A 144179-nucleotide genomic window follows, 5' to 3' on the forward strand; every position below is an offset into this window, starting at 1 on the left:
TATATATAGCCTCTCTATACTGTATCTAGGCCTATATTCAGTTGTGTGCATACATCTGCATACCCCTTTTGTCTCATAAGTTTACATACCTTTCAGAAATTCCTTTTTTTTTTTTTTTTTTTACTATATCCCTAAAGACAAAATAATAACAATCTACACAAATCGTCCTGTTCAAAATTTTACATCCTTCTGGTTCTGCACCTTGTGTAATTGTTTTATATGAGTCCCCTAATTGTCCGTAGTGTCAATAGCAGAATGTCAACAAGATGTTGCATAAGATGCTGGAGGATTTTTCTTAAGAACACTGGGCGCTTCACTGCACAGGACAAAGCAGGGACTCGTGCACAACTATCACAAGAGATGCAATCAGTCATTGACCATTGAGGAAGCAACACAACATATCAAGAACCAAGTGGATGTAAACTTTTGAACAGGATCAATTGTGTAAATTCAGTTATTATTTTGTCTGGTGGAATATAATATGTAGTTATGTCCAATAACTTAATCAGGGCAGTACTAAATAAAAAATGCTATTTTTATGATCCCTCTTATTTGTTTTTAAATGATAAACATCTTGGAGATTCTGCAATGGTTATGAAAATGTATGCACTAAACTGTAGATATAATAAAATGACAATAAATTAATAAAAATTAGTCAAACAAGTCATGACTAATCAGCTCTTTTTAAATCATCCAAGGAGCATGTCTGATGGTTTTTCAAATCATCCGAGCAGCTGCTCCACTAATAGTAATATTGCAAATATCTGATATGACATAATATGACATCGCATTGCGTTGAGGTCAGCTGAATCATAAAGATAGATTCCTCCAGAGACATTTCCTCACTTTGGGCATCTATTAAATGAACTTGGATGACCATACTATAACTTGTTTATAATGGATATTAATGCAAAGGTCTTAATTAAAGAGACAAGTTAGGGTATATCCTCCATCACAGAGGTGCTCATTTAGAGGGGGCGAGTGACACTCACTTGCATCTTACTCATCTTGGATCGTTAATGCCATTAAACATTGGATGGTATTCAGTGCCCCATAGAATGTGCCCCCATGGTAAGAACTGTAGTAAATTCCCTCAGGCCCTGCAGCTCTGACACAAGCTCTCTGTGAATACTGTGCTCTGAGAGTCTCTGTTGTGACACTGCCTGTAACACTCCACTCTATTCATTTACAGCGCAACTCAATTACTGGAAACTGATATTTTTAGTATCTTAAATCACCACAACTGTCATGATGCTCTTGACTTCAAAGGGGCTTTAAAAATACTGCATTGTTAAAATGGGGATTAAATCATGATTACAGTTGACACGAACATCAAAGCAATGAAAAGAGTGTGTGAAAAATGCCAATAGATTTTCATGTTTTAAGTATTACTGAATATGAATATTTGAGATTAAAAGCTCTTTATGGGGCTGTACAAATTTAGCGCTAGGTGGAAAAACAAGCTTACAGTACATGATACTTCAGGGCATGTATCATTGCTGAATGATCTATTATTTGCTTAATAAAATAAAATTTTGCATGTTTTTATCATAAGATAAACATATGCCCTGTAAACAAAAATTATTAAAAGGCTAGTTCAGACAAAAATGAAAATTCTGTCATCATTTATTTCAGAAGAAAGAAAGTCGTAGTGGTTTGGAAAACAATAAGGCGCGTAATGATGACAGAATTTTCATTTTGGAGTAAAGTGTTATTTTAATTTGTTTTAAGAACACAATCAAGAGTGTTGAGAAAGAAAGAAGCAATCTTTGTTTCTTTGTCCAGTTTTTAAGCTTTAATCCATAACAGATATGCCAGTGCTACAGTAAAGACACCAACAGGCTGAAGGTAGTAAATGCCGAGACAAATTCCCACTATGCTAGTATTTCATACAGCTGAATAAATTATGCCATGATAATATACACACATGCTGAAACAGAAATATATCAAAAGAAATTACATATATGCAAAAAAAGGTAAACAATGAAAGAATAAAGAGCGACTGAGGTTGGAAAGATATTTGGAAAAGGTGTATCACCGAGTGCTTTAAATATCCCAAAGGTGGATTAATGCTTGCATTAGAAATGAGTGCTATACACTAAAAAGAAATTTTTTCACTTTTCTTTTTTGTCTTTTTTATTTACTACAAAATGTTTTAAGTGTTAAAATGGAAATGTCCTCAGTCTTAAGTTGGCACATGGTCATGTGTTTTTTTTTTTTTTTCAGTAATTGTCCTGACTATATGGCATCTTAGGGCACCTCCAGTGACAGTTCATCTTTGTCACATAAATTGTCAATCATCACCTCTTAGGTTAAGAAAACGCAGCAATGGTTGCAAACAACTTGTAAACACAAAAAGCTATAAATGTGGTCATATATATCTCAAAATGTGGTCAAAATGGCTGTGCTGCTTTTCCTCAAAACATAATTAATTTAAATGTAACAATAGGAAATACATTAAGACTTCAAAAAGTCCCATGATTTCATTTCTCTCTACGAACTGTATGTCCTAAAAAACATTTGATCCCCATTCTACAGTTCAATTCACTAGAGTACATTGACCACAGAGACAAATAAAGATCCCCATCAATAAGAAGTGCTACCATTTAAGAACATCATCTCTATAAGCTGAAATGTGTGTTTGCAGATTGCTTTTCACAGTTGTTTTTTTGTTTTTTTATGTCATTGCATTTCAATACTTTGACAACACTTGACATGAATAGCCAAGAAGCATAAGGGAAAGTATATAAAAAGCCTTAGAATTCCATAAAATGTTGAAATGGCTTCCCTTAAGGGCTCTTGACAATTTAATTTAATTAGAGAGATTAATGGTAATTATAGTGACAACAGAGGACAATTAGTCTGTGTGCATTCATACTAGAATAGATAGGACATATTTTTGTGATTTGGTCATCATACTAGAATAATGTATGCTTTTTTTTTTTTTTTTAAGACAGAATGATCATAAATAACACTGATAATTTACCCTTGAATGCTTAGGGCAGTTCGCAGGCTGTTGCCCTGACCAATCTATAACATGTTATTCTAAATTGCCATTATGATTTCCAGGGGCTTACACATCAGAAAAAAGTGAGGATAATGGCTGAGATTTGAGCCTTCATTGGTCATTCTCATATTCCACCAATCCAGAAGCCCCACTGACTAGCCCAGATCTTTTGGAATATCAAGCTTCTAAAATGAGCAAATCACATGCACTGCAGCTATGCAAAGAGCCTGCAAAGCTATTAGTGTCTTTCCATGTACTGTATCTCCATCAAAAATGTTACAAAGCAAGGCCATGTGGTTAAGATAGAAACATAAACTAAACATGAGAAAAAATAAAAATGTAACATGTAAACAAAGAGTAATTACAATAGTAAATGCAACAGCAATAGGAACAACCACATTTATAATAACATATATAATTATAATACCATAATTTTCAGTCCTATAAACAACATGGTCCAAATAGTTTGGAATGGTCAAGTGGCTACAAATGTTGCCTATGTGTGGTATCATTGGATGCTGTTGGGCAGGGCTTTCGTGATTTGTACTCAGACAATCGATGCTCATGTTCCCTGGCTTTATGAAGCCCTGAAAGGGTCTCTTTGTTGTGAAAGAGTGAAAGGATCTGGATGAGGAAGGAGATGGGGCACAACAATGTCAATTTTTTTGTGGAATGGCTTTTGTATTCATGCTGTCATAGGTAAAGAGTCTAAGACTGCCTGTGATTTCTCTTGGTCGTGTACACTCTCAGTCAGATCGGCCATAAGTGGGCACTGCAGAAAGATGGAGGGATGCTGGTGAAACAAATGAGTGGATGTTCAGTTAGAGCTCCATCAATAGGCCTGTCCCGTCTCCACCTGCAGCAGTCCGAGCACAGCTGAGTGATCTCCCAGCTTCATCCTTCTCTGTGTGGACAAGCTCACATTCTTGGCCAGGTAATCCACCGCAGCTGCACACAGAGAGACAACAGGAACCAATTAATTTCTCAGAGAGATGTATATGATATATAAGCAAATTAATATACTGTAGGTTTAGTTTGGGTTCAGTTTCAGAGCAGACATTATCTGTAATGTGAACACTTCACATCACAGTGGGCTGATTTCAGAGACATGGACACCTGTTTCCCAATGTCACTCATTACTGTCACAGTGAGTCTTCCTTTGCACATTACTCATTATGACTGTCATCTCCTTTCTCTGAATTCCACACTTTTCCATCATATATGTTACACTGTGATATGCCAGTCTATTCCATTTGTAAATTTTTTAATAAAATAGAATAAAATAAATCAAGTTAAAGGTTATGGTAAATATGTCAAAATTGGATTAATATATATATATATATATATATATATATAAGGTATAAATATTTTTTATTATTTTATTATTATTATTATGTTTTTTGTGTGTGTGTGTGTGTGTGTGTGTGTGTGTGCTTCTTGGGGGCCTGAAGAAAATTTTTGGGGGCATGTGGTGGCTGCTACACCCCAGGGTTTTAATAGTTTTGGATTTTAAATGTAGTAATTAGTAATTTAGTTTTAATTCTATTTTATATTCAATTTGTCATTTAAATTTAGTTTAGTATTCATTAGTTTTCACACTTTTTCTGTTTAGCTTAGTCTTCTTTTTCCACAGTGTTTTCTAGTTTCAGTTTAGTTTTTATTTTAGCTTTAGTATTTTATGGCTGCCAAAACTAAAGCATTTACTGATATCATTTAAAATGTCTAAAGTCATTAAATTTCCTAGGGCAGTCTTGTGTTACCTCTATCTAGTGGCATTTCAATGTTTAATTAAGGTGAACTGTAAATGTTTTACATTTTATAAAATAGAGTGACGATGGGTAAAGTGGGAGAGTTAAGTTTGATCCCCATTTTATCCACATGTATTTCCTTAAATTGTTAAAAAATTATTACTAAACTAATTATTGGGAAGTAAACAGCTAACTTTTTGAGGTTTTAAATTGATGATTTTATAACGGGATGTGAGGCAGAGCTCATATAGAAGGTAAATCTTGTTAAGGTTATAAAGAAGTACAAGTTGACTTAATGTAAATGGCTACATGTTATGATTTATGATGTGAAAGTGTATAATAAATTCACACCCACTTTACCAGTACTGCCTAAAAAAATCTGGAATTTGGTCAAAAGAGGGTCTTTAAAAGTTCTTCTTCCCAGTATTGAGTATTTCTTCATTTTTGCTTAGGTAGGACACATCCTAAGCTTTTATAAAATTATAATGTCAGGTTATGTGGCATTTGCATCATAATTAAAAGTGCCAAGAAAAATAACATATCCAAAAGTGTCCCACTTTGCACATATTCACTCTACTGTGTATCAAAAACTAAAACTAAGTCATTTTTATTTTGTTTTAGTTTGTTTTTGAGTTACGAAAATGTTTTTTAGTTTAATTTCTTTTCTTTTTTTTTAAATCATTTCAGTTTTTTTTTTTTTTTTTTTAGTTCAGTTAAAGAATTTTTTTTTTCATTTAGTTTTTGTTTTAGTTTTCATTATCAAGAATCACACTGCTACACCCTTGATGCCACCTGACCTAAAATACCATCCAAACGAAATGGATTAAAAAAAAAAGTATTTTTAAAGTGTCAAGTTCTTTTGTGCATTATCTTTAGCAGTTAGGGAGACAAAAAAGACTGTACTGTATAGATTTAGATAATAAGTCCACTCAATTTTCTACACTTGTGAAAACTGTTACTGCTGATCAAGATATGTATCTGTACGTCTGCACAAAATGCAATAGCGTGCGGGAGAGATGGCATAAGGAGTGGAGAGATTCCCACCAGATAGATGTGACATACAACACGTGTGACTAACACAGCAGCACCTGAGGGCACAGTTCACATTGGATTGATCTGGAGTCTGGCTTGGCTGGGAGATCTTTATCAGGAGCACGTGTCGGCTTTATCCTGCAGGCTAATCTGGGGTCAGAGGGCACCCCAAGTCTCACTCACAACTCAGGACCTCAGCATTGATGTGCCTCACATCTCACGTGGTTTCAATTTAAATACATAGAAAGCTAAAGACATTAGAGGACATTCGATTGGTGGAAAAAGAAAGTGAATCTGGCTTTGGGTTATGAGGACAAACCAAGGACAGGATGGAAGTAGTGCGGCACAGGGGTAAATACAGGGGAAGCTCCAATTAACCATTCTAGCCACATCCCTTTCAAAACAGAAAACCAATCCAGGCCTCCCTCGCTGTTTTTGCCCGAGTCAAACTGGAATTGGCTAACTTATTAAGTTAGCACTGGGCTAGTTGTAACCTTCAGGTAATTATTTGCATATAAATGTGCCACCCCCATCCTCATAGCCAAAATTTAAAAATGGAAGTGGAAACAGTGAAGCAGAGGAGGTTAAACCCGAGGGCTTTGCATTTTCAAACTGACAGGATTGAGTTTTTTGTAACTTGAGTGTTTCTTTGGAGTTGGCATTGCAATCAGGGCCACACCTTTTCCGACAAGCGGTAAACATAATGATCATTAGATCAAAATGTCAACAATAATGACAAAACGTACAATTTGAAGCTCACGACAGAGACGTCTATGATTAATAGATAAAAAAGGCTCTGAACATGGGCATTAGCACACTGGCATTAGCTGCTGGCATGTCTCTGATGTTTTTTGGTCAGAGGCCCGTTGATTACTTGGGCTGAGGGGGTGTTATTTGAACCTCTCCTTCCTTTATTCATCATTAGCAGAAGTGTTGAGGCGGGGCAAAGCGAGGGTGCATGCGAACGGTGCCAGACATCAGTCAGTGTGACAGTAAGCGCTGAGAGTTAGCGTCTGTAAGCAACAGCAGAAAGGAAGCTGTCAGGGAACGGTGGCATGAACGGTAGAAGCCGCATACCTGTGGGTGGGCTTGCTGTCTTTATAGGAGACACTCGCGCTGACAGCTAGCAGAGAGAGTAATCACAGCTCATTTAACCTCTCTCCCTCAGGATGCAGTTTGCTTCTGTCAGCCCCATTTACTCCTTAAATCCCTCTCAGACTGACTCTTTGCATTCCTTCTCCCACTGAATCTGCTCTCTGACACTCACAGTCATAGCAAACACATGCAAACACACCTCTACAAAGTGCACCCTTAAGCTGTCTACTGAATTTCAATGACATATAAGACAGGTGGGTTAAATCATTGATTCACAACCAGGGGTGCACATACACCAGGGGGTACTAAAAGGGAAAGTTGACTCAAAAATGAAAATTCTGTCATCATTTATTCACCCTCAGGTTTTTCCAAACCAGTATAATGTTTATTTTTTTCTTCTGTGGAGCACAAGAGAAGAAATTTAGAAAAATGTTGAAGAATACTGCACTTTCTTCCATACAATGAAAGTGAATGGTGACTGAGGCTAACATTGGAACAACTGGGTTTGGAACAATATGAGGGTGAGAAAATTATAACCGAAGGTTTATTTTTAGGGGTATGGTCACACCAAACACCACTGTGTCTGTCTTCACTGTTTTTTAATAGTTTGTCTATGTAAACACTCCTAAGACTGATATCTTTGACTGTTGCACCACATCTCACTGTTTTTCCAGCATCTTGCACATGAATATCATATTTTTAAGATGTCGTTTCATGCTAAAAGAACTTGATCTTTTAAAAACACGTCTCGAGACACCTGCCTTCTGTTCCATTCATCTTCTTTTCCATTCTTTGCTCTGCGCTGTTTTTTATTTTGTCTGAACGTCCTCTTATAAGATTATGATTTTGCCTTGTTAAACCTCTTACTGTCTTTGTTTTGTGTAAGTCATGAGCTTCTCATTACAATTTGTTCAGATGACATTGTATTCACTTGTGGGTGATAATTCATACATGTTTTGCTCCTATGGTATATAAATTCCACCATACAAAGAGTGCAAATTGCTTCAGTTTTAGTAACTGTCCCATTTTGGATTTCATTCATAAGTAAATTCATTGTTAGGTCTTTCACAGAGAAAGTTACTCAGGTGTCCATTAAAGAGAGAGGAAGCTACTTGGTGAGTCTGTTTTCACCCAAAGTATCGATTGTTTTCATTTAAAATTAACTTTTGTAATACTAAAATTAAAGATAATGCTAAATGATATCCAGTATGAGTCAAAAGGAACACATTCGCGGTCGATGAAGGTGTACTTGATCCTTACTGACAGTGGGCATACCTAAGACAAATGATAAGCCATTTATGTACACTCACTGAGCACTATATTAGGAACACTATGGTCCTAATAAAGTGCCCGACGAGGTCTTCTGCTGTTGTAACCCATCTGCCTCAAGGTTTGACATGTTGTGCATTCTGAGATGCTATTCTGCTTACTACAATTGTACAGAGTGGTTATCTGAGTTACCGTAGCCTTTCTGTCAGCTCGAACCAGTCTGGCCATTCTCCATTGACCTCTCACATCAACAAGGCGTTTCCATCCGTAGAACTGCCGCTCACTGGATGTTTTTTGTTTTTGGCACCATTATGAGTAAACTCTAGAGACTGTTGTGCGTGAAAATCCCAGGAGATCAGCAGTTACAGAAATATTCAGACCAGCCCGTTTGGCACCAACAATCATGTCACGGTCGAAATAATGTTTTCTCATTCTGATGGTTGATGTGAACATTAACTGAAGCTCCTGACCCATATATGCATGATTTTATGCATTGCACTGCTGCCATATGATTGACTGATTAGATAATCGCATGCATATGTAGGTGTAAAGGTGTTCCTAATAAAGTTCTAGAAAAGAGAGAAGTACTCACTCTGGCCGTATTGACTGTATTGGTATCCTGCAGTGACAGGGTCCACACTGTAGCTGGTGGTGCTGTACGTAGGGTGGCAGTAGGACTGGGAGGAGGGGAGGCTGTCGGCAGTCTTGATAGGCTCGGAGCGCTGGCTGCAGCTGGCTGAGATGGGGTTGGAGACATCCAGGCTGCTGTGCAGGGGGGAAATGGAGAACTCATGCTGGGGTTGAGAGGCCACAGCACTGGGGTTGCTAAGGATGCTCATCACCTGGTGGGCAGAGTAGGGAGAGAGTGTAAGTCAAGACATGGAAAGCACCCCTGCTGAAAAGACCAGCATGAATGTCTATGCTGGTCCAAGCTTGTTTTATGCTGGTTAGTGTTGGTTAAAATATGCGGGTCAACCAGCAATCCTTTCTACCTTCAAATTAGCAGTAAATCTATCAAATTGCCATTTATTGTTGGTTACTGCATGCCACGTGAAACACAAACAAGGCATTCTCCTTCATAGCAGTCAAACATCTTCACAACTACCCCATGGCTGCATCCCAAGGGAGCATTTACTAGCCTGAAAACAGACTAAATAACAGAGACAGATAAGGTAGACAGAAGGGACCAACATGGGGCTGGGTGGTGGGGGAGGGGGGGATGTTTAGATAGTGCCAGGGTTGTATGTCCTGAGGCTTTGTTCATAACAAGCTCCCAGGGAGAATTTAATCTGGAGCACTCAGCCATCCCACAGCCTCAGCTCTCATGAATGATTAAAATAATAAACGCTCATATTAGATGCCCCCAGAGATTGAGAGATTAGACACTCTACAAGGTCTGTCCTTGCTTTGTGCAGTGTTGTTTAGAGCATAGGTACTCATTTGGTTTTACTTCAGGACCCAGATTTTGTATTGTACATTAATTAGCGACCCGACATTGTACCACAATTGTTACAACAAAAACAATCCAAAAATAATTTTTTTTTGCTAAAGCATAAACAACAGCTGACACATGGAACAAACCAACCTGGTCTCATAGAACCACGTTTTATACCTACATTTTTGCAAAATTATTCAAATGAACACTAGAGGCGTCAGCAGCCATATCACCTGTAGCTCAAGACTGGTTGCCTACTGAAGCTAAGCAGGGCTGAGCCTGGACATTACCTGGATGGGAGACCTCCTGGAAAAACTAAGGTTGCTGCTGGAAGAGGTATTAAGGATTCCAGCAGGGGGTGCTCACCCTGCGGACTGTGTAGGTCCTAATGCCCCAGTATATTGATGGGGACACTATACTGTAAAAAGGCACTGTCCTTCAGATGAGATGTTAAACTGAGGTCCTGACTCTCTGTGGTCATAAAAAATCCCAGGACACTTCTTGAAAAGTGTAGGGGTATAACCCCTTATCAATCATGGCTTCCTAATAATCCCCATCCATTATTTTTTTAAAAAATTTAAAATACAATAGAACATTACGTTTAAAAACCTCATCTGTTTAGGAGAACATTTAGCACCACTCGTTGGACATTTCAGCGTGGAAAGTTTAAGGAATAACGTAGCATAATTTTGCAAAAACAGTTCGTGGTTAGTTATTTCCAAAAATGTTATTAGTGTTAGCCATATTACCAAGTAACACATTAATTTGCACTAAAATACCAATAGTCTGATGGTGTGAGATATGGGAAGTGTTTTCTCTTCCCCTTTAAAAGGTAATTAGCCTGCCTTTTTCTTTTTTTTTTCTTTTTTTTTTCGCATTTGGCTTTCTCACTGGGGCTCTATACATAATATATATATTATTTATACAAATATACATACCGTATATATTTTAGGGCATAATTTACAATTACTTTATTCATCAAACTGCACATGATTACCTTAAGACATTACAGCTTCATTTTCTGTTAGAGCATAACTTTCTGTAAAACTGCTTTGGAAAAAATTGTGTTGTTAGAAGTGCAGAGAAAATATGGTTTTTGAATGAAGAAAAAGAGGCACAGAGACGCTGCTTTCAGAGGATTCTTTGCCTGCCACATGCTCCCCATTCACTGGCTGAGACAAAGCATCTTCCTGAACATCAGTTTCACGTTGTGGCTCGCTACACCCTACTGCCCTTTGGCCATCTCAGGACCCAATGTGCTAAACCAATTAGCCCATCACAGAACTGCTGCAAGTAAAATCAAGCCCATATGCACCACTCCAACAACATCCATGGGCTATTTGTTGAAGCCTGATACAACCCAGGAGTTGACAGAGGACTTGAGAATGGTCAACTGCATGTTGTGAAATAAATCAAGTCACTCCAGCATGGCATTAGCCCACCAGTGTGCATACATGCTCAGATTCATTGCCTAAACAGATAAGTGAATTTAGACTAATATCCTTTCCCCAACGCTTTCAGGAAAATATGCAGTATTTGAAACATATTAAATATATGAAAGGGCCCTTGAAACAGAGCATGCTGAACTGTGTGGAAAGTCCCTTTGCTCATTGGTGGAGCATGTGATAAATGATATAAGCAAAGAGACCTTCATGGTGGAGAAGAAAAAGAAAGGGAAATGTGTTAATTTATGTGGCAGCACACTGTGGGCTGTCACGCTGCTGAGCACTGGTGTAAGACCCTGGACAAGGGGCGCTGGGTCAGGGGCAAACCGTATGCCCGACAGGGGGCTGAATGGGCAGCTGGAGGGGAGACAGGCTTAACAGGCGCTTAATTGAGGCCTGATTATATTCAGCATTCTCTGTTAAATTAAAAGCCCCTCACAGGATTGTATGCAGCACTATTGAGTTAAATGTGGTATGCAGTTTTCTTTAAATAACAGTTAGACGTAACACCATATTTAAATGACATTTGGTCACAAGACATGCGAGAACCAATGACGTATGAAGTTTAACTTGCACCATAGGCACCATATTTGATTTGAGAGCAATGCAAGAAGGATTTCATAAATAATGGCAAATTTCAGTCTGTTCATCACACAAAGTTATCATATGACTTGAAAAGATAGCAAACGAGTTTTATGGGCCACTTTTATGGTTATTTTATGGGATTTGTTTTTTTTTTCTTTTTTTTTTTTTTTTTTGGAGCATTACAGACATGCTAACTATGAACTGTTGTTGTATGGACAAGATCTGTGTGGGTATTCTTTAAAATTTTCCTTTTGTGTTTCACAGAAAAAATTATAGCATACAGGTTTGGAATAAGGAAATAATGACAGAATTTTTGCTTTTGGGTGAACTATTTATTTAAAGGAATATTCCAGGTCCAAAAAAAAAAAAAAAAAAATACAAATCTGGGTTCCAGTGAGGCACTTACAATGGAAGTCAATGGGGCCAATCCGTAAACATTAAAATACTCACTGTTTCAAAAGTCTAGCCACAAGATGTAAACAATATGCATGTTAACATGATTTTAGTGTGATCAAATCACTCACTAATATTTTCTATGTAAAGTTATATCCAAATTTACAACTTCGTTGCCATGATGACATAACATTTTAAAGCCTGTAATTCCGGTAATTTAGTAGTCTGGCGCAAAAATGACAATTTAAAAAATGTTACAGCTCGAAATAATACACGTACTCAAATAATAATAATAATTAGGGCACAAGCACTGAAAGTGCGGAGCCCTATTGTTCTTCTAAGGATTATTATTAGGGCCCAAGCACTGAAAGTGCGAGGCCCTATTGTTCTTCTAAGGATTATTATATATATATATATATATTTATTATTATTATTCTTTTCAAGGTTTTCGGTACTTTTGGGGTACATAACATGCGTGAAAACTCTTGAAAGTTTGCACACACATCAGAGTCGCTCGCCATTAGGGCTTGGCAAAGTTGCAGGAGGGGTCATTCATGATAAAATAACGTAAAAAACAAAAAAAGGAATAAGTGTGGAAACGTTTAAACCATGTGTGTGACAACTAATGACGCGTATGAGTTTGAGCTCTTTTCCAGTCGAATCCCATAGAAAGATGCAAACAAATGTGTATTTGCGGATGCAATCTTTGTTAATTAAAACATATAGTTTTATATGGATGGATTAGAACCTTTAACCTCTTATGCAACGTGCCGTTCACATGCTTGAATGCGTTTGTTTTTGCATTAAAATTACACGCAGCGCTACAAAGAGCAAAACATATGTGTCTCAACTCGAGACGTTTAACAGTTTAAGTTCTTGTTAAACTTGACATGGCGTCTAAAAACACAAACAAGCCATCAAAGACATATATCAAGTGCACGTTTTCATTGAATCATTTATAAAACAGCACAGATGGACACATAAACGCACTCATTGTGAACGGCTCCTCAGTGTAAGTCTAGAACTCTTGTAGAAAAGTTTAATCACACTTGCCTATTCTTTATTATTTGTTACTGCACATTTTCCCTTCAAGTAAATTGGTAAGTGCTTTTTGCATTGTTATAGTAACATCAGGAGTTTTCTAAGTGTAAATTAGGCTGCTTGAGCATTCAGACGAAACAAAATTTATTGCAAACAAAATTGAAATCGCAAATATTATTAGAGAGCTTTTTCTTTTTATTAGAGCTCCTTGGTTCTGGCTTTCATGCGTGGATGTGTTTTTAAAATGTCAATTGGTATTATTAGTTGATTGCCACGTAATGTATGATGGGCATACGGTGTCTTATTCATTGTGAAACTGTGTTTTCTTAATGGCATGAATCACACTGAAGGCCTAGACAAGTTTTATTGCATTCTCTGAGGCAGAAAATGATAATACAAAAATAAAGGTATTTCCCACAGCTTTCACTTAAATGTGTTATTTTTGTAGCTATTGAAAATTTATTTTAATTTAATTCTGCTCAAATGAACGAAATGACTTGCTGAACGAGACTCAAAGATCCAAGTCAGTAAAATGATCCGATCTTCCCATCACTACTGGCTAGCTCTTCTCCTTAAATACTCCTGCCTCCCCTCGCTGGAACGCGAGGCCGGTCTGGCGCTCAGGTGGAAGTCATTCGCCACTTATCTTCCCGGCCTCGCTCTGCCCAGACGCCACTCGGCTCCACCCTGCTCACCACAAAAGTCTATTTAAACGGTTGCGTATGAATAACGAATGCAGACTAAAAGTTAATGTACTTCATTTATTTTGAAGGAGAACAGAGAAAATAATGTAACAATAAAAGAAACTGAGACCTATTGCCAAATAATTGCAGCAAAATTACAAGGCTAAATGACTTAAACTCTACCTAGACCAACTTAACACCCAATGCAATGAATTACATTTGTTAATTTAATTAAAAAAGCAATTTTAGGGATATATAAAAGTGGTAAATGACTTCATTACAATATAATCTTCGGATCTACATATTTTTTCAATAAAAAATTATATTAAATTATAGCAAAAATGTAAAAAATAAAATAAAAAATTAACAATTAAAAATGAATAATATATATATATATATATATATATATATATATATATATATATATATATATATATATATATATATATATATACAGTTGTGCTCAAAAGTTTGCATACCTTGGCAGAAATTGTGAAATTTTGGCATTGATTTTGAAAATATGACTGATCATGCAAAAAAACTGTCTTTTTTTTAAGGATAGTGATCATATGAAGCCATTTATCATCACATAGTTGTTTAGCTCCTTTTTAAATCATAATTATAACAGAAATCACCCAAATGGCCCTGATCAAAAGTTTACATACCCTTGAATGTTTGGCCTTGTTACAGACACACAATGTAATGCACACAGGTTTAAATGGCAATTAAAGGTTAATTTCCCACACCTGAGGATTTTTAAATTGCAATTAGTGTCTGTGTATAAATAGTCAATGAGTTTGTTATCTCTCATGTGGATGCAATGAGCAGGCTAGATACTGAGCCATGGGGAGCAGAAAAGAACTGTCAAAAGACCTGCATAACAAGGTAATGGAACTTTATAAAGATGGAAAAGGACATAAAAAGATATCCAAAGCCTTGAAAATGCCAGTCAGTACTGTTCAATCACTTAAGAAGTGGAAAATTCGAGGATCCCTTGATACCACGGTCAGGTAGACCAAGAAAGATTTCAGCCACAACTGCCAGAAGAATTGTTCGGGATACAAAGAAAAACCCACAGGTAACCTCAAGAGAAATATAGGCTGCTCTGGAAAAAGATGGTGTGGTTGTTTCAAGGAGCACAATACGACGATACTTGATCAAAAATGAGCTGCATGGTCGAGTTGCCAGAAAGAAGCCAATGCCACAAAAAAGCCCGGTTACAATATGCCCGACAACACCTTGACACACCTCACAGCTTCTGGCACACTGTAATTTGGAGTGACGAGACCGAAATATAGCTTTATGGTCACAACCATAAGCGCTATGTTTGGAGAGGGGTCAACAAGTATTGTGCTCCTTGAAAAAGGTTTTTTGCATGATCAGTCATATTTTCAAACTCAATGCCAAAATGTCACAATTTCTGCCAGGGTATGCAAACTTTTGAGCACAACTGTATATATATACACACACACTGTGGTTGAGTGTGTGTGAGATATATATGGCAGACCTCTGCCTGTCCTATGGAGGGAGCGGGAGCCAGGTGAACAATCCACATAAGACTTTAATGCCACATTTTTCAATGTACATCAAAACATAAACGTGCTTTTCTGCACAATAAACAAACACAATCAGCAACACTCAACAGCCTTGCTTTTCAGCAATCACTGTGGCACAGTCACACACAGTTCCGTGCGTCTGTCTCTCCCCGTCTGCTGCTGTCTTCTCTCCTTAAATACTCCCGCCGGTCCTCCCTGGAACGCGAGACCGGTGTACAAAAAGGTGGAAATCGTTTACCACTTATCTTTCCGGCCTCGCTCTGCCCTGACACCATGCCCTGCTTGCAACAATATAGATAGATAGATAGCAGAGGTGTAACGCTTCAAATTTCTCAGGGTTCTGTTTATATCACGGTTTTAGGGTCACTGTTTCAGTACTATTTCAGAAATATTACTGCCAAACCCAAAATATATATTCTATTTGGTAACAGACACTTCCAAGAGATTTGCCCTCACTACAAATCACTATGGTTTTACAGCAGTAAATGGTATTTGTAGTAAAATCATAGTAACCACAAAATTAACATAGTTACTGTCATGGTTACAATACTATAGTAAAATCAAGGTTACTATATGGAAATTACAGTTACTATTGTAAAACAATGGTTAATTGTATCAAAACTATGATTTCTGCCAAGAAAACAATGGTGACAGCAGTCATTGTTACTTCAGTCACGGCTACTACAGTATTACTGAATAAAACCATGGTTAATTTTCGCTAGGTGTCCTTAACTAACAAAAAAATGCTCTAATTACTAACTCAACATTTAACTTGATACATGCATTTATGCATCAACATAATGTGCATTTCATATTCAACTCAACATATATTCAGAAGTTGTACATCACTATAGAATGATTAACCTTACTGTAAAAATGTATGCTAGAAGAGATGTCGTAATGCAACATGAGTGTTTTAATCATATGTGGAAATCCCACATCTTCACCATAGGAATGATGGCATATATCTACCACACATTGTATGTTTAGGGTCCAAGTTTAATTAATGTTGAGTTGTTGCTGTGTCAATCATGCTTTGTTTTCCGAAAGCCACCAAGTGGAAATGGACCCATGGTGCTTGGGCCCGTCATCGCTGCGTGCAGCTATATTTATTATTATTATTATAATACACAATACAAGTTTTAACAGAAGAATTAATGTAAGTGCTTTTAGAAAATGATATGCTTCACATTTCTGCCTTTAATCTCTCCAAAAATTGTCCTCATTCACTACCATTATAAGTGCCTCACTGTAACCTTGATTTTTGCTTTTTTTAAAGAAAAGGAGGAATGAGTCGAAATTAATTTTTGTGGTAATCAACATTATACCACAAATGCTATCGATTGAGCTTAACTTGTATTGAACCCAGAATATTCCTTTAATGTTTTTATTTCTATTCCATTTAAACTAGCAGTGAAATTCCAGCAAACTGCAATGAAGTCATGAAATTCCGTAATCCGCTGTATTTCCCTATAAAAGACATTTCACTGTAATATGAGCAAATTTGAGCTAATATTATAGCCTGAGCCTATGTAAGTTCAGCATCTCCCCAGGAGTGGAGTTTAAATCAGATGAGCAGGGGATGCAAACACAAGGGGTGTCAGACCAGAATGTGGGCAGAGAGGTGGGAGAGCGCTGGGTGCCTGACACCTCCATTCAGCCCTGCACTTAAGCATCCTGTAGCCTGGGTGATGCCATTATTGTGCTGGAAGACAAATTATTCAAATCTTCAAATTTAGCATAAACTTATTGACGTCAATTAAAGTGGCAAACAGAGAATATTCCAGCATGGTGAGAGGTAGAGCCTGGCCTTTATCAAGAGAGGCAGCACGTGGTGAAGCTATTGTCAAACCAATCCTCTTGCTGCACAGCGCACCACAGAGAGAGGCATGCCTTAAACCACTGCGGCCAGCCAGCTGTAATTTGGACATTCAACTTAAAGGGCACATGGAGCCACAAAACAAACACTAACAAACAGCAGGACTGCCTGTGAACTCTTTACATGGGCTACTGCACTCACAGTGGGACAACCACCAAAACAGAAGGGGTAAAAACGGCAGGGTCTGGCTCTGTTTAAGCAAAGAGGACTTACATCTTAACAGTTTTGACACAGAAAGCTGATATTGCTTTAAAGTTAAATAAACAAATGTGCAAAATATTGCAGTAACACTTTACAATAAATTTGTACATGTTAACATTAGTTAATACGGTAACATTTTACAATAAGATTGTACTCATTAACATTATTTAACTACATTAGTTAACATGAACTAACAATGAACAAAACTTTTACAGCATTTATTAATATTGGTTAATGTTAATTTCAACTTAATTTCAATACATTTTTAAAATGAAAAGTTGTTAACATTAGTTAATGCACTATGAACTAACATGAACTTACAATGAACAATTGTATTTCTATGAACTAACATTAACAAAGATTAATAAATGCTGTAAACAATATATTGTTCATTGTTAGTTCATGATACCTAATGCATAAACTGATGTTAACGAATGGAACCTTGTTGTAAAGTGTTACCTAAAAAGTTATTAGTATATACATAAATTGATCAAGATCGATAAATTCTGTAAAAGCATATTGTGTAAACAAACATTTAAGATAAGAGATTCTGTTAAAGGGGTAAAAAAATCATAACAAATAATAACTCGGATACCCTTGCCTACGGTAAGAACTTAAGACTGTAAACTAAGCTATGAAGAGGGTGAGTGAGCGGACTCCACAGCCCAGCCAGACACAGAGTTGTAATCTATTATTTCCTGCCATACTACCATTGCTAAGTAAAAATCAATGTTTTTTCTTTTTTTTGTATCTGATACGGCTGGTGGGGAGGAAGCTGGACTATATGCCAATCACTCTGGCTGACAAACAACATCCCCAGCTAGTGTGACTCTCCAGGCCCACCCTACCAACACCAGAGAACAAATCAACCCACCCCGAGAGTCTGAGACACACTTAACTTTCTTGAGCCCTTTCAAAGTATTACTCGACACCCCCCCCCCCCCCCGACACCCCCCAACACACACACACACACACACACCAACTCTCTTTCTCTCTCGCTTGCTCTCTCCCTTTCTCTTTTTCTTTCATTCTGTGAAGCATCCCCCCAGTAGCTAGGCTTTCATTTGTTGTCGGTCTGTGTGAGACCTGCTAGTGCAGATAATACCAGGCAGGATCCAGTTTAAAGGACATAGCTGCAGGCATTTCTCCTTTCCCTCGTTCCTTCTCTCTCTCTCTCTCTCTCTCTCTCTCTCTCTCTCTCTCTCCTTTTCACTTTCTGTCTCTCGACAGATAGATTACTTTATAAATAATAACAAAATGTAATTAATTCTCTCAACTTCAGAGCCTTCTAGCCTGCAGCGGTGTGAATGTAAAACTGGAAATTGATACAATGTGCAACCTTTCAGATAAATAAATAGTGCACAGGCAATAAAAAAGGAAGCCTTTCACACTACCATAATTTCCTTAACTGTCAAATTATATTTTTTGTCTGAGTAAATGTTTGACGTGACTTGGCTCTTTGTTGGATTTTTTTCTTTTTTTTTTTTTTTTTGCCGAAATGGAGCAGGCTCATGCTAAGCTGGAACAAAACTAAAATATGATGACAGTGATATCTCTCCCTCTCTTAAAGGGGCAAAACAGAGGGGCTAATTTAACAGAGCTGGAACTAAACACTTACATAGATGACGGCTTAAAAGCACTACACTGTATTACAAATGTGATATATCAATACAAGTCACAAATATATCACAACTCACTTAGGTGAAAAAAGGAATATTAAAGAGAGGGTTTTCGGGCTTAAAAACAAAACTATACCATTGTCTTGTACCATTGTAATGTAATGTCAAATAAGTTTACACTTTTCTTAAAAGACACAATATAACACTGTTCCCTGAATGGATGAAATTAAAGCTGAAATGTGTAATATTTTCAATGTTCAATGTATTTTCAATATTACAATTACATTATATTACTGTATAAGTAAGCCATTTGTACAGTAGATGTAAATATTGTGGCTCTGTGGTGCCATCAAAACATTACAAAACAAACATGTCCAGTCTTGGCTTGAATGGGGGTGTGCAAAATTACTAAGTTTCATAATTGACTAGCCGGTTGGTTGTTTGAACGACTAGTCGACTAGTTGGTGTTAAGGCTAATAATGTATAATTAGACTCCGTTATGTTCACGTGACCCCAATGAAACGCCTTTGAGAGGGATATCCGGACACTTAATGCAACACTTCAACATGGTGACTAACAAATATTCAACAAATAAATAGCCTAACTAACTATAACATCTTATTTCATAAATCTAAATGCTCCAATATAGAGCGGCACAAAACTGTTTATGCACATCCTGAACGCAGAGTGCTTCGGGGCGATCCTTGCTGCGCATTCAAAAGCGCAGAGCTGCAAGATAATATTGTGGGTAAACAACATCTAGTTCACGACATCAAGCAGTTTAAACCTTTTTTCTGCAACTATTTATTTAAGCAGTGTCAGACAAAATCAGCAAAAGACTTTAATCTCTCCACAACACCTCACAAATATGGCAGTATTACTAACAGAACAGCATTTAATGTCCGACAGTGATCGTCTTGTAATGTACTGTTGATTCTGCGCTTTGATTGCTGTAACTGCAGCACATAAAAGGAACCTAAAGCATTAAAGAGATTAAACTTCTTGCAAAGGGTTTTAATGTGCTGAGTGCTGACTGTTATTCACAGTTAAACACAGCAAGCTATAATTACACAAAAACGCTCTCTAAGAAATTGCGTCTCAATTAATTAGAAAATTGAGTCTCCCATTAAAACCACCACCACTAAAAATATAAATGTTAGCAGTCGACCCCTCTAATTGATTAGACAGTTTTTAATTGTTAGTCTATGTACTCATGCTTCAGACGGACGCTTTTGGAGTGTCTCTGGTCATATGCACTGTTCTTAGATAAACAGTTTAAAACTTTGAAAAACACGTCTCAAGCTGCCTGCTCTCGTTGGTTTAACGTGGCGCGTTGCCTGTACAGCTGAATTTTTGTGCTTACCCTACTGCCACATATTAGAAAATAGTCCTACCTCAACTTAGCACATCAAGCTTGAATTGCTCCGATGGTAGGATTTATGTACAGGTCAGGGGCATGATTAATTGAGTTAATTTTTTTACGCGTGATTTTTATATATATTTAATTTCAATAAATTAACACGTTAAATCGACAGCCCTAAAAATAACCATTATTTCTTGCAATTCTGTTTGGTGATGCTAGTGGCGCAGAAATTACACTCTTCAGCTTTAACCAGATATGTCTACAAATAACAAGGTTTTGCTGTGAGTTTAACTGTAGGTGAGTCCCCAGCAAAGAGCTGCAGTATAATAGCATTAATATAAAAAGACACTCGGAATCCCTGACAATACAGCCCAGAATCTGGCCTGTCCACCTGCTCTTAGAGAGAGAATACGAGAGAGAGAGAGAGAGAGAGGGCAGTAGGACAAATATGGGTCGAAACTGAGGACAGTGAGGGTCTGTGGGCCAGTTAACAGCCTTGCATCTGTACACACAAACAGACACAATTTCTCTCTCTTTCCACATACACACACCCACATACACACTCTCACACACAGCTTAATCGGTCCAAGACTGGATTTGCTGGTGAGTAAGAGACCAGCTCTCATTTCACAGAAATATAGGCTACACAAGCAGATGCCTGCATGTTGGGAAAATGTCACCTGTGCAGGGAGCTGGAATTACAAGAGCTGATGTTATAATGCTATCTGCAAAGCAAAAGGTTACATGTCCTTTACATACACAGACCCAGCACTTGGTATCATGCTTACAAACTGTAGATTTGCTATTGTGAACAGATTAAAACAAGACACTGCTTCCAAAAATAATACTGGATTTTAGGATTAAGAAACAGAGCACAATGTTCTCTTGAGTGACATGAGTATAAAAACATCTCACTCACCGACTTTGGCATTACATTTTAAGGGCAATATCTGATGCAATGCCACCGTAATTAAAGAAGCAATGTAATTCTTTTTCAGGAAGTCGCTTTTCAGAGAGAAGCCATAATCCTCAAAATCCTCCAAACACCCCCAAAAACAGAATCAACTAACAAAAAATGTCAAGTGGCAAGACTGCAAACAGGCAAATACATACATAAAATATGGACATTTGAGTGTGGTGCTTTCAGAATGCCATGAAATGTGATGCAATTCCACCCAGAGTTAGGCAATATCATCAGGACTCACTGCTGAATAGCTCATTAGTTACATTTGCATTAAATATTATATGGGTAGTTGACATAAAATAACTCTGCGATGTGACATACTCTAAAAAATATTTTAAATATTTTAAACATTTCACTAACTATAATTAACAGTTATATTGATAAAATACAATATATGTATGACAATATATACGTATATACTGTATGTGTGTATATATATATATATATATATATATATATATATATATATATATATATATTATAATTCTATTATTGTATTTTATAAACATCATACATTTTTGAATAAATATAAAATTGGGGGGGGGGGGTTAGGATACATTGTTAAGATAATTCTATATTTATATTATACAGCTATATAATATGTTATTCTGTATGTTTATAAATGGAATTATTATGCATGCAGCTTTTATGACCTCATATTAATGTAATATTTGTACTTTTAAAAATTAATTTGTCACACCGCAGGACAATTTAAAATGCACGAGGCAAAAGGGGATTAAATTGGTGAAAAACTTAAAAGAAATGGTGATCAGTTCCAGATTTACAATATAAACTTTCTCTTATACATTTTTACACCTAAAATTTTGAAATACATTTTTTTTTTACTACCCCATAAATATTTTTCTAAATTTTTGTTTTGTTTTGTTTTGTTTGTTTGTTTTTAAGTCTTTCTAGATTCTTAGGTCTTGTGGTGTTCTTCTTTACATCGCAATATAAAGAACACAAGGGGCTTTGGATCAGTTCCAATATACCATCACCATTATTAGCTGACTAGTCTGCTAGCTGCCTTGAGAGGTCACACAGGTCACATAAACTACAACACATAGAGACTTTATCACTTAGATATCACATAGAGATGGTGTCTGTTCCCCGAACTACCAAACACAAAACTCTCACTAAATCATTTAGAAAAAAACTGATTAAGGTCAAACTTGAACAAAACAAAAAAATTAAAGATAAACATAATATGAAGGTAGGGCTACTAAACATTAGATCTCTTTCTACCAAAGCACTAATTGTAAATGAAATTATTACAGATCATTGTTTGGATGTGCTCTGTTTGACTGAAACCTGGCTTAAACTGGATGAATATATTAGTTTAAATGAATCTACTCCCTCAGGTTATTGTTATAAACATGAGCCTCGTCTGAAGGGTCGAGGAGGAGGTGTTGCTACGATTTACAGTGAAGTTTTTGGTGTTACTCAGAGGACAGGATATAAGTTTAAGTCTTTTGAACTAATAATGCTTAATGTGACACCGTCAGATATAAATAAAAATACTCTGTTACCCTTGCTACAGTATATAGATCACCCGGCCCTTATTCTGATTTCCTTGGTGAATTTGCACATTTTTTATCAGATCTTGTAGTTACTGTAGATAGAGCTTTAATTGTTGGTGATTTCAACATTCACATAGATAATGAAAATGACACATTGGGATTAGCATTTACCCATATTCTCAACTCTCTTGGAGTGAGACGAAATGTGACAGGACCAACTCATCGCTGTAATCATACGCTAGATTTAATTCTGTCATATGGAGTTGATGTTGATACTATAGAAATTCTGCCGCACAGCGATGACATCTCGGATAATTACTTGTATGCTGCGATCAGCTAATGTTACTCTCGTTCAGGTAGAACTATTCTTTCGACCACTAAAGATAGCTTCACTAATAATCTTCCAGATCTATCTCATACACTCAGTAAACCCCAAAGCCTAGAAGAACTTGATGAAATAACAGAAAATATAAATACAGTCTCCTCTAGCACTCTTGATAGTGTCGACTCCCTTCGATTAAAGAAAATTAAAGAAAAAAGCCCTGCACCATGGTACAATGATCACACTCATGCTCTCAAGAGAGCAGCTCAGAAAATGGAGCACAAGTGGAAGAGTACAAAATTAGAGGTATTTCGCGGTGCATGGAAAGATAGTGTCTGTAACTACAGACAGGCACTAAAAGCTGCCAGGTCAGCATATTTTAGAAAACTCATAGAAAATAACCACAACAATCCTAGGTGTTTATTCAGTACTGTGGCTAAATTGGTTAGGATTAAAGCCTCAACAGAACCAGATATTCCGTCTCAGCACAAGAGTAATGACTTCATGAATTTCTTTACTGATAAAATTTAAATAATCAGAAATAAAATTGGAATTATGCAATCATCTGTCACAGCACCTCAGAAAACAGTGTCTCATAATTTTGCTCACGAGCAACTTCAATCCTTCGCTGTCATAGGTCATGAAGAGCTAACAAAACTTATCGAAACATCATAAGCCACAACATGTATGTTGGATCCAATACCAACCAAGCTCTTAAAAGAGGTATTCCCTGTAATCTCAGAACCTCTTCTTAATATTATTAACTCCTCACTATCCTTAGGACATGTCCAAAGAAACTTTAAAATGGCAGTTATCAAACCGCTTATTAAGAAGCCACAACTTAATCCTGGAGAACTGGCTAATTATAGACCGATTTCAAATCTCCCATTTATGTTGAAAATACTAGAAAAGTTAGTATCCTCCCAAATATGTTCATTTCTACAGAGAAATAGTATATATGAACAATTTCAGTCAGGATTTAGGCCCCATCACAGTACAGAGACTGCACTTATCAGAGTTACAAATGACTTGCTCTTATCATCTGATCGCGGCTGCATTTCACTTCTAGTGCTTTTAGATCTTAGTGCTGCCTTCGACACGATAGATCACGACATTCTCTTGAATAGGCTAGAGAATTATGTTGGCATTAGTGGACTTGCATTAGCATGGTTTAGGTCCTATTTAGCAGACCGCTACCACTTTGTCTATGTAAATGTGGAATTGTCAAACCAAACAATAGTAAAGTATGGAGTGCCACAGGGATCCGTTTTAGGGCCTCTGCTTTTCTCCATGTATATGCTTCCCCTGGGAGATATTATCAGGAATCGTGGAATAAGTTTCCACTGTTATGCTGATGATACCCAAATTTATATTTCTTCAAAACCTGATGAGATTTCACAATTGTCCAAATTAGCAGAGTGTATTAATGAAATAAAAGATTAGATGGCCAGAAATTTTCTTCTACTCAATTCCGACAAAACAGAGGTACTAATTATTGGACCAAAAACCTCTAAAAACAAGCCGCTAAAATATAATTTGACTCTCGATGGATGTACTGTTACATCGTCTTCAACAGCGAAGAACTTAGGTGTTATATTTGATACCAATCTGTCCTTTGAAAATCAAATTACCAATGTTTATAGAACAGCATTCTTCCACCTAAGAAATATTGTTAAATTACGACACATGCTCTCTGTTGCTGATGCCGAAAATCGAATTCATGCGTTCATGACCTCAAGACTAGATTATTGTAATGCATTACTGGGAGGATGTCCAGCAAGTTCAATAAAAAACTTCAGTTGGTTCAAAATGCAGCAGCCAGAGTGCTGACTAGAACCAAGAAATATGATCATATTAGCCCCATTTTATCGTTGTTACATTGGCTACCTGTTAAATTTCTTATTAATTTTAAAATTCTGTTAACTACATACAAAGCTTTGAATGGTCTAGCTCCACAGTACTTAAGTGACCTTCTACCACGCTATATTCCATCACGTTCATTACGATCGCAAAATTCTGGTCTGTTAATTGTTCCTAGAATATCAAAATCCACAAAAGGAGGTAGATCCTTTTCATATTTGGCTCCTAAACTATGAAATAGTCTCCCTAACACTGTTCGAGATGTAGACACACTCACTCAGTTTAAGTCTAGACTAAAGACTCATCTATTTAGCCAGGCATAAACCTAATTTATCATTCAACTCACAATTAGGCTGCTTTAGTTAGGTCTGCCGGAACCAGAAACCAGAAACATTGATCGTGATCTATAACTCAATATAATGCAATAAACTGAATGGCATCTATGCTAATATTATTCCATTTGTTTCCCTGTTTCAACCTCGGGACTCCTATCCTGAGGTCACCAGAACCGGCTGGATCCGGCTCAATTCCTGCTTCGTGTTGGACTCCACTGCTACTTGTCGCTGAGTGATGATGACTAATAGCAGCCGGTGCCAGCCAAATATCACTTCAGTCTATTACGATGGACTTCAGAGGGTGAACTGATGCCAACTCCAACCATAAGACATGGGATACTTCATGTGCCATTGCCTGAACCTTGGACTTAGGATAGATCTCACCGAAATTACCGGCCAGGTTGAACTGCGATGCACCTCACTGATCTCTGCCTGCATCACCTCGGTCTAATGATGGACTACACTCTTGAAATGGAATACATAGACTATCAATTAATTGCCAACAAAACCCTTCATCAGCCAACTAACAAGAACAATTGCATCTACAGTATGTGAACTTCTGCAGTTAATCCAGGATGGACTTCAAAGACATTAGTCATTAATCTTACAGTTCTTACAAAATCTTTGTTTAAACACTGACCCTTAACACTTACTTAGTTTAATCATTTTAAACCATGACTTTCACTATACATAAGTAATATTAGCATTATATTCATGATGTTAGCCAGAGGGGAACTGGCCCCCACAGTGAGCCTGGTTTCTCCCAAGGTTATTTTTCTCCATTAACCAACATCTTATGGAGTTTTGTGTTCCTTGCCACAGTCGCCTTCGGCTTGCTCACTGGGGTTATAAATACAATTATTATTTAATTACTTATTTTTAAACACAATTCACAATCGTATTTTATCAAACTACACAATGATGACTCTAAGACATTATAGATATTACAGTTTCATTTTCTGTTAAAGCATGATCTTCTGCAAAGCTGCTTTGAAACGATGTGTGTTGTGAAAAGCGATATACAAATAAAAATGGCTTGACTTGACACAGTTATTAATAATGGTTTCTCAAGATTAGAACATGTCAGTTCACTAAACATACATGACCTCAAAATGCAGAATCAGACCATAATGGCATCAGTGCAATCGCCTTTTCATTCAGTCAAGATGAACAGACTGAGACACAAAATGGGGCTCACACCAGAGAGACAATATGTCTATTTTTTTAATAAATATTATTGCATAAAATCAATTAGAGGTTTTGTCACGGCTGGAAGCAGAGGTGGGTAATTAGAAGACCCATCTATTTACAGCAGGACCTTCTCTCTCTATCTCCTGCCCCCTCCCCTAGTGGCAGGGAGCAGATGACATTGATGATTTCCTCTCCTGGCTCTATGTCACTGCGTTAATTGGCCACAACACATTAATTGAAAGTGAAAAGAAGTCCCCCCAAAATGAGGAGGTTGTGGGGACTGCAAGAAGTGATGGCACAGTCTGTGAAATAGAGACTGAGGGAGAGCAGGGAAGGGCGTTTGGGGAGCCTTTAATTGTTTCAAATTAGGCATGTGATTGACAGTGACAGAAAGTGGGCACTGACAAGCTGGGCCCAGATGAGAACGATTAGCGCGCAACCAGACAAGCTGTCACCTCTTGCAACATGTTAGCTGTAGGAAATATTGTGCATATGGCTCTTTTAAACCTTGTATAGTAACCCTGACGGCAAACTCCGATCTGTGAACGAAGGCAGAAAAACTTAAAACACTGTAAGCACACGGTTAATACATATACTGACAGACATAAATATCAAGGGTTATCAACCACATTTTTTGACCAATGAATTTCCATGTCTTACAAGACCTTTCTAGTCATTCACTATTACCGATTAAAACTACAAGAAGTATATTCACTATAGAAATTTCCATGACTTTATCCAATTTTACATATTTTCATGACTTTTTCAGGCCTGGAAATCACAAGTTTAATCCTTAAAGGGATAGTTCACCAAAAAATGAAAATTCTCTCAGTTTTCTCACCCTCATGCCATCCCAGATGTGTATGACTTTCTTTCTTCTGCAGAACACAAATTAAGATTTTTATAAGAATATTTCAGCTCTGTTGGTCCATACAATGCAAGTGAATGGGTGTCAAAATATTGATGCTCCAAAAAGCACATAAAGACAGTATAAAAGTCTTCAGAAGTGATATGATATGTGTCGGTGAGAAACAGATCAATATTTAAGTCCATTTTTGCTAGAAATTCTGCCCTGTAAGTGGCAATATGCATGAAGAATGTGAATCACCAAAAACACAAGATAAAGAATGTGAAAGTGTAAGTTAAAGTGGAGTTTGACAATATCTGAAATATTGATCTGTTTCTCACCCACACCTATCATATCACTTCTGAAGATATGGATTTAACCACTGGAGTCTTATGGATAACTTTTATGCTGACTTATGTGATTTCTGGAGATTCAAAATTTTGGCACTTGCATTGTATGGACCAAAAGAGCTGAGATATTCTTCTAAAATCTTAATTTGTGTTCTGCTGAAGAAAGAAAGTCATACACATCCAGGATGGCGTAAGGGTGAGCAAATGACGAGAGAATTTTCATTTTTGGGTGAACTATTCCTTTAAATGCATACCTCGGGTCTTTAGTGACCCGGGACCTCATTCAACCCCTGTACCTAATAAGTTTACTATCACAGGATATCAATTTCTTTGTTTATTACAAGATAAATTAGTACTATATTCATACAAATAAATATTATATCACATTGATTTTCTGTGCAACAATAGTGAATTATCTGTATCCCATATGCGTGTACACATACATGCTATTTCTTACTCAAGGTGGCGCTGTTGTTTCAGTGATTGACTTGATTTACATTTGACATTGCTATTTAATGAAGAAACAAAAAAGTAAACTATAGCAAGTGTAACACATAAACAGTATGATATGACTATTGTCATTTGGGTGTACTACTGAAATTATGTAAATTGTGCATCTTTTTAGACTCAATAAGTGCTTGAGAAAATATTTATGTGTAACTTATGTGTAGCTTATGTGTATTTTATGTGTAGATTATGTGTTATGTGTAGCTCAATATGTGTTTGACAGCCAGTTGCATCTCATGAAATTTCAGTGTGAAAGTAATGAATCCTGTTCTAGATTTGTCCTGATTTGTTGCATTATCTCTTTGGTATGAAAAATAAAACATCAAAATATTTCCAAATATATTTTATTCTATTATTTTCTAATTGTCTTGAAAATATTTAGAAAATGTTACACTATCTGGGCATTTTGTAGATCAATTTGTGATAGATATAAGTGCCTGGTCTCTAAAGACCCAAATATGTTTGGTGAAATTCCCATGCATTTAAGGGTTAAAATTAGGGGTATGAAAATGGAATTTAAGAATCGATTATCATTACTATATTATACCCAATGTGACCGTCTCATCTCATATTAACACAAAACTTCTAGGAACAGACACGGAGCGAAGCATGTGAGATTGAAGGGAAAGAAAGCACACTTTGGAATAAAGACAGTTTATGCAGCCGAGTTCAACCCACGAACCTACATAAGATAAAATGGATGGATAGATGGATGGATGCTACCGAGTTCGGCTTTCTGTGTCATTATTCAAACTGTTTGCATCCATTTGATAAAAGTTAATTGTTGTTGCCTTCTTCCCCGATTACGATATATTATGTTAGCCTAATATTGCTTAATATATTGCTTTCTCCATAAAACAGTTAAAACACGAATAGAACTTAGCTTAAATAAATGTGATAGGTGGGCAGCATTGGCTGTGAACAAAAACATTCATTTGTTCATTCATTCTCTTTATAGTTATTAGTGAATGTTACAGGGAATAGAGAGCGATTTTAGACTCTACTGAAGGGACCCAAAGTTGATTACAGTCACCTGTGACAATGACACGCCGCAGCCACGGAAATATTAAACATTTCTATCTTTTTCAGTGTGTGCTGCAAAGTCCTGCATGAAAATGCGATTGCATTCTCGTAAACGAGCTTGACAAGCGGAGGCACCTCCGTTTAGCCACCTTGTGCCACTCTCCCTGTCCCAAAATGAACAGGGAATTCGGTTACCACATACCACAACCGCCTTTACACGCTAATAATAGACCATTTTTTAATCGATGACCCTGCTCGATTTAAACATGGATCTTATATGCCTGCACATGACATTGCATCTTTAATTATTGGTGGAATATCTTAACATTACATGATATGCAAATCTATTACACTTATTTAACGGTTTACCTGCCTGTCAAACACATATTTCCAGAAGAATTAACAATTTACCTCTGTCACTCACTGCTAGGATGCTCTAGTGTAATGCAGACAAGGCTTTTCAATGCCTCTGGACCCTAAATGTCCCAAAGTACTACAAGGCCTCCAGCTAACCAAAGGTTAATGTTTCCTGCTGGGTTTATATAGGGAAAAGGTGTGAGGTGCAATCTGATTATTTTATTAAATGTTTGCCGATGTGCAAGATGTATTCAGTCACAAGGAAAAAACATCCCCCTCTGACCTCTCATCCCACCCGCCGGTCTTTTCACGCCTCGTGCTGCTGCGCCTCTGCTTCTGCCAAATTAAATGTCTGCTTTAAATGATTTCACAAGGAGCAGCTCGGCAGCAGCTTTACGCCAGCCAAGAATAATGCAAGGTGGATCTGAGAGTTAGCGTAGAAGATGGGGGGAGGGAGCGCGGGGGTGTTTGTTTGCAAAAAACAGCAGGGAGCAGACCTAGTGAAGAATGTCAAGTCAAATTGTTCTTGACAGTGTTACTATCTGTACCTCATAGGGATAATTACATGTAAATAAATAGTGAAATAGCTCTCAGCTGGAGTCTGAGAGGAGCGAGCGGGGCAGTTAGTGTCAGCCAGATGGGGACTACAATGCTAAGGACGGTACGTGAGTACGAGGGAGGGGGAGGGGAAGGATGCAGAGGCAGTAACCACATCACAGTACTGTCAAACTATTGTGGCTTTACATACAAAATCCAAAACAATGAGACAAGCTTACAAAGTCCGTCATAAACTGGGCCCAAGTGGAGAGGTGCGGAGAGTGGGCGGGCAGAGTGAGTGGCAGTTTGTACTTTTGCAAGGCTGTAATATTAATCATAGCTTTACACCTGTCATACTGGCATCTGGAACTAACAGGAAGCATGTGCACAAGACCAACCCCGCCCACCACCCCAATTATGAACCTCCCCCCGGCAGGTTCATAATTGTTGTATGTTCTTCTCCTACTGTTCAGACTCAGTGACCCTGCACACTCTCTCACTCCATATTTAAGCCCTAATGCCACAGCCTGGTGGGCCTATGGGCTAAAAAAAATCAGTCAATTCTCTAAATTAGCTAGATAACACTCTTTAAAGAAAAGACAGGATGTGGTCTCATCACACAAGGGTGCATCTGTTCAGAGTGACTTATGAAATCTTCACTGACCCCTTTGTAATTGCATTTAAAAGAATAGTTAATCCAAAAATGAAAAATCAGTCATCATTTACCCACCCTCATGTTGTTCCAAATCCGTATTTTTTCTCTTTTTTTTTTTTTCGTGGAACACAAAAGGAGATGTTAGGAAAGATTATTAACCTTTATAGCAGAAAGAAAGTCATATGAATTTGAAACAGTATGAGGGTGAGTAAAATATGACAAAATTTTCATTTTTGGGTGAACTATCCCTTTAAGTGAAACTTTCTATCTGTCCGTGAGATATTGAAGCAATAAGCCACATGAGCTTGTGTGTTAAAGTAATTTGACCATGGTTAATGGGGTTTTAGGCATTCGAGTGGCTTATAGCTGTTATAAAAAAAAGCAAAATGAGAAAAAACACTAATGTTAAATAGTTACATTTTTTATAAATAATTGGTCACAGGTGTGCATTTATCTGTATTTTACAATGGATTAGAATGTTGCTCATGTAATCAGAAATTTAAGTCTGAATTATCCGTTTTATACATAATTTTCTGCACCCATCATCCCCAGTGTTTTCCCATGCTCCAACGTAGTATGTGTATTATTATGAACACTAAGTGACTTACAAAATGAGGAAGGATACAACCTGAGCAATTCATCTTAAGGAGACAGTGACACGAAGTGTGCTGCATTACAAAGTTATAATTTCATTCGAAAAGTACTAGCCAAGACAAAGATAAGAGTGCAACAAGAATTTTATATTATTATTATTATTATTATTGTGATTTAGTTCTCAGAACAAGTGTAATTTTTTTTTTAATAAAATTCAAATTTTTATTGTGGCAAGTTGTCACAGTTGTTTTGAATATTGTATTTTTATACAGTTTTTAAATAACAATATTTGTTGGCCAAAATAATGGTTTAATTTTTACTTAGTGCACTGAAAGAAAATACTTAAAATATATATGTAGCATTTTTGCATCACGTTTTTTAAAGTAAAGTCAACTTATGGTCATTTTATGTTAGCATAACTAGAAAACCTTTGTTAGATATACACAAACATATCAGTTCATTCAACTTTATTTACTTAAAAGGTATGTCACATGTATAAGATTTAACAACTAATAGCATGTTGTTTCAAATTAACTTTAGCTAATATTATTGCCTCTACCTAATTAAAACGGCTCAAAAGTAAATAATGACTGAGGTCAGTCATTAAACTATTGATTCCCCAAAGAAGTACAGATAAAGCTACACTTCAGCTACGCACATTCAGAAGCGCAAGGAACAATAACATAGAATGAGCCGGATCCAACTTGACCAAAAGGAACACTAATCACACTAATGGTGACTTTAGACAAACAAGTAGTAAATCAACATCAATAATACTAAAATATTAATAACAACTAATTAATTGCCCCCAAAAATGTTCCTTTTGACCAAACAAACATGCTTAATTTATTCAAGCACAGGGACTTATGGGTATTCCCCACAACCTCAGTTCTGTACTTTTATTATTTCATAATACACAATTATTATTTTACTTTATGTTTTACTCTAAGTTCACCTTGTAATAGCTGTAAATGCAGTACATGTAGTACTGAATATTGTTTAAGCACCTATAATATGTAAATATTTGAGGATTTTCCCCATTCATCATAAGAAAAAAGATTAAAGATTTATGGAATCCATATTTTGGAAGAAAATATACAATCTGCATGAATTCATATAGCAAACCAAAAAAAATTGTATTTATTTTTTACACATTGTTAATGCTGAGCTAATATTAATAGATAAATACTATTTTCCAATCTAAGAGTTAATTCTCCTGCATGGCACCCTGAACGCAGTGTGTGTACTGGTCTCAGCCCATCCTCATTTAAATCTCTTGGGATTTACTGAAATTTACATTGGCTGCCTCTGCAAGATAAACGTAAATCACATTACCTTATATTTATCTTCATCAGGATGCAACAGCTCACTTTTTGCAGGAAAAAAACTCTCGCACACCCAAACACCCTTGAATTTAAAGTGCATTTTTATTGTCCTCCGTTGCCTTTCATCTATGTAAGAGAATAATATCCCTCTCTGTGTAGAAAGAGGAAAGATAGAGTAAGAGAGAGTGAAAGAGAGATCAGAGATGCAGTTACTGAACATTAGATATGGAAGTGCAATATGAAGATTCTGTGATGTGGGTCAGAGAGGCTGAGAATTGTGACTGATTTTGACAGCTTCAACCAAGCTACTGCTTCACTCAAAATGATGATTCACATGCATTCGAAAGGCAGTGGTGATAGAGGAGACAGGGGCTAGTTGACACACTTTTTATACCACCAAGTAAAAATATGAAACCATTATTTTGGCAAAAAAAAAAAAAAAAAATACTGTAATTTATAAATTGTATAAATTTCAACATTTATAACACGTGACAACATGCTACAATAAAAATTGGACTTTTATGAGGGAAAAAACAGCCTTCTGATTAAAATCTACCTTTTTATTATATGGTTGACCTTTGCTTGAATGTATAATCCAACAAGCAAAAAGTATTATAAAACGGTATACAATTTTACATTTATTGTAATTTTAGTTTAGACAATATACATCACAAACATTATTCTAATTTAAGAGGGTTTTGAACTAGGTGCTTCAAACCAACATACAAAACCACTGGTAGAGATATCACACATTTGTGTAATTTGACATTTGATTCAAAACATAAATGTAGTGACTGTGAGATACTGACTTTGTGGCAACTTCCTTGCATGACAACTAGTCCCGGTCTCCTCTATACATTAGTAAGTATCAAGTTAGGCGAAATTAAATTCATCTTTGTAATTTGTAATATTTTTCTACAAATAGGGTTATGCAGCAGACTTTCTGAAGCACAAATATTTTACAGCTGCAGCTCGCCAGCAGGGGCCATTGAATATGAAATTTACATATGTATCTGAGTGACCTGAGAAACCTACTATGTTTCATTAACACACGCACAAGACTCCAATTTCAGTCAGCCTGCGCTAGAGAGAAAAAAAGATAGGAAGAGAAAGAAACTAAATAAATTCATGCAGAAAACATTCTGCCAGTGGATATGATTTAAATTCCCCTGATTTTCTTGGCAGCTTCTGAGTAGGTCTCATCTTTTTTTTTTTTTTTTTAAAGCCTCTTACTTTTTAACTCTTCCCAAATTGAAACAGCATCTGTGTTTAAGACGGGTTCTAATTAACAAGTATTTTGCCTCTGCTCTCAGAGTATGGGGGTGATGTAAAAATGCATTTATTAAATCTTTTGATTTGTTGATGGTGACACGTGCCAGCTGACACCGTGCCCAGCGAGCAGCTTAATAATGCAGTCTTAATAATAGCAGAGACGACACACAGATTCACTCATTGACATTCAGGTGCACAATGTCTTGTCAAAAAGCTGCAAAAAGTAGGGAAAAGGAGTGAACCAAAACTCAGTCTTTTTTCTTTCCCCAACCCCTTCTTCTCTCTCTCTCTCTCTCTCTCTCTCTCTCTCATATTTTTTTCTTTTTTGGCAACCACTGTGCAGGCTTCTTTAAATGTAATTCATCCAGTTTAAAGTGGCTGCTGTGCTAATGGAAGTGAGGAGAGAGGTTGGAGTCCCCCCCTCCCTTATCTCTAGCAGACAGTTGTCAGGAATCACTGGTGAGGCCTGAGTTTTGCGCGTGGCTCAGGCAGGGAGGCCTGGGGATACGGATCAAAGGGAGTGTTGGTGAGCACTGCTCTGTGTCTGATCCCCCAGTGCTGAAACCCAGCCTATTCGCTCTCCCTTCCTAACATCAAATGCTAGCCAGAGTTCCTTCATTCCAAAACACAAATCTTCCAACTGCAATGGAAAAAAATAAAAAATACATTTTACATTTTATCTCTGTTACTTCAGTTTATGGATGTGTTTGTTTTTCATTGTTATACTTTATATATATATATATAACTCTAATATTTACATATAATATTTCAATATGTTTTTTAAATGTTTATTAAATCAAACATGTCATATTTCAATATACTTTTAATGTTTATTAAACATATTTCAATATGCTTTTAAATGTTTATTGAATTTTTTGTATTTGTTTTAATTTAATTTGTTAATTACAGTTTTTATTTTAATTTATAAGTTAATTACATTTTATTTATTTATGTATTTATTTATCTGCCAGATATATTTATTTTTTATTTTTATTTATAAAGAAAAGTGGTGGGAAAAAAACAAAAAGAATTCAATGAAATAACATTTGAAACTGTGATAAATACTCTTTATTTATATAATAAATAAAGCTACATTTTAAAAATGAATTTTAAATTTGATGAAAATAAGGAAAATTAAAAAAAAAAACATAGCCAAACTCAGTGGACAACTTTGCCACAATTTGTTTTATTTATTTATACTTATATAATTTTATTTATTTTATATTTACCTTGTTTCAATTTTGTTACTATCTACCTGATGAATTGCTCATGTTGAATTATTTCTCATTGTAACTCGCTCTGAATAAAAACATCTGTTAAAAAGAATACATAATTACAAACCTAAAGGTAAATTACTAAAATAGCAAAAACAATCTAATTTGTTTTCAACAATTCGTTAACAATACAATTACAGTAATGTGGGCAACGCAGAGGCACTTACACTAACAGCTACAAAACATTTGCACGCATCATTTCCTGACACTGACAGATTAATCAGTGCACTACAGAAATTTCAGTAATGCTCATTAGTACTTGGACACTCTGGAATATTTGCTAGATGATTGTAGTGCCTTCAGCTGTGGTGTTGCTGCTACGGGGCCCAAAACAAAAAGCATGACAGATTATACTGAATAGTTTGTTTCAGTAAAACCTGTTCATTAAAAACAGGGTTGTTTTCCACTCCAGTTACGACAACTAACAAGAAAAAGTGCACATATCAGGCACACCATACTGGAACATCTTCCATTGTAAAACTCAATCACTCGTCTGCACAAAAAGCATCTGTTGTAGGAAAAGTGATTGTAAAGCAGCCTACAGCTTTATTAGCATTCATCCAGTTTGGACTGGCCTCAATGTCTACCAGAGAATGAAACATAGAAAAGACATGCAGTAAAGGACATTGAGATCTGTCTATAGCTCCAAAAGTGCATTGCATAATTTTCATCTGAACTAAAACTATGCTGTTTAATGTGTTTTCCAGAGGTGCAGTGTGAAAGTGCTCTGGTTCTACTGGCACATGAGGAGAGTGAGAGCAGGGTGTGCACCTGTTGGTGTTGTGAACCCAGCAGGGTTCGATTTCATTCTGGCAAGCTGCCATTAGAGCACATTTACTGAAACCCACAAGTTTTCTTGATAGTGGCTGTAAAGCAGTCTCTCTACACCATGAATTTTTAAATGTACAAATTTGCATATATGTTACACTCCAAAAATGCTGCTACAATAACATTTTCTTAAACTATAAACAGTGGGGTCATTCCTCCACTTAATATATTGAATATTTTCAATTTTAAACTCACAATATTTTGATGGAAATCACATTAGTAAGTTTTTATCACAATATTGCAATTATGTGAGCATATGGGTAAATTATAAATAATTTCATTCTTTGGTTTCCATGCCTAAATAAATGCCTGAAAATTGGATGAAATATTCAGGCATTTTATCATGTTTTTCACTTTCTCTAATACATTTTTTATTTTATTTTTAAACAAAAACAATTTTGAAAAGATTTTTTAATTGGTAATTTTTCCTATGGCTTCCATATAACTTTTCGTCCAATTAGTCTTTTGTAATTGTAATATAATTAACAAAAGTCTGTTTCATTCTTCAGGAAGTGATGTCATTTTTGGTGGGAATACAACAGTATAAACATCAGTACATATTGGCAAAGGATTTTTTTCTTTGTGATGTTTGGTCTAACATGTTCCATCCTGATTGTATTACAGAAAAACATATGATAATGCAAACTTTCGCAAGATTGTTAAAAAATATAAAAATGTATCTCAACACATTAAAAAATATATTTTTAATTTCATAGCAAAATTTCCATCAAATTGAAATTAGTAATCATTAAAAATATATATATATATATATATTTTAAAAAAAACTTTGATATTTTACATTTTATTAATGTAATTTTGTTAAAGATTACACGATTACATTTTATAAAAAAAACAATTTATGAAATTGAAATGCATAAATCTTAAAAATTGGCTTAAATATTTTTTGGAGTAAAGTTTATATCCGTAGCTATATAAATATTGTTGTATTACACGATTATTATATATGATTTATATATTATTATTTTTATTATATTATCATAATATATCTCTACTCTCAATGCCTCACTGAACAATTGCGAAATTTAGGTCTATATTTCCATCCAGTCAAATCAAGTGGCGATTGATGCTACATATAAAAACCTGAAGTAAACTGAGGTGAACACAAATGTTCATAAACAGAAAAGAATAAGCAGGGATTCTTTTAAAACTGTCTTTTAAATGGGCCATAAAGAAGCACCAAACATTTATTAAATTCAATTCAACAGTTTCAACGAAGAGTTTGTCCAGAAAAATCGCACTGGGCTATTATACTACTATAAGACAACAACTTTAAGCTTGAATCTTTTCAAAATGGCTTGTTAAGAAGTCTTCGAAAGCATATAAACAAAGCAAAAAGCTCTCTGTGCTTGCTGTTGCCCACAGTCCACTACAATTTGACAAACAGTAGGAAATATCATCGTCAAAATGAAAAACAAACTGTGCACTACTTGTGTATTCCCTTTGTTTAAAATTCACAGGTCATGAATGGTAATTGTGCTAACCTTTGTAGTAACGAATTACACTCTACATATCCATACAGACTCATTTAGCACACACTAGCTTATTTGCATTGATTTGCATGAATTGTCTTCATTGAAGATGAAATTAAAGTGTTAAAATAAATTACTGGAGGGGGGATTATAAGTAAAAGAAAGAGAGTAGATAAGACAAATGATGGAGAAAATCGTGATGTACAAAAACATGCTTGTAAGGACTGCCATGTGGGCTCTCTGTAGCTGAGAATAATGGGGGGGGGGGTTGCCTTGTGGGGCACTGGCGGCCCTTTCATGGACATTGAGGCACAGTGTGATTCTGGGGTTGAACTATGATACTCCTGTCAAAGAGAACATTAATTTTTCCTACAATAAGGGCCTAATGGAACAGCCACATGTGACATGTGGAGCCAGATGAGAGGGCCTGGACTGGTATAGGGAGGTTAGGGGGCCTAAGGAGGGGTCAGATATGGAGGGAGAACTATTTTTATTTTTTAGTGCAAGATTCATACAAAACACATGGAAAATTTGAATATTTCAAGCTGAAAATGTTCTCTTACATTCATTTTAGCACAGCTATAATTGCTCTCTCATCCCTTCATTTAAATGTATAAAAATACATTGATGAAGAAGTGCAGCATAATATAAACAATATACATGTATTTCTTCCAAAGCAAGGAAATGATGCGATATGCTGTGGCAAAAGATGCATGGATAGCCCCCTTTCAGTAACTAAATGGAAATCATTTGAACAATTTGCACACTTTTTTAACACATTCCTTCTGTAAAATTGCCGAAACAAGGAAATGCTGCAATATGCTGTAGCAAAAAATGCCTGGGGAGCCTCCTTTAAGTAAATAAATTGATATAAAATTCTGAATTAAACTAAAATTGTGAATATAATCTATAGTGTAACACAAGAAAGAGCTGTTATTTTATATTTTATTTCTGTAGCAGGCTGTGAATAGTCACTGAACACAAAAAAGCGCCAGCCATGTTCTATGTTATTTATGCAGGTTTGCAGCAAGAGCATTAGTACTTAAAGCCCCTCCACTACGATTAACAATCAAACATGCTGAGAAACGCTTATGTTATCCCCCAACTCTGCAGCACAAGAGAAAATCTCTTTTTTGTCATCAAATCCCTAATTCATTCCTCTCTTTGAAAAAAAAAAAAAAGAGTAATACCAGTTTTCAATATACTTCGAGAAATATTTGGTGGGGGGGGGGAAGTGGTCATAAAACGTGTGAACAAGGGGGTAATTGTGGATAAATGCAGTATTGAATTTCATTTTCAACTCCTTATGCACCATTTCAATCTTATTTTCTGCCTGTTAGTCAGATCTTCTTGGTTATGGTGGGCAGAACTGCCCAATATTGGTGAATAATTGCATGTAATTTACTCTTCACCAGTGATCTGCGTCAATAGCACCCATTTTTCAATTATTTAGCACTGAAAAATCAACCTTGAGCAAAGAGCCTTACAGTATTTTTCATCATTGTTAAAGGTAGCAGGCAAGAATGGTAAATTAATATCTTAATGTAGAGCCTTTACGCAAAAACACACGCTCAAATACAGACACGAAATGTGCCTATTTCATTCTATATAACAATATGCAAGAAAAGCATGGCTTAAATTGATTAACAATTGCTTAAATCCAACAGAACTAAACTAACTGGAAGACGAATGATAACACCATAATGTTCAACTTCTCTCACCTTTCTGCACTGACTAGACAGAGCCACACAAGAGCTGCAAGACAACCATACTTGTTGGTCTTTTTCTAGTTAATTAAAACATTCTGAATTGTTTAAATGTCTGTTAACTCTTGAAAATTACTTCTTGACTATTAAATGTGCAGACCCATTAGTTTGGTGAGATTACTATTTCTTTTCTCAAATAGGCATAATGCTACCAGCTCTTTGATTGTGTTTGTCTTACTGTGCAAAGGATTTGTTCTCTTTGGGGTATCCTGAATTGTATAAAACTCAAGCTCTAATTTTCTTTTAATCAAACTATTAAATCATTATTTTAATTGGGTGAATGGGAGAAACAAAAGGAATATTAATTAAAAAGCATGATCTTATATACACTTCAGCACCACAAAAGGGTAAGACAATTTCTCAAATACATGTCAGCTCAGTACACATGAGACACATCTAATCACCAAACATACATATTAGCAAACAAAGAATATGCTGTTTTATCTTCAGAGAGGTCTCGTAATTCCACTTGAAAGCCTTCTTGACATCTGGCTATAGAAAAGAGTATTTAAATACTGTGGCCAGGGAACCTTACTGACCTGTGGAGAGAGCCCATTGCTCACGGGATTCATGTGATTGCTGGTTGCTGATTGGCTCATAAAGGTGTCAGTGTAGCTGGTGAAACTGTGGCGATTGGATGAGAGGCCATAGGCAGAGCTGCTGTCACTGGAGAGCCCTCCCTGATGCATTGTAGAAGGGGGCAAGGGCTGTGGCCGGTGCACTGTGCCACAGCCATCTGGAAAAAACAGCACATTTAATTGCATTACAAAACTGTTCTCATATGCATCATGAGAACAATTTCAAGTCATATTTGTATTTGAGGATATTTGTAAGATGTGTTTGCTTAGTTGTGCTAAATAAACATGGAAACGGGGTAGAATTCTACACAAATAAATCACATAAGTGATGATAAGATTGGCTAACCTACCTTGTTGTAATGTTGTTGATGGGTAGGTGGACTCAGGAAGCTGATATGTTGATAGAGTGGGCATCCCTGTGGGTGGGAACCCACCAGGTAACAGGTGGTTAAATGCGGCCAGTTGATTAGCTCCAGCTTGTTTACGCCACCTGGCTCGTCGATTGCTGAACCATACCTGGAATTCACAAAAAAATAAAATGTTAAAGATTACAAAAATTGTAAAATGTAAAAGGAACAGGAAAAGAAAAGAAGAGATGGTAACATTTTACATTAATGTTCTTTTTGTAGTAAATAATTTACAAATGCATTATAAATAATTGAAATGTGTTTATAACATGAATAAAAATGATGACTTTTATACAATAGTTGCCAAATAGTGAGCAATTTTACTTACAAGCTATAAATGCTTAATAATTACACTTATTAATACTGTAGTTATTAATCAAAAAGTTCTTCATGGGGCCTGGGTAGCTCAGCGAGTATTGACGCTGACTACCACCCCTGGAGTCACGAGTTCGAATCCAGGGTGTGCTGAGTGACTCCAGCCAGGTCTCCTAAGCAACCAAATTGGCCCGATTGCTAGGCAGGGTAGAGTCACGTGGGGTAACCTCCTCGTGGTCACGATTAGTGGTTCTCACTCTCAATGGGGCACGTGGTAAGTTGTGCGTGGATTGCGGAGAGTGGCATGAGCCTCCACATGCTGTGAGTCTTTGCAGTGTCATGCACAACGAGCCACGGGATAAGATGCACGGATTGACAGTCTCAGAAGCGTTGGCAACTGAGACTTGTCATCCGCCACTTGGATTGAGGTAACCGCGCCACCACGAGGACCTACTAAGTAGTGGGAATTAAAATAAAAAAGTTCTTCATGGCAAACCATCCCATCTGGCACCAACAATCATGCCACGGTCCAAATCACTGAGATCGAATTTTTTCCCCATTCTGATGGTTGATGTGAACATTAACTGAAGCTCCTGACCCGTACTTGCATGATTTTATGCACTGCACTGCTGCCACATGATTGGTTGATTAGACAATCGCATGGATGATTGTTGGTGCCAGATGGGCTGGTTTGAGTATTTCTGTAACTGCTGATCTCCTGGGATTTTCAAATACAAAAGTCTCTAGAATTTACTCAGAATGGTGCCAGTGAGCAGCAGTTCTGCAGATGGAAACGCCTTGTTGATGAGAGAGGACAACATAGAATGGTCAGACTGGTTAGAACTGACAAAGTCTACAGTAACTCAGATAACGACTCTGTACAATTGTGGTAAAAAGAATATAATCTCAGAATGCTGTTCTGAGATGCGGGTTGGCGCTGATTTGGCAGCACGAGGGGGACATAAACAATATTAGGCAGGTGGTTTTAATGTTGTGGCTGATCGGTGTATGTATACAGTATATAAATATATATATATATATATATATATATATATATATATATATATATATATATATATATATATATATATATAAATCAACAAGACATCCTTTATTGTTTTATATTTTTCAAAATTAGAAAAGAAAGAAAGAAAGAAAGAAAGAAAAAGGGCAAAATGCCTCTGCCACATTAAGACACATTTTCAAAGTTTCATTCTAATGTGACTCATTGAAACGTGGAGAGCGGCAAATAACCTGCACCTCTCTGGGGCCAAGGCACTGCCCCTGTGTATGCAAAAGAGTGAATGACATTGATCTATGCCTCAGAGGGGCCATTCTTCAGATTTTAATACACTGGCAGTGCAGTTAATCTACTGTTGTTTTTCAAATTGTCACCTCTATTGTGAGTGGAAGTGAAAGAGGGGGACAATGGCCCTTCAATGAATCAGACCACAAAGAGAGGGCGTCCCTTTTTAAACAGCTCCTCAAGAATGACGCTTTCAGCCTGGGCATTGATCAAGGGGCTGGCGTAGACATACTGTATGAGTACACACTCTTTCTCTGCTTCTCTCTTTTATCCTCACAGGCTCCCCTTCAATCTTTGCACACAAAAGTAACTGAATGAAAGATAAAAAGTCAGATTATTTTTACATAAATTCTAAGACTAATTCATTTAATAGATTTTAAGAGGTCAAAAAGAGCAGTACTGTTGATAAATGAATCACAGTGCATTAATTCTATAAAATGTGTAAATAAAACTGATATATCATAAAATATTTAAGAAATTTAAAATGGGAATTCCTGAATTCATTAAAGCAAAATGTGAAATACAAAATGAAACAAAAGCAAAAACTGTGACATTCCTTTAAAACCTTCTCGTTCCAATCCCTTATTCGAATAAAGGCTATAGGAAACACCTATGAGACCCAGGAAACACCTATAAAACCTATATAATTACGCTTATTAACACACCAGGGGACTGATTACTGCTTTGAACATGGTAAGCAATTGTTTACTTGCATAAACATGCCACAAACACCCAAGCTGAATGCTAGACTATTGAAAAGCTACAAAGCTAGACTGCTGGAAATCCTGTTTTTTTTTTTTTATTATTATTTGTTTTTAATTGAAGCTAATGAAATCTTTTAAAATTTAAACTCAAAATCCCAGTTCAGCAGCACTCCACTATCCCCCATTAGCTGCCCAACACTGCTCCTCCAATTGTACTGCTACCATGTGTCAGTGACCCTTCACATAAACCACAAGTCCCACTGACACAAGCCACATTACATTACATGTCTTAGGTGAGGATGGCTTCTGGTATTAGCCAGAATGTGAGACTAGCACGAGGCATTAGAAGGCACATATCTCAGTGTTAGAGGCTAGAGTGCCTGTCGCCCCACACTCAATGGATGGATCTCCTAAGAGGCTTGCTGTGAGCAGGGGCTTCTGAAAGAGCCATTCTGCAACCTGATGGCAAAGGCACCTTGAGCAGGGATTTTCTCTCTGCTGCTGTTCTCTCTAATTCCCCACTCTTCTCATTTCCCTGCTCGAGCAGATACACAAAGCACACTACCCAACCGAGATGGCTGACTTATTTCGTATTTCTAAAAGAGTTCAAATCATTTCCTTAAAAGTGAATGGAGACACTTGGCTAAACATTTAAGAGAGGAGAATTCGTCTGAGTGTGGCTGAAGGAGCTGTTGTATGATTGCATTTGGTTTTGAGAGAATGGAAGTTGAAAAATTCAATATACTCTCAATCTCCCTGTGAAGCACAACAGGGGGAGTGAGAGTGACAAAAGGAAGGGAGGTAAATGGAAGACAAATCTGCTTGTGGACTGTGTCATGATTTCACATTCCACTAGAGAGATTCGAGCTAAGGAGTGCAGGCAGCATCTTGCTTTCTCATCCAATATCAATCATCTGGGCCACCCTATCAGCTCCTCTTCTTTTCTTTTTTGGTGTCTCTCTGACGATGATGGTTATATGTCTTTCTTGGATTACCGTTGCCATGTGCAGGGCGGTTGGTGAGCAGACAGGAAGACAAGGAGTAAAACCTGGATAACGTGATTGAATTTCACAGCAAAAAAGTAGAACATAACAGTGGCTGAGAGGCATAAAAAAGGTCAACATCAATCTCAGGGGCTCCATGCAGAGGGCTGCTGGGCAGGGGCTGTAGAAGTTGGGATGGGCAGTGGGAGAGGATGGGTGAAGAGTCTGGAGAGAGGCAGGCTGGAGTGGACCCTAAAGGTAACAGTGTTTTAAAACTCTGTAAAACAGGGGCCCTCTCCAGAAACATCTGCAAAATTCAACTGCTACATCACTTAGATGTCTAGGATGGATTGAATAACCCTGTTGGGTACATGCACATCCTCTTCTTTGCTTTTAAAATCATAAACATATAAACATCGTGGGTCTGTTCTAAAACTTAGTGAGCTGCCTCACTGGCTCCTGCCTACATAGGCAGCTGTCTTCTATGGCAGCATCCTAACCCAAATGGAGCCTCATAAGAGAGCAATTCCAAAGGTAACAACTCCACACCTCATTCAAACAGCATTTGACATTCAACTGATTTCAATATAGGTGACAAGAGAGGAGCGACGCGCCACTCTCGTAAATATACTTAGCACACACAAATTGTGGGTAAAATAGTCAGTTTTCTACCATATTCAATATTTTTTTCCGACACTTTTCAGAACTGAATGGATTATAAGTAGAATCAAAATCTATCTCTCTTCATCTGCCATTTTAGATTTATTTCTCCATACAATTTTTATGGATACTTTTCAGCATTGAATGGATTATTAGTAGAATAAAAAATTATTTAGCTCCATCCACCATTTTAGATGTATTTCTCCCCCAATAGACGTGACATGCCGATAAATCGAATTAATCGCACACTTCATTATTTGCTGAGAAAGGCCCCCAAATAAAGATAATTCATATAAATATGGCATAATCATTTTTAATTAATTAATTATTATTAATCAATATGGATATGGATTAAAACTCAGTTTGAAATAAATTGCGTTATTGTGGCAGATGAATAAAGCATTGAGTAGACAACAGGCCTACAAAAAGTGGCTTAAGAACTCAATATATTTTTTGTTTTATTCTAATTTCACTGAACAAGTCTACAGTTGACAGTTTGTCTATGTGCCCAGTAGTTCTCACAGTATGCGTTCTTGCGTTCCATCTGTGCTATTTATCATAGTCACTCTATTTACATGTGCGTTCCTCAGACGGACGCCTTTCGAACATCTCACTGGTATTCAGCTTTATAACGTCGCATTTTAGAACGCTTTGTCAAGCTAAAATATTCTCTTTCTTTGGGTGCGCTGCTTGTGGGGTTTGTTGAGGCATACTGCCACCTATTGATGCTGCTCATAAAACAGATGTACTTCAAGCTTGAAAAAGTGGGTGATTTCGCTTGCTGACATCACCCCTACAACCCTATGTAATGAACATTGGAAGATCTCTCTGCCCTCTTCCGGCTGGTATGGAAGGAAAATCTGTATTTTTATAAGAGAATTTACATAGGCTACGTGTCAGGGAGCATGATTAATTGTGTACATTTTTTAACATGTTATATTTTATATAATTAATCGCACTAAATTAACACGTTAAATCGACAGCCCTAGTAAATACATAAATATAAAACCCACACAATGTCATCTATTTACTCTATTTGATCAACTGAAGCTCTCATTTTTCTGTAAGATATGAGTGTAAGTGTGGAGCTGGTAAAGAATTATTGGATCCAGATTTTGCTGGGATCAATTGCAATGCATGTGATATGACTCCACAACTGGGGGCTGACACTTGTGGCCTGGAAGTCTTGTTTCCAGATTGGATCAAAGGGTGCCAGATTAAAGAAAGGATGTGGAGAAATCTCCAAGCCTGCTTTTGCGTAACATGTGGAAGGACTAACTCTCCTCGATCCCTGCCTGACAGAGTTCCTCAACTCAAAATCACACAGGTCTCAGAGGGTCATGTTTAGGTGGATAAATTTTATTCATAAAAGGACGGAGATGCATGTTGAAATTAGGTCATAGTATCTAGTTGAATTCATAATTCAATATCTGTTGTGATAGGGTCATGGACAGCAAGGAAAAAAACTATGTGAAGTGCTGTTTTAGGATAGCAAAATACATAAGCTTATATACTTTTCAAACGAGAAGAACACTTTTCATATATCTTTTGTTACTGTTGTACATCCAGTCAAACTTTATGCTGTTTTGGTGCTAATTCATCTGTCACTTGGTAGAAGCTAGCCAAATTGTCAGATGTCACCATGGACTGTTATAATAATACAATATTATAATACCTATATAAATATTTTGTTTACCTATGTACAATTAACAGTTTTGGTACTGTGTTGGGTCGCCACTTGATGACCAAAGTCCTGAAGCAAAACCATTTGAGAACCACTAATCTAAAAATGGGATACACACAGTTTCCTTGAGAAAAATGTTTCCTCAGAGTTGTGTTAAGATTAAACCACTTCTACTGAGTGTCCATCAGTCAATCTTCTCATATTTCAGAGTGGTCGTACCACAACCTCAAACATGACACTTAGCACATCACAAACATGATTGCCTTCCACAATAACTGATTGGGAAATGACATAACTGCCATTGCCTTTAAAATGAACTGTAAATCAGCATTAATTCACCTTGTCTCCCCCTTGTCTTATAAAAAACAGTGAACCAGAAAGACAAGCAGCGGTGCTGTAAGACCTGTAAGTCAGATATGGATCAAATCCCGTGATTTGTCATAAGGGGCAATACAACCAATAAAAAAAGAAAAAAAAGTGGTAGTATGAGTAAAGTGTCTTTGCTTCAGAATAACTACACAGTGACAGTGCTCAATGAAGGCAGATGACAGCTAATAGAAAAGCACCAAAAACATAAATTAGCATTTGGAATAAACAACTTTGACATCACCACTGATCCATGTCTGACTACCTCTCTTTGGCAGCAGGAATAATCCAACCCCCCCCCCATCTCTCTCCTCTCTCTCTCTTTCTCTCTCTCTCTCTCTCTCTCTCTCTCTCTCTCTCTCTCTCTCTCTCTCTCTCTCTCTCTCTCAGACATCTGGATACTGTGTCAGCGCAGCTGCACTCAAGTGGGTTGACACAAGGGCCACGGGGTCTGCCAAAAGCCAACAGGGTCAGACACCTTCCCCTCCACAATATCAATGATCCCAGAGCCCTGGCATCTCCATCTGAGCCATCTTCAGCCAAAGCGCTGACACACACGCAAATACACACTCACACACATCATCTGCTCAGCCTCTCAAGAACCAACTGCTGGGCTCTGACAGGGTTGAGAAAACAAAACTTGAGCTCTCAGGCCAAGACATTGAGAATGGGGTGGTTTCATATTTGCCAGTAAGATTTAAAGGGGTAGTTTATGTGAAAATTATGTCATCATTTACTCATCCTAGTCTTGTTCTAAACCCCTATGACTTTCATCCATGGAACACAAAAGGTGAAATTTGGAAGAATTAACTGGTTGTTTTATTTCATGCAGTTACAAAGGATAGGGACTGCAGCTTTCAAGTTTCAAAATGGAAGCAAAAGCTCCATAAAAGTATTATAAAAGTCCATATGACTTGTCCATTATGTATAAGTCTTCTGAAGCCATACAATAGCTTTGTGTGAGGAACAGACTAATATTTAAGTGCTAAATATCTCCTTTTGTGTTCCACTGAAGAAAGAAAGTCATACAGGTTTGTAAACACATGAAGGTGAGTTAATGATGACAGAGTTTTTGGGTGAACCATCCCTTAAAACTATCTTTGAAGCATCTTTTAACCATTCATTCATGATCTTTTACATTCTTGATTAAATTATCAGTTTTGAAATATATCATTCTTGCCTGACTCGTGCATGTCAAGCCAAATGCTCCATCAGAACTAAATTTCACTTTTCAGTAGTTTATCCACTTGTCTAATTAGCATCAGTTTCCATAAACATACAAAAGGGCCAGATGCCCCATGGAGCTCCTTTCAATCACTAGCATGGCAGAGAAATCAGCAGGCTCTCTGACACTGCCATTGAAAGGTCCTCTCTCTGCTAAAAAGCCTTCCACAAGCCCACCATGGCCCAACCATTTCTAAATAGAGCTATGCCTCAATGTTTTGGATCATTTTTATCACTTTTTAATTTTGTCTAGGCACAAACTTCAGCCATGCTGTTAACATTTTCGTTCCAATTTCGACCCATTCGAACAAAACAAACCAAAATAAAAAGATCTGAAGCTACATTTAGTGATGCAATTACAGAGAGTAAGATATTTGGCAAGAGGGTGGTAAAAAAGCTTCCTACAAAACAGTCTTACACCCAAAAATGTGGCTGAGGGGCAAAAAGGAAAGAGCATTTCAGTTATGCAATTATGTCAAGCAACTTGCAAGCATCTGACATATAGTATGTACATATAAACACAAATGACTTTGTATCACAAAATCTAATAACCAAGGCCAGAAATGGAAACTCAAGTCTTATGATATCTTACAACTAGATGGAATCATAGCTTGAGGGTAAGAATTTGGAGTCTGTGCCCATCATATACTACACAACCTCGATTGGCCCAAAATCTGCAGACTGTAGCCAGCTAGTGCCAACTAGGACCAAATCTGCAAATCAGGGCTAAAGTAATATAATCCAGCCTTTAGACTTGGACATGAGTCACACTTAAGCAACTGACTTGAGACTGGACTTGGACTCAGAAACAGAGACATGGGAACTACAAGTTTTAAGTTCAACAAGGAGAAATCTTTTCTCTGAATATTGCGACATTGTTTTGATAAAAAGGAGTCTCATAAGAGACAGATTGACCTCACATGGTTGCTCTACTTCACTATTTTACTACAGGCCTGCATTATTACATTAATATAACACCCCACATGCACCACTGCAGAGGTAAAACATGCAACAGGGCTACAGAAAGTGGTCATATTTTTTTACAAGCTCTTGATTGATTAATGTTACTGGTGTAGAGGAATTCCCAGGAGAGAGTGTGTGATGCTCTCTGATATGCAGCAAATTTTACAAGGAGCAGTGGTGGGAAGAAAAGATCCCAGCCAAACGCTGAAGTGAGAAATCCATCAGGAATGCACTCTCGCTCTTTTTATCCCCCTCCCATTGCTCCCAACAGCTGCTGTCATAACTCTACTGTATTTTCCCCCTCATTGTTTCAACTATTCACATGGTCATTGAGCTGTCAGGACCAGTGGTGGGAAGACAATATTGAGGGCCCTTAAGTGTAGATGTTTGTTTGTTGTTTGTTTGATGCTAACACATGGGCCTATTTGTAAATCTGTGATTTAGAGGTATAATTTTGTCCCTCAGATTGTTTATTAAAAGTTAGTGTTGTGAGCTGGTGTGTAATTTTTTTAATGTTAAAATTTTAGCGCATTAATTTTTCTTAATTGCGATTAACACATTTACCGTTAATACAGCATAAAACGGCATAAACACTGGTTGGGAAGGTGGAACCTTTGCGATGTGTCCGCCCGGAATCATTACTCTGACGCACAATTCACAACAGCACTTCCGTGTCAGTGATCAAATGATGGGGAAAGGACCTCTATTTGATGTACAAAAAAAGCCCAGATGTGATAGAAACAAAGTATTTTTCAGCCTATATAAGGTGCATTTTAATTATCACAGAAGCAAGTAAAGTCTTAACTATCACCAAAATGCAGAATGAGACCTTTTTTTTTACAAGCGATTTTCATGTGGAGTTCAAAGTGGCGATGGATGCTGACTTTAACGCCCTGATGCGAATGAACTCGGCTTCCTGATTTCTGTACCACAGTCTACCAGCAGATTGATATTGTGGAGGAAGAGTGTTCAAGAGATTGCCCATTGCAATCAAAATGCAACCTATGGGAGACTAGTTCTTTCAATTTGTCAAACTCCACTTAGACTTTTAATGTTACTTAAAATTTGGGCTATTTTAGTGCATTTCTATCTTTATACTGTGAAAGGTTTTGTTTGAAAAATGTAAATAAAGCATTGTTAAATATTGTTTTGTTTTCTTTCCTAAGATAGGAATAAATGCATTTTGACAGGAAAAGAAGTATATATAGAGTCACACTTCAGCACTTTCCAAATCTGTGATTAATTGTGATAAAAGGGAAAAAAAATTTTTTTCAATTAATCGCGATTAAAAAATTTAAATGACTCACAGCCAGGGTTGGGAGGGTTACTTTTGAAATGCATTCCACTACAGATTACAGAATACATGCTGTAAAATTTAATTTGTAACGTATTCCATTAGATTACTCAAGGTCAGTAACGTATTCTAAATACTTTGGATTACTTCTTCAGCACTGGTAGATTTTTTCACTTGTTTTGACTATAAAAACTCTGCCAGTACAGTAAGACAAAATACACATGTTAAAAATACATTCTCTGAAAAACCTAAATATCTTATGCAGTGTTGTTTCTAAAACAAGATCAATCAAATTGATCTTTTTTTAAGGATTTTCAGATATTTTTACAGGAAAACAATACAAAAATTATTATCAAGAATAAGATTTTTGCCCTAATATCAAAGGTCTTACTAGAAAAGAAGAAATTATGATCCAACGTGAATTTTCTTGATAAAAAATATGATCGTGCCTGGTAACGTGCATTTAAAATGGCTCGAAATAGCATTTTAGCTTATCATAAAGCTGACATTTTAAACAAGGTTTATTTCTATTTCTTCTGCTCCAAACGTACTTCTCTGTCTGCTCGTATGAATGTAGCACATCATAAGAAAGTGTTTCACCGCTGTTCAAATGCACTTTGGATCGCATCATATATATGTATAAATGTTTTCCATCTGAAAGGACTAAATATTAAATGAAACAAATAATCTCTTCAGTAATCAAAATACTTTTTGAATGTAACTGTATTTTAATTACCAATGATTAAAACTGTAACTGTAGTGGAATACAGTTACTTATATATTGTATTTTAAATACGTAATCCCGTTACATGTATTCCATTACTCCCTAACCCTGCTCACAGCACTAGTTAAAATACTTTCTCCTATCCCAACATAATATGCAGAAGAAACTATAAGTAAATCCTATTTGTGGGTAAAGCAAAACATTGCTCTGCTTGTTTAAGCATTCCAACCAGCCCGACACAGCAACATTGGCTCAAACAATCATTATACAGTATTTCCAATTCCGTTTGGTAACGATATTTGCGCAAAAATGACACACTTCAACTGTAATTTAATTGCCCCAGGTAAGTTATGCTGGTCTTCCACAAATTGTAAGTTTTGTTCAGGCTTATGCTTTTCTATAAATGTACAAATTCAAGGTGGTTCAAACTAGGGATACCGCAAATATATTTTTACTATTAACTAATAAATGTCACGGATAATTTAACCATAAGAATTTAGAGTCAACGGTTAAATACAGTGAAATGCTTTAAGGTGGCAAAAATATTATATATAATGCATAAATATATAATATAAAAGAGTTATTCAGAAGATTTTGTAAGACTAAATGTGAAAAACTCTTGTGTCTTTGAGGTTACTGGAGCTGTTGCTATGGTTACGGACGGTGGCCATGTGGTGCTTGATGGCCAGGTGTCGCAGGCTGAACATGAACTTTCAAGACACGTGAAACTGGGGCTACAAACAAACTCCAGAATAAAACAGAGGAATTCGATGTACCAGACTCATATCCACCAAAAAAAAAAAAAGCAGCTGTTAAAAGGCTGACCAAACACGATGGGTGTAAAACATGCAGACAGAAGTCATAGAAAGATAAACATCCTACAAATGGGACAGTCTGTTGCCGATTCTTTATGTTGGGGTGTCTGACAGACAACGGATTGCTTTACTTACTAAACTGTTGCAGAAGAAAAAAACTGTTGGATGCTGTGAATGTTGCACACCCACAGTAATCTTACATATCCAGTTTTGAAGCACTCCAGTTGCATTAGCACAACACTGAGCTGGGGATGTGCATAAGCGGTGTCGAGCCCTAGATTGGAGCGTCTCTAATTATATACCTTCTATTTATTTTTTGTGTATTTATCAGTTTTATTATTATAGGGCTGCCCTTAGCGTCCACATATCCCCCAGAAATACATCCACTAAGACTTCAGTTATGATATGATGTGCATTTTTTGCATCAGTGCTAATTTGCAAGTAATCGTAAAACCGATTAACAAGATTTTTTTCTCAGACAGTAATCTAAACGTCAAAAACTCACACCGTGGCATCCCTAGTTCAAACACTTTTCATCCAAAAGTATGTTAACAGAAGAAATGCCATCATGTGAGCCACCTGATTCTGTTTCTGTCTTCATGGCCATCCACTGAGATATGGCTGATAGGAAGAGGCCTACTGTGTTTTTCTAGGACTCTCTTTGAGATGAACCATTGCATTGTTACACGCATCATCAATCAGATGACCTTAGTCCAAGAGATTTAGTGACATTACAGCTCAATAGAACTCACTGCTGAACTCTTACTGAGCTTTCATTGTGAAATGCCATCCACATCTCCAACAGAGACCTTCAGTCTTATGCATAACATCCTTTCTCACCTCTAAGTAAACTGCATCCACAAGCACTAATAACCTTTGTGTACTTTTATACAGTTCTACAAACAAAAAGTTAGTAACTTACTCTTTAGACATATTACAATCAGTTATTTTGGTCATTTTTGCTCTGCCAACAAAAATAGCTCCAAAAGGAGCCAAACCATGATCACTGCCACTGAGCAACACAGTGTGTGAAGTGATACAAACAGTGAAATGTTCCAGGGCTAGTTTAAGAAAAATCAGCACATTTGGAATGATGCTTGTCCAATTAAATTAGGAACTTACTGTTGTATTATACTTCTTACTTCATACATGGCTTTAATTCATATTTAAAGTCATTTTTAACTGTAATACAGTGTAATTGCTAAGGATATTGCCATTTAAAGTGGTATCGTACCTGTACTCTGGCCTCAGTAAGCTTAGTTCTCTGGGCCAGCTCCTCTCTGGTGTAGATATCTGGGTAGTGTGTCCTCTCAAAGGCCTTCTCCAGCTCCTCTAGCTGTTCAGCTGTGAAGGTGGTCCGACTGCGCCTCTGCTTTCTCTTCAGGGGCAGGTCTGGTTCAGACTCCACATCGGAGCCGTCATCAATTCGACCTATCATAGCATATTCAGAGGACAGAGAATGTGCAAACTAAGTCAAAGTGTCTCATGACCACCACTACATAAATTACAGGCAACTTCTGTACTTTTCCTATGAGACAAGCCTAGCTGTCTGGTTATTCTGAATAATCTCATCATACTGATTTTGACATATGCATGTCAGAATGAATGTGTGGACACAAAGAACTGAAATGATATGGATTTATGTAGCTTTCAAGCAAATATTATTTCAATGCATGGTTATTTATATAAGTGAGGCTCATGTAAATACAATACCACATCAGCGCACATCCCAGCTGGCCCTGAGGCCATGGAGGGAAAGTGGGGGGAGTTAATCTCCGCAGACCACCTTAGCGATTCACGTACCAGTATTCTCCACTAAAACGAAACAGAAACAGAACTTGCACTATGCAAATAATTCCAGTATATTACTGTGTTCATTTAATTAAATTGCATTTGCGATAAATCCTTGCCATGTTCTTATGGAATCCAGAGGTGTGTGTGGTATTTCAATTAAAGTAGCCTGCTGATGAATCAAAAATGACACATTTGTTCATGTCCGAACAGTAACTAAATTAAAAACTGTTTATACAGGTGTATGCAAAGAGGCTGATAACTTTGCAAATAATTACAGTGTTATTTGCAGCAATCATTAACATTAATGAGTGTTAACATAGTACTGAATGATGAAAGGTTTGACATGTACAGTGGCACAAAGAACTCTAACATAGCGACAGATTTAAGTGGAACATTCACTCAGAAATGAAATGAAATGTAATGTACTCATCTTTATGTTATTTAAAACCCTTATCTCTTTGTTCTGTGTAATACAAAATATATTAGGCAAAATGTTAGCCTCAGATACCATTCACTTTCATTACATGGGGGAAAAAATTCAATGAAAGTGAATGGTGACTGAGACTAACATACTACCTTACTCCATTTGTGTTCCACAGAAGAAAGAAAGTAAAATTGGTTTGGAAAATAATGAATAAATAACTGACAGAATATTCATTTTCCCATTCTTTAGTCACATCAAGACCATCCACCTTCTCCACAAATGGCAGGAATGACCTTACAGTCTATTTTTATCATTTCATTCAGTTGATTCCTTATTTATTTCCAGTTTGGCTGGCACTGGGCTGATCCCTGAAAATCCCTTTCAGTAACATTTTGGGCCTAGCTCTGCAGACACTGGCTTTAATCCAGGCCATGACTTTCCCCTAAATTGAAGCAATTCTACATTAGTGATGGCTGAACCCTGGATTCTTATTGGCTAATGCTGGCGTGGGCTTCCAAGACTGCCTCCTCTGAACACGCTTGATTATAGAGGAGCCTTGTGGGCCAATAGCTGCCACAGTGGAGGCATACCTTACTCCTCCACTCCAAACTGTCGTGGGCTTATGCTCTCCCACTCTACCCCTCTCTCTCTATCTTAACCCAGAAGCCAAGACAGACACACATCATTCTTTGTGCTGGAGTTAGCATAAAAATACCCAGCTGACGAAGAGTTCAGGAGAGGCCTAGATCAGGGTTTAAAGGAGCCATCTGCCCATAGGCTGCAGGGAAAATGATTGTGCCAAAAGAGACAGTTTAATTAATCTGGTGATGAGATGATGGGCATGGCCTTATATGACACTTCCTGCTCATTCACTCTGCCCTGCCCCCATGCCAGTTAGCCCTGGTGTAATAGCCCAAGGCGTGAGAGGCATTTGAATGAGAGGTATGAACAGAAGCAAATGGTGCTCAGAGTTTTCATCCCTATGTACAAATCAACAGTTAACTTAACATATATTCCACATACTAAACATCTGATTTTTAATAGGGTCCTATAGGATCCTCAGTACATTAAGAACTGTTTTTTTCAGGCCAGATGATATACATGAGGGATTGGAGAGGTAATTTAACTATAGTAGAACTTGTGTTGATTAAAGATTCCACACTATTGCCATTGGGGAAAGCAATGAGGTGAGTTTGGGTCACAAAAAGACAGGAAAATGCTTACATAAACTCCTAACATTTGGCTTAGTTAAAAAAAAGCTTGGATCTAAGTGTTTGAACATACACTCACTGTGCACTTTATTAGGAACAATATAGTTCTAATAAAGGGCCAGATGTGGACTTCTGTTGCTGTAGGCATCCGCCTCAAGTTTTGACATTTTGTGCATTCAGTTATGCTATTCTGCTCACTATAATTGTACAGAGTGGTTATCTGAGTTACCGTAGCCTTTCTTTTTTGCATTGCATTGCACTGCTGCCACATGATTGGCTGATTAGATAATTGCATGAATAAGTAGGTGTACAGGTGTTCCTAAAAAAGTGCTCATTGAGTGTATTTCAAATATTCAAATTCTTTTCACATTCAAATGCTTTCATCTGTTGGAACTGTTGACAAGAAACAAAGTCACATAAAAATTTTCATATGTATAGTAGTTTACTCATGTTTCTCTTCAGACTGAAAAATGTTTACTTTGGCACCGGCACCTTTGACATTACTTTGGTTATTACAGCAAATCCAAATCAAGGGCAACATCAGATGATGGAATTTATATGTCTGCTTGTCTCTGTTTGTGTTTTTGTTTTTGTTTGTGTGGATAAAGAACTGGACAAAAAGTTCTAAAAATAGCCTCCAAACAGAAGCACAACAATGAAAGAGCCATCAAAGTGGCTCCGACGTCCAGCTCTGTCTTTTAATTAAACAAGGAATTATGGGATTACAGGGAGGTTCTCATTACAGGACACTTGAGGAGTCCTCTGGTAGATGTCTTTTTGTCTCCCGGAGCTCACACTCAGGAATTCTCAACGGATTACATGTGGCCGTAGGACATGAGGCCGCATTAATTAAATCAATTCCTTTGCCTTTTCTTTTAAGATTATTTTTTCCCAAATTCTCCCCTCATCCCAATACTGTGGTAAAAACACACTCAAGTATACATATATATTGCAACTCTTGTTCTTTAAATCCCTTTGTTGTTTTTGGAGAGATTGTGACAAAGTGGTTTGCCTTTGACCTGCTGTGACAACACTTGAGATGCAGTGGACTATACAGATCGTTTCCAAAGAGACCTCTGAATCCTAAAGGGTGGCTGGCACTTTCATTTCAGAGACAGCATGGAATTTATTTGCTCTCCCCTATGCTGCTTGACTTGAAAAGCAGAAGAAAATCCAACTATACCTAGCCCTTCTTTTGCATCATCAACTCGCATAATGGACCCTTTTCACATTTCCGGGTTTGGAACGTGGAAGTAAACTATACCGACGTAAACCTCTATAGTGGTGAATTGGGAGACCACAGCAAATATTATTTTTGTGTTCCTATTTGCTCATAGAGCAAAAGAAAAAAAAATCCACTATTACATTTCCACGACTTTCCAAAAGAGGAAAAAATATAAAGAGGTGGATTACGCAGGACAAAAGAGAGAAAGATGCCAAATTTACTGTCACCCCCTCAGCAGCTGTATTTGAAACCCCACTGCAGCAGTCTTTTTTTAAATTAAAGGAATATTCCGGGTTCAACACAAGTTAAGCTCAACTGACAGCATTTGTGGCACAATGTTGATTACCACAAAAATTTATTTTGACATGTCCCTCCTTATCTTTAAAATAAACAGAAATCTGGGTTCCAGTGAGGCACTTACAATGGAAGTAAATGGGGCCAATCTGTAAACACTGAAATACAAACTGTTTCAAAATTATAGCCTCAAGATGTAAACAATATGCATGTTAACATGATTTTAGTGTGATAAAATCGCTTACTAACCTTTTCTGTGTAAAGTTATATCCAATTTTACAAATTTGCTGCCATGACAACATAATGCCTTAAACCCTTAAAGGGCCATAAAAACGACGATTTAAACAACTTTACAGCTCAAATAATACATGAGTTTTAAGAGAAAGGATGAAAGTAAGTGTTTTTATAAAATTATAAGCTTCACATTTCTGCCTTTAAACCCTCCATAAATTGGCTCTATTTACTTCCATTGTAAGTGTCTAGCTGTAACCTCGATTTTTGCTTTTTTTTTTTATTTTTTTATTTTTTTTTTTTTTTTGGAGAAAAAGAGGGACAAGTCAATTTTATTTTTTGGTAATCAACATTATGCCACAAATGCTGTCGATTGAGCTTATCTTGCACTAAACCCGGAATATTCCTTTAATGCCATAATATAACACAAAGAATAATGTTATTAATTTACATAAAATAATAATAAAAATATATATATATATATATATATATATATATATATATATATATATATATATATATATATATAAAACGGAATTACTAGATTTTCACTGCTAAATTAAGGCAGAAATGCATCATCACAGTATGTGAAAAGGGTCCATTATCAGAACAGATTTCTTTAGGAACCAGAGGTCTGTGATCAACAACTTCTTGGATTCCCCCTGTATTTTCCCTTCGGACAGAAAAATGAAAATCAGAGGGACAAATCTAAGCAACACAATTTGAAAGGCTAGAGGCTTGATTCAGTAGTTGCGCATGCATGACTGATGATTATGTATTCTGCCACATCCCATTCTGCCCTCGTCACAACAATTACAATGTCATTTAGCTGCCATAACATACAACCCACAAGCTGCTTCTCAGCCAGCCCTGCACAGACAGATAAAACCAGAATAAGTTTGACAGCACTCTCGTGGTAAAGGTCAGCGTCTCTCTCTCTCTCTTACTCTCAGTATAATGAAGATAGGATTATGGAAATGAAACAGATGCAGATCCAGATACGTGTCTAAACCTGGACCTCATCTTTGTCTCTGTGAGATCCACAATGGACATGCTAGGTCCCATCAGACAAATGTGACCATAGTGAGTACCCAGATATGTCGAATGTGCTGCAGCATAAATATAATTGAGTAAGACACATTTTCTCTGAGATGGCTTGGAGCAGACACCATTGAGGATGGGATATTTGCTGTTGAAAAAAGGTAAAAGCAGCAAACCATAGTATTTTATATCTGTCATTAAATAATATTGATAGTTCATTGCCAAACCACTTATCAGGATAGAACATGAACATCCCAATTAAAATAAGATGACATTTTTAAATCTATTTAAAAGTTCAAGGGATGTTAATCAAATTTGATTAATTAAAATTTCCTGTGAACGCATTATTCCATTATTCATGTATTCCTCCAGGGTTCATTGTATTGTTAAATTTAAAAAACACAGAGACATTATTTTCTGAGCAAGATAATCTGACAGAAAATGAGCAATGTTTTCTTTCTGACAAGCTCTGACAACTACTGAATACCCAAATCTATTATTTTCCATACTTCAAATAGTCTCTTTGCATCCTATCAGTTATTAACCTCACACGACCCCACGTACACATGCATGTACGTTGTATTTTGGCTTTGCTAAATGCAACGCATAATTTTAATTAATTTAAACTGACTGAATACTGAATGTGCACAACACTTTAGACTGTCATTTAAAGGTTAAACATCTGACGCACCGAGTCACGTGACACAACAGCATGGCGTCAAATTCTGTGACGTGCTTCTACAGGTGCAGAGCCAACAAAAGTGCCTCTGGTAAGAAACCTCTTTAGGTTTTTTAATTGAAACCTGTTTGTGTGTAAAGAGTAGCATCTCTAGTTTCGTTTGATATGCCACTTTAAAAACATTTATGATGTACACATACGTGTATTGTGGACAATTATTCCCACAAAAGTTTAAAAACATGTTAGTTTTGAATAACTTTCCACATTAACAAATCTGTGGGTTATTTCACTTTATTTTAATATACATTTTGTTTTATGTATATATATATATATTTTTTTTTTTATTATTTATTTATTTTTTTTTTTTATCACTACTTTTTTATCCTATTATACGGTTCTATTCATTAACATTAGTAAATGCATTCCTTTTCATGACATGGGATAATGGTAATCAGTACATAGATTCAGAATTTATAATGTATAATTTTATTTTAACATGGTTGGCAGTGATTGGATGATGCTGGCCATAACTTTGAATTATTTATGCTAATTTCTGATGTAATGTCTGTAACGTCTCAAAAACATGAATAACCAACACTTCTGGAAACATAATACACAATTTGTTTAAAAGAAAACTGACTTTCTATAGCTTGGTATTATTTAAAATTTCACAACTTAGTCCAGCTGTCCACATATGTGGACATAATTTTTATTAAAACTATTTATTCTTTTCTTTCTTGTTTATTAGGTGCTAGTTACAAATCAAAAAGAGAACTGGAAAATACACACAGCAGTCACGCTTGAGTCTCATGTGGTTAAAAGAGAATGTGCCTCATCAGATCAACCTGATTTATAGCACTCACACATCAAACGCAGTTAATCAGGGCAGAATTGCCCTAATTTATCTAGAATATGAATTTGATTGAAAGCCCTTAGGTCAAACTTGTACCCAATAATCAAAACTATTGTTACAGTTTTGAACTGATTCACAGAGCTTTATACAGTCAACCTGACAGAGCTTTTGTTAACAGCTGGGCATAAAAGTCTTTGAGAGAGGCTACACACAGGACAGTGATTAACCGCTGTGGATGAAGAGTGACCAAGGCCAAAGAGGAGCCCTGACCACCCAGCATAAGCTTTTCTCTTCTGTCCCTGAAGACCACATCACTAGTAAGCAGATGGGATATTCATCATCATGGCCACACTCAGACCTCTTTCTCATCTATGTTGTCTTTTTATTTTCATCCCCTCTTTCTTGGTCTCTCTCTCCCCCTAACCTCTCCTGCCACAGTCCCAGAGTAAAGAGCTAAATGGCCCGGGGTAAAGTGGCCTTCCACAGCTGCACATTCCACAAAGCTTTGCATGGTACCAAACATTTACACATTTGTCTTCATCAGAACTGGCACTCAAAACAACATTACTCCCAGGTTGTTTCAAGAGTTAGCTGAGGCACACAACTGGCTTCCTTGTTTCCAACACATTTAGATTCATTTGTGTGGTATTAAACAGGGCAGGGTCCAACAAGACAAACTGGTAATCAGTTTAGCTCTTCTGTCCTTCAAAAGTATCCTATTTGTTTTTAAACCAACCTTGGTGTTATTGGCATCCTAATCTTTGATAAAGCTTTTTTAAATGGCTATTTTTATTTTACATTTGCTGGTGTACCATTCTCTGTTTTAAATTGCCCAACAAAAGTTGCTTGTTCAAAACATTAAACAGTGCTTTTTTGCCTGCTTTTTTCAGGTTTTTTACTTCATAATAAATTAATTATTCATCATAGGCTACTAAAATCAATGTACTGTATCTTTTAAATCCCCACTAGCTTTTAGTCAAAAATTCAAAGAATCACAGGTGCAATCATTTTCCTGAATGGACCTTCAAACTATCAACAAATGAGTTTTCATTCAGACATGTTCATACCCTCTCTGGTCATATGGATGTATAATTATAAATATAATAATCTCATATTTTACATGATGTGCACCTGATTCTGTGCAATATAATTTCAGGACCTCTCCTGCCATGATTTACTTATTAGTGTAAAGCAAATCCTCAGAGAGCAGAAGAAACAGGGGGCTAGCACAAAGGGCCCATCGAGAAAAAAACAATGATCAAAATATTAATAACTACAGTCTTGACCAACAGAAAATAGGTATAATTTGAAAGCTTAGAAGCTCTTCTTTATTAGTGTATTATTGGGGTATTAGTGGGGGTTAAGTATTGATTCTGTTTGTATATGTTTTGCTGTTCTTTATTTAATATTTGACTCAATAAAAAAATGTTAACATAAAAATGACCATGTCTTTGGAAAGCTCTCAAAGAGTAAAATAAAACCAGCCTATTTTACTGTCATACAAAATATAGTGAGTAATAGCAAAGTACATGTTACATGTAAACAGGTGTTGCTCATAAGCCGTTTTTTTCCCTTCTAACTTCAAGGAAAAACAAACAGAACATAAAATATTGCATACCATTAGGAGGGGATTTCCATTAAAATGGGCCCACACACAATGTAATCGAACACATAGATCATTAGATAATCCACACGAAGCACAATGTGCACACAATACATTATGTGCTATCTTGCTAAAGACATGTTAGCTTTCCTGGATCAGATGACTTCATCGGAAATTATGTAGTACGTTGTCCAGCGTCAATGGAACGCTAAACCAATCGTATTAGGACTCAAATCGCTGCAACCAGAGGTGGAAGTCATCCAAATATGGGCTGAGAGGATCGTTCTCTGTAATTACATAAGGCCACCAGAAGATGGCGCCAAGTACATGACACAGACTCAGTGATGGCTCAGATGACACAGAATGGAACTGAATGCGATCTGTTACTCATGCCTGCATGCTTTGGAGAGAGAACATACCTTTAGTCGTTGTATTTGCATGTGCAATTAGTTCTCATGTACAAGTATTATGTTTTACTTGTTTAGGGAGGCTTTTGGACACTTGGAGATGTTTTTGAAAACTAGGATAAAATATATTTGTACTGCTATAACTTTTGATTTCTTTGTCGTATTAACACAACATTTTACTCAGTTACAGGTGATATGATTGGGAACAAACCAAAAGCAGTTTTTCGTAGCAACCTTATTTATGCCCTGAGATATACAGAATAATGTCAAATCAGAAATAGAGAAACTAAAGTACATTTTGGCTCTATTTATTTTTTTCTTTTCTTAGGCTGAGTCTCGTAATTTATCATAATATTTTTTTATATTTTTTACTTTTTTTATCCCCTTTTCTCCCATTTTGGAATGCCCAATTCCCACCACTTCGTAGGTCTTCGTGGTGACACGGTTACTCACCTCAATCCGAGTGGTGGAGGACAAGTCTCAGTTGCCAATGCTTCTGAGACGGTCAATTTGCACATCTTATGACGTGGCTCGTTGTGCATGACACCGCAGAGACTCCCAGCAATTGGAGGCTCATGCTACTCTCCACGATCCACGCACAATTTACCATGCGCCCCACTGAGAGCGAGAACCAATAATCATGGCCACGAGGAGGTTACCCCATGTGACTCTACCCTCCCTAGCAACCGGGCCAATTTGTTTGCTTAAGAGATCTGGCTGGAGTCACTCAGCACACCCTGGATTCGAACTCGCGACTCCAGGGTTGGTAGTCAGCGTCAATAATCGCTGAGCTACCCAGGCCCCATAATTTATCATAATCTATATAATTTTAAAATGTGAAAGGTTTTCTTTAAAATTATACCAAACAATTGACTCTCTTTGGGTTTTTTGTAGAGTTATAAGCCTTTAATTTTGGGTATGTCACTGAAACAGGAAATCTTTAAAAACATCTTAAGAGCTTAAAGGGTTAAAAAAATTGGTTATTCCAAAAACGAATCAAAAATCAAATACCTGACCATGCGAAAAACTGATGATGCTCATATTGTGAATAACTTATCATTTGGGTGCTACTTTTATAGCACTAATTCTTTTGAAAAAAGAACTAAAAAAATCAAGAGAAAAACGACTCTTAAGCATAATAAGCCTGAACCAGATTTGTTTTAGAATAAAGGCAAAGGTTGTATACAAAAATCAAAACACAACGGATCTGTGCTAACACACGATCTGTTCCAATTCACTTTCTATTCCATGTTCATTAATTTTCATTTCATGGGGTAAGAATGTCCTTGAAAAGAAGTGGCTGCAGTTAAAAACAGAGACTGAGTGAAAAAGGAGGGAAAGCGCCATTATTTTGGCTCCCACAACAAACAATTAGCTCTCCTTTCTTTTTACAGCACTGAAAAACATTTGAGAGAAAGAGAGGGAAGGTGTGAAGGAGAGGTGATGGTTGATGCTCTTTTATAAGTCTTGTCATGTGCATGAAGGCTGAGCAGGCTTTTTGTCCGCTGTGTCTGTGTGAGAGTGTGCTCACCTTAAACAACAGATAGACTCAGGGGCCTCCATGGCTTTTCAGGCCCAATAGAAGATGCACCTTAGGGGGCCATTTAAGCCTGAAAAGAGGGTTGACAACCCTGTGCAGCTCTGTGGGGCATCAATAAATGCTGACATATTGACTCTCTGTGCCCAAACGCCACTGGAAAATGCTGCCTGAATATAAATTCATTTAAGAGCAGTGGAGAGGGGGTGGTTGCACAGAGAGAGAAAGTGCAATGGAGCTAAGCATGGCTTTTGAATGTTTTGGAATGCGGTCACTGAAAAAGTTTTCTGACAATGAAACTATAACTAATGACAGATAGGCTAAACAACAGGGGAAAACTATGAACATAGTAAAGGTTGGGATAATAAGACCTACTTCAGGAAAAATTTCAGACATCGTGTTAAAGAAATCACGTTTCGCTGAAGTTATCAGATCCGCTCAAAACGTGAATATAAATATCAAATCTGTTCTACTGTATTAGCTCAATTTCACTACACTGCTATTAAGAAAGACTCAGAAATGGTTCTTAAATGATCTTTCGGCAATTAAGGGGAAAATCCTTGTAGTGATATGTGCAGTGCAGTCGATTTGGTAGGAAGTGCTGACTTAACTTTGTCAACAGAAGCTGGAGATAAGTTCTAATTCAGTTCCTGTGAGAAACCGAAAAGGTGTCCATTTACATCCAGTCTTATTCTTTCTTTTAAATGTTGAGTTTTCATTTCCTGGGATTGAGATCTTGCTAATTGAGGTCAAAAGCAATCAGAACCGTGGAACTTAATCAAACATCTAAAAGGTGAGAAATATGCAAAATCAGCTGTTTAAACTAGCATGCCTATAGCTTATTAAACTTTAATATGTGTGTCAGAGAAGACCAAAAGACATGAGCATACCTACTCCTTCAGCAAATTTCAACTGGGGAAAGAGTCTGGTGTGTAAGCCTAACTGCTTCACACAAAAGATATTACAAACATATCTGATACAAAATGCACAAACACTCCTCCTTCGTTAATTTCCATTGTATTTGTGTTGTAAATGGTAAATGGTCTAAATCTGTTGAGACAATTGCACAATTGCACTAAAAAATATGTGCAGAGTTAAATAACAATTTCAAAAACAGTAATTAAAAAAACATATGTTAACACTTTACAATAAGGTTGTATTCATTAACATTAGTTAACAACATTAGTTAACATGAACTAACAATGAACAGTACCCAGAGATATGCATGATAATGCATGTATTCATCTTAGTTAATGTTAATTTTGAACATTTAATCATTTTAAAAGTTGTATTAGTTAAGATCAGTTAATGCACTATGAACTAACATGAACTAACAATGAACAATTGTATATTTCTTAACTAACATTATCAAAGAATAATAAACGCTGTAAAAAATATATTGTTCATTGTTTGCTCATGATACCTAATGCATTACCAAATATTAACGAATGGAACCTTGTTGTAAAGTGTTACTGATAAATATTATTTGTTCAAAAAGAAACCAGGAGAAAACTGGCCACAGTTCCCTTGCATTACTGCAATAAAGTATATTTGTGGAGAACTTTATAATTCTTCATGTGAGGCCTTTCCTGTAAATACTGAGGGTAAAACTGCAGCTGAACTAAATTCCATCCTCACAAAGATGTTTGTGTTATCATGGCTTTATGTCTTAGCAAACTATCATTTATTACATGCAAAGCCTTTATCCGATTTTCCCACAGCGGTGGCGTGTGTCTCTTCTTGAGATAAAACAGTTGCATAAACCAAAAAATGCTGAGTGTCAATTTTACGACTGATTTAGCTTATGGGAAATAAATCTTAGTATATCAATTTGAGCTCTAAGTGGACAGCCTAAGGCTTAAATACGAATGCCAAAAGTGAAAATAAATAAATAATAATAAAGGCATAATCTTATTTTGAAAAGAAAAGCAGATAAGTAATCAGATAAAAAGAAAATTTTCAAAATGCATCCACATAGTGCTTCTTAAGGAAGTGGCAAGCTTTTCTTCAGCAGTCGGTCAAAACGCAGCTCAGTGAAAAGCAACCCTTAACACAAATGAGGTGCCCTAATGTCTTTATGAGCCAACCCTGTAAACACAATTTAATTGGGCCTAAGAACTAAACTCTGCAACCAGAACAGAGCACTAATCCAGTTCAGTTGTTTTTAATGGCAAATCTCATATCAACAGATGCAAAATAGAAGAAAAGCTAGTCAGCAGTACTTGCTTTTGTATACTTGAGGGAGAGAGAAAAAAGTCAATGTGGAAAGAGTAGCCTGAAGAGAAACTGACAATGGCTGCATAAATAAGCCCATTAGTTAAAAATGTACGACAAGTGCCCTGTTTGAAGCCTGTGTGGGGAGAGGGGAGCGGGTAGACTCACTCACAGCTGCCTGGCCCCTTCGCAGCTCTCACACTGCCCAGCACATTCACAATTTAAGTTGGTGGAAAAAATCTGAGCAAATTTCTGATTTGCAACACTCTAGGAACATGTTTATTGTCTTTGTGCAAGTGCAAAACACACATATAAATAAAGCTAATGAAGAATCTCGGGGTGAGGCCGCTAAAGAGCATAAAATGGGAAATTTTATGGCCATAAGTAGCGTGGGCTGATGGTGATTTTTAAGCCATTGGTCTATGTTGTTCGGCACTAATCACAGGACTGATGCAGCACAATTACCCTCCCTACTTAACCACTGTTACCTACATGGGCCAAGCTTCTATTGTCATCTAAATTGGCCAGAATTTTCTGTGTATTTCTATTCTTGATGCATATTATGGAAATGACACATAACTTCCATCATGAGATGTTTTGTTAAATTTAAGGTAAAAGGAATTTTATACTTCTTCAAACTTGTGTCAAACACAAATTAATTCATAGTACCTGCAAACTGTACTGAATTGTGCTCTACAGCAACAGACAGTTCAACAGAGTAGTGCAATGCTGTAAACAATTATAGCCAAGCAATCACTAATCATCATTAAGTGACTAAACCATTGCCCAAGGCCAAAACAACAATGGTCAAATCAACAGTCTTTCACAGTGTTCTAAATACAGGTGATTTCATCCCAAGGTCATTCATCAAGTTAATGGATTCATTTAATTAAATTAAATTAGACTGTTGTTAACATTGTTCTGAAAGGAAGGTATTTTTACACTCATGTGATTATCTAATCAGCCAATCGTGTGGCAGCAGTGCAATGCATAAAATCATGCAGATACGGGTCAGGAGCTTCAGTTAATGTTCACATCGACCATCAGAATGGGGAAAAATGTGATCTCAGTGATTTCGACTGTGGCATGATTGTTAGTGCCAGACGGGCTGGTTTGAGTATTTCTGTAACTGCTGATCTCCTGGGATTTTCACACACAACAGTCTCTAGAGTTTACTCAGAATGGTGCCAAAAACAAAAAGCATCCAGTGAGGGGCAGTTCTGCAGACAGGAACGCCTTATTGATGAGAGAGGTCAACGGAGAATGGCCAGACTGGTTCGAGCTGACAGAAAGGCTACGGTAACTCAGATAACCACTCTGTACAATTGTAGTGAGCAGAATAGCATCTCAACATGTCGAACCTTGTGGCGGATGGGCTACAACAGCAGAAGACCTCGTCAGGTACTTTATTAGGACTGTAGTGTTCCTAATAACGTGCTCAGTGAGTGTATATACGATCATAAGTTCCTTAAAATCTTAATGGTGTTTTATCCAACAAGCCTGAATTGCAAAAAACATGACAACAAGTATCATATTATCTGATGTCTAACAGTTTAACTTAACAGTTTAATAATGATAATAGTGATGGTAACATGGAAATTGCTTGTTTGTGCCCATCATTCTGTTTCTGAAGCTGACAATAGGAATACCATTCAGTTACTAGTACATTTCCAGCCAAAACTACATTGCTTTTCTTCACGTCTAAACAGAGTCTACATTGTGGGCCAGAGGAGAATGTAATTACTTCTCCTGTCAAAAAACTGCAATGTGTGCTCTCTTAAGTTTCACTGGTCTATTTGGTCCTCAATAAATAACTAATTATAGACATGAATAAATAACATGATATCTTGTTAGTGTAAAAAGCCAAGTAAATAAGGTTTTTTGAAAATAGCAAGATAGACAGCAAGAATGAATGGAAGTGCAAAACAAAGATAAAATTACAATGAAAAGGAAACAAGATGGCTCGTGATGGGAAAACTAACAAAGTAGCATTTTTTTATTTAAAGAACGATCATCCTCAATTATAGACTCCACATAATGAAATCTTCTCTTAACTTCGATCTGGTCCTCTATTTGTTTCCACCTCTGACTGCCTCACCCTGCCCTGGTAAACTCACCGGCTGAAATATCCAGTGGTAGCACCAGCCATGGTTGACAATGTTGCCATTTATGTGGGCATCCCTGTCTTTCCCGGGTCATTTCTCTAAACATTTCAATTGTAGATGGGAGATCAAAATTACCTTACCTGTGAGAGAGGGATTTTGTTTATTATATCTTGTTATTTATTATAATTATTGTTACTGTATGTTGTATTGTACTTTGTATTGTCATGTCATATTTATGATCATTTTTTTTGTGCTAGGTGTATTCACTTGTAATTTGATTTGACTCAAGTAGCTCAATGCACTCATGATTCTATATTTACTTTTATCTTGGTTAAATTGACAATTTAAGATTAAAATAAAATGTACACTGGACACTGCCAAGAAGTATCAGTTAAAATAATTTACTTAATTTTTTGTCTCTCTTTTTTTTTTTTTTTTGGAGCTTATGCTCTTTAAACTGCAAATGAGCATTCAAAGATAATTTTGTTTTTTATATTATTTTGAAAGATTATATATTTTATCCAAGCAGTAGGCTACTATGTAACCAAAGATGGCTTGAAAGTTGAAAAATTAAACATGCCGCCTGTCTACGTTTTAAAAATGTTAAACCTTTACATGGAGGCCCTGTAAATCCCATTGCATGCATTGAGACAAAATCCAAACCCTACAAATAGCCAATTTCAAATCATTCACTTGGAAAATGCTCTGTTTAAAACGTCAGAAGTAGGGTGACTCGTTTCTTGTGCACTTAGATTACCATATTTCTCTCAGGCTTGTGACACCTGCAGCCCACTGAGGGCGTGCAGAACATAGGACTTTACTTCAAACAGCCCAAAAGCTGTGGGTTTGGGTATTGACTGGGCTCGTCCAGCTTGGACCCCTCCTACCGCAGATGTACATTAATGCAAAAAAATAAATACAAATCTGTGCAGCAGAAAGAAAGTCCGTCCCTTTTAACACTCTGTTGTCTAGCTTGATCGTGTCAGTTTGAGGGAGCCCATTCAAAGGCATTCATGCATCTGCCTTTGAGGAACAATGGCAGCTAGTTTATAAACTGTCTCTTCTGGCTGCCTAAAGGCTTTAGACTCTATTGTTTTGCTCCTCTTAATAAACTTTTGGAGGAGTTCATCAACTTGCCTGAATAGCCAGTGCAGAGAGGCCGAAGACACAAAATAACAGACGGTTCTTTTATCCCTATTCTTTCTGCCTTTTGAAGTGACTGTCTTTAAATCAGGAAAGAGGGCTGTCAGACATCAGAATAATTTTTGGTCAAACAAAAAAGCAAACCACTGAGGGAACAAAAGTTAATTCACAGAAGAATGGAGGACTTGACTTTTTAAATAAAACTGAAAAAGGTGCACCTTGAAACACATTAAAACTCTCTATCTCCCCAACACCACATGGTAGATTTGTGCGTACGATAATTAATGAGCTAAATGTTAATTAATGGCCTCCATTACACGAATCTTGATGGGATTTTAGTCAGAGACAATGCTTAAATTTAATTAGGCTACTTTTTTTTTTTTTTATAAATGTCTTAGGCCTTAGCCTGAATAACTACATAGTGTTTACATAGTGTTACTAAAAATATCAGCTGATTCTCAATTAAGACAAAATCTCTAAACTCTCTAAATATTTAAACAATATTAGACACATGCAATCAGGATGTTTTCAAAAGGAATAATTGAATCACTTAAAATATTATAATAGAATTTAGCTTGTTTGTGAGAGTTTTTTTTTTATTTTTTATTTTTTTATTTTTTTTATGGAGTTTATTAAGCTATTGTACACTGCAGTGAATAAACAGTGCCTAAACAAATGGTCATTTTCCCAAACATATACAGTATGTGGGTCTTTACGTTACCTATCGGCAAAGACAGAGCAGAGGTGTATAGGCCTAACGAAGTACAAATACTTCGTTGCTGTACATAAAGGTGCACTCAGTAATTTTTTCCTAAGTAAAGTAGGACTTTTTTCCTTTAGTAAAGTTTAAGTCCTAAAGACATAAATTGTAATTTTGCAATATATGCAGGAAATCTTGAGCACTCACATAAAAATGAAGACTCCAGTTATATCAGTAACCTTATTAAAGCTGTTTTGTTCTACATGGAGAGGATCCGCACATGGGGGCTGCCATGTTAGAATCACATGACCAGCTGAATACAACAAATTAATACAAATTAATCTCAGTAACCGTCCTGTTATTTTACACTTTCACTCATTGATTAAAGTAATCATGGCTGACTGTGAAAACTAAATTTCTACAACGGCATCTGAAACTGAAAACTATTGATTTTAAATGATGCTGCATCCAAGCCGCTAGGTGTCAGTGTAAGTCCAAGATGACACAAAGACAAAAGTGAAATATTTCTGTTGACTTTCACTTTTAAGAAATTAATACTTTTACTCCAGAATGTTTCTCCAGACCCTTTTGTTACTTTTGCGACTGAACACCACCGCAAAAAGAAAGAAAAAAAAGAAAAAAGAAAAGAAAAAAAGTAACACAGCCGCAAATGTGAACTGCACGCGCTAGGTCAAACCTTTTCAATTGAATTATTTTAATCGGTCAAATCGGTTCAAAAAGCGGACTAAACGGTTCGTTTCCGTAACCAAATTAAGAGAGGGACGTGACAACACGTGTTGTGTCTCCACATTTTTATTCTTGTTTATAAATGAACTGATACGTTTTTGTTTTAAATGTTGTGAACGTTGTAAATTACTGATTAAGTGATGTGCAGTAAGATTTGTTCAAGTCTCCCGCCTTTCATCGAGAACGGATCATATGTGTAATATTTAGTCAACTTCCATAAAGGTATCTTTAAGTGTGATGATTGGCTACTTTGTACAACACTGGGCAAAGGTGGCTTTACTTTTAGTCTGTTTATGAGTGCCCTGAACCACGTTTGGCACTGCTGCTTTGTGGAAGGATTCCCTTTTGTTATAGCTGATCAGTCTCCCATTGGGTCTCCAGACAGGATTCTTGGCATTTGTCGGCAAAATGAAAGTAGGATTAAGGGATGGCTACTGAACACTCCATGGTAAAGGAGTGGGCAGCAATTCCACCAATCCAACCCCCCCTTTGTAAACTCCTCTTTTCGTATATTTGTATTCCCAAAGAGGCAATTAAAGCTGGTTTGAAAGCGATACGAACAATAAGATCAAAATCAACAAGTCAAATATTACGATGAAGGTTTGCTAGCCTTTGCTCGTTTTCTTAAATTGAACGTCCATAAATATGGGCAATTAGGCTTCATACTTCTTCAAAATTCTTTGTTTGGTAAATCTATTATGTATGCCGAAATATGACTTATTTTTTATCAGTTGGAGCTCATAAGAATCTTTATATTTTAAGATTAATTTAGTCGTTTGTTGTTTTGATTCTCAGCTCATTAATTAGCGTAATTGTTCCCATATAGCCAAATACTGTATCTTCTTTTAAAAAAATTTTTTAAATATTGACTGTTCCTCTACCAATTCCAATTTCTAATCTTGGCCCAATGAATGACAAAGACATCCAAGTCTTTATGTGGGGTCACCAAGAGTTCCGTGGGCTTCCAATTTTATGGGGCAGTGTACAGCACTAAAAAGATGGCGAGTCCAGGGCATCAGAAACACTTTTGTGACATTACATAGGAAGCCCGGAGGCCAATACTTCTATTGGTGTCAGCATGAGTTTTCCCCAGTCGTTTGTTCGTTTTGTTCTTCTGCTCTAACAGGATGCCCCCCACTCTACAGCGCAGTGCCATCTCTGTGAATGGCATGCATTATAGACCATCTAATTGTAGTAATTGTGCAAGTTACAGGTAGGCTATTTCATGTCATAGCTGGTGGGGCTTTATTGAAACCTTGTGAGGTTACATTTTATTTTTGGCGAAAACGAAGTTATTGAGTGGGAATGGATTATGAGCTTGCTTTTATATGTGAAGAAAACATCCGCATGTCTTCTACAGAAGACTTTTGAATTTCACTAAGTAGGCCGAAACTGGAGATTGTCCCTATTAAAAAAAAAACGAGAGATCCATAAAGCCATTCGCATAGCAATATGTGCACTAAGATAGTCCTTGTCCCACATGGCGAGAAATACTTTAATTAATAGACAGGCCGTCTTGAAAGTGTTACTGGCAGTCTGTAATATGCTGAACTCCCATTGTCGTGGTGTCACCACAAATGTTTCCGATAAGAAAAAGCACCCAAGGATCAAAGACTATAAGCCTCTCAATTTCCTCCAGACGCCTCTACTTTTCTGCACATACTTTCTATTTTTTTCTTTTTCTTCCTCTTTCCCTTAAACATCTGAAACGCACCAGAAAATCCTCTTTATGGCATCTACAAGGTCCGCCCCAGGTTAACAGGTCAGAAAAGCTGTTGAAAATAATTGCAAATTAATATTCTGTGCAAGAGGACGAAGTCTTTGGGAGTTTTCAAAATGATTAATGTCAAATGTCACTTGATTGACCGATGACAAGCTGTTCGGACACTTAGGTTTTGTTCGTTCATTTATGGGCAGTAGGCTATCCACTAAAAAGAACGACTTTCGTAAATAAATAACCAAATAAAAATATTAAGTTTAGGCGTTAACCAAAATCGATGCAATAGAGCAATGTAGCCTAAGAAACAATAAAAGCACAGCAAAGCTGTCAAAAGAAGTAAGGAAAAACAGGAGACATGATTTGACGTTTATTATTATTATTATTATTATTATTTGATTCGATCCACGAATTAAGGATCTGGATTTAGTGCAGGTCTAGTTTTGTATGAACTTGATCCGTGGTGAACATTTGGAAAATAAAGATCTCTGGATTAGTAGCCTATATTTCACAGATGGTCTCATACCCTTGCAATGAGATGGTTTTACAAACGTCACACTAAGAACGTCAGACTTATTCTATTAATTTGTAGAATTGTTATTGTCCATCATACTACCAAAAGCGCTTTAGTCATATTGTGTGTATTCTAATTCTAACACTGTAAAAAAAGAATTGTCAGGTAACTTAAAAATCAGGTAACATATAGCAGTGCTGAAATGTGACCATATAGTGCTGCTCGTCATTGCAACTTCATTACATTTATGCCTAACTTTACAGTCATTTCTAATTTACCTCGCTGACATTTGTTTTAAAATATTTTCTTAAATATTCGACCTAATTAAATGCATATTTACATATTGTTTTTACAATAATTTTGTGCAGAACGATCTTTTTCTTTTACACAATCTGCTTCCATAATCAGGTGTGCATTTGTAATATTTCGTTTTCACAAATTCCTCTGGATAAAAGCTTCCAGGATTAGTGAAGACAACGGAGGCCCTGTGTATGATCCTGCTAATAACAAGCATTCATTGAATATTACGAGGTTCAAGTTGTTATCCCTGAGCGCAAAAAAAGTAGATGTTTGGAAGAAGCGCATTACTGGGACATTCACCTATAAAGCAGAGGTCTGCTCCCAAAACTCCCAAAAATGATAAAGGTGACAGTAATGCTGCATGTCTCGTGCTACACAACTTGTAGTGCTGGGAGAGAGCCTTTGGTGTCAGAGAGGAAGACAACCTGATCTCATGAAAAGTCCTACATAATTTACCAGGTTGCTATTTGGTGTGATGTCCCACGATGTTGTTCGCATAAACTCATACGATTTCATCACGTGCAAATTTCCGGATGTCTAATGCGGAAGTAAGGTGTGTTTCACACATGAGGCATTAAGGACATGCTTATTAATGTTATGCCCTTACCCAAACCCTTATCTAAACTTAACCAATCAGTAGAGTGTGTAAACATGATAGGAAGCTGTTGTGTGTGACAGACAACCCTATCTCATTAATTTAGAAAAGTCGTTCGAATTCTTACGATTTCGCAGTGAGAGTGTGTTGGAGGAAGAGGAGACAGGATAAAAGCCTCTGCCAAATGAATAAATGTAAATGTAGGATGATGAGCAATTATATACAGACGATTTTAATGCATGGTAGCAAGATAATGACTATTTTATTCTCTCTCTCATATTAGTTGTCGGCATCAATCATGCCACCACTTTGTTGTTACCCACTTGTCCAACTAGTCCACACAAATAACTTTATTTGTTTACTAATTAATCTATGCATCCATTTACACTATTTTAACCTATGCATTTCTATATTATTATTATTATTATTATTATTATAACTATTATTATTAGAATTGTCTTTTAAAATAAAAAATAAATAAAACACATATAACCTGATATTAAAGTCTCAGCATAAAGTGTAGATGCTCTTTGCGATTACTCCAGAGCACTACGAGCATTTTCAAGTACTACTTAAGTTACAATGCTTTTGGGAAAGGGGCTGAAAAACTAAGATGAATCGTAAGTTGGATTCTACGATCTACTTAGGTAACGATGCTTTTGGGCAAACGAGGCCCTCTCTGTATTAGGTTACACCAACTAAAGTAATTTAAGGGTTAGATCAAGTAGAAATAACTCCTTAGGTACCAGCACATAACCACATTTTACAATGGGCTAAAAGTGCATTTTCCAGTATACTGTAATTAATTTCTATAATGATAATGTAGCTATATAATTACAAGAAAATTGTACCAAATATTAGCACATTAACATGTAGTTCATTTGTAGTAATCGATCAATTGTGTAAATAAACAGTAATATGAGTGCTATAATAAGAATAATAAATTATTTCATATTTTCTTTACAAAAACACGCCCTCTATACAAAATTCCACCGAAATGTGTTGGGTAGCAGTGTGGGGAAATGGGAGGTTAATCCGAGTTTAATACATTGATGCAGAGCGCAGGACCGTGGCTGTGATGATTGTGTTATCTCTTCCCAACATTTGGGTCTCCCTCAATTTCAGCCCAGCCAAATAGCTGCGAGAAAGTGCAGATGGAGTGACTCTCGAAGCCTGAGGAAAAAAATATATTAATAGCTAAATAACTTCCCCATACTTTAACTACATCTCTCTCTCTCTCTCTCTCTCTCTCTCTCTCTCTCTCTCTCTCTCTCTCTCTCTCTTTCTCTCTCTCGCTCTCTCTCTCCATTCCAGATGGATTTGTTTAAAGTGGTCTCCCGAATCATCCTATGGTCGCTTTTCTTTAAAAGAGACTTATTTCAGCTTTTCATTTTCTCGATGTAATTGGTCTTTTGCGGTTTTCTCGAAACTGGTTTGCTCATTAAGCGGTAGGCTATAAAATCATATTACTTCATTCGATTTTATTCGATGTGCCTTGTTCACGATTCTCTAAATATTGTGATAATAGCCTTGTTTGAATCTGTTCCTCTTCTCCAGCCATACAGATTCACATTCAGCGTGGTCACTTAACGCTTAACGACTTAATTGAATGGTCGAAGCGTTGTGCCACCCTAGGGTCGAAAGAGTCATCAGTGCCTTGCACAGTCTTTTTATTATTTCCTAGTCAACCACTCAGATCAGGAAAAAAAAATTCAGGTACTCCAACGATTTGTTGCTAAAATTGGTGTCTTCTGTGGGATTCGTTGGTTAAATCAATTTATGTCAAATGGAGAATCGGTAAATCTCCGTTAATTGGTCGACAACTGTTTTTTTTTTCCCCCTCTGGACAAATGAGCCAGATGTTTATTGGTCGAGTAAAACATGTGGTCCACGCGCCTCTCTGTCTTCAGCCTAGGTGTTCTCAAAAGGAGAGTGCATTTCAGAACGTGAAAAATAAAAGCACAGCCAACAGCACAGAGACGCCAAATTCGTTCAATACAATACATCATGACAGGTATATGCTTTGGGGACAGACCCTGCATTTCAGCTCATTTCAAAAGGATCACATGGACAAATAGCTCAATTTATGTTTTAAACCTGCATGATTATGAACAAACAGCAGTGTTTTGGCTTAGTTAAGGAGCCAGGGCACACTTGTCTTTGTTCAATAATTTCACCCCCACAATAATAATAATAAAACAAAATGCTCTATTTGTCCACAAATTGTGTGCTTGGAGTCTCTTTCATTTTCCATTACTGTTTGTGCATCAAATCAACTCAAATAATCCACAAAATACAATAAAGCAATATTATCAAATAAAATCTATGAATCCCTAACAAGTGTGAGCAAAACGTGAAATCTGATGAATTTGTGCCGTAGGCTAGTCAGTGAGGGCCGTATAAAGATGAAAGCGAAGAGAAAGAAAAGGCTCAATTTAATCTGCTTTAAAACCCTTCAAAATAACGCTGTGCTTGAAACTCGGCGAGTAAGAGCTGATTGGGGATAAATAAGTTTCTACTATGCCTGTGAGCTATTACACCCATCTCCAACACAGCCGCTTGTTCAAAAGACACGTTTTCATTACGAACTCTAATAAGTCTTAACATTATTAAATGCCAGTCGGATGATCAAGTGAAACAACCCCCAAGAAAAATCTTGAAAAAGGTTGCATTAAAGCTCCATCGCATTTGCATGACACCGTACAGCTTAAAGTGTGGAAATACATATGACAAAATGTAAGACAAATGTGCAGTGAATTTGGAGACTCAACATGTAAATAAACATTATTCATTAGTACACGAATGTACTGTATGTGGTGTATGAATCCTGGCAGACATCCATGCACCAGTTTGAAATATGCCTTTTCTTAATGCACTGTGTTTTGAAATTGTTCTAGGGCAGTGGCAGACATTCCTAATCATGGACTGTCACTTCGTATATTCTTAATCCATTCGCCTTGGCTCCTGCATGCTGGCCTTTGAATTGTGTCAGTCGCTCGCGCACACCTTGAGCACAACGCCTGTCCACAGAGGTTGGTGTTAAAGGCGTTTAGTATGCCCGCACGCACATATTCGCATAAACACAAATGTTGGCTCCTGAGATAAGTTGTGTATAGAGTTATGCATCAAGCCACTTTCAATAGTGCACAAACGAAATGCTTTTTTGCAACATTTCAGATTTGAAAACATTTCATCTCTCATTATTCAGTGTATGTACAACAAGAAAGTACATTTACGATGAGGTTGCATTAGAACTGACCTAACGGATGTTTAAATAACATAAGCTTAACGACGAAACGAGCACCACACCTCTACACCACTTCTCTAAACGTCAGCTAAGAAACACAATAGTGATTCCAAAAAGAGCAGTGGGCATTTTCAAACAAGAATAAAACATTTGGCACCCTCAAAAATCTCATTCTATTTCTACAGACGATACCATAATATTACAAAACTATCTACCAGAAGGGTGTATTGAATAATTCATCTCTCTATAGTTCCCCTCTTGGCCTTTTGTTAAAAGTTTTCCCCTCCCTTTATGGATTTTTAAATGTGAAAGGATCCATTCCATCTTTCGAAGCCTTGCTTTTAGGCTTTGCTTTGTAGCACAGACTCTTTGCTCCAAAAGAGCTTCAGTGAAGCAGAGATCTTTGGACTGAAGTTCATCTTCAAGATTAAGAAAGACACAGGACAAAAACGGCAATGTTTTGTAATATTGCTTTTAAAATTTTGTAAAAACCTTTACTCTGTCTACATTTGCTAATAAAAATACTCTGCTATATTTTATAATAGCGTACAATAAAAATAATCCAGATGACAGTTTACAGCATTACAATATTTTTACGGGAAATACTCTTCACTCCGTGCCAGATTGAAATGTCTGTTAACTTGCGAATAAGCGTGCCGAATTATCGCGAGAACCAGCGGGCAACGTTGAACCTATGGTCTGTAATTGATATTGATTGCCACACCGGTCATCTGTCAGTTACCGTTTTCTCAGCGTCAAATGAGTCTGTTGTACAAAGAGATCAAGGCCTAAATAGGCTACCCCCCGTCAGGGCCAATATAAATACCAACTAAATCAAATGACTAAATGACAGTTCAACAGGCCGAGAAATTACAAGCGTTTAGGAAAGCACGGACACAAATAGCGCACACCGATTTAACGTGCAACCACATCTTTAAAATAGTTCACGTGCAACGTTTATTTGGACAAGCTTTTAGATGCTTTTTGCATGATGCAATCAGAGGAATACTGAATGTATTTACCTTTGTCTCCCAGTATGCCGTCAATGCTGTGTTTAGTTTTTTTCTCCCCACTGTCATCTTTTTTGTCGCAATCGTCCTCGTCGTCTTTCTTGCCAAACCGCGCGCGGAGAACCCGACTAATAGAACTTACTGATGAAAGATTACATAAAAATAAGAAGACATTGTGAACATACGCCCAAATAATTAAACTATAGTATTATTATTATTATTATTATTATTATTATTATTATTGTTGTTGTTGTTGTTGTTGTTGTTGTTATTATTGTTATTATTATTATTATTATTATAAATAGTCAACATCAATATTTTGCAATTAAAGCAGATATATTATATCAGTAAATCAATAAGACCCAGAGGAGTGATAAAATGTTGACATGATAAAAAGAGGGGCTGCTTACCAGTTGAGGGCTCACCTGAGGGAACTGTACTTCTGTCACACACACCGTCTTTCAAAAGTTTGTCCCGAATCTCCCAACTGAACATACCAGGATTTTCGCGCTTATATTCCTCTATTCGCTTTTCCACGTCGGGTGTTGCCACCTGCTTTTGTGTTTAATTGAGAGGTCAAGAAAGTACAAGATACGAAGAGAAGGGAAAATAGAGAGGACGGGAGATGGGAAAAGAAAGAGTAGAATACCTTTTAGAACATTATCGTGCTCGTGCTAAATATTCTATTTACTAATCTTCCTTTTTTATTTAATTTTTTCCATTGAAAATATCCTACAATATAATAATAATAATAATAATAATAATAATAATAATAATAATAATAATGTACTTACTCTAGGTTTACTTCCTCCTATTGCTCCAGGACGGATCGAGCCAGTTTCTTGATACCGGCAAAGGATTTTGGACACACAACCGTGGGAAACGCGAAGCTGTCGGGAGATCACGCAGGGACGGATGCCGTGGTGAGCCATCTCAACTATTTTGTGGCGGATATGATTTGGCAAAGGTCTGCCATTGATGAATACTCCGCCAAGTTGATTCACCCGACCTTGACCCAGAGGAGTTGAAACTGTGCGGTAAAGAAACGGGAATGAAATCTAACTTCACTGAAACTTCCGATTTCTTTAATTACGACTCTTAAAAATGCGTACGACTATTCCTCAAAAGACGGACTAAAATCTTCTATACAAATATTTATCCAAAAAAAAATGTATCCTGTATCTTAGATCAAGCCCTGTTTTAAGAACGCGAAAAACACTCAGTTAACTTAGAAATAGTGTAATTAAACTTTATAGGCTAAATAAATTATTTGTGTTAAAATACACTGATTAAAAGAACAAAATTATTTTTATCCTTGTAGGCTAATCAACAGAAATTCCCCAAAAAATAAATAGCTTACATTGATTAAATTGAACTTAATTGATGGTCTTCCTATTATAAACTTAAAAGTTGTTCAAAATTCTCACGCATCCTGAGATCCAACAACAATTGTGTTTTCTGTTAGTTTGATGAAAAGGTCTAGATTTCTTTTGGGTTAATGTGTCCAATCGGCCTTCAGAAGCCGTGGACGCGTCCTGCTTCATTATTCGCATTCATGTTGTTCCAATATTAGTATAATCCTTTGATATGCACACTGGTTTCCTTCGCGCCCCTAGACCACTTCAACAAATCCTACAGCGACATGCAGGCTTTGTGTTTGGAAGTTTATTTGAGCCACTTAAACACGAACCTTGTCTGCCAAACAAAATGGTATTGGGGGGAAATGGTTTCTTTTATTATAGTTATTATTATTAGCTATTATTATTATTCTGATGCACTAAATATGAATAAACCATTTTATCATCAAGGAAACAAAAACAAAAAAACAAATCGAACTTATACTAAAAATTGTTTAAACTGTCAGAAACGAAAAGTCAATTTGGCCATTGAGAACATTATGGTCTAAATACAGCCGAGAACGAAAGTGTTTTTACAACATATTGAACAAAATGTACAACATATCAACCTTACAGTCTACTGTGTAGGCCTACCTGACTTGTATATCAGTAGAATATAATTGATAAATAGTGTAGGTTATCCTACACCTGTCCAACCAACCTTCCAGGGGAAATCCAGTGCGGTGATAGTTTTGTCCAGGAGCCGGTCGCATCATTCGTGGTACTGTTCCCGGTAAAGATGACATTCTACTTTTAATATCTGACGAGGCACAATACGGCTGGTGTTTAATCTGCTCAAGCAAGTCCAGACTTGGTGAATGTTTCCTTGACTAAAATTGTTCTGGAGTCCTTCTTTTTTTAAAAAGGGGAACATAAAAAATGTTATCCAACCACACCTTTGCGGAGATGTGAGACCTCATAAAAAATTGGGGGGAAAAATACAAAAAGAGAAATACTTCTGTCTTCTCGTGCGGAGGGGGGCATGCGTGAAACAACTAGGAACAAGATGCAGCGCGCGCCAAGGAGGGGGTTCTCCAAATGCTCTCGAGTGAACAAAGGTTACTTAATTCTTTGCAGTGTTTTCTTAAAAGCTCTGATAGTTTTGGATGACAAAGTCTGCTAAGGGGTTGGGAGCAGTTGAAGTGGACAACTTTAGCGCGCGGTGTAGGAGGGGTGTCCCGCGCGCCGATAGGCTCTCGCAGTCTTCTTTTATTCATGTGGCCATGGAGGGGAACAAGCAAGTTTTTTTCGACCAATCACAAAAAGCAGAGGGTAAGACAAACAGACACTCAGAGTGCCAGGCTTTTCATTCTCACCCCATTAGATTAAAACAATCAAAACCTTTGTTTGATCGACTTCCATAAGGTCTTAAGTCAAAATAAAATGTGCTCTTTTATGTTTTATATAATTCCAAGATAATTGTGATTTTGTTGTGCATAAAGTGCAGAGTAGTGCTTTTACAACTGAAATACATAATGCACTGTATATTCAAAGCCTACTTGGCCTTTTTCACACAACGCCAATTGTGTAAACCAATTTTCTGTTTTTCATGACTGTTAGAACAAAAACAGGCGCACAGGTAAACTTGCCAGCTGCTCGATTAAAACCAATCTTAATGCAGATGTTTGCACGCTAATTGATTTATTCTATTCTATGAGAATATTGAGTTCCTCAGTTAAAAGTACATAAGCTAATGGCCCTGCTAAGGCTTGGACATTTGAAATCAGGAATTGTTTGAGCAAAGGTTTTTTCGATATTTTTGTTTGTTTGTTTGTTTATCAGTCACTAATGCAGTGTCATCGTACACATTCACGTTAACACTTTCCTACTTTTTTTTTTTTTTTTTTTTTTTAAACACCAATTTCATCCCACTTTTTTATCTTGACTGATGGAAAAGCAAATGAATAATGTATTCCAGTTTTACTGGAAATCGGGAAAACCAGTAATCAGTCAGAGCTTGATAGGTACTACGAGAAAATTCCGACTATTTTTAAACGAATATATTTAATTGGGAAATGTGCATGATAGCTGGACAAATAAGACAGGACCAAAATATGTGTTGAGTATAAGAGTAAAGACTAACGTAAAAGGTTTATCCCAGAAATGGTCGGTTTTAAAATGTAATTTCAAGCTAATAATAATAATAATAATAATAATAATAATAATAAATACAAAGGAAAACTGTTACAACCAATCTTTCAAACAAGGTGGGTTGCAGATGAGTGTCAATTGCGCATATGAAATTAAATTAACATAACTTAAGTCATTAGCAATTACAAAGATCAGTAATTTATATACAGGCCTACAGCATACATACAAAAAACAAAAAAAAACTACATTTCGTGATATCTATCTTTTTAAGCATTTCGGATAAAGACATAATAAAGACAGTATTACGTAATGACAATGGTTAAAGTTACTTGCATCAGGCTGAGGTGCACAAATTCATTATCTGTCACATACGTTGACAGTCCAAATCACAATAAATTACTGCGTCAGGGAGAAATTGACTGTATCATAGCCTAACTATTACGATCCTTATATAAGCCAATAACAAAACTACACTTAGTAATTCACGTGAACACAAAGATTGCTTAGGTGTGCCTGTGTGTGTTTAAAAAAAAAAAAAAAAAAAAAAACTTCAAACACGGGCATTCAACTTTAAGAACAGACAGGCATAATGACTTGAAAGCTGTGCTTTGTTGTTAACAATGGCATCGTTAATTTGTGTACATTGCTGGTTAATATAGGCTATACTTCAGTTCCACATGACTAAGCATGTCACATCCCAAGGGACAAGTAGCTTGAATGCCTTTGTGGTCTCTTAAATAGACAGCGGAGTGAAGCAAGCCTTTGCAGATGTCAAATAAAATGTTGTGGACACGAGTTTTTGGGCAAAGACTTCACATTTACCAATTCTCTCTCCACAGAGTGAGGAGGAGATGAAGTTGGTTTGTTTTTAAGGATAGATGCTTCAAAGAGTCGTAGCTGTTTATAGTCTATATCCCTTTGATTTTAATGCGTAACTGACGAATTTCCCACGAGGCATAAAAGTCCATAATGTACTGGACAAAGTTAGTCTACATATAGGCTTGTTTACAGACAAAGAGACACTTGACTTTCATTTTGATCTGCAGTTCAACAATTTAACAAAATAGATGACGAGTGAAGGGAGAGACTGCCATATTGCCTTTGAATCCATATTTCTAACGTTTTTTAGCTACTAGGTTTAATGATGCATTAATGGACTACAGGTATTACACAAGCCTTGCCTCACATCCTGTATTGGTTAGATGACGAAACATTGCCTGGACGGGTCTCTGTATTCTAAATTTACTTCAGTCTTCGTTTAATTGGTAGCCTGTTGTCCATCCACTGAATATTAATATGATTAATATTTGAGAAAACAAAAATAAAAAAACAGATGACTTGCCACTAGATGGTGTTAAAGAACCGAAAATGCAGTTCTTAGGATTTCCTCCGTTATTTTTTTCTGGTTCTAAATTTGTGTCTGGGATTCGTGTTGTGATTTGATAAAAGAAAGCAATGTTTCGTCACTGATGTTACAATGCCAAATGCATTTCAGAAATATAGCTGAAGCACTGACATTGTATTATTCTTTATCTTGAGCAATCAATGGGAGAAGACAATTCTCTTTTCAACCATCACAGTATTCAGATATACATACCCTATTATTTCACTAAGAGAACATGTTCATACCTGCAGTATACACCAGTCAGCCACAACATTAAAACCACCTGCCGAATATTGTGTAGGTCCCCCTTGTGCCGCAAAGTCAGCGCCAACCCGCATCTCAGAATAGCATTCTGAGATGATATTCTTCTCACCACAATTGTACAGAGTGGTTATCTGAGTTACCGTAGACTTTGTCAGTTCAAACCAGTCTGGCTTTTCTCTGTTGACCTCTCTCATCAACAAGGCATTTCCATCTGTAGAAATGCCACTCACTGGATGTTTTTGTTTTTGGCACCATTCGGAGTAAATTCTAGAGACTGTTGTGCGTGAAAATCCCAGGAGATCAACAGTTACAGAAATACTCAAACCAGCCCGTCTGGCACCAACAATCATGCAATGGTCCAAATCACTGAGATCATATTTTTTCCCCATTCTGATGGTTGATGTGAACATTAACTGAATCTCCTGACCTGTATATGCATGATTGTATGCACTACACTGCTGCCACATGATTGGCTGATTAGATAATCGCATGGATTATTGTTGGTGCCAGACGGGCTGGTTTGAGTATTTCTGTAACTGCTGATCTCCTGGGATTTTCACGCACAACAGTCTCTAGAATTTACTCAGAATGGTGCTAAAAACAAAAAACATCCAGTGAGCAGCTGGTTTGCAGATAGAAATGCCTTGTTGATGAGAGGTCAACAGAGAATGGCCAGACTGGTTCGAACTGACAAAGTCTACGGTAACTCAGATAACCACTCTGTACAATTGTGGTAAGAGGAATAGCATCTCAGAATGCTATTCTGAGATGTGGATTGGCGTTGTTTTGGCGGCACAAGGGAGACCTACACAATATTAAGCAGGTGGTTTTAATGTTGTGGCTGATCAGTGTATGATCACCATAAAACATGTGAAACCCATTCACTACTGATGTATTAAAGGGATAGTCCACCCAAAACTTAACATTCTGTCATTATTTATTCCCCCTCATTTTATTCCAAGCCTATTTGACTTTATCTTCCATGGAGCACAAAAGGAGATCTTAGGCAAAATGTTTAGTTTCAGTTATCATTCCCTTTTATTGTATGGGAATATATGCAATGAAAGTGAATGGTGACTGAGGCTGTCAGTCCCTAACATTCCATCTAACATCTCCTTTTGTGTTCCACAGAAGACAGAAAGTCATACGGGTTTGGATCAACATAAGGGTGAGTAAATAATGACGTTTTGGATGAATTAACCCTTTAAGATGTTGATCAGAGCAAGAATCTACATTCTTAATTCACTCATACCAATCAAATGCATTTAAAATTGAGCTCTGTGAATAAATCCATAAAATAATTTATATATTTAAATTGGTGTTCCATATTCAGGTGTAAACTATTGATCTCAACTTTCATAAATGGCTTGATACTATAGATGGTCATGGTCAATGTCAATGTAAAATCATAAATATACAGTGAGCACTTCAATTTTCATGCATGTTTCTTCTTTATACTGTTAACTGCATCAGTTCTATAATGACCAGAATACACAATGAAAATGTGTCAATAAATACAGCAATCCATGATAATTTATGTCCCTTCACAACATATCATACTGGCTGAGATTCTGGTTAGGTATTATTTGGATTAGTGAAAAAACACAGTCGGCATATGGTTCCGTAATCATAATTCATTCTATAGCAAAAGCTTTTTAAAAATTCTGATACACAATTGTCACAATAACACAAAAAAATCAATATATATATATATATATATATATATATATATATATATATATATATATATATATATATATTTTTTTTTTTTTTTTGTTTTTTTTTTTTTTTTACAAATTAAAACACTTCTGTGCTGCTTAAAATAGAATGTTGCAGGACTCTTGAACAAGTTTCACTGTCTACTACTGTCCTGTGGACTGAAAGAAAGAGCTAGGCAAGTGAAAGTGCAGAGCTGCATATCTGAAGAACAAATGCAAGAAAAGGAGAGCAAGCAGGGAGAGATAGAGGAAACGAGAGCAGGTGTATCAGATCACACAAAGCCCAGAAGACTAAGGTTGAGTTCCATATGTCACTTTTAGCACTGGGGCAGAATAACATTCCAGCTGGAAGCGTTTAAGCGTTTAAATCACTGGCTCAGTAATGACATTTTGTCTCCATACATCACTGAAAGCAAGCGAAGGAATGTCTGTGAGGTAGACCCATCTTTCTCACAAGCATTCCTAACAATTATCACAGTAGTTTAGATTATTTTTCAGTGTAAATATTGAATTTTTTGACATACTCAACATTTTGAGTATTTTGAAATACAGAAGTCAATAGCCCCTTTCACACATGCAACCAGATAAATTACAGGAAAGTTGTTGGGTTGCCTTTACTGGTAAATGTACTATATGTGATGTTCACACATACGATCAATATGGAAATTTAGCTATAGGCAATGATACAACTTCTCATTAAGGGAAATTGCCAGAGCTAAATTTACCAGTATTTTCAAAAGGATCGTGTTCACACATGACCTCCAACCTGAAAATTTCAGAAAATTTTCTGGAAAAGGCTGTATGTGTGAATGGGGCTAATAACTTGCAAAACAGATGTATGTACTGTGTGCTGCATGCAGGAGAAGCTAAACTGGTGTACAAATGTAGCCAAGCCAGTTTTTCAAGCCCTTTTTATTTGAGGGGTGACTCAGCTATTACAGATGTAACAAATCCAGATTTAGAGGCACTAATGAGTTATTAAATCATATTTAGCCAAATTACCTAATATGTCAAATAAAACATATAAACCTTCATGCTCTATAGAGTGTGATTTGTCATCATTCCAGATACACAAGCCCACAAAAATATTTAATAGATTTTTGTAAATAGCTTTATTTACTTCCTCCAGGTATGGCAGGCACACATAGATAAATTAAAAGGTTTAAATAACCACACACTGAAATAAAAGCAACATAGTCCCATGACAACTCGTACGATAATTCGTACAATATGGTGAGATCGCAAGATATCATAGGAATCATATGAAAATATGAAAAGGTAGGACTAATCTTCCCATTGTGACCAACCAATCAAAAAACAGAATTTCAAATTGATACAAGACAGGCATAAAATTTTAGCTTACCTCCTTTCCACACTTTATTTTTAAAGTGATAGTTCACCCAAAAATGAAAATTGTCTCATCATTTACTCACATCTGCTATCCCAGATGTGCATGATTTTCTTTCTTCTGCTGAATACAAACAAAACATTTTTTAGAAAATATTTAAGATCTGTAGGTCCATACAATGCAAGTTAATGGTGGCCAGAACTTTGAAACTCCAAAAATCACATAAAGGCAGCATAAAAATATGTGTAAGTGTGGGTAAGAAACAGATCAATATTTAAGTCCTTTTTTACTATAACGCTCCACTGTCACTTTCACATTCTTCCTCTTTTGTTTTTGGCGATTTGCATTCTTTGTGCATATAGAATTTATAGTAATAAAGGAGTTAAATATTATAATAAGCTTCAAAGTTCTGGCCACCATGAACTTGTATAAATGGACCCACAAAGCTGAGATATTCTTCTAAAAATCTTTGCTTGTGTTCAGCAGAAGAAATAAAGTCATATGCATATGGGATGGCATGAGGGTGAGTAAATGATGAGAGAATTTTATGTTTGGGTGAACTATATATTTAAGAAAGGAAACGTCTGTGAACAAATGTGGTTACTCATTCCATATTTATGTAAGCAATGACTGATGTATGTAATTAACCTGGAATGCGCTTCAATAAATCAGAAAGGCTGAAGTCTGATCAGGGGACAGTATGAGCGTGAAGAGGTCATGACCAGGAAGGTCATGCTGTGTGGGGTGTTGCTCTTTGTTCCAAGCTTCCAAGGGACTGTTAACTCCTCACTACATACAAATCAGGGATCATGTGCTGACATTTTTAAGGTAAATGAGCTGATTTGGGATCACTTTGTGCCACTCATACCTGATGAATAATAGGTAGTCAGAGGTCTTCTGGCTCGGTCCAGTTTAATGAGGGAGTGAGGAAAAAGTCAGTTCAGTATTGTAAGGGTATCTAATACTTCTAGTGCACACATTTTGGATGGACTCTAAACAGTGATGTTCAACTGGTGGGACGTGACCCAAAAATGTGTTGCTGGTCTGTTCTCATAAGGTCGTGGACAGCAGGGAGAAAACAATGCTAAATGCAAATAATTATATGCAACTAACCATTATAATTGTATATAGTTAGGACAGCCGAGTAAATAGACTAAGGCAATAATCCAATCAAACTCTATGGTATTTTGGCGCAAAATTATCTGTCACTTGGTAGAAGCTAGCTAGCCAAGTTAGGCAGATGGCAACATGCACAGGTTTCGTGTCGCAGGGTAAAGAATACAACCCAAACTATAATAAATACGTGTTTACTAGCAAAAAGGAAAAATATGGTTTGTCCTGAACACAATGTGTTTTATTGAGTGATTTATTGTCTGAAACCATCCAAACCAGCCAAATTTAAGAGACATTTAGAAACCAAACACTCAATTATGAAAGCTATTTAAAACTAAAAAGTACATTTTCCTATTTAGCCTGTCACGTTAATAATAATACATTTAATAATAAATTTCAGTGTCATTTTTTCATTTTAAGGACACTTTTGCACAATTGCTACTGTGTTGGGCTGCCACTTCATATTTGTCCAAAATAAAATCTGGGTACTAAAGCAAAACCAGATGAAAACCATTGCTCCGAATGCTTCAAAATATATTGTAAGTACACTGAAAAAAATGATGTTGTGACGTAAGTAAATATATCAAAAATGATTAAGTAGGGTAGACCGAGTACAGTTGTAACACTTGTAGCTTTTTGCTGTACTGCACAAATAAGGAGCAGTATAAACATGCCGTTTATTTCACATGAGATACCTTTATCTGTCTACTAACTAAATAAATGCCCAAAACCTGCATACATTGTTTCTATTTTCTATGATTAGTGTTTGAAGACAAGGAGCGTTTTTTTTACAACTGTCCCCGTACCAGGTGCAGTTGAAACACTACCCCGGGACAGATGTGACACTCATTTGTAATGTGCTAAATAAAGCATTATGTCATATATGTATAAAATACATATTTTATACTCTGTGATTGTTTTCAAATATTTCTAATGCTTGCATATGTATAATTTCTAACACATCAGCTGGAAATACTCTCCAAGTTTACCTTACCCAGATACGAGATATGACATGCACACACACACACTGTATGCAAACCAATCAAAATACTCATTTACAATCATATTTTTGGACTAAATCTACTTTACAAAATCATTTACAGTGCAAAATCTATCTATCAACTGGAATCTGTCTAGGAAGCCTAAACATTGATTCAATGCCCATTTTTACCGTAATTAGTCTGAGTGAGCTGGCAAGCAGGGCATCAACAATGAATCAAATGAAATTACTCTGCAAAATTTGTCTGAACCTGATGTCATTTATGTTCCATCAGCGTGGATGTTACAGCAAAACACTGAAACACAAATGTTAGTTCAACTGATAATCTAATTGTTCAATAAATGTTATGATAAAATATAATCTGAATCAATGCTGTGTTTAGCAGTTTAGTGAAGGTATTTCAAATGGACTGCTCAGTGGCATGAGCGTGAAGGTTACATCCCTTAATAAGACATTTCTCGAGGTTTATCAGCATGTGATGGACTGGTTATTTTTTGCTTTAATCAGTTTGTCCGGACCTTGCCAGAAAATGTCAGAGTAGAAAGAGGTCTGTTTAATGTAGATGAAAGTAACAGTCCCAATATTACATGCTACCCCAATTGGTTTCACTAAATCAATCTGAAAGACTAGCACATGAAGAGAATCATTTGATGCCCCTTGTGGCTCTCCTTAACTCTGACTTTTGCCTCTGGTGTGTACTTATGAAGAGTAATGAAAACAAAGAGTGCATAAAAGGATGCATATTCTGGTGTCATGTTCAAGTTTATCATATGTCTTATCATTCCCTGTAATTGTAACTTAAACATTTTGACTTATAAGTTTAGAAACTTCACCATCCATGCTACCTATCCATCAACAACTATATGAGGTGCTTAAGTTTACGCTTAAAATTGTAAAGTCTCTGTATACATAAGTCAGACATATGAGGTATCATTGGAAAGCTTAGAATCTGTACTTTCCAGAGATAACCATCACCTCTGCATTTATGTTACTTAAAATAACAAAATAAGGCCTGAAATCATTCGCATTGAAAATTAGCACCCCCCCCCCAGAGGTAATGGGGTAGAAATATTTATATAAAAATAAAAGTCCTTCACATAGCACAGAAATGGATGAGTCAACTGAAAGCGCTCTCTCTCTCTCTCTCTCTCTCTCTCTCTCTCTCTCTCAGGAATGTGACTTTAAAGGTAATTGTGTTGCCCTAATACCACAGTTTGAAAGATTTTCAAAAGAACCACAAAGTGAAATTTGATTTCTGTAAGTCATCAAATACAAATGTCTCATTTAGGCTCCGATAACTGCTGCTGAAAGCCCCAAATACCTAAAAACTTCATATCTGCTTTTACATTAGGAAGTTTTCTAAAAAATTAGCCATTGTTCACAAGTCTGTGAGCTTGCTTGGCTGAATAATCAAATGTTATATCTTAGTTGTCCAGAACAAAATATGCCATCCAGAAGGAAAAGCATGCTAAACAAATCATCAGAAATTATGTTTTTGTCTACTGATGATAAAACATTTTATATCATTGCAAAGGGGAGGATCTCCGCTTTTAAATGACTTCTAGAATGAGCTTCTAGTCCACTCAGAGGCCAAGATATTCTATGAAACAACAAGGGTGGTGCTTGAATTGAAAATTAGACTGAATGTCTATGGAAGAGCACAAATTTGAGGGCTAAAATGTGTTAGAGCACCACCTACATTTCAGATCTGTATATTGTGATGGAATGTGATAGAGAAAAAAAAATATTTTTTTCTAATGCTTTCTGCCAACTAGTGGAATAAAATTAGACTTTTCAAAGTGAGACTGAGTGAACAGAACCAGAATGACATGTTTACAAATTTAGGACAACAAATAATTTATATATATATATATATATATATATATATATATATATATATATATTGTTTATCATAAGATTATAAACACGTACAATAATATTTATGAATAATTGGAGTCTTTTTTTATTTGGGTGGTTCTCTCAAAAAAGAGACAAATTTGACAACACTGGAACCTTGTTGTTGGATCTGTAATTTCCATTTCATTGTCAATGTATATTCAGCCACATTGCATTATGCCAGTTAAAAAGACAAAAAGTAACTGGAATCTGTCTCGGAAGCCAAAACATTGATTTAATGCCCATTTTTACCCTAATTAGCCTGAGTGAGCTGGCAAGCAGGGCATCAACAATGAATCAAATGAAATTACTCTGCAAAATTTGTCTGAACTTGATGTCAATTACGTTCCATCAGCGTGGAGGTTACAGCAAAACACTGAAACACAAATGTTAGTTCAATTGATAATCTAATTGAAATAGAACAGAAATTTCCCAATGAACTCAACAAGGCCTTAGTTCTTATATAAGAGATGAGAATTAAGGGAGGTATCATGCTTTATATATATATATATATATATATATATATATATATATATATATATATATATATATATGTGTGTGTGTGTGTGTGTGTGTGTGTGTGTGTGTGTGTTTGTGTCTGTGTGTGTGTGTGTGTGTGTGTGTGTGTGTGTGTGTGTGTGTGTGTGTGTGTGTGTGTGTGTGTGTGTGTGTGTTTTTGGACAATCTAGACAGACCTTAGGAATTTGAATTCTGAGATATTTGACTCTGAGATGGTGGTTAATTCTTCATCTAATATAATTGGGGAAATGAGATATTTAACTGCTGGAAAAATGTCATTTGTTTGATAAAATAGCATTCGATTTACACAGCTGTATGTGGTTTGAGAAAGTAAAATCTCTCTATACCTTTCAAAAAATGTTATGCTGAGCCTTTGAAAGTTGAGGATAATCTGTTTTATTTGCCTTTCTGATTTATTGATATTGCAGGCATATCAAAATCCTGCTTTGATTTTAGGCCCCAAATTTTGATATTATATCATGTTTTGTCATTGTTATGGCAAAATAACCAGATGCAATGTGAATATAGCAATCATATGTCAAATGTGTAATAAAACGCACTTTTGCTATAATAGCCTACTAAACACAAAGCCTTGTGTTTGAAAACAAAGTTGTAAACATAGCTAATTTATTACGGTGGGATATTTTTTGCGCTTCTTGGAGTGTTATCAGGTCATCCCAGCATCTCTAACTTGTTTTTCCATAAACGATTATGACTGGAACAGACAGTCTTGGAATCCAGAGGAGCATGAGACCTTCATGAGGGGCTGAGCCACCTCCGGGATCAATGTTGGCATTTTGTTGATCAAGGACTGCAGATCCACCATGCAAGATGCATTTTGTTTGCTAAATAATTATCTGAAGTCTCTATTCATTGGCAGATTTTTCACACAAAACCAGAATGAATGATAATGACGTTGTATGCTTGAATAACATTTCCAGGCTTTTTTCTGCAAAATAGGTGATAAATAGAGTGAGATGGCTTCTGGTGATTCAACATGTTGCATTGACTATTGACTGTTATTTATTTTATTTTTCTTTCTTTCTTTCTTTCTTTCTTTCTTTCTTTCTTTTTTCTTTCTGTCTATCCATCCATCCATCCACCCATCTATCTATCAATCCATCTATCTATCTAGTTTAGAAATGTTTCAGAAGATTAAAAGGGAGGGGATGCCACTCTAAGGAAGGGTCATTTCAAGCAGAGTCCAAACGTGTTTTTTTGCTTGTTTGTTTTTCCACGAAGGCTACTTTCATCCAGTAATGCCATACTCTCTTTAGAGTGCCCACATCAAGAGCTCTGCAATTCGGGGTGAGTAGGGCATAAGGATGATCATTATTGATTAGAATTCGCCCAATGACTATACAATGTGTATGTAAAATAAAAGTTCTGGGCTAGAATTCTTTATTATTATTATTATTCGCTTTGGTACTATTTTCACAAGTAAGTGCTACATTTTCAAAACTCTTAATACTAATATCACAACAGATCATCACAAATTCTGTTTTTGAAAATATTTCAGCACATTTTCATTTGACTAAGTACAAAACACAAAATCAGTAAGTAATGTATTCACCACAGCAAATAAGTGTTTCATCTATATACAGTGGCCCCAAAAAGTATTTGGGCACTTAAGCTGAACATAAAAATGCACAAATTCCTTTGCTTTTGCAAACAAAACATCAAACCAAGTTTGATCGTAAAGAAAGATAACATAAGCACACTTTTCAAGCAAAACATTTTACAAAAAGAAACTTGTTACATTTTAAATTATGAAACAGATATCTTCTTCTTCTTTTGGCTGCTCTCATTAGGGGTTGCCACAGCGGACCATCCATGATCCGCATATTAGACTTGGCACAGGTTTTACGCCAGATGCCCTTCCTGAAAATTATAAAACAGATATATGGTTTAAAATTAAGACAAAACATTATTTGGAGAATTCATAATGGCTTCATTAAAGATTACAAGTTCAAGTGTTTTAGTTTTTAGTTTGCAATCCTTTCATTTGCAGAACTTCTTGACAATGTCTGGGCATAGAATAAAAGTTTCTCTAAAAGCTGTGGTGAAAGTTTCCTCTCGGTTTAAGCCAAAAAAGCTTTAAGTTCATCCACACTAGATCATCAATGATCTAACATTTTCATCTCCATTTCAGAATTTCTCTGTACACTTCAGAGTTCATGATTCACATCATTGAGCACAAGCACATAATTTTTAAACAACATAATACTAATGTTTTAACTTAGAAAGAGTTCAGAAATCAATATTTGGTGGAATAACCCTGATTACCAATCACAGCTTTCATGCATCTTGGCATGCTCTCTGCCAGTCTTTCACACTGCTGTTGGGTGACTTTATGCTACTCCTGGCGCAAAAATTCAAGCAGCTCGACTTTGAATGGAATGTGATCAAGAGGAAGATGGACGGCCACAAGCCAACAAACAAAGCCGAGCTGCTTGAATTTTTGCACCAGAAGTGGCATAAAATCACCCAACAGCATTGTGAAAGACTGGTAGAGAGCATGCCAAGATGCATGAAAGCTGTGACTGCGATTCCATCCATGCGTAAAATCATGCAGATACGGGTCAGGAGCTTCAGTTAATGTTCACATCAACCATAAGAATGGGGAAAAAATTTGATCTCAGTGATTTGGATTGTGGCATGATTGTTGGTGCCAGACGGGCTGGTTTGAGTTTTTCTGTAACTGCTGATCTCCAGGGATTTTCACACAAAACAGTCTCTAGACTGTTGACTCCGAATGGTGCCAAAAACAAAAAACATCCAAAGAGTGGCAGTTCTGCAGATTGAAATGCCTTGTTGATGAGAGAGGTCAACAGAGAATGGCCAGACTGGTTTGAACTAACAAAGTCTACGGTAACTCAGATAACCTTTTTTTTTTTTAAGTTTTAATGTCAAACTTAACTTAAAACCAACATAAACATGCAGCGCGGCCGTGTGCGTCTCTCTCTCTCGAACTGGCGCCTCTGGCTCGTATCTATCCCCCTCCCAGCTGATTAGCCCGATTCAGGGCTGGCCGTGTGTCTTCATGGCCCGGCCCCTCCCACCTTCTCGTCACACTCCTCCATTGCCCGACTCAGGCTGGGGAAACCCCCGGCATGACACACTCCCCTCCCTTCCTGGAGGGTGGGGGGTGTTGACCTTCCAGCTGTGACTGCCGGCAGGTCTTCCCTGCCTTTCTGGAGCCCTGGGAGAGACAAGGGGAGGGAAAGGTGAGAGGGAAAGAGCGAGGCGGGGCAACATAGAGAGAGAGAGAGAGGAGAGAGAGAAAAACTTGCTCGCCGGGCTCCCGGACACGCTGTCGCCCGGTCCTCAACCACTCCTCCGCCCTCTGGCGGACGCCAGCTCGCTCCTCTGGCAGATGGCAGCAAGTCCTCCAGCCCCTGGTGGACAGAACCGCTCCTCCCCCTCTTCAGCGTATAGCCGCAGTCCCTGTGGCTCTCACCGACCGGCTGCTCCCCTGGCAGATGGCAGCAGCGAGGACTCCATGACAGCGCATCCCTCCTCCCTCCCAGGTTTCGGCACCATTGTAACACATAAGGATGAGCAAGGAGGAGGCGGGAACTGGCTGAACAGTAAACGTAAAGTTTAATGGTAAACTTACTCAAACTGGCACCTCTGGCTAGTCTTCATCCCCCTCCCGGCTGATTAGCCCGATTCAGGGCCAGCCGTGTCCTCACGGGCCAGCCCCGCCCTCCTCCTCATCACAGATAGAACTTGTAATCTTTAATGAAGCCATTATCAAGTGTCCAAATAATTTGTTTTCTTAATTTTAAACCATATACCTGTTGTTTTATTTTTCAAAACATAGTAAGCTTTTTTTGTTAAATATTTTGCTTGAAAGGTGTACTTATGTTATCTTTCTTTAAATAATATAAAATCATAATTTGTTTGATATTTTGTTCTCAAATGCAAAGGAATTCATGCAGTTTTAAGTTCAGCTTAAGCATCTAAATACTTTTTGGGGCCATTGTATATACCTTTCATTTAAAGTAACTGCCTTTCATAATGCTATTAACATCACACTTTTATTTTGCATCTGTTCTCATTCAGTTTTAATACATTTGAGTATCATTTCATTCAACTTATCATAATGGTTCATCAGTTTATCATTTGGTATATCTATAGATTTTCAACTGGTTTGACTATTTTATGTGTTTGTAAAATATCAACATCTACAGTAAATCACAAGTTCAGAACAGGAAAACATAATGCATTTGTTACAGTATTGCCAATTTATATAATGCGTAACCACTATTGTTTACAGTATGCATTCTGATTGTGTGTATGAGCATTTGCAATTTGTCAACAAAGTGCAGGATAGACTGCAAGAACAGGAACCAAACAATGAATTTGTATACTGGAAGCAAGGCCCGGTTCTACGGGGGTGCTTGAGGGTGCTAAGCACCCTCAAACGAACCTTAGAGCACCTTCAATTGCAGACCAGGGCAAACTACTCCCAGCGGGTCTATTTATCATGAATGTTTTTATTAGATAAAGATCTAATCTAATCTTATCTGGCTTTGGGACCTATCACGCATCCACAAGCTTTTAATATGCTCAGGGTTGCCAGATAATATATGCAACACCCCAATCAGAGATTTGTACTTGCACAAATAGGAAATTTTTCTCCTTATGTCATACTTAATTTATGCAATCTGGCAACCATGCATGCGAGTGCCCGCTTTCTCCCTCCTCTTCGGAAAAAAACTTAAAGTGCTCAATAGTGCAATATTATGCTCAAAGAAAAGTGTAATGCAGCCACTCCATGTCCATTCGTGATGCTGTGTGTGCTGTTTAGTGCCAAGTCTGCTAAAAACATTTTCAGTGATGAACTTTAGTAAAATCCCAATAGATCTTCACATCACACGGAGGGGACACGCGAGCAAAACCAAGTGAGAGAGGAAAATGTTTGTTCTTTGTGTTATTTGTAAAATGCTGAAGTCCCTCACACCTGTATGCAAATGTTACTCTGGCAGTAATCATTTATCAGTGTCATGCAGCTTGTTTTATTCAGTGGTGTGCTGAATGGGATGCCAAATAAACCATTGAGGAGACTCGCATCATGACCCATGAGCATGTAAACAGGTTGATAATGTTCTGAGAATAAAACAAATGTGTCCACTTTGCGGCCAACATTAAAATAAGCCTTTAGAATCTATCATTTCAGATTCTATCATTTTATTTTATTTATTAAACCAGACTCCTGATGTACAGTGTTAAATTGAATACTAAATTACCACTGCATTGAAGTATGGTAAAATAAACAAATTAATAATTACAATCAGTCTTAATTCAGTTTTACTAACACGTGATAGAAATGTAGCAGCAAAACTTCAAGCAACCACAGAATGGTCCCATCAGTCTGTATATGCTTCAGAATATTGTGCATCATTCATTGAGTGCATTACTACTTCTGTGCTTAAAAGATACAACTATGCAGAAATTTTTATCTTCTCTCTTCCATGTTCTATATGGCTGATGTGGCCCCTGTACCAAAACAATTGCACACACCTGCTCAATTGAATATGTAAGTCTCATACTGTAAATTGGCAAGCAGATTTCCTTAAATCCCATTCAACACACAAAAATCCCAGCAGTTTGTGAACACACAGTTGCTGCATCAAAACTTATAAACGTGTATGATTGTGCAAATCAGTGTCCTAATCTGCTGTAGCAGCATTTTGCTGTCATTTTCAGTGACAGATCATGTGAAAAAGAAAACGAAGCAATAAAGGTTTTGTACATAAAAACTGTTATTTAAGTTGTTTTAGTAGCATTTAAACACGATTTAATATATTTTTAAAACGTGTAATTACGATACATCTCCATTTTATACAGAGCACCCCCACTATTTTCAGAATCACCCTCAGTGATTTTGATCTGGAACCAGGCCTGCTGGAAGCCAGTCAGAGGTGGGTATCAGAGGGAGCAGGAGGGCAGGATCTGGTGAGCCCATCATTGTCCACTATGTGATTTAGTAAACAAAGGCCTAACTACTTTAAAGCAAATTACAGGACTGTGACAAATGTGTGAGTCTCATTTGTAATTCACTTTGGTTACTATAAAAGCATCTGCTAAATGACTAAAAGTAAATGTTACTACTCACTCCTAAACTATCAATTCATACTGTACTGTAAGAGTACGGTACAGTAAATTACATTACAGTGTACATTACTGTACTTGTTACACAATTCTTACAGTATCACCTATTGACAACATATTCTGTACTGTCAGAATTGACAGAGAATGTGAGTCCAGCATCATACTGTATCTTCATTATTCACATCTTTTGATTACACATTACACAACTGCAATTATTATTACAGGCATTATGAATTTACAGTAATGTTAGTTTGGTCAGGCATTGTAAGTGTATTTCCTAATGTGACTTTAAAATATTTAACATCTTTAAGGTTAATTTGAAGCATGTGTCTTGCATTGTTTGCTACAGAATGAATAAATTGATAAAATCACTAAATAGAAAGAAGATCCTTCTGTTGTAAACGTTCTCATTACACGTCACAATAATCTTGTGTTCTGAAACAGTGATTATATAAGCATGTTAGCAGGTTTTGAAAGAATGACTAGCTTTGTTACAAGTGTGATCAGTTTGGTGTTTTGTACTAAGAGTTTTGAAAATGTACCACTTGCATGTGAAAATAGTACCAAAGCGATTAAAAAAACTTTAAAAATAAAATAAAAAATACAATAATAATAATAATAATAATAATAATAATAATATATATATATAAAATCAAGAAAAACAGGCAAGAAACAGCTGCAAGGATTGCCTCACACATAAATGAGAATTACCAGATACAACTTTGTTTGCAGATCATTAGAAATAGGATCAGTGAGTATGGATTCACTTGACCATGCACTAATAAAATATATACCTTTATATATATACACACCGATCAGCCACAACATTAAAACCACCTGCTTAATGTTGCGTAGATCCCCATCGTGCTGCCAAAACAGCTCAGAATAGCAGCATGAGATGCTATTCTTCTCACCACAACTGTACAGAGTGGTTATCTGAGTTACCATAGACTCTGTCATGAGTCATAGCGTTTCTGTCCACAGAACTGACGCTCACTGGATGTTTTTTGTTGTTGGCACCATTCGGAGTAAATTCTAGAGACTATTGTGTGTGAAAATCCCAGGAGATCAGCAGTTACAGAAATACTCAAACCAGCCCGTCTGGCAACACCAAAAAAAACGTCCAGTGAGCGGCAGTTCTTTGGACAGAAATGCCTTGTTGATGAGAGAGGTCAACATAGAAAGGCCAGACTGGTTCGAACTGACAAAGTCTACGGTAACTCAGATAACCGCTCTGTACAATTGTGGTGAGAAGAATAGCATCTATGTGATATAGATGCGCCAACCCGCATCCATTCTGAGATACGGGTTGGCGCTGTTTTGGCAGCATGAGGGGGAAATATAGGCAGGTGGTTTTAATGTTGTGGCTGATATATATATCATTCATACCACATCACAAAACACTGAAATAGAACTTTATAGCTTTATAGCACAAAACACTGAAATACAACTTTATAGCTCATTTTTCAGTATTACAATATCATATTTTTATAATAATACAAATAGGCTATATTTTGATGCGTATTCTTCTTGCATTCCATTCTGTACCCATCAACAGCACAGAAAGCTGAAAAAAAAAAAAAAAAAAAAATGTGTGCGATGTTTTACCGCCATCTGCTGGATAAAGAAAGAGTTACATCGATCTGCAAGTTGGAGTAATGGCTGGATTTCCAGGATATCCCAATAACGTTGCACATCAAGCTTCTAATGTGCCCTTCAAGTGGAACTCGGAATTCTAGATGATATCCGAGTTTCCGAGATGGGAGTTCTATACTTTCAACATGGCGGAGGAGAATACGGTTTCTGTAGTGAATGACAGGTTTTATTCATTTTTCTAAATACAGCTAATTGTTAGCACTTGCCGTTTCGGTCATATTCATTTATGTATATCAGCAACCATTTGATGCATGTTGTACATTTTTACACCGTGAAAATATCTTGTATTTGACCAAAATTCCATTATCGTCAGCAGGCTAACTGAGTAATATGTATTATGGTGTCAAAATAAAAGTTCCTCGAGAAATATGAATGAATGAACCTGGTGTTGTCCATGTTTCCTGTTCTTTCTGACAACAAAGCACGTGAACACGACATACTCGTAATTACCACTTCAGTGGGAAGTAGGAAAATTCCAATTGCACATGAAGGCAGCATAAGACCATCTTAACTAAACAAATATCTAATATCTTAACTTATATCACAAGAAGTTTCTGTCTTTAACATGAGCATAGTGCGAATGTATAGCCTACTATCCAGGTGCTGAAAGTAATTAAACAGTAAAGCCATAAATGCAAGTGAATGGTGGCCAGACCTTTGAAGTAATCCATAAGACTCCAGTGGTTTTATACATGTCTTCTGAAGTGATATGACAGGTGTGGGTGAGAAACAGATAAATATTTAAAAAAAAAAATTTAACAAATGTTTTACTATAAATCTCCACTTTCACTTTCACATTCTTCTTCTTTTGTTTAGAAGAATGTGATGGTGAAAGTGGAGATAAATAGTAAACAAATGACTTAAACATTGATCTGTTTCTCACCCGCACCAATCAAATCACTTCAGAAGACAAGCAGGGTCTTCAGAAGGAAAGAGGTAGGAACAATAAGAACAAGAAAAAAGAAACAAAACAGCAGACATAAAAAAAATCGAATCTGTCTTACAGCCACACAGCCTTAGATGTAAATCAACTGCAAATATAATAGGTTATTGCACAACAATCTCTCAATATTCCGTGTGATGCTCGAAATGGCTCTAAGAAATTTGGGGTAATTTTATTTTTCATATGTGTACAAAAGTTATTTGTAGAGGTTTAGCTCTATTTAGTGTCATTTGCAGTCACCATTATGGTGATTAGTGTTTCCTATAGTTACTGTAGGCACTTGAACCTTAATTTATATAAGAGTGCTGGAGATGTATCGTAACCTAGTTAAGTGTCGCACGATGATTGTGTTACGTGGACACAACATATTCTCCAACAAAGAAAAAATGTGTTGGACTAATATGAATTTGGACAACTGTGATTCAAATTTTAGCGAAAATGTTCAATACATTTAAATATATTTTGTAATTGCATCATATTTTTCATTTAATAAATACATTGAAACTAATTATTGTGGATTAAGCATTTGAAAAAATGTAAATGCTATATGCCTAAACTTTCAGAGGGCTGCAACAACTAATTGATCAAATGTAAATATCACTCAAATTATAAAAATTGACAATGAATTGAATTATTATTTGTTGGATATCTACGCTATGGCACGGAGATCCTCCTTCAGTGATGTCACTTTACAGTAGTGAAAACATGTTTATTTTATTATTATTTTTTATTTTTATTTTTTATGGGGGAAAAAAAGATATTTGGAAAATGGTACAGAGCTGCATCTGAAAAGTGCCCAACCCAAGCACTCTATATAAAACATTTAATAGAAGCTCATGTAGTGTTGTGTGTCAGGTGCTTTGACAGATTCCTTCTGCTGTTTAATGTGCTTGAGAGCTTGTTTAACCCCAGCTAATAGCTTATATTTTACTGATTTATTCTAATTTGTAGATATTATAAACCCAAAGGCATGCAAGTTTCAATTTACATTTTGCAAAACAACTTACAGCAAACGAGTCATTATTACTTCAAATTAGCTTACTTCATGGAGTGCGTGCGCTCGACAGAGAAAGGGACCGCAATCATTTTGATCAAATATTTCATGGTTTAACATCAAATTGTAAATTGAACTGTTTAATTGAAATCTTCAATACTTGTAATCTAACAAATAACGTTAAAAGTAGTTTTTTCATCCCTTTCTCTTCTTTAAGTACTTCTGTTTCCTTTTTGATGCTTGTAAAATGTGCTTTCAGTACATTCTTGTTGTTAACACTAGGCGAAAATCCAAATGCACACACCGTACTCTGCGCACTCCAGGTTAGACCTAAGAAACACATAGAAATCCGCCCTTGCAATCTCCAGAAAATTATTGAAAAAAATGTCAATGCAGTAATCACAAACCACTGTGATTGGTGCATCCCGAACAGCGCTGAGAAAAGTAACAGATGACGTGACGATGTAGCTTAAACGCTACTTCCGAAGCAGTCTGACAATAATTTATACATGAATAATGAAACTGAGAAACTTTAATAGTCATTAAAATGAAAATAAAAACCTAGTATAAAGTTTTTTTATGAGGTAAAATTGCCCAAATGTTGGCCGGGACACCATTTTGTAAAGTTGGTAGGGATATGTCCCTCTCATCCCTACCTAAATCTACGCCTACTAGTCGATAACTGCAGACTTGTCTCTCTCCTACCTCTCTGCTGCTTTCCACACATGAACCACCAGATCCTCCTGTCCACACTCTCCGGCCTGGGCATCACAGGAACTGCACTTGGATGTTTGAGTCAAACCTCACAGGCAGATCCTTCAAGGTCTCCTGGAGAAGAGGTGTGTCCAGAAAACTATGTTTATCTTTTGTTGTTGACATCAGTCATTTGATGCATGCCCTGAAAACCATGAACAAAACTTTGCATAGTAGAAAAAATGCAACCTAGATTTCATTAAATACAGGTAACGTTTTATACCGTTTTTATATATATGTGAAATCTCGGCCGTGAAGCAAACCAAGTTGAGAACCACTTGTCTAGCTTACATATTTTAACCTCCATAAACTCAACACAACCTTCCCGTATCAACATTTATAATCACCAATTTGAGAGTTTCGACACGAGGTGGCGCTGTTGGCATTCAGACTACCAGTGCGTCACAGAATCGCTAACTGTGCTCAGTAAACAGTGCCTCGTGCTTAAGAATGGTGCAAAGTAAAATTGTATACACCCTAACTTATTTTTTATAGTTTTTTTTTCTTCTCATAATTATTTAAATTAAAAACATTTACACTCAGTTAACGATAGAAAAAAATATATCAATATAAATTATATTTGATTGCTCTTGTAGTTCAGACTGCATGAATGGAATACAGTACTGATTTAAAGGCCACAGAAACCCTAGACAACGGTGACTCAACGAGGGCAACTTTCATCTTAAATACTCCACTTCTCTGTAACATTTGGCATATTGGTGAGTTGGCACTTTAAAGGAAGCGACTCATGCGGAAGTGTCAGGAGTTTGACAATCTACTCATCACAGTTTTGAACAAATAGCAGAGATTAAGACATACTGCGTCCACAAAAAACTGATACCACCTCTTAAGCATATCCTACATTCTAATAAGTGAATGCAGGAGCCTAACTTGGCTTAAGCATCTAGGGACAAAAACTAATGTTTAGGTTTGCTGTGAACACAAAATTAGACATTTTTAATACAGTTAAAATGTATGATAAAAATGAGTATGATCAAATCAACACAGGGGCTGAAAAAATTCAGGACATCAGTGTATAAATAAGTTATTGCTTTATTTCTTTAAATAGACAATTATGGCATGTAAAAACTACACCAATACTGTACATTTTTAAAAGATAGTGCATGTTTCATCTGGTTGAAACAAAGTCAGTTAATATTAGCCTTCACACAGAAAACAGTAATTTCTTTGTTGAAAGAAAAACGTGAAATTGTAAACAGTTATTGGTTTGATAATTTGATCATAAAAAAATAAATTAAAAAAAATAAAAGAAAGAAAAAAAAATTTCAATCACAAAAACTGCATTACTTGTGCTAAACATTTAGTTGGAAACATAAAACGCAAGGCCAGGGCCATTCGTGGACTTTCAGAACTTCAGAATTTTTATACATGTGCTAAATGCTTCAGTGAAGCAACTTCATGGCAAACGAGTATAAAATACAAAATAACAATGGCCAACATATCCTTAATATCCAGTGTCCTGGTTTTAGACACCAAATACTAAATCAGTGGTGTTACTGCCTGTATAACAGACATGGCAGATAAAAAAGGGCCTTTGGCATGACTGAATCGGTTTACTCTTGGCAAACTGAAATTAGCTCCAACTACAGGTGCCATTCTTTCAAATCAAATGATAAATTAATTTGTCTTACATCTATACGGTCCAAAACGCAAAGCAACAGAGCACAAAAATGGTAAAATGATCCAATGATGACAGTGCTTGTTCATGTATGCTATGGCTAATAATGCTAGAGTCTTGCAATCCGTTGTCATTTGTTCAGCAATCGGATCTGAATTTATATTGCTTGTATACAGGTTAATAGGAAAAAACAAAGACCGTCTTTAGCATTCAACTAGTGACAAATCTCAAATCAAAATCACAATAAGACCAGCTTATATTTGGTGTTACACAACTGTTTTACAGTGTAACAGTTCATCCTATTCCTTCATAAAAGGATACTGCCCACTAAAACTTAAAATACAGCAAGAAAAATAGTACAACAAAAGAACATCATCCATAAAGAACACTTCCATCAAAGCTGTCATGGAGTTTCCAGCAGTGGTAAACCAATTATTTGTGTTTCTGACTGTTTGGAGTCCGAGGACATACTGCCCAGTCACTAAATAAAAAAGGAGATTAGTTTGGAACACTGCAAGTTTTATTCAAACAATAAATCGGTTTATATCTGGCCTCAATGTAATTCCTAGTTTCCGAGAGGATTTCAGATTCTAACTGTTTCACAAGGGCTTATAATCAACATGAGTCAGAGTCTTTGAAAAACCTCTGAAACTTCTCCAAGTACCCAGGCCTATGAGGGAGGAGAAAGTAATGGGTATTGCTGACTTTCTTGCCATCTTCCATAATGGGCAAAATGGGGGTTCGGGGAGCCAGTAAGCCCTCACAGCTCTGCTTGTGTTGAGCCTTGCTGACATACTCAGGATAGGGAGCAAAGCTTTGAGTAGGAGGCATTACTCCATTGACATAAATTGGGAGACTCTTTGGACTAATGGTACGTGGTATGACCTGAGGGATGGGCTCCCTGGGTGGAACTTTAGGGGGTTTGTCTACATCATAGTCATCAGTTGATAGTCGTCTGCCATCTGTGCACTCGCTCAGGCAAGGACGGATTGGAATGCGAGGTGGGACTTCGGGTTTCTCCTGTGGGTGGTTGTGGGGTGTGTGGTGAAGGCTGGCCGGCCTAAAGTTGGCAGCCTTAAAGGATCCAGCTGGGCCAGAAAGGGAGCGGTGCAGCCGGCATTGGGGCCTTTCCTGTGGTCTATCTTGGTCTTGAGTTACTGTCTGCTCCCCTTGAGGCTTCACCCCACATAATTTCTGATGTTCTTGTATCTGTTCATAATAAGCAAAGTTTATCTGACCACTTACTCGGAAGCTGCGCCTGCCTGGCATGCCATAATTGAAGGTTGAGGTTTTAGAGCAGCGTACAGGCACCAAACATTGACTCTCCGAGGTGCTGGAGAAAAACTCCACCTCGTTGTCCTCTGCTTCATCAGAGGACAGGTCACCAATGTCTGGGAGGGGAGGGAGGGGCTTTGTGCTTTGTCTGGGTGAACAAGGGGGTATGTGCTCATAAACGGACAGTTTCTGTAAGGACGGAACCACCTGGTCTCCCCTAGGTGAGTGGCACTGAGAGGAAAAGAGGAGCTGTGTAGGATTGCGAGTCTTTGGAGACAGACATGGTGGAGAACATAAGCTAGACGTTCTTCCTGTGAAGCAAAAATACATAAAGAACATAAATGAGAATTCAAGCTCTTCTGTAAGTCAAGCCACCTACAACATATACATCCTTGAAGCATCATCCTAATGAGGCAAGTAATCTTGCAAAGGCTCTTTTTCCTGAGATGGTGTCAGCCACAACACTGGGAGTTTATCAAAAGGGTTTACTTATCAGCAGAGCAAATGACAATCTTACAATTTCCTACAACCTTCTGCACTTCCTGAGAAACATACACAAAATGCTCAGAGAACAGAGGGTGACCAGACTGTGATATGCACCACTAAGTGCCGTCAAGTGCTGTGTAAGCCAATATAATTCGACATCAAGAACACACTCACTTTCAAAGGCCACTGATGCAGAGTCTTGCTGATAAATTCTCAAGCTGTTATCCATGGACTCGGAACCAAAACCAAAAAACATCCTGCAAAATACAAAAATGGAAGGTTATCAAAATCTTGTGGTGACTAGAGTAAGACTTTCCATAATAAATAAATAAAAAGTTTAAGGAAGTTCACCCAAAATTGATAATTCTCTCATCATTTACTCACACTTGTGTGGTCTCAGACTAATACAATTTTTTTTTCTTTTTCTGATATGCAAAGCTATTTTAAAGGACATATGATGTCTGTTTGTACATGCAATGCAAGTCAATGCATGCGTCAAGCGCATCGATCTTAAAATTTTGATGGTGTCAAGGAGACTGCAGATGTCAAGATTTATAGTGTAAAAGGAGGTAAATTTTGGTCTGTTTCTCACCCAAAACTGAACATACCACTTCAGAAGACATGGATTAAACCACTCGAGTCATGTGGATTACCTTTAAGCTGCCTTTATGTCCTTTTTGGAGCTTTATAGTTTTGGACCCCGTTGACTTGCATTGTATGGACAAACAGAAATCATATATCCTTCAAAATAACTTTGTTTGTGCTCCACAGAAAAAAGACAGACATGAGTTTGAGTTGGCATAAGGGCGATCATCATTTTTGGGTAAACCATTCATTTAAGCTGAAGATTCGATACACACTCACTTGTCCATGGTGTCATGGTGTTGATCCCAGTATGGCTGGGCAGAGGCCATGCTGTTTGAGAATGGAAGCTATTTCAGCCCTGCACCATTTTCAAACCTGCAGAACTCAAATCGTTCCATTACACTTCACTATAATTGGCACAGGGAAAACCTGCAGGAAGAAAAAAAACATTTTTGAATAATCAGACAAAAGGACCATTATTGGGCCACTTGTCACTGCAATGTCAAAACTCGGCCCAGTTTACCTGAATTCACCGTATAGCAAAAATGTACTCTGACTCAGAGCAAACATGTCAAAAATCTTTAACGTTTGCAGAGTGATCATTAAAGGGTCACGAAACCCACCTAGTTGAGGCCAAATCTTTCACACCTCAGACTGAGAAACAACTCTCCAAATTGGCTGGAAAATATGTAAACATGTGGGCGGGTATTGTGTGCAGAAAGAGGGAAAACAGGAGGGGGTTTGGAGCGGTACTTCAGTTGTTGAAAAAATACAGAAAAATAAAGTCACATACTTGTGATCATAAATCGTTTGATGACAGCTCATTGGCTACATTTACATGCACCCTCATTCTGCCATTACAATGTGATTAAGGCAATACTGCGATCAAACTGTTGCTCATGTAAACAAAATACTGCGATTATGATATTGTGATTATGCTAATAATCAGAGTAATGATAATCGCAGTAAGATATTGGCACTTTTCCACTGCACGATACGGTTCGACTCGACTAGGCTCGCTTTACTTTTCTGAGCTTGATTTTCCACTGCAGTTTAGTGCAGCCTCAACGTGGGTGGGATTATAGGCTGATCATCATAGTTGCGCCGCCTCTACTGCCGTGACATCATCTTAAACGTGACACAATCACACAACAAATGTGGATATCGAAGGAATGGAATTTTTCACAGCAAGACGACAAACTTAGTTTCAAAAGAGGCTGACTGCAGCAAGACAAAATACCGCTAAAAAAAAACAAAAAAAACAGGAGAGTTTGGGAAATCATACACCAAAGTGCAGACGAGGACATCGTGTTAGCTCAAAGACAACACACGAGGGTAAGCTAACCTGCCATCTATATTATAGATTCTCTCTGACCAATCAGTGATCTGCAGGATTTTGACGTCACATTTAGTATCGGCTCGCTTGGAACCTCGACCGAGGTGGTACTAAAAAAAGTACCAAGTACCAGGTACTATCCACAGTGGAAAGCCCCCAAAAAACAAGCAGAGTCCTGTCGAGCTGTACCGTGCAATGGAAAAGCCCCATATGTTGAGTAATCCTATTTAATCGAATTATACAAGCATGTAAATGCTTTAATCACCTTTCTTCAACTCTGACCAAAGTGCTCTGCACCAGTGCTGCAGACGGAAGATGTTATGCTCGAGCACAGATTCGAAAACATCACGAAACAGAAGAAACTGCACTTCTGGGCTTCGCGTGTAACGGCAGTTTCCTGCACTGTTTTCCAGCAGTATTGCTCCCCCGCTGCAGAATCTACAAAAAATATTTTCCCAAGTTGTGAATGTCCGGTTGCAGTCTGAATTGAATGTTGGTGAGATAAAGACCACATACCGCAAAATAATGCCAAGGAAACACCTCTTTCAAATGAGTTTGTCCTCATCCACAACAACATCCAACATGTGTATTCTGATTCACAAACAAATGACTCTTATGAACGGAATCTTTTTAGTGAATCAAAAACAGACAGTGCATCCAGTGTAGTCAAAAATGACTCTTATAAACCGGCTCTTTTAATAAATAGTTCAAAAAGTCTCACAAACTGACAAATTTTCCTTATGCCAAAGATAAAATGATTTAAGATCTTTTTGCAAAAAGATGTTTTTTGTAATAATTATTCATTTATAAAAAACATCAAAACATCACATTTCTCAGCAAATAATCAGAGTATTGGCAAGTTGCATGTTAATCATATAAACATCTTAATTTAATTATTCCTTGTACTCTGATTACGTCCTTCAGAAAGGTGAATCTGCCCAATTTCAGCCTTGCTGAAGCACCCCCAGATCATCACTGATCCTCCACCTGGCTTATAGAGACACGGTACAATGCCATTCGCACATTGAATTTTAAGTTCAGTAAATATGCAACAAACTTACTTGTGACTTTCTGCGTGCACTTACACGAAACTCAACAAGCGTTCGGTGAGGTGCACGGGAGAGGGAGAGGGGGATGCAGAAGAGCTGATTTACTTGCACAGATTCTGAAATTACAGTTTGATAAAAACACAAGATTATTGATTTGTTCATGGATTGGTTTACCAATTCGCAGCTACATGTTAAAGTGAATAAAAGTGTGAGGTAATTCCCCGCATTCTGAATGTGGAACATGCGGGAATGATTACATTTGTGCGTAATACCCGCAATCCCGCGCTGACATTCAGACCCTGTCGGTATCCTGCTTCTCCGTTGCAGGACACGCTCACATTGGACTGCTATATGGTGACGTCTCTGTGATTACGTGCATGTATGCGTGTGTGGTGGGCTCCCTTTCGTTTCATAGTACCAGCCCCATTCAACAGCGTGCAGTGTAAAAAGCACACAGTTGACTGGACCTAGCAAGCGTTACGTTGCGTAAAGAATATTAATGAATCATGTGAAATCTCAGCAGTGATAATTCTCTCATAATTTAGCAGCAGCAGCGAATGCATAAAGGGGAAACACTGATATGTAAATGTAGCCATTGCCTTGTGGAATGAGGGAAACACTACAATAATAATTTGTCATCTCTACAACAATCAAGCAAGTCTTTTAATCCAAAATATTTACATACCCACAACAAGCGAGTATGTGCTATCAGTGTTTTTTTCTTGGCTACAACTTCCACAGCTGTATTGAAAAATTCTGTTACAGTTTACTGTGATAAATATTAGTAAGGGTGTTTGTGTGTAGATGTGAAAAGTCTTGTAATTGATGTTGGTGCAGGGCAGGTGTTTTCTCTTTCCCTCGTCAGCTCTGTTCAGAATGTTGTGGCTGTTTAGCCATTTGAATTGGTTGAATTGCTCCATAGCACTTTAAAATAGAAAATTCTCATGTAGAATTCAAATGTGTTGCATGTGCCACGAAATCGATGGAAGCCCGATTTAAACCGCGCATGTGAACCGCTCTGCGCTATCCTGTAACCGGAGCTCGCAGCCCTGTTGACGGGCGAGCATGGATAGAGCACAGCACAACTTCAGGCTTCAATCACTCTGCGCACATCCGTGTCCCACATGAGAAGCATATTTAACGCTTATAAAGCAAGATGAGTATCATAAGATTGCTGCATCGCTTGATGGAAATTCCACCATAGCATCGAACAAATCCCCAATGATACAATTTCATCAATCCAGATCGATGGATCGTTACACCCCTAGGCTGTATTGTGAGCTCATGCATGAGGCAGTGCTGGGACTGGATGGAAACGCTCCTTCTGATGAATAATCTGGAGAAGCACTCAGAATCTAGTGACGTAAATGCGTGCTGCCCTACCAATCTTAACACAGAGTTTATGCATGTATGTAATTTTTGTGACGTTGCTTCAACTTTAGTTTTGAAACCGGAAGAATGAAATGGCTCATTAAAATGTAAAAACCACATTCCCCTTAACAATAAACAATGAAAGCTATCGTTGTTTTCAGTGATGCAAATAGATATGTACAGGTTGCATCTCAAATGTGTTTTGGGTTTTTTATGACCCTTTAAAAAGGACAAAATCTCCACTTGAAACACATAACATGTCCATCTAAATGGGCAATTTAAAAGATCAAAAATTGTTTATAGTTTCTTGGAGGAAATGAATTGTCTTGCAAAAGCTGTGCCAGATGAACTTGCAGTTTTTCCATTGTTACATTCGGGCACGCAGATATAACAAACAGCTCAGCCATGAAGCGTCAGTAATGCAAAATCAGCTATTTTAAGACATTACACCCAAACACAATCAAGCATCTGTTATCGAAAACAAAACCATTCAGTTAGAGCTGTCCTGGAATGCTTGGGTGCAAGTCAGAATGTAATCAATGAAATACCCATGCAGGCTCCATTATGCAACTTATCACATGCTCTGCCTCTGCTTTGCCTCAGTCAGAACTGTGAAAGGCAGAAACTAACAACTGTCAATTCTTCCAGTAAAGACCTCCATGCAGATGCTATGCTAAAGCATAAACAGTGCTTTGTGTTTCTATGTTGGGGAGAGTGCCTGTAGATTTTTTTATTTTTTTTATATATCAGTCAGCTCTTATCCATGAGGTTAAAGCCCTGCCATAAAGGCATGAAAGAGGTGTATAGTAGGACATCAACAGCAGAGCCTGGGAGTGGAGCCAAAGTGGACATGCAGATCCACGACTCAGAGGAACAGCATCAACAGTTTGCCAAATACTGTGGTGCAAATAGATTAAAACTGTAACAATACAGTGGGTCACAATAATTGAACTTTCACTACAAGTTGCCTTTGCTACAAGCAATAAAAGTGAACAGCGAAGCACATAACAGACATATATAAAACTATCTGTTTAGCTTTGAAGTAAATGGGCTCTTTCACACTGCAGGAACTAAAGCCCGTTTTAGGTACTTTTACTTGGAACAGCAGTAGTACTGCTCGTCGCTTTCTCACGAGGAACTATAGTCCCTCTAAGCCATTTAGAGAGACTTTTTAGCTCCTACACCAGAATAGGTACTTTTTAGGAGAAGACAGACTGTAGGAGGTGCTGCAGCCTGTGATTGGTCAAACACATATAATGCACAAAGCAATGAGAAATGCGAGGAGTCGGCAGCCGCCATGAGTAAACAAAATTGTTCTTCAAGCCTTCTATTCAGATGATTGCGCTAAATTTCCAATTACATTAACTGAAATAACATAACGGACATAAGATGTTTATCGAAAGTGGGTAACTTAAATATAAACGTAGCTGTCATGAAATCTAATTTTCATGAGGAAATTGTTGGGTGCCTGTTACTGTGTTCAAGACTTGCATCAAGATGTCTTTTTTCAGTTAATGGGTGAGAAGTTCCTACAGTATTTTGTCTAGTCAAAAGCCTTAATTGTACAATATTGTGTTGATAAATTGGTTTAAAGTGCATTTTTAACATGTTTTCCACTGAGTTCAGTGTGTGCTGTGTTTTCTGTCACTGTGACTTCAGGGACGCAGAACCGCACGCACAGCTCACGTGCCCAGTGTAAAGACTGTAACCTGAAGACACAGTTTGTATAAAACAGCCTTAACAAAAGTGTAGCTCCGATCCTGGCATCCTCCATCAGTGTTGTTGTTGAAATTGAATCGCATGTGCAAACAATTTCAGAAGAAAAATGGTTGACACTAGATGGCGTCACTACGGAGATGGCAAAGTCTCACTGAGTGTGCCGTTCCTCTTAATAGTTTTCACTTTTACCTTTACAATAAGTTCCATTTGTTAACATTAGTTAACATGAACTAACAATGAACAATACATTTCAGCATTTACTAATCTTGGTTAGTGTTAATTTCAACATAACTTTTTAAAATCAAGAGTTGTATGTGTTCACATTAGTTAATTCATTATGAACTAAAAATTAACAATTGTATTTTTATTAACTAACATTAACAAATTTTAATAAATGCTGTAAAAATAAACATTGTTCATTGTTAGTTCATGATACCGAATGCATTAACCAATGCAACCTTATTGTAAAGTGTTACCAAGTAAATTAAGTTAAGAATATCTGTCAATTAAATGTCATTTTTTAAGAGTTTAGTTAATGAACTGGTGACCTACAAAGCAAACACATTCCCTTAACATTAGTATATACAGGGTTGGGAGGGTTACTTTTGAAATGTATTCCACTACAGATTACAGAGTACATGCTGTAAAATGTAATTTGTAACGTATTTCGTTAGATTACTCAAGGTCAGTAACGTATTCTAAATACTTTGGATTACTTCTTCAGCACTGGTAGATTTTTTCACTTGTTTTGACTATAAAAACTCTGCCAGTACAGTAAGACAAAATACACATGTTAAAAATACATTCTCTGAAAAACCTAAATATCTTAAGCAGTGTTGTTTCTAAAACAAGATAAATCAAATTGATCTTGTTTTAAGGATTTTTAGATATTTTTACAGGAAAACAATACAAAAATTATCAAGAATATGGTTTTTGCCCTAATATCAAAGGTCTTACTAGAAAAAAAGAAATTATGATCCAACATGAATTTTCTTGATAAAAAATATGATCGTGTCTGGTAACATGTGCATGTAAAATGGCTAGAAATATCATTTTAGCTTAGCGTAAAGCTGACAATTTACACAAGGTTTATTTCTATTTCTTCTGCTCCAAACTTACTTCAAACTTACTTCTCTGTCTGCTCGTATGAATGTAACACATCATAAGAAAGTGTTTCACTGCTGTTCAAATGCACTTTGGATCGCATCATTTATATGTATAAATGTTTTCCATCTGAAAGGACTAAATATTAAATGAAACAAATGACAATAAAATGCAAAGTAATCTCTTCAGTAATCAAAATACTTTTTGAATGTAACTGTATTCTAATTACCAATGATTTAAATTGTAACTGTAGTGGAATACAGTTACTTATATTTTGTATTTTAAATATGTATTCCTGTTACATTTATTCCGTTGCTCCCCAACACTGAGTATATAGTTCCGATTTGGTTATTGTTTGTGAACCAACTCCTATGTTCTAGGGATGTTCTTTTTAATTATATATATATATATATATATATATATACACACACACACACACACACACACACACTAACCTATCCAGAACGTTGCAGGAAAGTTTTTGTTACAGTCTAATAAGAATTTTACCTATTGTTTATTTTTAGCTTTTCTACATTCATATATTTTATTATTATCATCATCATCATCATCATTTCATTTTTATTTATATTAAATTATTTATATTATTATACTGTCATATTTCATTATTCACAAACGATGCGGTTTTTGATAGACAATTGACATTAGTGTTGTCCATTGGTTTATTAAATGCAGAAATTAAGATCACATTGTATGGGATCTGCTGCCAAAATGCATAATGAGCAGATTAACATAAAAATGTACTTTTTATTACAGCTGAAATGTTAAAACAGGGTTAAGATCAGAGTGACAAGCATACAATAATCATACGTGCTTTTCCATTATATTCCTAATGCTAAAAAGAAAAATCACAGAAAATATGAGTCATGTTTACTCTTCAACATGAGCTATAAAAGACGTCCACAGATCTGTTGGTAAATGATAAACTAGGTTACTACTACTACACAGGGACAGGTCGTACTCAATGATTGTTCGTGCATTCAGTTTCCCTGGAGTGACGTAGGGCAGTGCGAATATAAAGATTACTCTGATATGTAGACAGGTTTTCTACATCCATTTCAACACACACACACACACACCCAATGACAAACCCTTCTCCGGCTGACTCAGGTGCGACTCATCTAAACTCTTTTCCAGTCCAAAGACCAACCATTGTTAGCGGCTCACTTGAACAAAGCAAGTTGCACCTAAAATGCGAGTTGCCCTGAACTTTCTTGACACGTATATCTCTGAAGCGCATTAAAACTTAAACAACTCTACTAAAACATAAGGCTACTTACTGGTTAAATATTCCTTAATGATTTGTTTCGTGTTTCTCTCTTATATCCAGTGTAACTGAGACGAGTGCTGTGAGTAATCCCGGCGTATCTTAACAAATCACTCAACAAAATAAATTAAACAAAACGCACATGCTGCCGACGACTCTGCTGCTCAATTGATCGCTTTCATCATGGAAAGCTGCGAGCTGGAAACAATTTTATGAATTGCTACGTCATGCGTTAGCCCCGCCCCCTGTCTTAAAGGTGCAGACCAGTGCGTACCAAATGTTTGGATATTAAACGCAAAACGCACTGTATATTTAAAGATAATCAAATTAAAATTCCAGTATTACGTGGTGATAATAATATTTATACTTTCCAGTCTGAGATAACCCAGCTAAAAACTAACGATGAAGCCTACTATTCTAAATTAACGTTGTATTGTGGTGTTTCGGTTCGAATCCAAACAGCTGTGAGGATGTTTCTTTAAACATTCTCTCTCACAGTCTGAATCAGTCAGGAACACGTGGGCCTGTGTGGCTGTCAGAGCATGTGGGCGTAGAAAGTGGGAGTGAGAGGGTGTTACTGTGGAAGTCGCTTGTTTCCGCTGGATCTGTCTTCCATATGGAGTTGTGTGGTCTTGAATCACTGCTCTAGAACCCAAACAACTGAGAGGAGGTGAAATACACAGAATGTTACACTAAAAAACATCAGTGATGAATCAAGTCCACTCAACTCACAAACCAAGATTTTAAATAACATTAATAAACCAAAATCTTTCAGACATAGTCATATATTAATGTCTTAAAAGGATAGTTCACCCAAAAATGAAAATTCTCTCATCATTTCCTCACCCTAATGCCATCCCAGATGTGTATGGCTGTCTTTCATTTGCTGAACACAGAGATTTTTAGGTCAAAAACTTTAAAACGTCAAAAAAAGAATACAAAGACAGCATAAAAGTAATCCATAAAACTCCAGTGGTTTAATCCATGTCTTCAGATAGGTGTGGTTGGGAAACAGATCAATATTTAAGTCATTTTTTTTACTGTAAATTCTCCTCCCTGTCCAGTAGATGGCAATATGCATAAAGAATGTGAATCGCCAAAAACTAAAGAATGTAGAAGTGAAAGTAGAGATTGAAAGTAAAAAAGGACTTAAAATGTATTTGTTTTTCTCCCACACATATCATATCACTTCTGAAGATATGGATTTAATCACTGGAGTCATGTGGATTACTTTTATGGTGTCTTTATGTGATTCTTTTGGACCTTCAAAGTTCTGATCACCATTCACTTGCATTGTATGGACCTACCCAGATGTGGACGAGATATTCTAAAAATCTTCATTTGTGTTCAGCAGAAGAAGAAAGTCATACACATCTGGGATGGCATGAGGGTGGGTAAATGATGAGAGAATTGAAATTTTTGGGTGCACTATCCCTTTAATAAGTGACTCAAGTCCATACTTTTCATTTTCGTGCAATAAATCAAAGTCTGAAAAATTATGTATGGGAAACACAATCACAATTATATTGCTAAGAATCACTGCACACTACTTAACAGATGAATGTTTGAACTATAAATCGTGGTGGAAAAACATCCCCCTCAGTAGCATCTTGTGTCCCTGAAGCCTGTGCTGATTGTTGATAGAGGCTGGGTGCCACAGGGGGACTGAACTCCCAAGGAGAGGGTCAATTCATTTCCTGCTCCTGTTCCCACACAGCTGCCGGTGCCTTAAATCCCTTGTGAACAACTTCCTCAGATAACTATATCAAAGCTGACCTACACTACCGGTCAAAAGTTTTAAAACACTTACTCATTCTTTATAATAATTTTTTTTCTTCACATTTTAGAATAATAGTAAAGTCATCAAAACTATGGAATAACATCAATGGAACTATGGGAATTATGTTGTGACTATAAAAATCCAAAATAAATCAAAACTGTGTTATATTGTAGCATCTTCAAAGTAGTCACCCTTTGCCTAGAATTTGCAGACATGTACTCTTGACATTTTCTCAACCAACTTCTTGAGGTATCACTCTGGGATGCTTTTTAAACAGTATTGAAGGAGTTCCCATCTATGTTGGGCACTTATTGGCTGCTTTTCTTTATTATTTGGTCCAAGTCATCAATTTCAAAAACATAATTTTTCTTTTATTTTTTAATAAAATTTTAGTTTTATAATGAAATAAATTAATATGGTGGCACAATTATATTTTTGTCTACAAAACTAATTTCAAACATTTAAGCATACGCCTTCAGATCAAAAGATTTTTAAGATCATGAGAAACATTTCAGTCAAGTGTTTCAATACTTTTGACTGGTAGTGTCAGTCAAGGACCTGTGCCTGAATGGCTATATACAGTTTCAGTATCTTAGCTTTAACAGAATTATAATTGTTATTTTTTTTTTTTTTTTTCAAAAGAATAGTTTCACAGTTACAGAAAACACCAAACAGGACAACTTAAAAAACATGCTAAATGTAAAAGTTCCATATTCAATGGCAATGGTTCTGTTACATTATGAAATTATGCACTTCTGTCCGAATACATTTTCATACTACTGTATATAGTTTTCTACAAATAAGAATATATATATTCTTTTTTTTTTAAACACTTGACTGAAATGTTTCTCACGATCTTAAAAATCTTTTGATCTGAAGGCGTATGATTAAATGTTTGAAATTAGTTTTGTAGACAAAAATATAATTGTGCCACCATATTAATTTATTTAATTATAAAACTAAAATTTAATAATAAAAAAAAGTTTTTGTAATTGATGACTTGGACCAAATAATAAAGAAAAGCAGCCAATAAGTGTCCAACGTAGATGGGAACTCCTTCAATACTGTTTAAAAAGCATCCCAGGGTGATACCTCAAGAAGCTGGTTGAGAAAATGTCAAGAGTACATGTCTGCAAATTCTAGGCAAAGGGTGACTACTTTGAAGATGCTAAAATATAACACAGTTTTGATTTATTTTGGATTTTTTTAGTCACAGTATAATTCCCATAGTTTCATTTATGTTATTCCATATTTCATGACTTTACTATTATTCTAAAATGTGAAAAAAAAAAAAGAAAAAAAAAATAATAATAAAGTATTAGTGTTTCAAAACTTTTGACCGGTAGTGTATATATATATATATATATATATATAATACAGTATGTTTATATATTTAAATAACATGGTAACACTTTACAATAAGATTCAATTTGTTGACATTAATTAACAACATTAGTTAACATGAACATACATTGAACAATACTTTAATAGCATTTACTAATCTTGGTTAATGTTAATTTCAACATATAGTAGTACATTTTTAAAATCAAAAGTTGGATATGTTAACATTAGTTAATGCACTGTAAACTAACATGAAATAACAATGAACAACAACTAGCATTAAAAAAAGATTAATAAATGCTGTAAAAAATATATAAATATTTAGTTCATGATACCTATGCATTAACTAATGTTAACGAATGGAACCTTATTGTAAAGTGTTAACAAGAATATATGGATTTCTAAGAATTCTAAGAAATATTTAGCCTATAGCATATAGGTTTTCTTTATAACTGTCTGATGATTCTTTATGAAAGAAAGACAAACAAAAGATTCTCAACAGAAATTGATCATTGAAGCAATAGTGTATCCCTATAGCCACATGAGCTCTGACCATGGCTAATTCTGCAAAATGCATTATGTAAGACGATTATATCATTTATCTCTGACTTTCTGTGGCAGTTATTAATTAATAAATAATTATGGTAAGAGAGTTGACAAAAAATAAATAAAAATCTTTCAGGGAAACCATGTAAAAAAAAAAAAAAAAGAAAAGAAAAAAAAACATTGTGTCATGTAAGTCACTCCATTTTTTTTTTTTTTTTCTATTTTAAGATTAACCTCAGGAAGGACTGAATCTGTTTAGTTGACTATGACTAGTGCTCTGAAAATACTATAAACACTATAGTTAAGCTTTTGTTATTGGACATTAAGGTAGTTGCAGTTACAATATACACTGATGATCCAAAACATTATGACCACTCACAGGTGAAGCGAATAATGTTGATCATCACCTAAGAAGGTCAAATGTCAAGGTCTGGGTAGATTAGATGGTAAGCAAACAATCATTTCTCGTACTCAACATGTTGAGTGCAGGAGAAATGGGCAGGAGTAAAGACCTGAGCGACTTTGACAATTCTCCTGTTACAGGATTGATTGAAATACCATACAAACCTGTGACTTACAACCCTATACCGTTGAATAAGAAAAGTACTTTTAGGGGTCAGGAAGGAATTACTTGCCATAAACTGCAAATGTTTTACAAGGATGACTGCTCTCAGTGCATGTTTTGTCAATTCACAGTGTTTCCCTTGACGTGCACCCTCTGTTCTGCATGTTCCGGCTGACTTCTCTACAGTATGAATGATGGCAGCTTGAGAATCCTTTGCATGTTCTCTAAAGAGCATAAACAGCCAGGTGACTAAAGGTATTTCCTCTGTCCTGAATCCTGATTATGTGCTCCAGAGATTCAGTTCTCTTTATCTCTAGTGCAAATCTGGGGCAACAGTAGAAAACAGCTGTATGGAAATGACATTATAGCATGGGAGGAGATCTCTGTCCAAAAACTTTCACATACTAATATCTGTTTTTCCCATATATTTGTACATCTGTACATAAAATGAAAATCAGCATATAGGTTAGTTCATGGTATAAAAAGTAAAAACCAGGTGACAGGTGTTATTATTATATTATAATGCATAATACAGCCCTCATCTGTTATCTGCATCCCTAAACACTTTGACTAGATTTGTATTATTTCTTTTTATTGATTTATTTTGTTATTGTGATATAATTAATGCTTTAGCTGTTTTTTAGTTGTAATTTTTTTTTTTTTTTTTTTTTTTAAGAAACAAAGAAATCATATTTTTCCACTTTTTACATGATAGACTTGAGTTAGTTTAGGTGGAGGAACCTGACAGGGCTGTTGAGTAGCTTTTTTCTGTTGTTGTTTTAATGAGCCATGGTGGCTCAGATCACCCACTGCATTTTTTCTTATGAGTAAGTCTCTTTGTAACCCAGCGCACCAGTAAGCTTCACTCAAAAGGTGGGGTCATGCAAAGACGCTGGTTGCCCCTGTCACTCCATGGCACCGCTGTGCTAATGAATGTCTGCATATGACACACTCACACAATATAAAGAATCTATTGAAAGGACATAAAGAAGTTGAGAAATTCAAGGGTGCCATTAGAATCTACATAGTAATAAAGATTACTCACTAGAATCCTTTGTGTTATTATGATATGTCAAATGCTTAAATGATTAATTGACCCATAAATATAATATTTTGAATAGTTAAAGTACCTCCAGAGTTCCAGGTTCATGATTGAGAACTGCTGTAGGCACCTTAAAGAAAACCATTTTTCTTGGGTGAAATGAAAATGCGTACAACCATCCCATTAATAGAAGACATGAATTTAGAGGACCTGTTTAAATTCTGAATATGTAATATATATTTTAATATATAAATCATCAAAAATGGATCACAATAACATACTTTAAAATAATGTAATGATAGGTCCAATTAGAATGCACTGATATACTTTTTCTAAGGAAAGCAATCCCACTTTCAGGATGTGTTGTAAGACGAACAGTGTTGGGTGAGATAACATTACCAATTACTACATTTAAGTTACTTTCCAAAACTAATCAACAAATTCAAAATAACATCTTTCCTCCTTGTTCATTTTCACTCATAATTCACACTCAGCACCACACGTTTCTCCCTTACAATGACTTATTAGGGTCCATACGCCCTTCAGCTGTCATAGAAACACAAAGAGACGTACATATACAGTAATTCATGTTTTAAATTCCACATAAATAATGCTGCTTTAAAAGTGTGTAATCCAAATGATGTACTTAAAAGTAATTAACTTATTTTAAAGTCAGTAACTGTGATCTGATCACTAGAATTTTAAATGCAATGCGCTACACTACTTTTGATTAGATTACTGTTACAAATTATTTTGTAATTAGATTACACCCACAGCTGAAGACAAATTATACATTGAAAATTTAGTTATTTGGGTAGAGCTATTTGAATTTCAACATATTCTGTGCATTTTATATTTGAGCCAAACTGCTTATCATGAGTTGCCATAGGCATCCGACTCAAAAGATCAGAGAGAAAAAACTACTGCTCTCAGGAAATACCTCCTAAAACTTCTTGTTAATAACTATCAAATTGTGTGACTTTGTAAATTTGATGAAGAGGACATTTAAAGCTATGACAGTAGCTTGAACTGTAGTTGAGCTTTACTTGAGCAGGTTTGAGCAGGAATGAGCAGGTTTACTTGAGGGAAGAACTAATTTCCTACATCTCTGAGTCATGCCAATGTGACCTTGAGTTGGGAGAGCAGCTGTTGTGACAGTAAGTGCTACACTATCGACCACGAGCAGGACCAAAGAGCAAACGGAAGTGAAGATAATGTTTATTTTTATAATAAAACTTTATAAGCAGATGCTCATAAAAAAATAAGTTGCTGTATGATAAAGAGAACAAAAATATGAGTTTATTTGGTCCCCCCTCATACAAATAAGTACAAACTCACTATGGCCAACAAAAAAAAAAAAAAAGCCACACTCAAGAGGAGTTTGGGACAAACACACACACACACAAACAATGAGCTCCAGTCACACAAATACAAGGACATCCATTCTCAAGTCACGCACACTTTCCCAGGATGCTAAGGGAACTGACACAAAGAGAGTCATTTAATTGAAAAAGTGTTCTAGGAAGCAGCAAATGATTGGAGAACAAAAAACAAATGATTTCATGGTAACAGAAACTATGAAAGGCCATTTAGGCTGGATTCTGGAAAAGAAAGAGGCAATTACTGCTGTTTGCCTGGGATACTGCAACAGAAGGACAGGTCACTCAGTTCATGGTTCCAGGCAACAGAGAGGGCATGAGGTTTGCTCACTCAGAGGGTTGCCTTCCGTAGTGCATTGTAAAGAAAAGGCCAGCACATTAATCTCCTCAAAAAGTGCCTTTTTCTTTAGGCTGTGCTCCAGAGACTCAGAGCTCTGTACAAAGAATATACAAAAGAGGCAGATACAGAGGAATAAGAAAGAGAAGAAATGTACTTGGATCATTTTAAGGCATTGGTTTACTTGGGGCATGTGTTGTGATTGCTAAAATCCATCGACTACCCATTTTGTAAAGTAAAATATTAGAAGGTTTTTAACTTATTCTTGAAATAACAACAACAAATGATGTTTTAAATTGAAATGCATGTAACACTTTTGAGAACATATATAAAAAAATTAAAAAAAAATAGATAAAACTAATTCTGCAAACCATCCTTTTAATTTGTATCAGTATCAAGCCACAACCATGACCACTGGGTCATACATCTCTATTAATGACCTGCTTACATTATTGTTGAGAACATCAGTTCATTAAAAGGTCATTAATAAAGATCTATATACAGGCTACTGAAAGTCTACTGAATGTTTGTTGAAACACTGTTTACTAGCTATAGCAAGCCAGTTGATAAGTCACTTATAGTTAGTTAAATATCTATTTGGGACCATCAAAATAAAGTGTTACCCATTTATTTTTTCAGGAATTTTAGCTTTTAAATAGACTTTGACCTTTTTTTTTTTTTTTTAACAGTCTCTGGACACCACATGACATTTTTTACTTTAATCCTCAGAAAAAATATCAATATGACTTTAAACTCAGAAATTGGAAACATGCTCATCATAGAAGAGGTGTTTTCAAGTAAATGGTTTGAGTGAATTGCATTTTTTAATAGGTCTGGACAAAGATTAGCATCACTTCATAAACACTTAGGACACATGGCCATAATATGCACCTGTTACCCTCTGTTATTGTATTTATGATTAATGCTGTGAAAAGAATCCACGTTATGATCATGAAAAAGGTTTTTTTTCTAGATCGCTCGCACACTTTTTTCTACTCCAATAACCGAACTATTAAAGGAAGCTTGGGCTGTTTCTATGAAGGATGCTTAAACAGTGGTGTAAAAAAGCGTTTTATGGGTGAAATTTGTTTAACTGTTTGAATTAAAACCATGTACATGTGATACACTCGTCATAGCAATATCTTACTTTCTGTTCTCTTCTTTTTAAAGAAATACAAAATATTTTCTTGAACTGTTCTCCTGGCCATTTTTGAAAGTGCGTGAAACTTTTGTAAACTTGCACTGCCTTCAGTGGCGTACGTTTCATGTGAACACTAGGAAGGACAAGTCAACCCAGCGCTGAACTCCGACATACCTGTTTGCCAGTGTTCTCAGATAACCGGCATCTTTTCACAGTGGAGAGAGAGCTCGCATGCTCAAGGTGCCAGATTACGTGACTAAAGTGTCTCCCTGGCAGAATTTTTCCAAACTGTACAAGTGTCAAGATCTAACTGGGGGATTTCACCTATAGAAATCTGGCAACCCCACAAATGTCGAAATCTAATTCTGACCGGCTATTCGACCTTATTTAAAATCTGTTAATTATCAAATGTAGAAAATTATGTATTTTACTTGCATGATAAATAATCCATGACACAATTGATCATGCAAGGGGAAGGCATCTCCTCGCATCGCCCCTCAACTCGAGCCCTGGATAGGTGAAAATAAATGGTCACCTACATTATCACAAGTGCTGGAACAACAACTCACCTTCAGTTTAAAATCTACAACACTGCAGGTAAGGTAATTAACAATAGACAGCATTTCAAAGCTGTTCATAAAGGACAGACATAATTTCAGTAGTACACCCAGTTGACAATAGTCATATTATACTGTTCATGTGTTGTACTTGCTATAGTTTACTTCCATGTTGTTTCTTCATCAAATAACAATGTCAAAAGTAAATCAAGTCAATCACTGAAACAACAGCGCCACCTTGAGTAACAAAAAACATGTATATTATGTATGTGTACACGCATATGGATAATTCGGCATTGTCACACAGATAATCAGCGTGGCCATTTGTATGAATATAGTACTCATTTCAGAATCAGAATCAGAATCAGAATGAGCTTTATTGCCAAGTATGCTTACACATACAAGGAATTTGTCTTGGTGACAGGAGCTTCCAGTACACAACAATACAGCAACAAGACTTTTAAAAAAATAATTAAAAATTGAATATAAAAAAAAATATACATACATATATATATATATATATATATTGAAATATTTGTCTTGTAATAAACAAAGAAATAGATATCCTGTGATAGTAAACTTATATAGATATCAAATAATAACAAAAATAGAATTTATGGAAGCGCACAAAACCCAACATTATCATATTACATATATAGGGTCTTTAATGACCCTATACACTTTTGATAATTTAGCAAAAATATATATATTTTTGGGCAATTTTGCCTCTCTTTTTGTTACACATTTCAGAAGAGAAAGGTTGAGGAATACTAAAGAGATGTAAGCATTACTCCAAAAAATGGATGAGGTACAGGGAGTGGAATGAGGTCCCAGGCATTAAAAGGTTAAAGAATATTTCTTCTATCCAACTTTAACATGGTAGAAATAGTCTGCTGAAATCTATTTACTTAGTATTTGTATGCCTTTATCCTTATTATAGGCCAGAAGAGATAAAAAAAAAATTTAAAAAAAATGTGAGGGAGTGACTAGTCATGTGTGGAAAGGCTGTAATTACGGAAGCAGTCTGTCTATGTAGTCCTACAGATTTTCTCTGAGGGCCCAATAAGGAACTTGTTTTGGAATCCGGGGAGGGAAACTGCCTCCACTTTTCTGAGCCAACACTCACTTCACAAGCTACATCCTGTGACTCACCATATCAGAGTCATGTTGTACAGTAACATTAATTCCTGACCTGGCTTTTTCCGGATTCCATCATCCTGACCCACATCTGTAAAACATATGGACTGAACACAGACATTTAACGTCATCAACTAAGTGTATGTCGTCTAAGTACATATGTTCTTGAAAAGAACAAGATTTGTTATAGTTTTAACCTTTAAACTCTCGTTCACCAGTTATTTAGAAAACACACATTGCTATCTATGTTCTCTTGATCCTGACCACAAGAAAACCAATTTTATTGGATGGATTGTTCGCTGTGGCTTCTCTGTGATGGAAGAAAACTTGATAAGAGCTGTAGTACCCTATGATGGATTAGTGAGAAATGTTGAGTAATGGAGTGTATTTTCAGTACACAATTTAAAGGCATAACACCTTTTAGGCAGGTGTAATTTAACAAAAAATGTCCCTAAACTATGAAGTTTAGACTGATTTCTGTGTCAAAACAGTAGTGACCATAACCCTTGAAGGCGACATGTTAGAAAAAGTCTAATTGGGCATAAATATTTGACTGGGGATTTTGGCCATATATAAATCATGGCTTTAAAAAAGTCCAGACTGATCTTGCATATTGTGAAAGTGAAGATAAGAAAAACGGTCATGCAGCAAAGTATGCTTTGTGTATGTCCAATATGCAACAATGCAAAAAGCACTTACCAACTTGCTTGAAGTTAAAATCAGCCCTCCTTTCCTGTTTAATTAATCAATCACTCAATCATGCAGAACATCTCAGGTTTTTAAATCCATAAGGATCACTTTCTCAATGGTGATGAGGCAGTGATGACAGCCGTCTCATCAGCAAGATCTCACGCTCTTCGCTTTCAAATTACGTACATCACTTAAAGCTTGATTGCGTCACTCAAGGTCAGCTAGAAGGCCTGGACTGGGAAATATCTTAAAGACCACACCCACCAAGAACAAATAAATCAATCTGATTGGCTGATGAATCTGGCAATCTAACTTTAGATGCCTATTCACTGCAGTGTTGAGGAATTCTGTGGAAATTCTGAAGGCCTGATGGGGTGGAGCTTAGACACACATGCTGCTTCGGCATGGCTTCGGACATGCAATTTGTGAAACAGTTGTCACACTTTGCTTGTAAGCATCGAGGAATAAATTCTGACTGGATAAACTTTTTGTTTTTTGCTATTCGTTTGTAGATGAATTAGGAGTGGAAAGCAACTGAAAATACATAGGTAAAAAGGTCAGTGAGAATGAAAGGATGAAAAAATATGTATTTATTGGGCATGTTACGCCAGCAGAGAAGGCTTTGCTGGCCCTGAGAAATCGCCACTGGCAATATTTCATGCAACTCATTACTTCCTTGTGACATCACTAAACTTAAATAACTAACTGAGTCATATCATAAATAGCTCACCAAGAATCGGATTGTACTTCCAAAAGGATAAAAAACCTGCCTTGAGTCAGCAGCTGTATTTTATGAGTCACAAGGTTCTCACAGCTGAGTTCATGATGATGCATCCTGGTTTCAAGTAGAAATCGTTTGTTCTTTGCCTTGGCCTCCCTGATCAGATGTCATAGCAACTGGACATTTTCTGTGGGCTACTTTCCTTTGGCCATCACACAATTCACCAAATCCATCTCTGCAATATGGATGAAAAAGGCGTGAGTTAATTCATCTTATTCATTACGCAATCAGTGAGTTCATGTGTTTACCCTCCCTCACAGTCATAACAAAACTGTTGGGCCTCATGTATTCAAATAGAAGACAAAGGCAGGCCTAACACAGTCGTAAAAACCTAACTCAAGCCCCCACATTCCAAGTCATAAATGATACTGATAAAAATCGCACCAAAATCAAACAAAGGGAGTCCAAAACAGACTACAAATCCCATGAAGCCTTGCTCACTAAAGGATCGAACTCTCAACTCCTATTGGATGAGGCACACAACAGAACATCCTTCAAACCATGACATCATCAGGAGTAGAAATACCTCTGAAGTGTTTGTGCAGCGAAGTTTGATGTCCAATAGTGTGTGACAGCTGTATGAAGTTAATGCAAAGTTGTGACGGAACAACTGAGCTGAAAATAACTAGGTAAATAATAACTAATTTGCAAAAACTGGAGAGATGCTGAGCCTCGCGTTGTGCACGCGCCGCCATCTTGCCATTTTACAAAGTAACTTAAAAGTAAAGTAATTAGTAATGTGATTACTTTGTCAATGAAGTAATTAGTAAAGTAATATGATTAATATTTTAGAGAAATAATAAGTAATTTGTAGTGGATTACTATTTTTAAGTGAAATCTAAAATTTCTGTGTGAGAAAAAAAAGTTAAAGCCATTTTAGCCATACTGGAATTTCCACAAATGAGCAGTTGGATTAGCCACGCCCCCTTTTTCGCACTCCAAAGACACCAAATTAGCTTCATTGAGACCAACACCGAGCAGAAGCTGTTGTTAAAAACAGTAGCAAAATAACCCCCTCAACTGACAACTGTTATGAACAACATGGCATAAAAATGGCATTAAAGGAATAGTTCACCCAAAAATGTAATTCTCTCATCATTTACTCACCCTCATGCCATCCCAGATGTGTATGACTTTCTTTCTTCTGTTGAACATAAACAAAGATTTTTAGAAAAATATCTCAGCTCTTTTGGTCCATACAATGCAAGTGAATGGGTGCCAAACATTTGAAGCTCCAAATATCACATAAGTCAGCATAAAAGTAATCCATATGACTCTAGTGTTTAAATCAATGTATTCAGAAGCAATGTGATAGGTGTGGGTGACAAACAGATAAATATTTAAGTCAATTTTTACTATAAATTCTCCTCCCTGCTCAGTCAATCTCCACCTTAACTTTCACATTCTTCTTCTTGTGGTTTTGGTGATTCACATTCTTCATGTATATGCCCCCTACTGGGCAGGGAGAAGAATTTCTAGCAAAAATGGACTTAAATATTGACCTGTTTCTCACCCACACCTATTATATTGCTTCTGAAGACATGGATTTAACCACTGGAGTCTTATGGATAACTTTTATGCTGCCTTTATGTGCTTTTTGGAATGTCAAAATGTTGGCACCCATTCACTTGCATTGTATGGATTAACAGAGCGGAAATGTTCTTATAAAAATCTTAATTTTTGTTTTGCAGAAAAAAGAAAGTTATACACATCTGGGATGGCATGAGGGTGAGTAAATGATGAGAGCATTTTCATTTTTGGGTGAACTATTCCTTTAAGCCTCAATAATTTGCTGCAACTACAATAATATGAGATAGGCAGAAAGTGTCAGAGGCCACGGGCTGCTGTTTACACATTCTAGAGCTGTCACAGAGACAGGTGAGATATATTTCTTTCATTAATATCTTTCAGGGAGTAGGAAACATTTTTGCAAACTTTTCCATGAAAGAAAATGGCTTACAGCACCTTTAACTCTAATGGTTAAGCTTATATAAAATTGATAGCTAACAAAGACCGTTCAATTGTCAGTATTTCCATACAGTCTTTTTGACTTTCAAGTCCTTTTATTTTTATGAATGGCAAATGCAACGTTCTAGTAATCTGTTCCACTGAGATAACCTGCCCACAAAGTCAAGGCTGGGAATTGTGTGGACAGACTGCAAGGTTATGACACCATTATGACCAACACACAACCTCTCCTCAGTCTGAACCTCCATTTGCATTTGGACAAACTAGCAAATACTGTAATTAAAAGAACTACTTAAATGTAAAGACTGCTTTGATGCAGTTAGCATGTTTGTTATATTCATGTTACATATTACAGTCCATGTTGTTTCAAATCACATGCTACATGTTAAGTAATGAAGTCACAAAATGCTGAGAAGAGTTCTCATTTATTTAAGCTAACAGACATTGTCTTATAGTATATGATGTTAATTCTGCCACCTAAAGACCTGTTAGTGATTACTGAGTGAGAGTGCATTACTGCTTCATACTTGTTTATTGATGACCATTATATTGTGGCTCACTGTTTGTTAATATTTAGAATCTGTTAATCATGACATACATTAAGAACGATAAAGTGCCTTTCCATTCGACAACAAATCACAATATTTATTAGAAGTCATTTTATTTGCAAAGCGCTTTTCACAGTTCAATATTGTTTCAAAGCACCTTTACAGAAAAATATTGCCTTAGTATCCACCAGAGGAGACACTTGCAAGGAAAGAAAATACTTTCTGAAATGTTAAAGCTGCACTAAGTAACTTTGTGCTCTCAAGCGACATCTGTGGTTGAAACTTAAAATTGCAAGCAATTTGCGGAAGGACACTTTATGTCAGTCATGTTCTGGCACTGCTCTTCTGGCGAATGACTCTCATGATTTGAGCTTACCTGGACATCGCTTGTGTGTGATCATGACTGGGAGATATTCAGAGCTGGAATCATAACGTGCTATTTTCATGTTGATATTATGTTATACAATTAAACATTTAAAACTGAAATATTACTTGCTTTGATGAAGATAAACAACACTCTTATTTACATATTTGAATGAATTTTTACACTTATAGCGCTTTTCTGACACTGCACCTTTAAATAGAAAAAAGGGGACTCTCCTCAGCCACCACCAGTAGATCTTAATATGATTATTCAAGTGTTTTATCTACTATTCATGTGTGAATTGTGTTGCAATTTTCAATTTAATAGGTTAAACACGTGATATGGTTGATTCGAGTTCAATAGAAGACTTTCTTATTTTTATACTATATTGTCCAGCCTCAGTTCCTACAATAGCATGTCTATGCAATGCACACAATAACACCGTAAACTAAAAAACATAAAAGGAGGATTCAATAATGATGGGGATAAAATATACTTTATTAAACATGAAAATAATATGCTTAAATATGCAATATAACAATTACAAGAAGCCAATTTCAGAAATCATACATATTAAACATGTCATAGTAACTTCACAGGACAACGTAGATACATCGCAATCAGTTAACACGAGTAATGTTTGATTAATAAAAGCATGACAAGCAATATAAGCTTCAACAACCTTACCAGACAACATATCCAAGCATTATAGCAGGTTAACAACTCTGCCAAACAGATAACAGATAAACATCCATCTAGACTGCAATGATGCTGTCCTGAAATGTGTGAGTGTGACTGAACTGAACAGCGTTGTTAGTTTCTCCAGCCAGAACATGAGACAACCGGCACTTCTTTCCTGTGTTTACAGACATGATGTAATGATGCAAGGATGAATGTCTTAAGCCAGCAATTTCACACCAAATCGAACCCAACAGCTAAAAATACAAATAATTTGTATAGGCTTACCGTACTGAATCGGGGTAAGATAAGGACATTGTTTTGAACACTGATTGTTTATGTACTTAATCAATAATGGTAATTTGTTAATTTTTAACCAAATAATCTTAGGTAGTGCAGCTTTAAGGTAGATGAGGAAGAAAACCAACCAGACTCAGCTAGAGGAGCCCTTTTTAATGGAGGACCCAACTGAGCCTTGTGGTATTCCATACTTCACTCTTGTTAGGTTTGAAAATTCATTTATACTAACAAAGAGGCAGCGCTCAGAATCTAATCCAGGCTAACATCTATCCACAAATGGAAAAATAATTCTCCAACCTGTCCAAAAGAATGTTGTGATCTATGGTGTCACAGACAGCACTGCAATCTAATTGTACTAGTGGAGAGATGCAGTCATGGTCAGACATGTCATTTAACTCCGACAAGTGCAGTCTCTGTACTATGATGGGGCCTAAATCCTGAGTTTTTTTATTATTTTTTTTTATTATATACATATATGCAAGTCAAAATAGTTTACAAGAGACAACAAAAAGACTTACAAATCATGAAATAAATGTACAATTCAAAATCAACCACAAAATCAAGTGTTCACCCAGAAGTCATGTTCTCTAAAAGTAGGCTAAGCATATGTTTAAGACCAACTTTGGAATTTGACAGTCAGGCATTTCAAAAGTCCATTGCTTGACCAGAATGGAGTATGCCTGTTTATTTTTGCATGAATAGAGAAGACCATTATTGGAGGACAACAATGAACAATAAACATAATTTGCAGATCAAAACCTGAATTTTATTTGTCTTTGATTATGTAAAATACATCTTTTTCTCAAATTATGGACGGCACCAAATAAAAAACTTCTAATTAGTCTTATTGTAATTGTACAAAATGATAAGAAATGTAATTCTTTTATTCTTGTTAGTTTATAACCCCACATCATTATCTTTTATAAATGATCTCATAACATAACATAAATAGTTGACTTTTTCAAATTCCTTCATAGGCTGAGGCAGTGATGTCAGTGGTTCAAATGAATAAATCTGGATCATTTATTCAAGAATACGTTTAAGTATCGGTTACAATATACATGAGAAATATGATTCAGTTCAGTGTTATTATAATTATTTAGATTTTTCAATAAAACAAACATGACTATATTGAAAATAAAGCCTATTTTTCTTCATTGGTTCATTAAAAAAAAAACATCACAAGAGAATATACATCACAAACAGACTAATGTGATTATGAAGTGGAATATGAAATATATTTAGTATTTAGTGTTCTTATATACAGTACATTAATCAACTCTTCTGCTCATCACAGATCACAACTCTGTTTTCCAAACGGGCACGCTCAGCCGCAAACACCAGTCTATGACTTGCTAGTGTCTCCTTAGGACCTGACCTAATCATAGTCGGATCCTTATGCTGTATTGATAAAGAGAAAAACCATGGTGGAAATATTAGAAGTTGTCAAATTACTGAAATTACCTCACTATGAAGTCTTTACACATATTTTAACCATATTGCTACACAAAAAGCAGCATTCTGATACTCAGAAAATAATTGCAGTTATTACATTTTAATTATAAAATGCATAATTCTTTACATTACAACATGCAGTTAACAGTCTATTGTAGACAAGAAAGTGCAAATGGCAAAGTCTTACCATAACAGCTGCAGTGAACGAGTCGATAAGGTGATAATCTGCAACCCCGTGACCTCCTTTACCAAAGTCACCAGGCACTTCCATGTCTGCTGTGTGCTTTGTGATCTTATTAGTGAGGAAGTCAAACACTTTGATTTCATGTCCATCATATGTCAGTTCCCCCTTGAGAGATAATGAGCAAATAGGTGTTAAACATGGTAATGCCTATACAGTCATTAAAGTACTGAAATGAATTTAATGCCCCACCTTACTACCATAGATGCTTGTTCTGCGTAGACATATTTCTTCTGTAAACGCTACCATGGTAAAAGCAGCAGTCAAACCTCCTTCAAATTCCATGTTTACCACCTGCAATAAATAAATCAATCACTAAAAGTGTAAAACCATGAACTTTTTGTCTACTTTATAATCGACAAATTTTTAAATACCATATGAATTGTGTATGCATTCATGAGTAAAACCAAAGGGAATGTTATTGCTGATAATCTTAAAAGTAATATGAGAATACTCGAATTATGACAATACTTTAGAACATAAAAAGAGAGATCTTCCAACCTGATTTGAGCACACATCATTATCACATTCATAGACGCAGCGGCCATAAGGTCCTGTTCTGAGAGCTTCAGTTACAGATTCAATATCAGGAATTGAGTTGGAACAAATCACTGAGACCGGCCAACCAACAATCCCCTAATTAATGAATTAAATGTGACACTAAGTGAACTTAATAACCATCTTCTCTACATAACTCAAATATTATTTTTGTTACATGCATCATATGATAAATTTAAAACAGAAAAGAAAAAGTAATAAAATGTAAATTACTTTTTTCACTCGATCCAAGTAGATTTTGTTTGCAGAGTATGCACATTCCTCTTCTATAGGACAGTCTAAACAACGATTTGCAGCCCTAGCTGGCTAAGAAAATTATAGGATATAAATACTTTAAAATTCTCAAAGTAACAGTCAGATTTGTCCATTTTTTTCCTTTAATACTTCTTTATACTGATAAAAAGACCAACCTTGTTCTCTTTTCTGAAGTGGCTAAGGGACCCAAAGGATGAAACTTTGATACACCTGTAAAATAAAATCTTTCAATTTAAGCCCCTAAAAATATTATTCCACCATCTCAACTTCAAGACCTAACCTAAAACTTTATGAATATTGATATAAATTGAAGCTGGAACTCAATAATAATTAAAAAAAAATTATAAGGATTTATTTGATGATTATGGTGGCCAAGGGGTGCACAACACAACCAAATTAGCAAAGCAAATAAAAGCTGAAAACACAATGGAAATAAGCCACAACAAACGGATCATATTTAAGACCTTTGTTACTATCAATCTCCACTTTCACTTTCTTCTTCTTTTATAGTAAAAAAGGACTTGCAAATAAATCTGTTTCTCACCCACACCTATAATATCACTTCTGAAGATATGGATTTAACCACTGTAGTCACTTGGATTACTTTTATGCTGCCTTAATATGCTTTTGGACCTTTAAAGTTCTGGCTACCATTCACTTGCATTTATGGACCTACAGAGCTGAGATGTTCTTCTAAAAATCTTAGTTTGTGTTCAGCAGAAGAAGTCATACACATCTGGGATGGCATGAGGGTGAGTACATGATGAGAGAATTTTCATTTTTATAACTGTCCCTTTAAGCCACAACACAATGGAAATAATCTACAACACAACTAAATTAAGCCACAACACAACAAAAATATCAGAAAAGAAATAGTTTTAAAACTGCTGTACTTATTTGTCCTTAAGTGCTCTGGCCAATACCTGGTTGGGTTTCTACCAGAACTCAATGCACATAACTTCATCAACATTTGCTTGAATCCGTACTGGACAATGATGTGAAAATGACGTCACAGTACCTACAGCTATTCTTGCGTACCAGCAGCTCTTACGTGTCCTGCTCCTGAGAAAATGAGTTGTATGCAGGCTGTAGCCCCCGCTCGGATGGCAAAGTGCTCAGGGGAAACGGTCAGTTCCCCTGTCAATGCTCTGTTGTGACAAAATAAATGTGTTGTGTCTTAATTCCATTGTGTTTTCAGCTTTTATTTGTTTTGCTTATGTGGTTGTGTTGCACACAGCTCTGCCACCATAGATGACTATTTAAAGGTGCACTCAGCGATTCCTGAGAAACACTGTTGATATTTGAACTCAACTGGCAAAACAAACACACCTCTCCCTTCAGTGCTCCTTTGGAAGCTCCACCCCCTAAAGCAACTCTCCTGCTACTAAATCTAACATCACAACAACAGCATATATGGGTTTTGTGAAACATAGCATGATTTATGTTACCCACCTATTGAGAAAAATTAGAGCAACTTCTGCATCCGTCTTCAAGCCTTTTACCTCTCGGAGGTCACTCTACTGCTGAAAAGCCTTGCCAATGATGACGTGGCTCCTAGCCCTCAACTTATCATAATCCTTCTTTTTTAGTTTCTTCTGACCTTTTTCTCTTGGTCTGTTTCTCAGCCATTTGTCCTCCTTGGAGTTTAAAAAGTTCGCATCAGCCAGATTTGCCGTCGCTCTTCTAATGAAATTTCCTCTCGCTCTGCTCCCACCCCCCATCCTGTGCACGCACAAGAACCACCCTCTGTTGCTGATTGGCTGGAGTAGTGTTGTGTGGATCGGCATGATCCACTTTGTTTGTGTCCCATTTACAGAGCCAGGGCTGTGTACAAATACTAGATTTTTTTTTCAGCTCACCCACAGAACGGACAGCTAGCAGACTGTGAGGAGACATTTGCAGAATTTGACAAAAAGTGTTTTGGATTAGAATAACTGAGTGCACCTTTAAGCAAGAAGAAAGAAAACCATGCTCCAACATTAGAAAGCCAAACATAGCAGCCATCCAGTGAGGTTATGCATGATCAGCACATGCAATTAACCTAAACCCCTGAACATACTAACAGACACTGATAAAAGATGATAAGACATTCCATTCATTCTTTGCATCAATAGCACACTTTTCCTTCAGCTCAGCTCTACAAAATAATTACAAGTCATGTTAGTTAAGTGTACCTTCGTCCACCAGCCCAATGATGAATCAGATCCAAATCATGGCAAGACTTGGCTAACAGAGCAAAAGAGCTTTCTGCCTTGTTTCTCCAGTTTCCTCTGACAAAGGAGTGAGCAAAATGATAGAACCCCACCTATGAGAGAAGACATAGCTAAAATATAACACAAACAGACAATACACACACAGTTTAAACACTTCAAGTTTATTGAAACACATCCTACCGGTTCCAAATGTTGAATGTGGATAACATCTCCGATAGCTCCGCTGTCAATGAGCACCTAAATTGTAAAATAAAATAAAATAAAATAAAAATAGGAATGTTGTCCCCCTTTTCAGAGAGCTATTATGGTAATTAATGACGATTTAGAGGAAAATGTAAATACTTTTATTTTGTGGATGACAGGATCGTATTGGAGAACATGGCACACTGCGAGCATGACACCACTCTGAATGCAGGTCTCGACAATCTCAGAACAGTCTTCCTCAGTAACCTTGGAAACCATAGTATAGTATAATAATATTTACATCATTGTTTCAGATGGTTAATGGTGCTGTGTGTAATTCCTTCATGCACTGTCATGACTATGCCGCAGATGTTTAAAATGAGAGGACACTTACTGCCATTGGTTTCTCCAGCAATATGTGGTAGCCTTTCTTAGCTAAAGCCACAGCAGGGTCCTGAAGAACAATAAAATGGTTGAACATTGACCCCATTCAAAGCAGACGACTAAAAGTACAAGCTATGTCTGTAACAAATAAAGGAAATATGCCACACACGTCAGTGAGTTCACGTACCTTGTGAAGGCGATCAGGAGTGCAGATCAATACAGCATCTGCAAACTTCTCTCTCTCTGCTATACAACGCCAATCTATGTGAAAGCCAAAGAAATCAAGGCACTTCATAAAGGAAAAAGATGCAACACTTTTCCTGTAAAACAAAAGACTGAACATACCATCATACGTGTTTTCATCGGATACTTTGTGTCGCTGCTGTAGTTTCTTTCGAGCGAAATCTCTCGGATCAGCAATTCCAACTACCTGTGAAGAATCAGTAATAGGAATAATGGTTATTTTTAATCTGATAGTTGTCAAATAGCACTTAAAATTCAATATCAAAGCTGGATATTGTCTGTTGATCTAATATTAAAACTGAGGAAGTCATACCCGCATGCGGTTAGGATAAATCACAGCATAGTCAGAATAGTTTGTCCCTCTGTTACCAGCTCCAACCACGATAACATCGACAGGTGATGCCATTATAGGTGAATACTGCATATTTATCAACATATAAACATAAGTATAATTTTTCCTAAAATCACATTATAAACAAATAGTATCTGTAGATATGCAAGATCCACCTAGTTTACCATGCAAAACACTTATTCTTAAAAGCAGGCTAAAGATCTGTCAGGTTAGGACTTTGCTTTATAGGATGGTCTTTCTAGCAAACTATAAAGGTTGTGATATTTCGGATAGCTACTGGTTACCAGATTGTAGTAAATCATTAAACTTAATGCGGCAGCTTTAGACAATAGGCTGTAATAGTGTTTGCTCTGTTGAGGCCCAATTCAGAATAGCAGTTGTCTTGTGAAAACATATCTAAATCTTTGAGATATTGTCTACTCAGACAGGGGAAGTGTGTCGTGTGCTTTTTCCAGAGTTCCTTTATGATATGTAGGATTACAAATGTCACGCATAATTACATACGTTAATATTAGTAAAAACACAAAAAACAGTCTAGACTGACAATGTCGGCTTCAGAAGACGGGAGCGCTCAGCTCTTTCACAGTTCATTACTTCCTTGTTTACGTTTGAGCGATGACGTTTAGGTGTCGCAAGAGCAAAGCTAGAACGTGAAGATTCGTCCACCTGCAGCTCACTTACAACCAGAGCCCTTCTACGAAGGGGGACCTACAGGCAGAGATCTTCTACACTAAAATAACAATCTCCGAGTTTTTACCACAGTATAGAGGGTAACGGTCAACTTGTGTGTTACGACAGTAAGTCACCGTTTGCGGATACCACACAAATGAATGGGGAGAGCCGTAAACTGACACATACCTGTCGCAAAATTGTCCGTGTCTTCTATTAAACAGCCATTTTACCGTAGTAAACTCCACACATAGTTAATTCCAAAGGATCGTTTAGTGCAAAACTTGTTGATGATGAGCTGTTTCCTTACAAAAGCAGTTTATTCAGCGTTCTGAAGTATCTCCTCCATAGACATCCATAAAAAAATAATAATAAATAAAATAAAACTCACAATGATTGGACAGTGTACAGAGAGGTGAGAGACACTGAGGTATATCAAACTGAGTCGTTTGCAGTAACTGTATGTTATTAACATTCGATTCGTATTTAATCGTGACAAACCATACATCATAAGAAAGGTCTAATACTTCAGCTTTGATATTTAGCCAATGTTTCACAATAGAAATGTTATTGCCAGAGTACTTTATAAAGACGCACGTACCTATTCGTGTGATGTAAACTCCCTTTGAGTTGTAGCAGGCTCCAGTGAACAACACCAAATAAAACATTTAGTCCAACAGTGTGCACATTTATGGAAATTTTGATATAGTCTCATATTTCATAAATAAATATTATTTATGTCGGTTTTCCACTAAATTATGCGATATGATCATCTGACACACTGTAATAATTTCATATAGTGATTTCCAAACCTCCACGAAGCTAGAAGAAGCACAAGTTCATTTCGCTGTCCAAATATGGTCAAGCTAAAGAGGAAGTTATGACATCATGCATACCTAAGTGCCCACATAACAGGGACTTCCGCATCCCATACCATAGTAGGATAAATTACATATCAAGCATATAACGAATCAGTTGACTGCTGAGACTTTAACAAAAATATATATGGTTTATCTATTATTTCCATGCAGTCTCTGGTATTTGTATATGATTATTGACAGTTCTGTAGCTGTAATTGCAGATGAGCTGTACAACTTCACCTGCCAACAATCTGCTTTCTGCCTCATTATATAATTGGAATCCTCATGAGATTATTAAAACACACCGCTATAACAACTCGATTATGATTGGAAGTAAAATATATGCACAAGATAATGTTTATTATTCTGTATTTAGGCGCTAATGCTATTTGCGGCCAGAACCACAAGACATGGTCTTGGAAAATGATTCAAGAGTTTTAAAGTTATCATGCTCAAATTTGAAATAGAACATTATCAGACTTGTGGCTTCGTCCATTATGTTTCTATGCATCAACAAGGTCAGTGTCTTATATTATTTCATATAAATATTTATGGAAAAATAAATAGCTGATCACTTTACAATTTTCATAACTTTTATTGATTTTTACTTTTTAACAACAAACTTCTAAGTGTCTCCTTTCAAAAGAGACCAAATGCATCTAATACAATGTAGGGATGAACTACAGCCATTGTCTTTTTTGAGTATGTCATTTTAGGCTTGTGCTCAAAACAAGGTGGCGCACGTTAACAGTTTATGGTGCGGAATCTCTTAACGATAGTTAATCAACCTGAATACTACCTCCTTAGTGGAGAGTGGGAGAAGTTTTAGGAGCACCTAATAAAAGAACCACAAATCTGAAGAACAGCTTTATTCCACAGGATATCAGGCTACTGAACAGATTTGCCTGGCATTTCCCTGTTTCCCCTCCTGAAATCATAAAACTTATATTGGGAATTATGAATACTAATGAACCTAAATATCTATTCTGTGTTGCTCCTACACTGTCAATTACTGACACAATGACTACCTTACTCAACTTCACAGTCGACAGTATATAATACAATTTGCTGTAATTTGTAGAAGTGTAGATATTTATTGCCTGTGCCTAATGGCTGAGTGTTTTTCTCAGCCTGTGTTAAATGTCCTACACAGCGACATAAATCAAACAACAACTTTCACTAAAACAAATAAAGGATTAGTTTCAGACTTTCAATTATGATATTTTAGCAATAATTTCTTTCATAGCTAATAGTGTTAAATGTTCTTATATAATTTACAAAACTATACCAAAATAATGGACTGTACAGTCAAAATAACAGAAGAAACATTTAAAAAAAAAAAAAAAATTACATTATATATTATTAAAGCATTATGTGACATTGTTTTTAAGGGATAGTTCACCCCAAAATTCTCTCATCATTTATTCACCCTCATGCCATCCCAGATGTGTATGACTTTCTTTCTTCTGCTGAACACAAACAAAGTTTTTTAGAAGAATATTTCAGCTCTGTTGGTCCTCACAATGTAAGTGAATGGTGGCCAGAACTTTCACGCTCCAAAAGCACATAAAGGCAGCATAAAAGTAATCCATATGACTCCAGTGGTTTAATCCATAGCTTCTGAAGCTATCTGATAGGTGTGGGTGAGAAACAGATCAATATTTAAGTCCTTTTTTTTACTATAACTTCTCCTCCCTGCCCAGGCAATATCCACAAACAATGGACCTCATCAATGAAAATGTCTTAAATATTCAAAAGAATTGGGAGTAAAATGGAGCTTCCGAAAACTTTCCACAGGATTCACGAACGCTTCGTACTCCCCAGATTTGTTAGAACTTGTGTATGTTAGTGAATTCAGTAGAAGAAAGAAAGTCATACACATATGGGATGGCATGAGGTTGAGTAAATGATGAGAGAATTGTCATTTTTTGGGTGAACTATCTCTTTAATGTCACATAATGTTGATTTACCACAAAAAATAATTATTACTCACCTCCCTTTTTTATACGCTGTTACAGTAAGACACTTTTATTGGAAGTGAATGGGGTCAATAGTATATTTACATGATTTAGTGATAAAATAGCTTACTAACCATATCTGTGTAAAGTATGGGATCAAAATCCCGTCAAAAATATTGCGGTCAATAATAAGCATGAATCAAAATAATACGTGTGAATCAAAAAATTATAGCCGCAGATTAAAAAAAAAAAATAAGTGCAAAAAAAAAAAAAAAAAAAAAAAAAAAAGGCCAGATCAAAATAATTAGCGTAGATCAAAAAATAACAAGCATGAATAAAAAATATATAAACACATTTAAAATATGCTGCAAAAAAAACAAAAAAAAACAACTCAGAATTACAAACAAAATCATGTTTTCCTTGGTTATATTACTGTTTTTTGTGCTCTCTGACAATTTTGCTCATATTTTCATTTTGTTTGTATGCTTGCGCTGTATTTTTCTTTGCTTTTGTTTCAAAAGTGGAACAAGTTGGGTTCTGAACTCGCGACTACATTGGTACAGCTAGTAAAAACATGCATCAAACATCCACACCAACACAGCCTTGTTTTTTTGTTTTTTTTTTTAGATATGCAGCCAATAACCTACAAACAAGGAAGTCTTAAATAATACATGTGTTAACGGACTATGATAATGGCCTACTCGGACAACACATTGTTTCCTAGAACTGGCAGAAAATACTCAAAACAGACACAAGCAGCGTATCTATCAACCACAAATAATATAATATTGAGCAGCTGCCGTCGGAGTTGCATTGGAGTGACGTCACCTCCCCTCTTCGAATGATTGGCTAGAGGAGAAGCTGTCAATCAAGAATTAGTGGACCAATGGGGAGGCAAAACGTCCCCTGATTTACATTAAACTCTATTCACGAGTTTTAGAAAATCAATCGCAGAACTTGGAAACAAAAGCAAAGAAAAATACAGCGTAAGGGTACAAAAAAAATGAAAATATGAGCAAAATTGTAAGAGAGCACAAAAAACAGTAATATAACAAAGGAAAACATGATTTTGTTTGCAATTCTGATGACTTTGCTTTAATTTTTTTTTTTTTTTTTTGCAGCATATTTTAAATGTTTATATATTTTTGATTCATGCTCGTTATTTTTTGATCTGCGCTAATTATTTTGATCTACATTTATAATTTTTTTTATATGCACTTATACATTTATGATTCACACTTATTATTTTTGGATCTGTGACCGCAATACTTTTGACGGGATTTTGATCCAATAGTAAAGTTCTATCCAATATTACAACTGTGTTGTACAGTGACATAACACTGGTAAACCTTGTAATATGGTAAATGCTGTAATGCTGGTAAATCCCTATGTGAAAGGTTCTTGGCTCTCTTGGAAAAGAAGGAAGCAGGAGACGGCAAATCCAGTTCAAATGTGTTATTTAGCAAAACTCAAAACTACACTTTCCAGCGGTAAACACTCAAACACGCTTTTCAGCGGCTAACACAATGTTCATTCGAACAGCACTTTCTCTCACTGGCGTCTGGCTTGCCCTTAAATCCGTCTCCAACTCTCACTGCAATGACAAACAGCTGTTAGAGACAATCATTGACAGGTGATGATCCTTACTGTTCTCATCTCCTGATCTTGCTCTCCATTCACAAACCGGCGCTTAACAACGCACCCACTACCACACCCTGATTTTATCACACTAAAATATAATTAACACATATAATGTTTAAGCCCTGTGGCTATACTTTTGAAACATTGTGTATTTTAATGTTTATGGATTGGCCCCATTTACTTCCATTGTAAGTGCCTTCATGTAACCTCGCTTTTGGCTCTTTTTTTTTTTTTAATAAACGAGGGATGAGTCCAAAAAAAAATGATGGTAATCATTCTTCAAATGCTGTCAATTGAGCTTAACTTGTATTGAACCTGGAACATTCCTTTAAGGCCAATTATAAGAAACCCAATACAATACAACACAACACAATAACCTACTGTATTATTGCCATTTCTATGATCATAAATTCTTACTGGTATGTCTGCCATATTAATCATTCTTAATTTGAAGCCATAACTGTCAGCTGTAACTGTCATCATTGGTTCAACTGTCTTTGCACAATTAAACATCTCATCATCATACCTCATCTCTAGTGGACTGTACATGGACCAGAGACCTCTCGTTTTATCCTAACCCTCAGCCTACGCAGTTCTGCATGACCACAGTCTACTTTAAGCCCAGTCTCTGTCAGAAGCCAAGCTTTGTCAAGCTGCTGCTCTCCAAATTGCTGCAGGGCAAAGCGCAAGAAAAGTTCAGCAAGGCATTCTCTTCCCAGACCAGCCTCAATACACAGAAGAGCCTGTTCTTCATGCAGGTCCAGGGCTTTGGTAAAGTCCTGTAAACCAGACTCCTCACGGGAACAAAACAGAAGGCTGCAACCTCGACAGCAAAGGTCCTCTGCCCACACCCTGTGCTCTTCTCTGCTGTCTGCACCGTGGCCATGGATGACCTTATTCAGATCAGACACTGCCCTCTCGTGGAGGCAAAGGTGGGCCAGGCAAGCTGCACGCTGCCTAAGGTATTGAAGCTTCACCTCATTGACAGCTCGCACTGCCAATGTCAGCAGGGCTAAGGCATGCTCCCACTGGCCACTTTGAGAGACACTGCTGGCCTGCTGAGATGCTGCCTGGAAGCACAGATATTAGAATTCAAATCACTTTATAAGCCACTAAAGAGATGTAATCGAATTTGCCTTGAGTAATAGCACAAGAACAATCCAGAAAGAGAAAACTTTTTATACCACATCAAAGCAAATTTGGTTGAATTTATTTACCACTAGACCAGCCTGGAACAGCATGGAAATTCATACTGGTCTAATCTGATCTCTCAGCAGGGAGTACTGTATCTTAATTTCTGTAATATTTTATTGGACCAGTGATTACCTGTGCCAGGTGTTTTCTTTGAGAGGACTGCAGAAGACTGATTAGAAAGTCTAGAGTTGCTGGTTCTTTTTCAGCCACTGCACTCAGATAGTTGGCTGCCACTGAGTAGTTCTGTTGCCAGGCCTTCACCACACCCCATCTGGCCTTAGCTGTGGCATCCCGAGGCTCCTGACCAAACACCTGCTTCAGGTGTGCACCTGCAGCATTCACATCCCCTGTCAAACATCGGTTCAAAAATCTACTTTGTAAAACACATTTTACTTAGACTTTAGGCATAAAGTTAATAAAAAAATTACAATTCTTTTATCATTTACTCACCCTCTAAACGCGTATGACTTTCTTTTTTCATGTGGAACAGAAAAGGAGACGTTAGGTAGAATGTTAGCCTCAGTTATGATTCACTTTTATTGTAAGGAAAAAAGATGAAATCAAAGAGAATGGTTCCTGAGAAGAACATTCTTCCTTACATTTCCTTTGTGTTCCACGGAAGAAAGAATGTCATACAGGTTTGGAACGACATGAGGGCAAGTTGCATGATGACAATTTTCTTTATGTGAACTATCACTTTAATTCACAATATATACTCTCAGTTTTGTATAACATAATTTTGTGTTCAATTAAGAAACCTAAAGGGCCACAGGAATGACTCAGATGTTCTATACTGCTCACCTTTGGCAAGTAATGTATCTATATACAGGAGGTGCCACCTAGGATCCCTGCAATCAGTGTTCATTAGTGCTCCACCAACCAAAAAGGCCTCCTGAAGGTGCTCCTCCTGACAGGGTACTGGATTGGCCAACAGAATCTCTAATAGGCAGCTACGACAGTGTTGACCTAACCATTCACTGAGCAGCTTTCTTGCTTTGTCTTTAAGGGACAAAATGCTCTGAGTGACCTCCTCAGCACCACACTGAAGGGCAGCAAGTATGTCTTGTGTGCATTCCTGGAAAATGATCAATACGTCAGTTAACCACCATGCAAGAAAAATGTATTCTGTAATGAGTGTCTGTTATATCAGTTATATCTGAAATTAAAACATCATGTGACGTGAAGCGAAAGAAAAACCATGCATGTGAATTCAGTGGTTAACAGAGCTGATTTCAGGGGGAAGTTTCTGTCTTTGCTACCCCACCTTCTGTTGGTTCAGCATAAGATAAGTGAATCCTCTTCCACACAAAGCCTGCACATGGTCTGGGTGCTCCTTCAGGATCACACTAAAGTCAAAGATGGCAGTCTTCCATTGGCCCAATAAAGCATAACATCTTGCTCTCTCCAGCAGGGAATCTATTGCTCTACCATCTAAGAAATAATCAGTTAAAGGGATAGTTCACCCAAACATTTACATTCTGTAATTATTTACTTTATTACTTCATGTTGTTTCAAACAAATGTAAAACTTTAATTCTTCCATGGAACACAAAAGGGGATGTTAGGCACAGTGTTAGCCTCAGCAACCATTCACATTTATTGTATGGAAAATAACATTTAGCCTAACATCTCCTGTTATGATCCACAGAAGAAAGAAAGTCACAGGGGTTTGGAACAACAACAATGTGAGTAAATGATGACATAATTGGTCATTTTTGGGTTAACTATTCGCAGGGTTCTAGGTTATTTTTTTCTCTTTCTTAATGAATCATTTCTGTTAACTGATTATGAGACTTACATGCAGTACAAAAATTACAATTATCAAGATAATATTATTTAATGGAAATTAATTACACAGTCAAGCAACTAAAATGTGCAGAGCTGAAGAGGAAACTATTTTTCTGTACAAAACAAGAAATTACATCAGTTAGATACAATCAGTGATGTGAATTCCTGTGAACATACAACTGCATTTTTTCCATCCCCTATTATGTAATAGAATAATGTAACGAGTATAGTTACAATTGACCATGGTGGGGGCCTGGGTAGCTCAGTGGTAAAAGACGCTGGCTACTACATCTGGCGTTCGCTAGTTCGAATCCCGGGGTGTGCTGAGTGACTCCAGCCAGGTCTCCTAAGCAACAAAATTGGCCCAGTTGCTAGGGAGGGTAGAGTCACGTGGGGTAACCTCCTCATGGTCGCTATAATGTGGTTCGTTCTCAGTGGGGCGCATGGTGAGTTGAGCGCAGATGCCGCGGTGGATGGTGTGAAGCCTCCACACGCGCTATGTCTCCGTGGCAGTGCACTCAACAAGCCACGTGATAAGATGCATGGGTTGATGGTCTCAGACGCGGAGGCAACTGGGATTCGTCCTCCGCCACCCGGATTGAGGCGAATCACTACGTGACCACAAGGACTTAAAAGCGTATTGGGAATTGGTCATTCCAAATTGGGGAAAAATAAAAAAAAATAAAAAAACAACTGACCATGGTAACTGTTACATCCCTGGACATATTTTAAGTGTATTTTTATTTGTGATCATTTGTTTGTATTTTCTTGTTGGGGAGGTGTTACGTCCCCTCTCCTGGCTCAGATGTGTTGTTATACTCTCTTGAATTTGCTGTATATTGCTTGAGATTGCATCCTATTGCGTGAACTGTTGTTAAAAGGTATTGTCCTAAGTCAAGTCTGCCTTGGACTGATTTTTTTGGGAGCATTTGTTGGGAGGTGAGTGCCATTTTGTTTCAATATCTTTTTTCTCTTGTTTTTGGGCAGAAAGGGAGTTGGAGTATGTTTATGTTGTTTATTTCAATTTTCTTTTCTAGGAAAGTTAGTTGACTCCCCCTTTAGGAATTTGTTAACTTTTTTGTTTGTTATTTTGGCCTTTGCCCACTCCTGAAGCCTTTTTGCCTCCTTTCTCATTTAATATTAAATAAATGCCTTATTTTGCTTTCCAAAACCTTGATAAAGTTTTCCTAACCTAGACTGGGATGAATCATAACAGTGACCATAAGAGTTATTTTAAAGTTATGTGACCAGTCCAGGGTGTACTTCTTATTACAAAGTAATTAATTACTGTAATATAATTACACTACTTTTTGTACTAAAATATAATTACATTTCAAATTCTTGTAATCAGATTCAGGGATGTACTACGCCCCTGAATCTGATTACAAGAATTTGAAATGTAATGATACTTTAGTACAAAAAGTAGTGTAATTATATTACAGTAATATGGGGGGAGGTAAATAATCAAAACAAGCAAGTACAAACCCCCCCCAATATTTATACCATGATCAATGGAAACATGGGCTTCACGTTGCAATCCCCATAATGTTCAGGACACATCTGTTGATCAGATTAATGTTGCTGACTTTGAAGTTAAAGGTGCTGTGAGCATTGTTTTTTTTTGTTTGTTTGTTTTTTTTTTACATGGAAATTTCCTATTCCCTAAAATATATTAATGAAATAAGTGTCTCTGTGACAGCACTAGACTCTGTAAACTGCAAACAAATTAGGGGCTCTGATGCTTTCTGCCTGTTAATCATTTTTTGCATTCTGATATTATTGTAGTTGCAGCGAATTATTGAAGCTTAATGCCATTTTTATGCCATGTTGCTCATAAATTGTCAGTTGAGGGCTCTATTTTGCTGCTGTTGTTTTTGACAACCTTTTCTGCTCGATGTCATCTCAAAGCTCGTTTGGTATCTTTGGAGTGAGGGGTTTTGGAAAGAGGGGGCGTGGCTAATCCAGGCACTCAGCTTGTGGAGTTCTAGAATGGCTAAAATCGCTTGCAGCACATTTAATTACTTTTAATTTCTTCACTTGGGTTACAAATATTTCTAAAATAATATTAGATATGCAGAATACCTTTAAAAAATGAATTACATTACGTAATGCAGATAATTATGTTATCTGTTTGCATTTTGTGGCAGCTGCAGGGCTTGAGTCCCATTATGATCAATGAACAAGGAGAAAATATAGACAAAAATGATGTTCATTGAGTGTAAAAGCTTTTCTGGGAAAAGTAGTTTTAGAAAGTAACTTAAAAGTAATTAGCAATGTTATTACTTCTAATTTGTGAAGTCAGTAATCTGATTACAATTTTAGAGTAGTATTTAGTAATTTGTAGTGAATTACTTTTTTTGAGTAATGTACCCAACACACTGAATGGGACAATAACAAGACATAGTTCCCTATCTGTCACTCACTCGACGTTGTGTCGATGTAGTGACACTAGGGGTCACTCTTGGAAGCCCGAGACACCTCTGGTCTTTGATAAAAGGCAAATGAAAATTGGCGAGTGGTATTTGCATGCCACTCCCCCAGACATACGGGTATAAAAGGAGCTGGTATGCAACCACTCATTCAGATTTTCTCTTCAGAGCCAAACGGTCATGCTCACTGAGCTGAATACTATGTTCATTCACCTCTGCTGGATCTGACGGCGCATTTCAGTGGCTTCTCCCCTCTCTGTACTGGTGCACTGCAAAGAATGCCCCTGGGCGCTTCGGCAGAAATAAAAGAGTATATTTCTCTAAAAGAGTATATTTCTCTAAAAGAGCGGCACACACAGAATGTCTTTTTAAAGACGCGTCTTTCTAAAGATGCTTTTCCGATTGTGTGTTATTCCTGGTTGCGCTCGTTATCTCTTGCCTTCTGATGGTCACGATCACTGTCTTTCATGTCTGGGCACTGCTCACGTGGAGACAGCGTTCGTGGATGCTCATGTTCTCATTGCGAGGATATGTCCATGGCAACGTCGCGGTCGTGGCTCGACTTCGTAAGAAAGC

The 144179-nt window shown here is 36.6% G+C and overlaps 3 protein-coding genes across 12 annotated transcripts; all 3 read right to left on the minus strand.

Annotated features, from left to right (window-relative positions):
* Positions 1-1787: 1787 nt before the first annotated feature.
* On the minus strand, positions 1788-79542 carry LOC127420460 (paired box protein Pax-7-like). Of its 2 annotated transcripts, none has more exons than XM_051662776.1 (9): positions 79041-79542; positions 77777-78012; positions 77408-77537; positions 76995-77123; positions 52626-52822; positions 40297-40462; positions 39908-40104; positions 8744-8993; positions 1788-3955 (listed from the first exon to the last, which is right to left on the minus strand). In XM_051662776.1, exons 1-9 carry the CDS (start codon positions 79123-79125, stop codon positions 3840-3842), a joined length of 1506 nt encoding a protein of 501 aa, XP_051518736.1. In that variant the 5' UTR covers positions 79126-79542; the 3' UTR covers positions 1788-3839. The 2 variants fall into 2 exon arrangements, with proteins under 2 accessions (XP_051518736.1, XP_051518735.1); XM_051662775.1 differs by having other exon boundaries at positions 77393-77537.
* A 21671-nt stretch (positions 79543-101213) lies between these two features.
* LOC127420469 (ERBB receptor feedback inhibitor 1-like) lies at positions 101214-112331 on the minus strand. Of its 4 annotated transcripts, none has more exons than XM_051662792.1 (6): positions 112041-112331; positions 106561-106664; positions 105765-105937; positions 104443-104592; positions 103753-103835; positions 101214-103403 (listed from the first exon to the last, which is right to left on the minus strand). In XM_051662792.1, the coding sequence occupies exons 4-6, from the start codon at positions 104490-104492 to the stop codon at positions 102433-102435; spliced, it is 1104 nt and encodes a 367-aa protein (XP_051518752.1). In that variant the 5' UTR covers positions 104493-104592; positions 105765-105937; positions 106561-106664; positions 112041-112331; the 3' UTR covers positions 101214-102432. The 4 variants fall into 4 exon arrangements, with proteins under 4 accessions (XP_051518752.1, XP_051518749.1, XP_051518751.1 ...); XM_051662789.1 differs by having other exon boundaries at positions 105765-106090; XM_051662791.1 differs by lacking the exon at positions 105765-105937.
* Positions 112332-127925: 15594 nt separating this feature from the next.
* Positions 127926-140892, minus strand: LOC127420351 (uncharacterized oxidoreductase SP_1686-like). Of its 6 annotated transcripts, none has more exons than XM_051662568.1 (14): positions 138720-138738; positions 133027-133131; positions 132816-132900; positions 132658-132731; positions 132481-132540; positions 132246-132353; positions 132084-132140; positions 131865-131995; positions 129846-129900; positions 129649-129741; positions 129379-129513; positions 129070-129171; positions 128824-128985; positions 127926-128582 (listed from the first exon to the last, which is right to left on the minus strand). In XM_051662568.1, exons 2-14 carry the CDS (start codon positions 133117-133119, stop codon positions 128457-128459), a joined length of 1281 nt encoding a protein of 426 aa, XP_051518528.1. In that variant the 5' UTR covers positions 133120-133131; positions 138720-138738; the 3' UTR covers positions 127926-128456. The 6 variants fall into 6 exon arrangements, 5 of the variants coding, with proteins under 5 accessions (XP_051518528.1, XP_051518526.1, XP_051518527.1 ...); XM_051662566.1 differs by lacking the exon at positions 138720-138738 and adding an exon at positions 133924-134577; XM_051662567.1 differs by lacking the exon at positions 138720-138738 and adding an exon at positions 133610-133851.
* Between the last annotated feature and the right edge of the window lie 3287 nt (positions 140893-144179).

The sequence above is a fragment of the Myxocyprinus asiaticus genome, chromosome 29, assembly GCF_019703515.2.
Source record: "Myxocyprinus asiaticus isolate MX2 ecotype Aquarium Trade chromosome 29, UBuf_Myxa_2, whole genome shotgun sequence".
NCBI lineage: Eukaryota > Metazoa > Chordata > Actinopteri > Cypriniformes > Catostomidae > Myxocyprinus > Myxocyprinus asiaticus.

Bases quoted from the DNA above. Each gene is read 5' to 3' on its own strand.
- LOC127420460 (XM_051662775.1), bottom strand. From the start codon at position 79,125: ATGTCATCTTTACCGGGAACAGTACCACGAATGATGCGACCGGCTCCT. The intron at 78,013-79,040 runs GTTGGTTGGACA...TTTACCGCACAG, and splicing joins CACTGGATTTCCCCTGGAAG to TTTCAACTCCTCTGGGTCAA. The intron at 77,124-77,392 runs GTAAGCAGCCCC...ATCTTTCATCAG, and splicing joins CTCAGGTGAGCCCTCAACTG to TAAGTTCTATTAGTCGGGTT.
- LOC127420469 (XM_051662791.1), bottom strand. From the start codon at position 104,492: ATGGCCTCTGCCCAGCCATACTGGGATCAACACCATGACACCATGGAC. The intron at 103,836-104,442 runs GTGAGTGTGTAT...TGTATTTTGCAG, and splicing joins CACCATGACACCATGGACAA to GATGTTTTTTGGTTTTGGTT. The intron at 103,404-103,752 runs GTGAGTGTGTTC...TTTGCTTCACAG, and splicing joins TGCATCAGTGGCCTTTGAAA to GAAGAACGTCTAGCTTATGT.
- LOC127420351 (XM_051662565.1), bottom strand. From the start codon at position 133,149: ATGTTGATAAATATGCAGTATTCACCTATAATGGCATCACCTGTCGAT. The intron at 132,732-132,815 runs GTATGTTCAGTC...GCTTTCACATAG, and splicing joins CGATGAAAACACGTATGATG to ATTGGCGTTGTATAGCAGAG. The intron at 132,354-132,480 runs GTAAGTGTCCTC...ATGGTTTCCAAG, and splicing joins TGCTGGAGAAACCAATGGCA to GTTACTGAGGAAGACTGTTC.